Source organism: Vipera berus, assembly GCF_964194415.1.
Source record: "Vipera berus genome assembly, chromosome: 3".
NCBI classification, from domain to species: Eukaryota; Metazoa; Chordata; class Lepidosauria; order Squamata; family Viperidae; genus Vipera; species Vipera berus.
In genome coordinates this window covers 79,893,820-80,037,998 of record NC_138204.1, presented here as the reverse complement: position 1 = coordinate 80,037,998, position 144,179 = coordinate 79,893,820, and the positions used below count along the sequence as shown (strand labels likewise).

General features: G+C 39.8%; 1 protein-coding gene across 1 annotated transcript; it reads left to right on the top strand.

Moving 5' to 3' along the window:
• The first annotated feature begins 35,402 nt into the window (after positions 1 to 35,402).
• On the top strand, positions 35,403 to 103,491 carry TTLL7 (tubulin tyrosine ligase like 7). The gene is made up of 20 exons (XM_081322809.1): positions 35,403 to 35,504; positions 36,400 to 36,531; positions 38,541 to 38,662; positions 42,378 to 42,445; positions 44,234 to 44,392; positions 46,037 to 46,253; positions 47,505 to 47,669; positions 48,116 to 48,274; positions 58,615 to 58,709; positions 59,834 to 59,981; positions 60,083 to 60,156; positions 63,062 to 63,197; positions 64,832 to 64,918; positions 71,674 to 71,860; positions 73,538 to 73,809; positions 78,677 to 78,805; positions 86,296 to 86,376; positions 91,293 to 91,453; positions 93,288 to 93,461; positions 103,314 to 103,491. The coding sequence occupies exons 1-20, from the start codon at positions 35,480 to 35,482 to the stop codon at positions 103,426 to 103,428; spliced, it is 2,706 nt and encodes a 901-aa protein (XP_081178935.1). The 5' UTR covers positions 35,403 to 35,479; the 3' UTR covers positions 103,429 to 103,491.
• The last annotated feature ends 40,688 nt before the right edge of the window (positions 103,492 to 144,179 follow it).

Genomic DNA, 144,179 nt, shown 5'->3' with positions numbered 1-144,179 from the left:
TTGCTATTCTGTACTTAAAGCATGGTGTAGGAGGTCATTCTTTAGAAGTCAGGCTTCATTTTACAGAAGCAAACCTCAAACTCTTGGAATTTTTAGCTAGGGATAACAGAACTGTAAAACAACACATCTGAAAAGTAAAAGATTGAAAGAGGATTTCAGTGTAAGAACCCAGCAGTCTGTCCCTTTTAAGCCCTCCAACATACAGCGTACATTCAGCAGAAGCAAAACAAAGCTGGAAAAAGTAAAGCATTGGAAACAAGATTAAGACGGAAGTCTACATAAATAGCCCTCTGCACCTACAACTCATTTGGGACATCCTTAATGTACCACTCACAAGAAGTATCATGGCAGGAAAGTTTCAGTAACAGTTCCAAGGGAAATCTTTTTCTCAGGGTACAAAATCCAAAATGAGGAGGTTTCTCAAATATCAGGCTCACCTGATTCATCACATCAGGCATGCACTAGAAGTCAAGAAAACTATTCTCCATATTATTATTTAAACAAGAACATTCATTATAATACAATGTTCTTCACCATTGGTACCTGAACCTTGAGATGTTTCTCTAAGTAGGACTTTATATTATATAAACTTATTTGTGAGCAAATTTAATTGAATTCAGAGGACTTTATTTTATAAATATAAAGTGGATTATGGTGTTAAACATGTTGCACTATTTTTTTCCATTTTTTTGAAACAAGAAAGCCAGCAGTGGCATAATATTTTATTATTCAGCCAGATATTTAATTTTGTTTGAAAGACTCATAGCTTCCTCCAGTTAAAACCTTATCAAGTTGATAAGCTTCCTCCAGTTAAAACCTTATTAAGTTGGTAAGTTTATAAACCAAACCGTCCCACAACATTATTTGCCAGACTATGTATCTAATCAAAATAAATGGCTACCAGTATTCAAAAATGAAAGAGCTAGTTTGGCCTATTAGTTAAGACACCAAGCTAGAAAAATGAAAACAGAGTTCTTGTCTCAAGCCAGCTAGCTGGGTGACCTTGGGCCAGTCACTCTCTCTCAGCCCAACTCACCTCATAGTCATTGTTGTGGGGAAAATAGGAGGATGAAGATGTGATGGATATGTACTCAATCTGAATTATTTATAAAAAAATAATAAAAGTAGGATACAAATAAACAAAACAAAGCATTAGGTAAATAAAAGCAATCAATATTGTTATTATTAGTACAGCACAAGACAAAAATATTGTTTGCTTCCTTCTGTTGGGTTCAAGACTACAATCCAAATATTTTTCTAACGATAATAAAGGATCACTGGGGCATCTGCTTTTTCCTTAGTTCATTAAAACTTTGGGTGATCCACACTTATTATTAAAACTCTGCCTTGAAGAAGAAATCAATTAACGTTTCCCTCCCCCCCCCCGTCGAGACATACAAAACTTTAAACTCTTCCTACTCGATCAACGATCAACGTGCTTGAAGCTTTCTTTGCACTGCAGATGCAGGAGAAATAATCCTTTCTCCGTAGCAAAGGACTTTATAATGAGAAAAGGATAAAAGAGTTCTCGGAGGCGGGTTTTAACCAGAGAAGAAACACAAGGGGACCCGACAAAAAATCAGTGCATAGTTTATACACTGTTGTGTTACGCGCGGTCCCTTCGCCGTGCAGGTTGTATGATACAAAAGCTTTCTCCGGAAAGTCTAGATTTTCTTAAAAAAAAAGAGAGAGAGAGAGAGAGAGAGAGAGAAAGGAACAACAGCGAAGAGGGGCGAGAGAAACCCCCGTTCCAATTCATTCTTCCTCCGCCGGGGCAACTAGATTAGCTAGAGCAGGGGTCTTCAAACTTGGCCCTTTTATGACTTGTGGACTTCAACCCCCAGAATTCCTCAGCCAGCTTTGCTGGCTGAGGAATTCTGGGAGTTGAAGTCCACAAGTCATAAAAGGGCCAAGTTTGAAGACCCCTGAGCTAGAGGGAGGCTGGAAGTGCCGTCCGCTTCACGGGGGACCGCCTCGGCGTGAGCGGCGGGGACGAGGAGGGGCTGCCTTCGTGCCCTCTCCGCCACTGCCCCAGAGCCCATCAGCCACGGCTTCATTCGCTCACCTACGAGCCCACAGCTCCTACGCAAAGCAGGCCCCGCAGGCCAAGGAAAGGGGGGGACTGAAGGCGCTCGCCCTGGCCCAGCCTCCACCTCCAGGCCTGCTGCCCAGGGCAAAGAAGAGGGGCTGCCACTGCCGCAGCCTGCCAGGCTAGGCCGCAGGGCCCGCCATTGGCCGTCCCGGCGCACCTTGGTTGGAGCGGCGGCGGCGGCGGCTGGGAGGGGAGGAGAGGAGAGGAGAGAGAGCTGCCTGCCCGCCTGCTTTCCGCGGAGCCAGAAGCTCGCCTTCGCCTCCTCCTTCCCCCTTCCCTCCCCTCCCTCCCGGGCTCACTCACCGCTCTCAATCTCGTTGCCCTTCTTGGCGGTGGCGGCGTTCCCCATGGCCGGACCGGGACGAGCAGAGAGGTCGGGCTGCGCCGTCCGTCCAAGAGGGAAGGGCGGGAATCCCGAGTGCGGGCTCGAGCGGCGGCGCTTCGCTTGGCGCGGACCGGCCCCTTCCCTCCCCTCCCCTCCCCTCCGCCGCTCGTCTTTTCCCGCTATCGGTCTTTCCTCTTCTTCCTCGAGGCGGGGCGGGGAGGGTCTCCCGGCGGCCTCGGGGAGCAAGGAGGCGGCAGCCGAGAGCGCTGGCTGGTTTGTCCGCTTGCCGCCGTCCCTCCCTCCCTCGCTCCCTCCCCAGCTCACACACGACGGAAATGACGGCCGGCGAAGCGCCTCCTTCTTCGGAGTCGGCTCCTTACCTCCGTGCCGGACGCTCGCAAAAACTCTCCGGCGGCGCCTCGGCCTGGGGTGTTGCAGGGGGGCCCCGGGAAGGCTTCTGAAGGCCACTTTCCTAAGACTGTTTGGCGGGAGCTGAGTAATTCTGGTTGGGTTTTGGTCCCCTGCCCGAATTAGGTGGAAAGCAGGTGCCATCCCTGCAGAGCCACCTCTCCGGCTCCTCCGCACGTTGTGCACCCGGCGACAAGACCCCGGTTTTCCTCTGACTGAAAAATAGTAGCCACTTACCTTTTGGTTCAGTACCTCACGCCGGCTACTTGACTAAAGTAGCTAGTTTACTATTGCGTTTAGGCTTACTCGAGAATGAGTCCCGGTGGACTGGGAGGGGCTCTCTGCTCTGAAGTAATATGAAGAAGAAGGGGGGGAAAAAAAAGGAATGTAGCGCTAAATGTCTCTGCTGAGGAGAAAATTGTCGCTTTCGCTGCTGCGCAACTTCGGAATAAATGAGTCCGCGCTGCCGCCAACCTTGTACTATCTCCGTGTGTGGAAATAATTATCACAAGAAACTTTTATGAGTAAACACGCATTGATTTGGGTTAAGTGGCTGCAATCTTGCATCACTGTCTATAGTTGGAGATAGAGACCTAAACAGAAGGAAGATAAAAATACATGCTGGCTAGACATACAATGTGAGAATAAGTGTTCCGCCCGCTAGAACATCGATTGATTTGATTTATATTCTGCTTTTTATTCTGATACTTAAGGTAGCAGAGTTCCCATCTATTTTTTCCCCACAACAGCCCTGTGAGGTGGGCTGGGCTGAAAAACAGTGAGTTTCTGTGGCTGAGGATGGATTTTAACCTTGGTCTCCCTATACCTAATCAGCACACTAAGTCGCTCTGGTGAAAGATAAGGACATATGAGAAGTCTAATAGAGTTCAAATGGGATTGCTGCCAAATACCAATGGTGGCATTTTTAACTAACAATGCTACTTTCAGATAGATTACTGAAATGTGGAAGATGCTTTCAAGTAATAATTTTCAAAGGTAAGAATGTTCCACTCTTTTTGTTAATTCCAGCTGAAATGCTCTAATTCTAATAATCAGTGATCTATACCCATCCTCCCACATCTAATCCTGGGTATATTTTTATAGGACCATATATCATAATTCAGTCTCTTTGGGGTTTATTTTCCACTAGCTAGAATCAAAACTAGTGTTCTGATAAAAGAAGGCCAACTTGATCTCTTCTGTTGCGAAGGACAGAGGGGGGGAAAAGGCTGCTGAGAATTTGCCTCATCCTTTCTGACCATATTCAAGGCTAAACTGCGGATTCTTTTCTGTTTGGAGAATTAAAGAGTGGTGCGCTCTGCCTCAGCCAAGACGCAAAAGATAACCAATTGCTATTGAAGAAAAAAGTATCAAGATTGTTCCAAACTGGATGTGATATGTTACTTTGTTTTTAAGCTTGAGGATACGCTCTACATTTAATTTATGAGAGTTGCTGAATACAGTAACTGTGACTGCAGAAGACATATAAGTCAAACTCTGATACTATTACAATAGTCTAGTATGTGGAAACACACATTATGCTCGCTGAATGAAGGAAAATACAATGCCTGCTTTCTTGAGCTGTGCCTGGTATCCCATTAACTATTGTGCAGTGAGTATTCCTGAGGCTTCATACTGTAGTTTACCCTCCTTTCTGACTGGCCAGTTGATTTAGACACTGTAGACCAGGGGTGTCAAACTGCCGGCCTGTAGGCTGGACGCATCATCCGGAAGCCGCGCCCACCCCATTGCCGGCAATGGCAAAAAGGCTCCGATACGTTGCGCGATGTCACGTGATGGCGTGAGTTTGACATGTCTGCTGTAGACAGTGCTTCAGACTGATGTTTTATGGCTACCAGCATGTTTTGTAATGGAATGCCTACTATCTTATAGTAGGGATGTACAGGTATATCTCACTTAACAACTGCTGTGATTAATGACTATTCAAAATTACTACTTCAGCAGCATTCCACAGTTACTTGATCTCCATCTGCATGCTTCACAACTGGATTCTGACAAGCAGAGTCAATGGAGAAGCTGGCAGTAAAATCTTAAGTCCAGTGAGGTGGGTTTTTTTTTGCAGGGAGCAAAAAGGGCAGCCCAAAGGGCAGGGAATAGGAGTTGGGGGGAATTGAAAGGGAGGTAACCCTTTATCTTGGAAGAATCAAGGTTTCAGGCTGGCAGGGACCAAGTTGGAAATGGTTTGGATTGAGGTGGGTCCTCAGCTATTGACTAGTGGAAGTTGGTTGGCAATGTGGAGTGCAGGGATTACCATCACTAATCAATGCAATCAAAGTGACATTGCACTTTGTAACCACATCACTTAGTAATGGAAATTCCAGTCCCAACCATGGTCATAAAATGAGGGCTATAGTACCTGTGTTTATGGGTGGGCTTATCAGAACCGTCTGGAAAATAACACATGAATTCATCTGCAAAAAAGTTCCAGTGTACCACAGATTTATTCTCCATCTCTTTTATAAAATTCATGATTACATCAATTAATGAATTAAGTAATGAAAACCTTTTAATGTCATTTTAAGAAGTTTAATGAAATTAGGAATCTCAGCTTGCACTCAACATTTCCAGCACTGGATTTTTTTTGTGGCAATTACATTTGTGGTATTTTTTTGTTTCTTACAGCTTTAAACTGAGGTTTTTCAAAAATTACAAAATATACAGTATTCCAAATATTCCAATGAATGTGAAACATGCTATCCTTTCTTTTATTCTTTAAAAATAAATTTTCCTTTAGCTTCAATAATTTCAAAATTATTCCCTTTGGAAAGTCATAATACTTTTATGTAAAAACAAAAGTCTTTACTCAACAATATCGAGGTATATATTTTATATTTTGTGAAGAGATAAAAATTGAATGTAACATACACATTAGCTAGAAGAATTTTATCTATTAGTGCTTCTCTGTGCATGATGCACTGATTTATGATTATAGTTCTATTTCACCAAGTAACAAATTCAAGTAAGAGCCAAGTATTACTGGAGCGCTGTTTATGCATACATAAGTCATCTATTTGAGACAGATGGCTTTACAAATTAAAGTAATAAATAAACCAACCTGTTTTCCAATAAAAATTCTTTTTTAAAAAAATAAGAGGGAAGGGAAAAACATTTTCCTACCATCAGAAGCTTTTGAGGTGGTTCTCAATTTCTTTGAAAACGTAGTTCTTTCACACCTCCATTGTCACTGAATAAAATGTAGGTAGGCAACAGACAAAATTGTGGTACATATTTTTGAACTGTGAAAAAAGAAGCACAATATATCTCACCAGATGATCAAAATAAGATTTTACAGAAGTACTGAAAAATTAAACAGCTGATACATTTTTTCTTGTTTTCAGCTTCAAGCTTAGTAGTTGTTTCAGCAAGCAATATTTCAAAAGAGAATCTTCTATATTATCCATTTTCTTGCTTAGCAATTAGAAATGATACTTCCCAAGATGTTTGTCTCACTTCAGCCAATACTTGATGAAATTTTTTAGTAAAATGCAAATCTATGTTTTTCCACTTTTAGCAAGTTGAACAACAAAAATTCCTTTGCACCTCTTAGTTGGGGAACTCCTGTTGTATACTTATTCCTACTCTTCTCTGATTCTTATTATACTATGGTCCCACAAGAGACCTATCAGATGGGTGGGATGAATTTTTCAAAATATTCAGACTGTGAACTTTTATGTGGAAATCAGACCCTCAAATTACTCATATACATATTCTTTCTCTGCACTTTCTTCAAATTGTAGTTTATTTATATCCTCTACCTCAGGGGTCCCCAACCCCCAGTTCGTGGACCGGTACCAGGCCGCGGCATACCAGCAACCAGTCTGCACAAACGAGCAAAGCCCCATCCGTGGGATGCAGGCAGCACACAAAACCATGCACTCTCCAGTCTGCGGAAAAACCTTTCTCCACAGAACCGGTCCCTGGTGCCCAAAAAGTTGGGGACCTCTGCTCTACCTGACCCCAGTTCAGTAACTTTAATTAATGATTCTAACTTCAGACTGTTTAAATATTTCAACTGTCCAGCAATAGCAGCATTTTCTTTTCTTCCAGTATGCTTTGCTGTTTTCTCTATGAAGATGAAGAAATAATACTATTACTACTTTTCTTTAATTTAATCTTAAATTCTTGACATTATGCTTAAGGACACTCCTACTGGTCCTTGCCATACGCTCTGCCCCACGTAATCTCTGAAAAAAAAGTAATTAAAAATAACAACAGGTAGTTGTTATGCGGAAAAGCAAAGTCTCAGAATCATCATTTCCAAGAAAGAACTCCATAAATATTAGGAAGTAAAAGTGACAAGTGGTTAAAGACTAATACTAATAAACTCCCCCCCTCCAAAAAAAAAACCCCAACACAGTGAAGGGAACAGGGAATGTTCCTATGATCGTGGTTGGAGTGGGGGAGAATCACAAGACAGTTCGACTTGTAATGGATGGATGTTTCAGCCATTTTCGGTAAGTGCATACAACTCTTTCTCATGATACTTTGGGAACCTCTGTAGTAAATGGTAAAGATTATATTCATATGTAGCATAGAGCTTTACCTAGACTTTGCTTTTTCTAGAACAAAATATTTGGTCCCAACAACCAGTCTCACTGTAGCATAACTTGCATACAATTGTATTTTGTATTTGTAATACAAAGTGTATTTTCTCTACAGCCAAAAATCAGCATAAACACTGGTAATATTAACTACTTATTTAGATTGGTTAAAAAAAAGCTATGTTATGTTCATTCACCAAAGTATGGCTTGAATTATCTTTTTGTGCCTTCAAGCCAGTGTTGACTCTTAGTAATTGCTTGGTTAAGTCCCCGCCACTTTCTTGGCAAAATTTCAAAAGTGGTTGGCCATTGAAATCAGAATTATTTAGGAAGTTCATACCTATCCTATGAGGGAGAACTAAAATCTGAATGGACATGCCTGATAGATATGGACCTAGTTGATTATAAAATTCAATGATTTCCTTTTCAGAAAAACTGTACAGTGGACAAATAAATTCTTCCTAGCATGCCGTACAAGATAACATATTGGAGATGGAGTTAAAAATCAATGAGCTAAGGTAAGATCTCTGATTTTATACCAATTAGTCTCAATTAATAGGGCAAAAATACTAGTTTTCATTTGGTCTGACCAATCTGAAAACATTATGCTACTCTAGAGTATTTGTTTTTGTTTTCAGAAGTTTCACATTAGAAGAGGTATACCCTGGGATAATGACTGCATTAAAGAACATTCATATTATGCTTTATTTTAGACAATATCATTAATTCAGGTGAACAAAGTAGGAACTCCACAAAACAAGCAAGCAAGTGTAACCCTCACCTAACCTTCAAATGTAACACAACTAGAAAGAAGAACAAGAAGGGTTCAGTTTGTTCCGAGACACTCAGAAATCATCTTTAGCCACAGCCTAGACATATAAATCAACCTCTTGCAAATGGCAATGAGAAAGAAAAGACTCAACAAATAATTGGATGGATCCAAATGAGAGAGTAAATTATTTAGATTGAAAAAGGTTAGCTTAAGGTCAGAAGCTTCTAAGTTTCTGTTGGACTTTCTAAGTTGGGGCTGTGTTACAGTGTGTGTGATTGGAACAAGCCCTATTGGGACTAATTAATTACTTGAGATTCAATGCTGTGATGTTTGCATAGTTCCTACCTTAGCGAAATGTCTGCTGTATTAGAAGGTAAAAGCCATCATATAAAAATCCAAATGCAGAATGAAAATGAAAGACATACCCGTTGCTTCTGTAGACTGTACTGGCAGCAATTCCTATATGCAATGAGGATACTCAACATTATTGCAAGTATACTTTCAGCCTATTACATACTTGCCATTTTTGACTATACAACCCAGACATAGGTAATACTAATAACTCAATAGCTGTAGAATAAAAACACTTCTACAATACTTCCTCAAGGCCATCTAAGTGGTATGGATTCCGCAGTGGCGTAGCGTGGGTTGTCAGCACCTGGGGCAATTTGCGCCCCCTAACCCGGTGACGTCATGGCACCGCCGAAAAGACGCACCCCGCAGCGGCGTAGACTTTCCAAGAAGAGTCGCGCGCATGCGGGATGCTTCCGGGTCCCTCTCGAGGGCGGCTGGGCAGGGCTCCGACCTGCAAGAGCCGCTGCATTCAAGCTCGCACGTGAGCCCCGCTAAATAAAGCCACGCATGCGCACGAAGCTAGGCCAGCCGGCCGGCGGGTCCGTCTTCGCTCGGCCAAGCCTGCCGGGGCGCCTGCGGGGCGCTTGCGGTTGGCCTGAGCCTGGGCGGAGAGTTGGGCGCTTCTATTTATTTTATTCAGTTTATGTGGCCGCCCATCTCACCTGCCGGACTCGTTTCGCTTTGCAAGAAAGAGCAGCTCGAGAGCGGAGCCAAGCCGACTCTGTGCAGCCCTTGGGGCTCCCTGAGCAGCTCAGTGCGAGCGCGCCCCCCCCAGATGTTGCGCCCGGTGCGGCCCGCCCCCCCTGCACCCCCCACGCTACGCCACTGGGATTCCGATCCTTCCATGCAACATTTGATCTTGCATCAAGAAATGAAGACAAAAGTAAAAGCAAATAACAACTGCTATGTTGTAGTCTGCAAACTAGTGCATTGATGGAAACATTCCTCTCCTGTTAATAAAACTTTTTGAAATAGAGAAGCTTACTATAGTTAAGGAGATGCACAAATGAGTGCACAAATACTTTAAGCATTGCTAACTGAAATATGTTCAAAGAAAATTATATGAAACTCAGGTTCAAGGACAGGATGTTCCCAAGTATCTGTTGACAGATGAAGGATCTGCATGGCTTCATAATCCAGCAACAATATAGGTTTTTCTTTGGGATCAGAGAGCATGCATAGAATGGCCTTCAGGTAATGGAGCATTCTATTCTGTTCTATTCTGTCCTGTCCTATCCTATCCGTAAATAGCCAAGGCAAGAGTGGAGAAGCACTGGCTCTTAACTTTCAGAAATCCTGCCAAGGAAACAATCCCCAAAGCTGAAAGTCATTTAGCTGCGTGCATCCACTTACTCCTTGCTGGCAGATAGTGGGAAAAGGCTAAAACACTGACATGAGAGTATAGGAAAGCATACAAAAGTTGGACAATTGGAATAGTGTTTACACCATGGGAAGCCTTTTGTCCTAAACAAAATAACCTCAGGAGCCATTTACTATTGAACTCACTCTACCTCCACTGTATATGATTATGGACTATGCATTTGGGATGCTGAAAATACATTTACGTTGTCTATAAAAGATTGGAGAGTAGTAAGAGGAATTTGATACATTTACCAGAGAAGGAAGCCAAAGTCATGATGATATGTACCTGCACTCTAACACAGCCTTGAGTAAGAGTCTGCTTATCATGCCTGCAAGACAACAGCAAATACAGAAAGCTATTATAGATTTATCACTGATCCTTCAATGCCAGTAGTTCCCCGGCATTTCAGGTAAAAGTAGCCATTTCCTTAGTAATGATTAATAAGGTCTTATAACATCACCAGCTATTGCTGGTGCAATTAAAGCCTATCTTTGTTACTGTTATATTGGCATAGTAATTGTTGGACGATGCTAAAGTATGCTGTAAATAATTGATGGGTAACAGCCTATGTTATAAGAAATATCTATATTCAAGATATATTTCCATGTCTACAATTGTAAGTTATGTATCTAGTGCCGTGGTGGCAAACCTATGGCACGCGTGCCACAGGTGGCATGCAGAGCCCTCTCTGTGGGCACGCGCGCTGTCGCCCCAGTCCTAGGCCTTCACCTGGGTTTTATAAAACCTTTTCGATTTTCAAAAAAAAAAGGTTCAATCAATCAATTTCAACTTCTCGCGGGGAAAAAAGATCTCGCAAAGTTGGAATTGATTGATTGAACTTTTTAGTCCCACCCAGTCTGCTGTTACCATTGCAGCCACACCCACCCAATGGGCCACATCCACCTGGCACCCGATGATACATAAGTGGGTTTTGGGTTGCAGTTTGGGCACTCGGTCTCTAAAAGGTTCGACATCACTGATCTAGTGACTGACATCACCTGACGGATGATTCCATTTCTCTCTCTGCATGTGCTTACACAGTAAAACTTTTTTTACATTTAGGAATCATCAACATAGCTTTTAACAGACAATGTGAAAACTTCTTCCAAAGAAATGCCAAAAAATTGGTTCATGTATGTGCAATTGGTGCTGCATCATATGTGCTCCATTAAATAGAAGATTGTGTTGTTTAACCAGAAACTCTGCAAGAGGAATTCTGTAAAATAATAAGTGAGTTTATGTTCTGATAATGAAGAGCAACATTTACAAGTCTTTTGTCTGAAATAATTATTTTTCATTGATTAACTATCAACTATCCTTAGTACTTTGAACAGGATTAGGCAGGAGATCACTGGCATCTCATCATCATATTGGCTAGTCCTTGTTTTGAATTTTCCAAACTGTTTACAAAAATAGCACTATAAAAATAAATTGCAGCAATCCAAACTAGAAGACAGATCTCTTTTGAGATTAACATAATCAATAGTGTTTTTTTTCAGTTTTGACATAATCTGCTATGTGAACCTACTCAATTATAGCTTATTTAATACAGCATTTTTAATGTATCAGGTGGATCCAATTTATCTATTCATTAGCAGGTTGCTAATGATTGGCAAAGTTTGTCAATTTTTGATTTTGCAGGAGGAAAAAGGGTTTGCTTTCTACATAGAATCTACTTTTAGAGCAGATGCAGGGTAAGACCTAATGGGGGAAAAATGAAGCTAGTTTGGAGACTGGTAGATCTGAGTATTAGGAATGATAGCTTTTTTTAAATAAAGAAACTTAAGCTTTTATTGATCTAAAATTGACCTGAAAGGTCGATAAATAAATATCTTTAAGGATCCAGTTTTATTAACACTTTAATTTCAATTTCTTGGAAGTAAATATAGTCAAGTTGTTAAATTGTTTATTTGCATGCTCATCCTGCGGCTGATCTTATGCACTGTGGTTGCTTTAACAAGGTCCTAATTTTGCAATCCTAAATATGTTTACTTACAAGCAAATCCTACTGAGCTTATTGTTAAATATAAGGTTGCAGCTTTAGTATTTAAAGAACAGGAACACTTTTGCTTTCAGTCCCTTATGACTCTTTGGCAATCTTTATAACTTGAGTAGTCTTCCGAGCAGGTGGAGGATTGTGTTCACAAACAGAATATGTCATAGGCTGTGTTCAACTGGGCCTTTGTCCTTATATGACCTCACATGAACTAAGTCTTCAGGCTTTCAGAATTTATTTTTTCTATTTTTTTTAATTACAGCACTGAGCCCTGTACTTGTTGCTTGGTACAAAACATTAGATTGTGTTATTACAACAGGATTACCATTTATTATTTTAAACATGGTTTGTTCAATGTCTCTGATTTTTTACTGTACATTTGCACAACACATTGGACCATAAACTAATAACACAGAGTATGTTCATATAATACACTTGCCTAGACTGTGGTTCCACATTTCATGACTATACTCTAAATGAGTTCTGAGATCAAGAAATCATTTTAAATACCAGTACTGAGCCAAATTAACTATTCTACCCAAAAATCATTAACTAGCTAAAGAATCATCAGTGATAAGGAATGCTTTACTATCCATACCCTTAAATCATTTAGATAATTCTGTCAGTCAATCTATTGACTTTTCCTCCCCCCTCCACACACCCCAAATAATAAATGTATTATACATCTGTCACTAGAGGAAATTGATCTTATTTTTCAAATACATGCAAGAAAGAATGTGATATTGTGGTTATTTTAAAGAGATTAAAATCATATTCATTCATTTATATATAAGGTAAAGGTAAAGGTTCCCCCGCACATGCGTGCTAGTCGTTTCCGACTCTAGGGGCTGGTGCTCATCTCCATTTCAAAGCCGAAGAGCCAGCGCTTGTCCAAGGACGTCTACGTGGTCATGTGGCTGGCATGACTAGACGCCAAAGGCGCACGGAACGCTGTTACCTTCCCACCACAGTGGTCCCTATTTTTCTACTTGCATTTTTACGTGCTTTCGAACTGCTAGGTTGGCAGAAGCTGGGACGAGTAACAGGCGCTCACTCTGCTATGCGGCACTCGGGATTCGACCCGCCAAACTGCCGATCTTCTGATCGACAAGGTCAGCGTCCTAACCCACTGAGCCACCACGTCCCTCATTTATATATATGTGTATACACACACACACACACACACACACACACACACAGAGAGAGAGAGAGAGAGAGAGAGAGAGAGAGAGAGAGAGAGAGAGAGAGAGAGATATGGGAGAAGAAAAAGAAGGAATTGCAATTTGTTTCCCCCCCCCCCAATCAGCTCGGAAATTCCTACAATAGTTGCTTAAGATTGTGGGAGTTAAACAATATTTGGTGAAGATCATATACTGTATAGCCTTGAAGTTGGTCCCTTTAAATGTCTATGTTCTGTTTGGTTGCCTAGGACAACTTTTGTAAACACTAGTGAACCTACATGTGGCCTTTAAAAATGCTGGGAACTGAGTCTGATGGGAAAGGCTAGGTCATTTGAGAGCAGTTGGAATCAGACTGTGAGTATTTATGTAGAAGTGAAGATAGTGAGGCTTTGATGCTTTCATATACTTAGTTCGTACTTATGGATTTTAGTTTCCAGTATTCAACCAACAATTCAATGTACAATATAGTGAATTGAATGCTATGTAATTTCTAATAAATATAGTACTGGAAACAAGATATTACTTTTAGAAATCTGAAAGCATTAGAAATCTTCTAGCATAGGAAAATATTGTCTCTTTGTCAAGTAGATTTCTGATAAGTAATTATAGAGAAGATTTCAGAGCTTCTTTACTAGACTTTTACTTTTTCATCAATTAACATAAAAACAAATAAACTGATGTTTTCAATTTTTTGAAAGTTGATGTTTTGCCATTCATAATTTAAGCCATGCAGTTAAGATACTACAGACACGTTAAGATGAAGAATAATGTTAGGAAGTATTCAAAACTGCTATTTTCAGAAAAAATCCTTCACATTTTTCAAAATATTTTACGTACTGCTGAAGTGTTGGCATTTCTAAATGAAATTAATCAGTAAATTGGAGGTTTTTGAAATTGGTTTTAATTTATTATGTATTTCCCCAAAGCTCTGTATTTTGGTCATAGTTTATTCAGTTCCTTGTCATATATAAATATAAATACTATATATTTATCTCTTTTGAATTTACATCAAATATGGCCTCATTTTCTTTTTAATTTGATTTTGGAATTGCTGGCTTGTGAATTTTGAAATGCTAAATATTAAAGGCAGTAACAGGAGATGGAATGGAAATGAAGATACCAGCATATGTTAATGATGCAAGAATAATTAATAGGCATGCCAGAGCATTATTCTTATCCTTATTTCATTAAAAAGAGAATTTTGTAGATTTAATCCTGTGTACTTTCAGGAATTTAATCTTGTATACTTTTGAGCATCAATTTAAAGTGCAGTAATTGGTTAGAATTAAACATTCATAAATCAGCTCCTCTTTCAATTAATCTGGAATGTTACTATTTGAAATTATTGAATTCTTGGCAGGCATGTGTATCCATGATTATTTTGGTATAAATTTTAATTCCTATGCTCAGCATAATTCATTCATTCATTCATTCATTCATTCATTCATTCATTTTGTATGACTTCCTGATCACTATGAAACTCTGGATTCAAAAACTAAAACAAAAATCCTTAACAACACATTGTGTTGGAGCAACTCACTTTCTCACAGATCTTTCTAAAGGCTGATAAAATCAGGCTCAAATGAATTTAGGGGAAAATATTATTCCCTTTGGCAGGTGCAGTGACAAAGAAGGCATGCCTCCTGAGTCCCATATAATAGCCTATTTAATTGATGGGATCCTGTCAGCTATAGTCAGATGAATATAATTAGAGATGTTCCTATAAATATCCAGGCCATGTGTCACAAAGGGTTTTATAAGTGACCACCAGCACCTTGAGTCGCACTTGGTAGGCAACGTATGCAGACTGAATATTAGAGGTATTACTAAGATCTACCAAGATTTATTTGTTTTGCTGCATTCTAGACAAACTGTAGCTTTTAACTTGTCCTCAAGGGCAATCTCATATAAAACACACTGTAACAGTCTACAACATGTCAAACTTGCAACGTCACGTGATGTCATGCAATGTATCGGGACGGTTTTGCCATTGCCGGCAATGAGGTGGGTGCAGCTTCTGTATCACACGTCTGGCCCACTGGCCGGCAGTTTGACACCCCTAGTCTACAAGGTGACTAAACCATGAGTGATAATGAGCAGAGCCTTCTGATTTTGGAATAGATGCAATTAGCTCACAAGATGATTGTGTAAGAAAACTTATTTCCAAGCTATGGCTATCACCTTCTCTTCACGCAGGAATTGAGTCTCTCCAGGAGCCCCCAAATAACAAACCAATTCTGTATGGGATAGCGTAACCTTCTCCAGAACTAACACTGAAATATATCCATAGGGACTCAAATTATACAGCTACTTGTTCTTGCTAGGGTTGAACCTGAATCTCTTCCTCCCCATCAAGACTCCCACAGGATCCAGACAGTGAGATAGAACCCTGACAGCATTGTGTGGTTAGCCTAACATAATGATGATACCTTATCCTGTACTGACAAATGATGTCATCCAATAGCTTCATGTTGATAATAAATTGGAGCAGGAGAGACAGTGGAATTCTGAAGCATCCCACAAAGAAAGGGCTAGGGCTAGAACTCCATTGACTGGGAGTGTTGACTGGAACTGGCCCTGAAAGGAGAGCCACTGCAGCACCATATGCTCTACTCTTAACTGTTTAAGACTATTGAGAATACCATGATTGATAGTATTGAAGGCTGCCAAAGGATCAAAGGGAGACAGGCTGGAGGAATTAACAATGTCTAGACCTAAAACTTGACTGAAAGAGTTCTGGATAATCTGTTTGCTCCAGGCACCCTCTGATGATATAGCCTGATTATCTTCTCAATCGCCTTTCCCAAAAATGGAAAGCTAGGACTGGTCAGTCGTTATCCAACATCAATGCTATGTTTCTTGAGGATGGGATGGATTACTGCCTCCTTAAGGGGAAGCAAACTTAGCCCCTCAGGGATGAATTCATCATTTGGGCTCAACCACATTTTGTCTTCTGGGAGGTCTTAACTAACAACAACAAAAAAATCCCCAACAACCATGGAAGCCTATAAATAGATGGTTACGCTACCAAACCCAAGGACTTGGCCTACTGCTTCAAAACTAAAGGCTGAAATGTCTCTCTTATAATCAAGTCAGACTACACCGCAGTTTACTCTGAAGAGCATGCAAAACTTGAGTCTATCTCATAACAGACCGGAGCAATTTTATCCTTCAGATATCTTTAGCTTTAGAGTAGAATTTCAGATGTTCCTCTGAACCTTTTTTCCCTAAAAGGATTAGTCATCTGAAATAAGGCCATCAGTTGCCAACCTGCGAATGTAATAACAATGGAAAAATAATTGCTTAATCAAGGTTTGTTTGCATATTCTGTTGGACTCACTCTTCATCTTTCGCCAATGGCACTCTATGCATTTCTTTTGTGTTATCTTCCAGGGTTTCTCTCAGAACCAGGGGGTCTTTAGGGATCCATAAGCAGAGAGAGGCCATACGGGGCAATCCAAAGTCATTGTCACTCTCTTATTCTAACTAATGACCAATGCCATAATCAAACTGTGCCTTACAGCTACAGGATTCTTCCCAAGCTCCCTATGAAGCTTATTATATCTGTTGTTAGACCATGACAAGAGATAAATGTTAATATCCTTCAAATACTGATCATGTAGCAACTACTCCAAAATATAAACCAGATCAAATGTATATATATGTCCCTGAAACATGGTTGATCCATGATGACCTGATTCAGATCCATGGTTGCCTACGAGCTACCAAGCCACTTCAGATTTTGCACCCAAGGAAGGCAGTTTGAAATCTCCTACTGTCGTACACTATATCTGGAAAACTACACCACCAATGCAATCAGAATTGAGCTACTGAGGGAATAAAGCCACTACATAGCAAGGAGGTAAGTATAGCAGCAATAATGCCTCTGCTCCCTAGAGACCAACTTTACAAACTGGGTCTCACATCTGCTTATCTGCAGAACAGCATCTCTGAAAGCCACAAGAATCTTCTGAATGACAATAGCCATTCTACCACCCTGCCCTGGAATCACAACTGGTGCCAGTCCTGAAACCCAGGTAGGCATACTTCTAAGAGGGGAACTATTATTATATCTAAAATTCTGTATTTGTAAAAATCTTGGAAGAAATCATGAGATTCCCAAATAGATAACTTATTTTTAGAAGTTTTTAGAAGTTTTCTAGTTTTTAGAAGTTCAAGGATATAAATGAAATTGTTGCTAATTATTATAATACTTTTGGAATAATGGAATTGGCTGTTTTGTTTCTGCCAACCAATGGAAGTTCTTTTAAAAACTAGTTTATTTTGCTCTAAATGTGGTTAATGCATTTCATATGTTTCATATATCTTTTCCCCATCCATAAAGGACATTTAAGACTTACTGATGGAGATGCAATTCAAAAATTTGAACATTTAACTCATTTGACTTGGATTCACTTGGTTATTGCCATATTTGAGACTGAAATTTACAAGGCTGTCAGCAATTATACTGATTGTTGCTTATCAAAAATTTATCTCCTTGTCTATAAAATCAGTTGTTCCTAGCATTTGTTGCAGAACCATACAGTGGTTAGTGCTAAGAAGAAATGATTGACCTAAGGTTACCCAGCTGACTTCTGTGCCTAAGGATGGACTAGAACAGACATGTCAAACACAAGGCCCAGGGGCCGGATCCGGCCCGCGAAGTGGTTTCATGCGGCCCACGAAGCCATCCTGGAAACAGTGAGGGAACGGCCCCCTCTGCCTTGGCCCTGGCCCAGAGACCCTCCTCCTGCCAGAGACCCTCAGATCTGTCCCACTCCTGCCCAGGCCCCATAGGCACCCTTGATGCGAATGATGTAGAGCTGGCCACGCCCACCCAGTAGGCCATACGTACTCTAGCCACGCCCACCCGGTAGGCCATGCCCACCCTGGCCATACCCACCCGGCCCCCTGAGGGCAACCGCAATGCTGATGCGGCCCTCAGTGAAATTGAGTTTGACACTCCTGGACTAGAACCTGGCCTCTGCTTTTAGGTCAATACCTTAACCACTATATCATACTGACTTTCCTTGTACAGTATACCTATCAGCATTTTGAATGCATCATATATACAAGGAATTATCCATAGTTCCTATGTGACATAATCAAAATGCTAAAATATGGAAATACATGTTTATATCTGAAGTAGTAGCTTGCTGATATGGGGTTACTCATATTTCAAATAGTCTTTTTTGGGTTGAAAGTGAACATATAAACAGATTTTGACTAATTTTAGTCAGGTTTTCTGGAATTGCTTTGATCATAATAAACATTCTAGGCCTTTTTATTTTTAGTTATTGTGTATACTACATTGATTAATTTGGCATTTAAGAGGTTAGACTAGTTCAGTTTCAGAGAAACTGAATTGCTAGTCCATTCTCCCATATGGAAGTTCACTTGCTAAAGCAGTCATTTTCTCTCTCAATCCAATCTATCTTACAAAGTTATTGTTGTAAGAAAAAAAATAGAAAGAGGTAGTGTTGTGTATGGTCCCTTAAGTTCCTCAATCAAAAATAGGTTATAAATATAAAAAATAATATTATTACTGTTTAATTAATTACATATAAACCAGCAAATTAAAACGTCTTTGTTTACAGTAATACATCAGAGGAAAATTCTCTATAAACTGACTGGTAGGAAGGAGGGAGTTTTCCAAACTAAATTTTTATCTTTTGGTTCCTCACGTTTTTTTTTAATATTCAGCAGAAAACTACTTTATGGAGAATTCTTCTTCTTCTTCTTCTCCTTCTTCTTCTTCTTCTTCTTCTTCTTCTTCTTCTTCTTCTTCTTCTTCTTCTTCTTCTTCTTCTTCTTCTTCTTCTTCTTCTTCTTCTTCTTATTATTATTATTATTATTATTATTATTATTATTAGATATATAAGCCAGTTTGATGAAGCGGTTAAGGTGCTATCTTGGAAACCAGGAGGCAAGAAAGCCAGCTGAGTAACTTTGGACCAGTCATTCTTCTGCCAGCCCAATTAACATCACTGGGTTGTTGTGGGGAAAATAATGTAGAATGAGGAAGGACCACCTTAAGTTATTTATAAAAATAATAAAGGTAGAATTGTAAGAAATCAAATATATAAATATAATATGATTTTTACTGACTTTGGCTCTTTAGTAACCAAGTTGTGTGAATATAGCCCACAAAGTTGGGCAAACCTAGAAAATGGGTTTGAGCAAACCATACTTAAATTAATCATGGGTAAACTCAGAGCCACTTTATGCAGTGGTTAACACATCAGGTTAGAAACTAGGAGATTGTGAATTTTAGTTCTACATTAGATACAAAAGCCAGGTGGGTGATTTTTGGCCAATCACTCTCTTTGAACCCTAGGAAGCAGGCAGTGAGTGGAAAACGACTTCTGGAAAAAATCATGCCAAGAAAATTTCAGACTTGGCAATAGCCAAGAATAAAAAACTGACTCAAAGACACATGTACGTTACAAAGCACACTCAGCTACTGGCATAAAATGGGTTTCTTTTTCTCGTTGTGTTGCCTTTGCTTTTATATGAATATTAAGTACTTTACTATTGATAGATTATTTATAGGAAGCAAGAGACAGAGCCATGAATGGGCTGAGATTCAAGAAAAATCCTTAGTTTTTTATAATCATATTGATAATTTTTCCACATGTGTATGTGGAGAGAGAGAGGGGGGGTAATCATTAGCTATGTAAAAATGTCAGTCATACGACAAAACATACCACTGCTTGGGCATGTAGATATATGCCATAAACCAAAGGGCCTCCTCAGTGGCCCCTGAGCTTGCTTTAATTCAATACTGTTTTTAAACTGTGAAAAACAAAATATATATTGAGGTATGTAGGATGGAAAATGAATAAATACAACTACAGGAGAACATATCAGACAATAAAGGAAATGTTTTCACACAGCTGGGAATCATTTTCAATTCATTTTTCAATATTTTTAGCACAAGATTATGAATTAACAAAACGGTGGAGCTATAGAGTATCTCTCCAGTAAAGAAGGCTTTATTATTAGAGGGAAAATTCACTAGAGATTTCCATTCTGAATAATTCATTAAGTGCATATGGGTCCTCCTTCTTGCCGATTGCAAGGGATGTATTTCATAAAATCTGGAGAGTTACGGGCTCTAATTTTTCACTTAAAATTACCAAGGCAACATTAAGATTGAATTATACTTACTGATTTTTTAATACAGTAATGTCAATAGCAATTATTCAGTGTTATATGTTGTATAATAATTAGGAACATGCTTCTTCATCACGTCTGTCCCAGAGGACTCGCTGTGTGTGGGGGCAGCTATATAAACCTGTTTAATAAATAAATATAGGGGGTTTTGTATCAATGATGAGTCAAGACCAGAGAATATGATTGTGTCATGTATGTGTATCACTTTGAGAACGGGCAACTAATTTCATTTTTGATGTGCGCCATTGTGCCAACAGTAAAAAATGACAATAAAGATTATCTTATCTTATCTTATCTCATATGGTCTGGGTTTAGATCTTTATTTACTGAATACATATTTAAAAATACTTAGATATTTTTTATTTAGGTATTTTACTTTGTTATCTTGATTGTTTTTCCAATTTAGATTTAGTGCGGGGTTATTTTGATTTTTAGTAGTTTTATGCAGTATTTTATTTTTTCCTATTATACATACTTATACATACACTAAGATTAGGTGCTTATTGTAAGCTGCAGTTTTTTTATGATAAAATAGTATAACATTTGCTACTTAGTTTTATAAAGTATTATATATGCTTACATACATTTGTACCTTTGAGTCATTCTTGATTCCTGATGACTACCTAGAAAAGTCCATGCAACTTCCTGGCAAGATTTTTGGAAAGGACTTGCCACTTTTTTCTTCCAAGGCCTGAAGTTGCCCAGCTGGCTTGTATCTGAAGAAGGACTAGCTCTGATGGTCTTCTGGATGCCTTAATTGGATGCCTTATCCACTGCCCAAAGTTCCCTCTTAATTTACTTAGAAAACATACATTTTTGATAGTATCACTTTAATTAATAGCACTTTCATTTTAACAGCATTAACAGCTGATGGGGGGAATTTAGGTAGCAAATGTTTGACTTCATGTTATACTGCAGGAAAGATTATAGGCAGAGGCCAATTTAACTGTGAGTATACTCTGAGCTTATGCTTCCTCACTGTTGCCCCCCTGCGTGATTAAAAAATATCAACTTGGATGGTGATAAATAAGGAAAAAAAATCTGATCTCTTTACTTGTTAACTGATTTTGTTTTTAATGTACTCCACTCTTATTAAAAATAAAGGACTTATAAAGAGAAGGAAATATGCTACGGGTAATATTCAACTTACAACAGTTGATTTAGAGACCGTTCGAAGTTACATGGGCACTGAAAAAAGTGACTTATGACCGTTTTTCACACTTATGAGCTTTGCAGCATCCCCATGATCATGTGATCAAAATTCAGTTGCTTGGCAAATGGTTCATATTTACGACCGTTGCTGCATCCTGAGGTCACGTGATTCCCTTTTGCAACCTTCTGACAAGCAGGGAAGCTAGATTCACTTAACCAGGTTATTAACTTATCAACTGCAGTGATTCACATGACAACCGAGGCGGGGCAAAACCCGTTTAACCCATGTCTCACTTAACTAAAGCAGAAATTGTGAGCTCACTTTTGGTCGTAAGTCAAGGACTACCACATTTACAACAGGGAAGGCACACGTTTGCGTAACCTCTCGGCTCCTGGTCCTTTTCAACAGCCACAAGTGAGGAACATCGTCTATGAAATCTAACCTAGTTTGCGAGGAAAAGAGGACCGTCGTCCTTCGCATAGGAGCGTGCGGGATTACACAGTCGAGAGAAGGCGGGAAACGGGTTAGAGCTGCAAGCTCTTTGCTTAGCCGTCAGTCCCATTAAACTCGATGGGATCTATTCACGACAGAATCTGCCTGGGGATCAGGCAGCAGGACCACGTTAAATCTAGACGTGGCTATCCCGACGGCAACTTTGACCGAGGAGGTCCGGTCTCTCGCCCTTGCCAGCCATCTCTCCCGTTACCGCACTCAACCGATTTGCTTCGTCCCCCGCTAAAGTCGTTCGAGGGAGCCGAGCCGAGGCGGGGTGTTCCACTTGCCCAACAGAAGAGGGGGACGCGGTAAGAAGCGAAGCCTCTTTAGGCCGTTCTTGCCAGGCACAGCAGGGCACACTACTCCAGGGGGACACCTCTCATTTGCTGTTACCCCGCTGACCCTGTGAAAGCCCCAAAGCCTTGACTCGTAACTGCTTTCGTCGTGCAGTTAGCTTGCCCTCCCTCTTTCAGATTGTGAGTGGATTGCTCCGGCCTCTCAGCTTTGCTGCAGCGCCCTCCGGTTTCAGTATTTTGGTGGCCTCTGGCGAGCTCTAGAGCAGAAAGTGCTGCTGGAGAAGGACGGGTTGGAAGGCGATCCGCGGAAGAGGGTCGTTCAGTTGGACCGGGCTGTCGACATCCTGCAGCTGAGAGAAGCCGGTTGGAACATCACCATCCCGCAAAAAGCCACAGCCTTGGATGGGGGGGCGCTACTTGCTGCTTGCAGGTAATTTCTGGACGTGATTTTCCCATCTTCTTGTCTCCAACCTGAGAGGGTGGGTGGGTAGGTGGGTGGGGGCAGCTATCCAGTGCACCTTATTCTAACTAGAGTAAAGCAGAGAGATGCTTTGGCAGCTTTCTTGCTTCTCTCTCTCTCTCTCTCTCTCACACACACACACACACACACACACACAAACAAACACACACACAAGGTGCTGGGGTGAAATTGATGCTGCACCACTGGGGAGGGAGTGTGTCATGTGAGGATGGGAGGATGGTGGAGGCAGCAGCTGCCGCTGTTAGTGATTCAGCATCTGTTCCTTGCAAAGCAGGTGGGCAAAAAGGAGATGAAATACAAAAGCCTTCCCTTTGGTTGGCCATACCAAAGAGGATCTCAAGACTTTTAGTGAAAAATTGGACCTTCAAACTCTAGAGGGGGCAGGGGTCACTTCTGGCATGTTGCCGTGGTCTGCTTTTCTAACTGCTCTTAGGGCTTCTGACTTCTGTTTTTGTTTCCTGTTTTCAAGAGCTTTTGGTTCCAACTCATCTCCAAGATATTGTTGGAATAATGAAATAACTATTTATATGAAATGAAAAGAAGGATACATTCCCTGTCATTCTGCAAGTCACTTGACACTGATTACAGGAATGGGAGCCCATATGAAGTGCATTTAGGCCTGGATGTGATAATATGATTGATGAATTTGGTTTGATTCTGTAATCTAAGAGAGAGGATATCAGATCGGTGTGAAGGAATTCAGCTTCAGTGCAGTAGTTTAGAATATAAAATGGAAAGCTTCATTCTGACATGGGCATCTGTGTAATGGAAAGTTAACAAAATATTTAGATCTATAAAAATGTCTTGATGTGACAGATAGATTTCATTGATTGTACACTTTCTCTTCTGTTTGATAGACAAATCATATGCAAAACTCTGAAAATGATGTAGGATAAATACATGCCTCAGAGGTATTGAACCTGAAAGAATAAAAAGAATCATATATAAAAGACTGTCTTTTGTTGATAAAAATCTGTCTCTGTATAAATCTTTCTCTGAATAAATGGATTCATCTTAAAGATGATTCTTATGAGAATCATAGAGTTGGAAGGGACCCATCTGCTCTAATCCTGGGCTCAGGACAGGAAGCCAAATGAAACTAGAGGGGCTATCAACCCTCTACAAATACATTCAGTATAGGTGAGTCTATCACTTCTCTAAGTAATTTATTCCAATATTAAACTTCTATTTTTGTTAGGAAATTATGTCTACTATTCAATCAGATCTACTTTCCTGTAACTTGCCCATGTTTCTATGGCCTGCATTCAAGGACAAGAGAAAACAGATCTTGAGTTCTTTAGGAGATCCTTTCAGTTCTTGAATCTATTGCATCCCTCCTTCGTTACAATTAGATAATGGATGAGAAATTCTGTGCAAATGTGAAGTAGATGTATAATTAGATGTGCAAAACTCTATAGATAAGAATGTTGTTAAAATGCCCTCCCTTTCTGAGTTCCTTTAGGTGTGTTGAAGCAGGTGAGATAATTCTTTAGAGGACAAATGAGTTAATTATCAGCAAATGACTTCTACATTGTGAGTGGAGGAGTGTCAGCTGATTATGTAGCAGGGTGTTATTTTAAGAGGTGGGAAATTTAGGGCAGAGATGTGCTATTTTAAAAGCACTGTGAAATGAAGTTATTTTCAGAAGGCTTATGGAGCATTACATTTAGAGAAAATGTACTAGATTGAATACTTAAATGAAGTATGAATATCCTTTTTTCCTTTTGCTCAAAAACTGCTGCTTCTGAGCTGTATTCAGCTTCTTAGGCAAGCAGGCAGATAATCTTTATTTTCTGACATTTACTGTACGGTCCTTAATATGTTGGGATTGAATTTATAATAGGGATACCACATCTGGACTGTCAACATTCAATTGTATCTGTATCTGCTTGCTACAAAATAAGGATTGTGTGGATTTTTGCAGCCTAGATCTATTATTCTTAGTTCTTAGTTTTGAAACATGCTGAATTCAGATAATGTGCTTTGAAAGGACAAAATAATTGCTTAGTTGATCTTTATACAGCATGTAATTTCTGAACTATTTGTTTTGTTCATCCTTACAATAGCTATGAACAGAAGATTAAAAAGAAACAAGCAACAAGGCTAATAGTGATTTTTCTGAACAAATAATGAAGCAGATTGTGTTGAAGTTGATTCCATGTCTTTCTAGTCATCTCTCCCTTGATATTTTTCATGTCTCCCTGATCATCATTTGTCTTTGAAAGCACATACTTGGTAGAGGTATAGAATCTCTAGTCTCCCAAATGTTTCTGAAATTCAGCATAGTGTCTTATGTTTAGCAGAAGGAGGTATTGTCAGTTGTTGTCAGCAATATCTGAAAATACACAGATTTACAGGTAGTCCTTGAGCTCAAAATGTCTGTTGCTAAGTCAAACAGTTGTTAAGTGAGTTTTGTCCCATTTTACAACCTTGCTTGCCATAGTTGCTAAGTGAATCAGTCCAGTTGTTAAGTTAGCATTAGGGTTGTTAAGTGAATCTGGCTTCCCCATTGACTTTGTGAGAAGATCATATAACGTGATCACATTACCCGGAAACATTGCAGCTGTCATAAATGCTTGCCAGTTGACAAGCGACTGAATTTTGATCATGTGACCACGGAGATGCTGCAACAGTCATAAATGGAAAAATGGTCATAAGTCACTTTTTAGTGCATTGTAACCTTGAGTGATCGCTGAACAAATTGATTGTAAGTCGAGGACTACCTGTATATCTGTGTAATATGTGGATTGAAATAGTTGTGAATAAAGGTAGTCTTTGACTTAACAACAGTTCAATTAGTGACCAAAGATACAACAAAAATGACTTACAACCTTTTTTCACACAACCGTTGCAGCATCCCCTTGGTCACATGATTAAAATTCAGACGCTTGGCAACTGGTTCATATTTATGATAGCTGCAGTGTCCTGGGGTGATGTGATCAGCTTTTGGCGACCTTCTGACAAGCAAAGTCAATGGGGAAGCTAGATTCACTTAACAACCATGTTACTAACTTAAGAACTGCAGCGTTTTGCTCAACAATTGTGGAATTAAAAGTCATAAAATGGGGCAAAACTCACTTAACAAATGTCTCACTTAACAACATAAATTTTGTGCTCAGCTGTCGTAAGTCAAGGACTTCTGAGGGTTGAGCTGAAGAGAGAGAAAAAATCTTGCTTTGATGTTTCTATTTAAGGACTGGTAATTCTTTTAATTGTTTAATATATAAAATGCTTGAGAGAGGAAACTGCTCAGTATGTACAGTTCCAATTATACATTTAAACCAGACTGTACTCACTTGAAAGAATTGTATATTCTTCCTTGTTTTTCTTTAACCTTGATATTAACTGTGCATTCTTTTCTATTTTTCTCATTCCCTTTCTTTGTTGTTTTCATGTATACTTCTATTTGATTCTAAGCCCTTGAGAAGGATACTTTTTTTTGTAAATCATCATGTACATAACAGGTATCTTCCCCCAATTAGAAAAACAGCATGTGTTCCTCAGGGGAGATAGCAAGAAAAAGCAGCTGAAAATAGCTGAGAAAACTTCTATGGTGTACCTATTCCAAGTGTAATTTCTTAAGTCCACCATATTTTAATTGAAGACTTTGTCAGAAGCTAAATGTTTTTATTTACCATTATAAAATAGGTTCAAAGCAAAAGGCTGATTTTTTGTTTAAGTCAGTCTGTTGTTTCTTGTTCCTTGCTCTGAGCTTGCTCTGATGGTGAATTTGACTTTTTGCACTTAAGAAACTTCTTAAAGGTGTGGGGTAAGGGATGCTTCTCCTGTGTTAGTACTTTCCCCCCCCTTATTTCATTTACTAATTGATTCTGATGCTTAAATAAGAAAAGAAGAAGTCCATATAATTGATTGCCTATAATGGAATCAGATTCATGAATGGATCTATCCCTACAGCAGTGTGATTTTGTTAGAGCGTCTTGTTGACACAGATCTATGTCATTATTCCTGTCTCTACTGTTGATTGCTGAAGATCATGTTGGTATGAAAATGAACTGAAGTTAATAATTGATCAATTCCCCCCCTTTGTTTATTTGTCAGGCTTTGATCATGCAACTAGCCTGCTTTATTTCCTGAATTTAATCAAGGGAAGGGTCTAGCTTCCATTCTTCTGTGTTTGTAAACTTGTGCATTTTTTCAGAAGTCTTATCATTTGCCCATTGAAACTTATTTTAAAGAGGTAAAGATGGAATAGCTCCATGGTGGTTCTTGAACAATAATGGTAAGAGCCCTCCATCTGGTGGTAGGCTTTGTCTACGGTTGCTTTTCTTCATTTTCATCCTACACCATCTTTCTGAAGTTCAGCAATTTCGGCAAAACAACTGTGATGTCTTGTTTGTTCCAGACCTTGAAATGGATTTAAGGACAGTTAATACTTGTCCTACAACTCTGTTTAATTTAAATCCTGTCCTATTTCTATGTTCATGTGGCTTTCAACATGAATTATATTCAGAATGAGTATATGAGTATATTGAGAAAACACTCAATAAAATTTAATACAATTTTCATCTTAGTGATGCTCTGAATAGTATATCACTTACAACTAAGATGCTTTGGAAAGAGAGAAAGAACATTTTCAAAGCAACTTAGTTGCAAACAGACTAGGATATCATCATAAACTAATGAAGAATGGAGATTAAGATTTACTTGTATTTTTAAAAAGCAAATAGTGTTTATTGATGCTCTTTCCAGAAGCATATGTTACTATAAATAGAGAAAGAAAGAAAAGTCTCTTCCTGAGATGTATCATGACAAACGTAATTACAGTAATACTTAACTAAATGCTGGGATTATGGGAAATGTCTAAATAAGCTTTTTAATGGATTGTTTACCATAACACGACTCAAGATTCTAGGGTCTCAAGAACAGAATACAACTTTTGAGCTGATTTGCAGTTAAAGAAATAAGTTATAATTTCTAGTTTACACCTTACACTAGCAAATTACAGAACATTCATGGTTTCTTTAGTCCTGCTGGCTGCAGTTTAGCAAAGTAATACTGAGGGTGCTCCTCATTATCAGGTCACAATTCTTGGTACTTCTAGCAAATGTGGTCTGTATGTCGTGTGAAGCTTCAACTACATCTCCCTTAGACCTATGAAAAATTGCTGGGTAATTTTGACCAGTCATCTCAACCCAGCTCACCTCACCAGGGGAATGATAGAACTTCAGTTTCTCTAGAACTCGATCCAAAGCAGCATTCTAGAAAAAAAATATGGCACCCGATTTCATAATTGTTTTATTAATAGCCTCTAAGATCTTGTTTGGTTTCACCCGTATTAGTCTTATTGGTTTATTACCTGTTTCCAAGGACAAAGAAAGTTGCTAGTCAGTAGTTACGTACTTTTGTTGTTGATGTTATTTGATCAATATGACTACTGCAAGTGTGCCAACCACAATACTTACATCTTTTGCACATTCCGCTAATGGTAATTAAAAGCATGCAAGCCTTTGTTGAAAAAAACCAGGTCAACATTCTAAGATTTAGTAGATTGGTTGATGATGATGATGATAATAACCTTTATTGTCATTTTTTACTGTGGGCACAATGGCACACATTAAAAATGAAATTTAGTTGCTTGCTCTCAAAGCGTACACATACATAACACACATTTAAACATACTATATACAACATAACATATAAATATTATTCATTGTCCATCTTGCATACATAACGGAAGGAGGAAGTTTTAGAGTTCACAAGGTTAATACTGTGTGGAACAAAACTGTGACTGAATCTGGATGTTCTGCTTTGGATACCACGAAGCCTCCTCTCAGAAGGTAACAAAGAAAACAGGTCGTGAAGAGGGTGTGTAGTGTCCCAGACAATTTTGCGGACCCTGCTCAAGCAACGTTTATGTGCTATGTCCTGAATGGGAAGGAGGGAACTGCCAATGATCTTTTCAGCCATCCTCACCACTCTCTGTACCTCTGAAGCAGTGATGCTTCTAAACCAGACTGTGATGCTGTATGACAGGATGCTCTCGATCGTCCCTCAGTGGTCAGGACAGGGAAAGGAAGATGTGTTTTTCTCATGCGACACAGAAAATGCAGGTGCTGCTGTGCCTGCTTCACCAGTGTCTCGCTGTTGAGTGACCAAACCAGCCTACTTGTTAACTGCACACCCAGGAATTTGATGCTAGTAACCATCTCCACCGGTGAATCATTAATGCACAGAGAAGTGTGGCTGTGCCTGCCTTTTCTGATTTATATTGAATACTGTATGAAGGCATGGTAATTACCAGCCATTATTTTAGAAATATATGAAAAATGCATTATTGAAATCTCTACCCAGTTGATCTTCATACTGTGTGTGCCCCAGGACTTTCTTTTGGATCTGCTCATGGTTGAAGAGACCATCACTCAGAGATCAGTAGTTTTGCTTATCTAGTAACATGCAACCCTGCTTACATTTTCTGGTCTTGTTTATCTATAACTGCTTGGGTACAGAGAAAAGAGAATGCGATAACACAAAGATTGTGTATATACAGTATTTTATAAAAAATAGGCTGTAGTTTCTTTTTCAACTGCAACTACACGCACGCACGCACACACACACACACATTCTTTATTATTGTTATAAATAATTCAAGGTGGTTAACATATTTAATACTCTTTTCACCTTCCCCAAAGGGGGCTAACATTGATTAAGTCCTGGGAAACAAGAAATCTTTAGAAATGGCTCAGACAGATGTCCCACTGATTCACTGGGTTATAAAAAGGGAAATATAACACAGATTTGTAAGGTTCTGTTAATACACCCAATCTCAATAAAGTGTCCTCTCAATCTTTCTTTGGAGTGGATTACCTGATCTGGTCTATTTGGTTGGGAGTGAAAAATGCAGAAGAAAAAGAGGAAAAAAAACATGGCCCCCAGTTCTGATGGAATTTCCCCATTCCCAGTGTATTGAGTTGTACTACTCTTTCTTACAGGATAGCTGGCTCTGATGGGCTTGGTAAGCACCGAAGAAGGGTAATTCTTCAGCCTTCGCTGCTGCTTCTCTTCCTTGTAGGACATTTGGCCCTGTAAGTAAATGAAAATATATGTCTTGTGATCCATTTCTCCATCTTTTTTACCACTCCTTTCTGTTCCCATCTCATTTGAACCTCAACCAATAGTGCCTGTGTTAATTAGCATCCAGCTATCTCCGAACTGGGAAAATATAGTAGTTGCTGACAGCTGGTGCTTAATAGGGCTTCGGAGTCAGAGAGCAGGGTGACAAAGTGTAGGTAGGTGAAGCTAGGGAAATGGTGGGGGTGGCAAATATTTTCAGTTTTTATATCTATCCTCTCTCTTGCAAATCTCGAAAGATATTTAAGCCATATATTTTAATAACTTTGTTTTCTAAGTAAACATAAAAAATATCCCCACATAAACATTGGAATCCTCCAATTAACTTTCATGTTCACTTTTTATATAGGAAGATGGCTTCTTATTTCTTTTGTCTGGCCAACAGGTTAATTTTCTACAACTAAAGTCAGGTTTTTTCCTTAGTCATTGATTTTACGATGTATTGCCAAGGCATTAAGCCCGTTCTCTGGCATGGGGTTCGTCAGAAAATTCTTAATCATTTCATTGCTTGGAATGCCTATTCTGTGGTGGTATAATCCTTAACAATATCAAGGCAACCAGGTTATGTTCAGATCACCCCTGAGGATCATGCAAGAGTGAAGGTACTTCTTTGCAAGTGGAGAACCTGGCTTGTTACACAAAAAAGAAAGCTGTTTTTATCGTTCATCTGAAGCAACCTCAGTTGCTTCACTGTGGTTCTGTTAGGTTTTTTGAAACTATATAAAGAGGATATCAAGCCACTAGCAAGCCAATTGTTGCAATCCTGAGGGGCTCTTATTGCAACCCTCCCTTTGCTTTTTAGGTCTAGCAGCAGCTGTCACTTCACTCCCAAGAAGCCTTCTTGCCACTTTGATGACAATTAGAATTTGTCTTTGTGCCCTGATCATGTGTTTCATTTGGTTTGTGGCAGTGTTTTTCCAACCTGAGCAATTTTAAGATGTGTGGCCTTCAATTTCCAGAATATTCTAGCCAGCATGGTCTATGGGATTCATTCCCTTCCAGGGGTGACTGCAGAACAGTGTGTGTGTCTCTCGTTGTATGTGAAAAAGTACAGATGGCAGTCACAATCGGGCGATCAAAGCTCAGCTTTTTAGGTGGGGTACATTCTGTAGTCAGGGCCACCATCTTGACATTTTTTTCACACATACTCTCTGCCAAGTTTCCGACGTATGGGCTTTTCAAGTGACTCTGAGGCATTGTTTACCTTAAAAGTCCTTCATTAGCCTAATACACCGGCAAATGCTTGCTCGAAGGAAGCTGGAATCTGAAATCTCCACCCCTTGCACAATATACTAAAACACAATTCTCCACCTTTCTAATTTTGTCATTAATCATATTCTCCAATTAATTTAAAGAATCAGTTTCCCTTCCATTAGAAAACCTGCCAAGGTCTTATCTTCTCTAGTTAGAGATGGCCTTCAAAGGTGCAATCCTACTCGTCCCCCCTCCCTCCCTTAAACTAAATCTCTTGTCAAGCAATAACATTCGATGTTAGCAGCGCTGACACTCTCCATAGATGCCCCTCAGGCAGGGATAGGGCAGTTTGACTCTTGTCTTCTCAGCAGCTAGCCAGTAAACAAAAAAAGAAGGAACTTGTGCAGCTTTCACACTGTTCTGTACCAGCCTGCTACCGGCCCTGCAGAAAAGGCAGGGACAACCCCTTTACAAACGGCAAGAGGCTGGAATTAAGCCTGCCAAATTTATTAACATAAAACAGAGCAAAACAAGACACCAACCATGAAACAGGAGCTATGAAACAGGAACTAATCAAGCGGTTGCCTTCAGCAAAACAGCCCTCCCACGCATTCCCCTTTTATACAGTTCAGGGCGTGGCTTCTCTCTGCCTCCTTCTGAGGTGCCCCATTGCCTTCCTCTGTTTACTCCTGATTGACTGGCTCCTGCGTTGGGCGTCCTTGAACAGGGCCAGCTGTGGGTCATCTTCATCCACGCTGTCAGGCTCACACAGCTGGGTCTCCCTCGTGACCAGGTGGGAGGGGCCTGGCTGAGGGCTCTCATCAGCAAGATCTTCAACCCCCTCAGCAAGCTCTTCAACACCCCCCCTCCTCCTCTGAGTCGTCCGACCCAACTGCCGAACCCACAGGCTGACCCTGAATCACAACACACACCCTATCACGAGACAGCAGCTGCTTCTCATAGATTACACTTATTGCTAACCCAGTCATTGTCCTGGTCGTGTGAACTGATGTGCCACATCTCCCACTCCTTTCAACCCACTGTCTCCAAAGCTTTTCAATGGACTAGCTTGTAACTTAGGCCTGCCTAGTGCTGAGCTTCCTTTCACTGGCCGGGTATTTTTGTTCATAGCTGATAGGAGTAAAAGCCCACAGAATCCCTAGTGCAGGTAGTCTTCATTTAAATGACTACCTCATTTAGTGACCATACATAGTCCCCGCAGTGACAAAAATGTAACTAGTCCTCACATTTAAGACCTTCACAGGTCTGTAAACAACAGAAAGCTGAAGTAAGTGAATGCTTTGTTTTAACGACTGAGCTGCTAGTCCCAGTTGTGGTCACTAAACAGGACTCCAGTACCACCCTTGCCTGTAACTCATGCTTAAGGAGGAAGTAAGAAGCAAAGTGATTCAGCAATTTCATCATTTGTTTACTTGAATCTGGGACTGCCTCCCTCAGCAACCACCAAGCAACACAAGAAATGTCCAGTTGAGCACAAAACAGCTCTTGCACCCTGAGTGGAAAGAGCAGCTGCTCATACTGTCTGTGGGTAGGAGGAAGAATCTGGTTTGGGGGCTGCTTTTTTCTAGGCTTCGCGTTTCGATTCCCTTCTGCATTTTTAAATGGTACGAGAAGACAAATGGTCCTTTCTGGCTTGGAACAATTGCAAAGGAGTAGAAAATCAGAAGGGGGAAGTCAGGGAAGCCGAATTAGAGGGAAAAGATTAGGTTTTTTCAAAGGCATACAGGATATAATTAGACTATTTTTTATGTGTGAGGGAAGCAAGCATTTTGGGACATTGCCTCCCAACTTGGTTTTTTCCTTCAAAATTTTCAAAGAAACACGTATAAAATAAAAACGAGCAACTCATTGCACATGAAGAAAAAAGAATCCCCCTACAATAAATAAAGACTTTGAAAAAACAAAACCCCCCTTTAACTACAAATATATTCCAAGTACACCTAATTTTGTACATGTTTGAAAGGGTATTGTTTATTTTATTTATTTTTTTATTTTAATTCCATTTATATCCCACCCTTCTCCGAAGACTCAGGGCGGCTTACAAGCTTAGCAGTAGCCTTCATTCTATGTATATGCCTGCTTATTAGGGCTTTCACACACACCCCCAGCGGCATTATTACAAAGTCAGCTTAATTGCCCCCAACAATCTGGGTCCTCATTTTACCTACCTCGGAAGGATGGAAGGCTGAGTCAACCTTGAGCCTGGTGGGACGCGAACCTGCACTAATTGCAGGCAGCTGGTGTTACTTAAGGAGGCATTAGCCCACTGCTCCACCAAGGCTCTTTTATGAACCCTGTCCAATTTTTCTTCCCAAAGGAAGAGATAATGTGGCATTTGCTGATTGACAGAATTTGTAATTTTCTAAAAATTTGCTAGATCATCTCTAACATCCTTTATATCTTGAGTATAGTTTTTCCCCCCATCTCCTAAGGCAGGGGTGTCAAACTCAATTTCATTGAGGGCCGCATCAGCATTGTGGTTGCCCTTAGGGGGCCGGGTGGGTATGGCCAGGGTGGGCGTGGCCCACTGGGTGGGCGTGGCTAGAGTGCGTATGGCCTACTAGGTGGGCATGGCCAGCTCTACATTGTTCGCATCAAGGGTGCCTCTGGGGGCCTGGGCAGGAGTGGGACAGATCTGAGGGTCTCTGGCAGAAGGAGGGTCTCTGGGCCAGGGCCAAGGCAGTGGGGGCCATTCCCTCACTGTTTCCAGGATGGCTTCACGGGCCGCATGAAACCACTTCGCGGGCCGGATCTGGGCCCCGGGCCTTGTGTTTGACATGTCTGTCCTAAGGATTTAACTTTTTAGTATTCCTATTCTGGTTTCTCTTCAGATTGTATAAATCTTTTGCTTTTTTGACTGTTATATACCTCTTCTAAATTAGTATAAGCAAGTATGTGGATTCTTTGAAACTTGATTTTAATTCTGCTTAGAGTTTGTTTCCGTCCTAGTAGCCACACTTTCTGATCTGGGATATGCATGATGGATTAAGATACTCAGGCCAATTTAGTCGTGATGCACCAAGAAATAGTGTGAGTAGGGAGAGAGCAGCCTGAAGATCATGTATGTTTCTTTCTCTTTGATGCATTTTTTAAATTAAGGATTTTGATTACAGTATTAAAAAAACCCTCACGCAAGCTAAACCTAAAGCAAAAAGAATAGCAAGAAAGGTTAAAAAGTGAAAAAAAGAAAAAGAAAAAAAGAATATGATAAAGAAAAATAAAATTATTTAAAGAAGTGACTTCTAACCCTCATTACAAGTGTAGATAAATTTAATTACTCTTCACCCCCACATCAAGTTACAAATGAATATCTCTTCAGCCCTATCCTTTATCCCTTATCTGCAGATGGTCCTCAACTTGTAACCATCCATTCAGTGACTTCTCGAAGCTCCAATGGTGTTAAAGAAATGGTGTTATGATTGTTCCTCCAAGTTTTTATTTTTTCTATCCCAGACCCCAATTCTTCCATGCCCTGTCCTTCTAATTGGTCACTACTGTTTAATTGAAAAGAGGTAGAGGAGATAGTAAAGATGATTTCCAGTCCACGCTGGTCAGTGTGAGTTAATTAAGTCAAGGTGTACAAATGAAAGCACTTATTTTGGCTTTTGTACACCTTTGAATAAAAGGTTATTATTCTGTCTGAGGTTGACTGTCATCCTAAAATGCTGTGGTGGGAAATTGCACCTCCTTTTTTAAACTGCATAGGTTCCTTTGAAAATTGACAAATATGGCTGTTCCGTGTTATTGTTAAAATATGTGCTTAGCCTATATAATTTTAGATAAATACCAACTTGCAGTGACTAACTTAGAGAACAAAAGGTTGGACGTTGCTTCAAAACAAACATCAGAATAGGGTGGAGAATACAATGCTTGAGTTTCTAAGTGTGCATCTGGTGGTGGATTTCCTTTGTGAAAGATTAAGGAACTACTGTAATTGTAGGTTTGTAACTTGATATGTGCAATTTCGTTTCATATGGTTTTTCTGATTCCCCCCTTACATGGATAGAGTTTTTTTTCTTTAGCCTTAAAGACAACCATGATATATTTACATATTATTTTAAATTATTAAAATAATTTGGGTCTAAGATAACAGACAATATAGTGGTTTTATCTTTTCTGCCTAATAAATAATATCATAAGGAAATCTAAATGCCTTTGGCTTAAATTCAAAAGTTCTCTTCCTCCAATTAGAGTCTCTGTCTAAGATTGTGTCGGGGTTTACTGCAAATGAGATAAATAAACTAAAAAATTTATTCTTCACCTGCCCCTTCATCAAATTTTAAGATGTATTTCAAAGAATTTTTCTGAAAATCTGAATGCTAAAAACTGGTCTGCAAGGAATGCTTTGTAATTGGTACCTTTTCCTATTTAAATACAGGCACCTGTGTTTTTTTTTAAAAAAATAATCTGTATTTTGCTGCAGTCTTGAACTGAAATGGTATAAAAAGAAGATTGGCTTGGAAAGCCTCTTAAAAATTCCTTGACTGTGTGTAGCTCTTCAATTACAGCATCCCAGAGATAATGCCATCCTTGCCAAATGAGGGAGGTAAGCTACTTTATTAGAGAAACCTTATACTTTGGGTTTAACAAGCAACTTATGGGCAGTTCAGATACTGTGTGTATTCTATTCAGTTCTGGCAATACTACATGCATGATTAGATAATGGACCTCCAGGTATAATTCCATTATGGGCTGTGCTGCTTCTCTGTATTTTTTAAAAAGACACAGGGAATTTGGGGGGTACAGAAGAGGGTTTTAAGTACTATCAAGCTACTTCTATATTGGGGCCATGCAGTATTGATATTCTCTATAAAACAACTGCTTTGGACACAAAGAACTTGACTGGTTCATTAAAACAACTGCATCTGCTTGCCTGTTCATTTAGTTGCAGTAAAAATCCAAGGAAGAGGTGATGTTTTAATGCAAGGGTCCCCAACACCTGGTCCGTGGACCAGTACCAGTCCTTGGCATGCCAGCAACCAGTCCGCACAAACAAGCAAAGCCCCATCCATGGCATGCAGGCAGCACACAAAACCACGCACTCTCCGGTCCGTGGAAAAACCCAAAGGTTGGGGACCTCTGTTCTAATGAGTTGCAAGCAAAAGTTGCTTTTGTACCTCCCGTCATTTTAAAATAACATTCTTGAATGAAATCTGAAACATACCGCATTATACGTTTAGGCAGGATTGTACATTTACACTGCAAAAAATATCACATGGTGGTTTTTCTGGGGTTGAGAAGATTGTAAATTACTTGAGTGGTGAATACATGGTCACTTTAAATTGAAATTTTTATAATTGGTATTTCAAAAGTTTTGTAACTGCTTGTTTAGCTTTGCTATGTTTTCAAGATATGTGATAAAATGATTTTCTGTATATACTCTGTATTTGCTGGAAAGAGAGTATGGTGATGACTTACTATATCCTTTTTTTAAAAAACAGATAACCAAGGAACCACTTCTTTGACTTTGAGTTCAGGCCTATCCTTCCAAAACTCAATAAGGAGAAAAGTCAGAGAGAAGAAAAAACATGCGACCATTACTGCGAATATTGCTGGCACAAAATATGAAATTGGTAGCGTGCTACATATTCTACTTAATTTACATTTAACCCCATGGTAAAATAAAGGTGGATGGAGAAAAAGAAAGTTGCATAGCCAAAAAAGCTTTACGCTCAAAATATTACATATCAGGGTGTTAATATATTTTTCTTTTATTCCTTGAGAAAGGTCAGAGATGCTTGCCTGGACTTTCATTCAAACTGTGATCACATGTATGCCTCCGTTATAAAATACAGTGACACATTCAGAAATTTTAACAATAGATTAATGTATGTCATCCTAAAAGTTAATCTTGGCATTTAAATCCCATCATAAGTGAGTGGTAACTACTTAAAAAAAAGTCTTGTTTTGTGGAGTGCTTGGTGCTTTCTGAGTTTGGTTGTTTGCTTGCAGATGTTTCATTACCTGACTAGGCAATATCATCAGTGCTGGTGAGTGTCAGGTTTATATACAGTAGCTTATTGTCCCAATACCAGTGGGGGTGCGGTTTTCTCCTTGGTAGTTCCTTGATTAGGCTGTTGCTTTCTGTTACCATGGTGGGTTAATGAAATATTTGCAAGTAAACAACCAAGAACAAAGATACCAAGGACTTCACAGTTCAACCCTGAGCTATATGTATTCTTTTATTAAAAACCTATCCTGCTAGAAAGTTGCATATTTATTAGAATGTATTTATTGTCCTGGTAAATTGCTCTAGCAGCTAATCTTAAAGGTGCTTTTCATCTCCATACACATCTAGCAGCTAATATTTTTCAATATTATAATGCATTAAGTTCAGTGTGGTCGTTCAATTTCACATTAATTTTACACATGAATTACAAAAGAGAGCACATTGTTACTAAACTGGAGCTTAGCATAACAGGGAAAATCTGTTTTTAATTGGGAGGATTATGATGTGTTGTTATAATCTGTCCAGTCAATGCCATATTCTTACTATAATTACCACTTAGAGTGAAAGTATCATTATGAGGTACTTCATTATTTAGAAGACTTTTATATAAAATGGGACAGGATTCCTTGGTTTTCTTTTTCTCTTTGTTTCATTTTAAGCCTCAGTGGTAACCATTCAGGGTTCTTGAATATTATCTATTATTCTTCCAACATACTGCTTTTGCTTATCTTATAGCTGTGATCACTTAGATTTTGACTGATTTTTCAGTGGGCATCAATGAGGAAAAGTACAAATATTGCCTGTTAATACAGAGCAATTAACCAAGAAGAGAATGAATAATATCTTGTAACTTTCATTATGTAAATTTAGTTAGAAAGGCAACAGCTAAGAAACATTTATAAAGTGAACTCTTGTCAAGAGTTATTTGAATCATTCCTACTGATTCAAATAAAAAATCAACTGGAGGTTTTAGCAGTTTATTTTGAAAGCTAAAAGGTCTTAAGATTCCTTTTATAAATCACTTTTTATTCCTAATGTAACACACAATTATTATATTTCTACAGTAGGGAATATTAGATTTGTGGAATACAGATACTTCCTGATTTACGACCAAAATTGTAACCAGAACGCCTGTGGCTAAGCAAGACAGTTCTTAAGTGAATCGTGCCTAATTTTACAACTGTTTTGCCACAGTTAAGCAAATCACTGCAGTTGTTACATAAATCATACAGTTGTTAAGCAAATCTTCATTTACTTTGCTTGTTGGAAGCCATGAAGGTCACAAATGGCAATCGCATGGCTGCAACCCTCATAAATACATGCTAGTTTCCAAACTCCTGAATTTTGATCATATGACTAAGGATGCTGTGACTGTCATAAGTGCAAAGACCGGTCGTAAACCACTTTTTTCCAGTGTTGTCACTTTGAACAGTTGCTAAACAAATGGTTGTAATTTGAGAACTGCCTGTATTCCTATTGTGAGCTGAAATAATGTGAGAAATTTTAATAGTAATGCTGTGTGCTAATATTATCTGCTGTACATCCACATCTGGAAAATTAAGGTTAGCTGTCTGGATATTCAGAAATCTAATTGTTTATGTTGATTGTCATGTATCTATTTCTGTCTTGTAGTCCGGATAGCAATAGAAGAAATGGGATTTGTCAAGACTCGGGATGAGGATGAGACCGCAAACCTTATCTGGAGCGACTGTGCTGTGCAGCAAGAAAAAATTGCAGATCTCCAGAACTACCAGGTAAAAATCAGGATGCACTGAGACATTGATTAAATCAGTAAACTGTTATAACTCCAGGATTTCTCTTAATAGTTCAGATCAATTAATCCTGGCTCAAAATTGGAAACAAACTATTTTCAACAGATACATTTGTCAGAAGTATGATCAAGGTCATGACCATACTTAGACCCAGTACTTTTCAATATTTTCATCAATGACTTAGATGAGGGAATTGAAGGGGAACTTGCAGATAAATTCCATAAATAAATAAATAAAGTATTCATATATATTGTACAAGGCCTCAGGTAACCCAGTGATTCTTCAGGGTTACACTTACTGGCTACATTATCTAGTTTTTGTTCCTCCTGTTTGAATGGGGCAGTTGTATCAGTGAAATAGCTCAACAAAAGCACTTGATATATTAGTGTATCCAAATCTGATTATTTTTTTTAAATAGTAAGAAACAAAGAACCATTGTGGACTTCCAGTTTGCCATCGCGGCATTGGCAGACGCATGGAGGCAAGCTCCGTCTCCAGCGTCTGGTTTTATCCCGCTGGGGGACCTTGGAAAGGGTCGAAAGTCGCCTTGTAGGGTCGATGAGGAAGGAGAGAACCTCCGCTTGATTGCGGAAGGGTGGCAGCTCTTCCACTCGATCCGGGGCAGCTATTCAAACCGACGGGAAAAAGATCGGCGATCGCAATATGGCCCGTCATTCAGCTGCTGAAAGCCAAAGTCAAACTTACTACCAAGTATACTGAAAGCAATGCGGGTGAATCTGGGTGAGATTTTATCTTCTCTACCCTAAGTACTTTCCTGTAAAAGCTTTTTGAAGTACTGCTCCCCTGTGAGGAAAGAGGGAAGGGAACTTCTATCCCACCCTCTAAGAATAGCGGTGTCTTAACTACCCAGGGTAATTAAGCATAAAAAGAACAATTTTAATTGAATTGGATTTATATGCCGTTGAAACTTGGGGACCCTAAAGTGTCCTTTTCTTACTGGAAATTCTTGTTATCTGCAAAAAAGAAATAAAATTGGAAAAGAACCCAGAAAAATTTGAGATTTAAAAAACTTTAAATGGTGCCACTGACATCTTATGGTGAAGCTTGGTATGGGAATTTGTTATTTCCTAAAGAGAAACTTGGCTCACAGCCCAGTCCTAGATAAGACTGTTTTCACCTTGGCACTATTTGTGAGAGAATCAACTGTAAGAGAACAGCTGGGCTATGTAATTGGTGTACTTAAACTGTTAATGTAAACCCTTACTGACTTTTGTTCAAGAAACAACTTCTACTAGAAAGACTGTTTACAAATATGTGAAAGAGATGGACAAAGACCAGCAAAAAATCCTTTCCATGCTAAAAGCAATACATGAAGCTATCCTTTCAGCTTGTGACAAAATGAGACCTAAAATAAAAGACCAAGACACCAGCTTAGATGCACAAAGCCAAATTTAGATTGCAACTAAAGAATCAACCCCAGTTGCAATGTATGGTAGTGAAAGCTGGACCATAAAAAAGGCTGAGCACCAAAGAATTGAGGCCTTTGAACTATGGTGCTGGAGAAGACTCCTGCGAGTCCGTTGGACTGCAAGGCGATCAAACCGGTCAGTCCTAGAGGAGATCAACCCTGACTGCTCTTTAGGAGGCCAGATCCTGAAGCTAAAACTCAAATACTTTGGCCACCTGATGAGAAGGAAGGATTCACTGGAGAAGAGCCTAATGCTGGGAAAGATGGAGGGCAAGAGAAGAAGGGGACGACAGAGAATGAGGTGGCTAGATGGAGTCACTGAAGCAGTAGGCGTGAGCTTAAATGGACTCCAGAAGATGGTAGAGGACAGGAAGGCCTGGAGGAACGTTGTCCATAGGGTCGCAATGGGTCGGACACGACTTCGCAGCTAACAACAACAACAAAGAATCAACAATGCAGAAGACAGCAGAAGAAGTGGAACAGCTAAATATTAAGATAGAGGACTCAATTAACCAACAAATACTGCTGATGGATAATCCAGACAAGGAAGTGACAATATTGAAAATGGAAATGACTTTCTATACAAACCAGAAGAAATTTCAGAAAGAAGATTGAATTGAAGACAAATATACTAGAGCAATTATGGGGGACTGGTGAGTTTAATGAATACAAATGGGCCAGTTCTTACAGAAAACTGGCAATCAAATGGTCTCCTTTGATTCAAATAACATATAAAAATGGAGGGAGATTTATTTGATGATCTAAAAGCGCTGATGTGGAAGCCTAGTTGGCAAAGGAAGAAAGCTAGAATAAGGTTGAAAATTGGGGTTTTGATTTATTAGAGGGGATTTTATATTCTCAATTAGAGAGTTAAAAGGAGATGATGAGATAAGGGGAATCTGGGCTGTTAGATTCAAGATAGTTGGAAATTAGTGGAAAATAAGGATTTGCATTGAAAAATTAGATTTAAAAGGGAAATGAAAATTAACTATCAGGAATATGTTTGATTTATTGACTAACCCAGGCAATATATATAATGGTTTTGATCTATTAAAAGGGGATATTTTATTATTAAGTAGATGATTTAATATGGTGGGAAATAGAAAATTTTTAGGAAATAGAACAATATTATATTTAAATAGGTAAAATGTGTATTTTGGATATTACAATTTTTTATGAAGTGAGATAAGGGAAACCTTGGTTACCCAAAGTTTGAAAATTATGAATATTAAAGGTTAATTGGAATATTGATGAAAAATTAAAAATTAAGTAAAAATTAACAACAGGATATGAATTGTTTTACAAAGATTAATAAAAATATGTACAAGCTAAAAAATATTGATAAATGTAATAATGATGTTTCCATTGAGTTGATATAATTAGAAATGTACTAGTTTGAATATGAGATAGTAAATATTAAGGGAAAAAGAGAAGAAATATTTGATGGTGTAACCTGAGATTTGTACTAAAGATTTTGCTATTTTATTATTGTTTAACCTCACCACCACGTTGCTTTGTTAAATACTTAAATGTAAAACTGGAAAACCAATAAAATAGTATTAAAAAAAGAAACAAAGAGCCATTGTTTTCCTAATTGATAATTTGTTCAGGATTTCAGTGATCTGGGACCAAATTCCTAAACAGAGAGAAAGACTGTATTATATTAATTACCCTCCATGTAAGATTGCTAAGAAGCCTGTGCAGATAGTTGTCGTTTAGCGACCACAATTTGGACTGGCAAGTTTGCAGTTAAGCACCGCAGTTGCTAAGTAGAAGATTGTGTGACCATGGTGGGTTTATGATGTCGCTTTCCATTTGGTCATTAAGCAAGACATCACATGATAGTGTATTTGCAATTTTACTTTCACATTTTCTAACTGCTTGTTGGAAGATGGTTGTGAAGCACAAGAATGTCAATCACATGACGGTGGGACACTGACGGTTGTAAATGTGTGCTGCTTGCAAAGCACCCAAAGCATGATCAAAAGACTGATATGCTGCAACGGTCATAAATGTGAGGACTGGTTGTAAAGCTGTTTATTTTAATCACTTTGAATAGCTGCTAAATGAGTAAGTTGGTTAGCGAGCAATACCTGTACATGTTTCTGGTCAATACACTATTTACTAAATGTCAGAAGCTTCAGAACATATTTAATAATATTATCTTGCAGTTATGGTTATTGACTGATCTTCAGGTTTAAGATGTATCAGCTTTGTATCAGGAGTATCTGTTTCAATGTGTATATTCTGCTTTTTTTTTTCTTCCAGAGAATCAACCATTTTCCTGGAATGGGGGAAATCTGTAGGAAGGACTTCTTGGCACGAAACATGACCAAGTAATTTGCTTTCTTTTTCTTTTTCTTGTTAATAATGCAGAACTATTGGTTACAATGCAGGTTAAGAAGTTTAAATATAGCTACTAGTTTGTTACTGGATGTCCAAGTAGTCATTAGTAGTTCCTGAATGTCATCCAGTTCCTAAGGATGGTCCTCTACCAGTCTTTGGTGATTCTTCCAAAGAGCCGTGAAAGATGAATCTCTCAATATCTACTCATCAGGGCACCCCATATGTCCAGCAGCTGCAATAAGTAATATTTGATGTGAGTGCAGGAAGAACTACACAAGAAAATTGCATGCTTTATGCCTTAAACGTCTTGAAAGTGCCTAGTTAGCCTGCATGGCTTTTTTTGGCCGGGTCCTGGAAAGGTTTCGTTTTTAATCTGTTTGATTATGTTTTCTTTGAGTTCATACATAACCAACAGAAAAATGTATTTCAAATTGGAAAAGTTGGGAAAAAAAGTTTTCTGTGTAAGGAATTCTTCAAATACGTCCATCTTGCAAATATACAATCCATTTTTATATACATGCAATTTGAATGCTTAATTTGATTTTTACTTTATGCTGAGAGAGTCACTAGATAACATTCAACAGTTAAATTTACAAGCATAAAAATAGTTATCCTGAGGTAATGCCTTGTTTTTTCCCCTCATGTCTATTGTGTGTATGACATTTTTATCAAAGTAGCAGAGAAGTATAATTAGAACTCAGAAAGCTGCTTTATACTGATCTGAGCTATAATCATGGTGTGAGTGTATGTTTGTGCATTAGATAAAACTCTTAGTTCTTAGATTTTGTGTGCTTTTTTAAAATAGTAATAATAAATAGATTAGGATTAGTAGAGGTTAACACATCTATTTGAAACATTACTTTAAAAATGAAGTCAAACTGAAAACCCAACAATTTTGCTAGCCAGTTTGGTCTAGTGCAGGGGTAGGCAAGCTTGGCTCTTTTATGACTCGTGGACTTCAACTGTGTCAGTTATACAACCAACCATTTTATGATCGTCACTCAGTTATGACCATGATAAACAGGCTCCGTTACAGTCGTAACTTGAGGACTACCTGTATAAAAAAAATGTGGTGTGTATTTAAGCAAGACAATAAAGCAATTCTACAATCCTGAATCGCAGTACTGCCATTACTTGGGATCTATAATAATCTAAGCACAGTTATAAAAATAGTAATGGTGATTGTGGGTTTTTCTGTTTTTTTATTTTGAAGTGTTCTTTCTACAATTACTAGTAGCTTTTGTAACAGGCTCTCTATTGTACACAGACCCTGACACTCTTGGCTGCAATCCTGGATCTGCAGATGGCCATTTTTGCAGGTTTTGTACCCACATGAGCTATTAGTAATTGTATATAATGTCTCAGCCAAATTAAAAAAGATGACAGGAAAGTTGTTCAGATTTTCTTCTTGTTTTGCTTTGCTTTCTATTTATTGTAAAGTGACGAGTACCTGGTGTGTATCAACATATCTTTAGTATAACCTTTGGGTATATGAAGATCCTTATTTACACCTGCCATTTCTGTGGTAATTCTTATAGAAATCTTCTTATATTTTTTCTGCCTCTTTAAAGGCAATAAGTTGCAAGCAATTTAATGTACACTTTTGTGTACATTACAACCGTCTCATTTAACGTGGGATATCTTGGGCTCTGTTGTGGTTGTAAGTCGAAGTCTAGGGTCTAGGTAGAATATGTTTTCCTTTCTTCAGTTTGCTGCTGCTAAATCAGATTGAAACCACAGATATGAAAATGCACTGCTCCTTTGGTTCTGTTTTTCAGAATGATCAAATCTCAGCCACAGGAGTATAGTTTTATTCCTCGGACGTGGATTTTTCCAGCAGAGTTTACCCAGTTCCAGAACTATGTAAAAGAACTGAAAAGAAAGCGCCGACAGAAAACGTTCATAGTCAAACCAGCTAATGGAGCAATGGGACATGGGTAGGTGCAGTAGCAACCCAGTGGAGTCCTTTCACATCACTACGCTTGTTTATATAATTGGAATTATAATTAGATATCGAGGTTCTAAAAATGTTATTCATTAATAACCAGGACAATAAGCAGGCTGTTGATGCTGCTATTGGGAACAAATAGTGGACTGGATTTGTTGGTCTTCTTTCCATTATTAGAAAGGTACTAAATATAAGATTATATGGGACGCGGTGGCTCAGTGGGTTAGGACGCTGAGCTTGTCGATCAGAAGGTCGGCAGTTTGGCGGGTCGAATCCCGAGTGCCGCGTAGCAGAGTGAGCGCCTGTTACTCGTCCCAGCTTCTGCCAACCTACCAGTTCGAAAGCACGTAAAAATGCAAGTAGAAAAATAGGGACCACTACGGTGGGAAGGTAACAACGTTCCGTGCGCCTTTGGTGTTTAGTCATGCCGGCCACATGACCAAGGAGACGTCCTCGGACAAGCGCTGGCTCTTCGGCTTTGAAACGGAGATGAGCACCGCCCCCTAGAGTTGGAAACGACTAGCATGCATGTGCGGGGGAACCTTTACCTTTAAATATAAGATTACATTTGTCTTATTATACCATCCATATACAGGTGGTCCATGCTTAACAATGCTAATTGGGACTGAAAATTCTGTCATTAAGGGAGTACGATCATAAATAAAAAAACCCCAAATGACTGTGTTGCTTAATGATAGTAGTTCTGGCAGTTCTGGTGCTGTCATTAAGCAAGGATCACAAGCATACCACATGACTACAATTTCCAATTTCCTGTTAGTATAGAATTCTTTATTGGCCAAGTGTGATTGGACACACAAGGAATTTGTCTGGTTCCTAAGCTCTCAGTGTACATAAAAGGTATAAGTAAATCGTGATCATAGTCATTGTAAAAATTTCATCGTAAATCAAGATACAACACTTGGTGATAGTCATAGGATACTAGATAAGCAATCAACATAAATCATACAAGGAAACTAGATAAAACAATACAAATTGTAAGATACAAGCAACAAAGTTATAGTCACAAGTAGATAAGGAGATAGGTAATAGGAAAGATGAGAACAATCATAGTAATACAGCCTTACTAAATAGTTTGACAGTGTTGTGGGAATTAGTTGTTTAGCAGAGTGATGGCATGGGGGAAAACTGTTCTTGTGTCTTGCAGCTGAATTCTCCATTTACTTTGCTTATGGAAAGTTGGCAGGGTAAATCTCTAATCACAATCACCTGACTAGGATGCTGAGAAAGCCGTAAGGACAAGATGCAATTATAATTATCAGTCATTCAGCATTGTTGTAAGTTTGAGCAGTTGCTGAACAAGTAATCATTAAATGAGGATTACCTATTATAATCTGTTTATTATTTAGTAAACAAATTTATGTAATTGCCCAACTCACACACAGCACAGCACAGCATAGCACAGCACAGCACGGCACAAGAATTATTGGTGATCGATATTCAAACACTTGGTAAACTATACAGTATAATAGATTTGGTATAATAGATTTGGTGTACATGCCTAAGAGGTAGGTTTGATAAACCTGGCTTAAAGCAAGTGAAACCAGTATCTACTATTTAAATAATTAGCCAGAATGGAAAGTCTTCATTTTTTTTCTTTTTTGCCTTTTATCAGGATCTCCCTTGTCAGAAATGCAGAAAAACTTCATGCTCAGGACCACCTCATAGTTCAAGAATACCTTGACAAGCCCTTCCTTATGGAAGGTTACAAATTTGATTTAAGGGTGTACATTCTGGTAACTTCATGTGATCCACTTAAAATATTTTTATATAACGATGGATTAGTGAGAATGGGCACAGAGAAATATCATCCACCTAATGAATCAAATCTGGTAAGTAAAGGTTTGGGTGAATAAAAATAGTGCAACACTATATGCTTAGGCAAACCCACTGTATATATTGTAATATATTGTGATATATATAGCTAGGTATTGATTGCAAGAGAAATTGTTTTGGAATGATGATATTTTGCTTTGTTTTTAATTTCTGTTGAGTTGAGAACCAGAAGAATACAATGGTAGAGGGTGTCAAAAGCTGCTGAGAGGCTTAAAAAAGCCAGGATGGGTCTACAACCTTCATCCACAACCAGCGTTCTGACAAAGCTCATCCACTAGTGGGATCAGTGCCATCTGGGTTTCATGTTCAGTCTTAAGCACTGATTTAAAAAGGGTCCAGCAAATTCATTTCGTTTAGAATTCTCCATGGGATTAGGTTTAGCCTTTGATCCTGGAGACAATATACAGATTTCATGACTGGGTAGATTTATTCTTCATCAGTTTATTTATTTTACCAAATTTAATGCCAGCAAATTTGAATGGTTTGGTTTGGCATATCTAAATACCGTAAGTTTTTCCTTTTGTCGATCCTGAATTTCCAACCTTGGTGTTTCATGAAAGAGCCTTGGTGGAGCAGTGGGCTAATGCCTCCTTAGGTAACACCAGCTGCCTACAATTAGTGCAGGTTCGCATCCCACCAGGCTCAAGGTTGACTCAGCCTTCCATCCTTCCGAGGTAGGTAAAATGAGGACCCAGATTGTTGGGGGCAATAAGCTGACTTTGTAATAATGCCGCTTGGGGTTTGTGTGAAAGCCCTAATAAGCAGGCATATACATAGAATGAAGGCTACTGCTAAGCTTGTAAGCCGCCCTGAGTCTTCGGAGAAGGGCGGGATATAAATGGAATTAAAATAAAATAAAAATAAATAAAATAAATAAATAAATTTAGATAGATAAATAAATTCGATAAACAAATTACTATTAAATAACTATTAAATTGTATTCTGCATCAAGGAAAAAACTTGCAAAGTTGATTCCCCCCCCCCCACACACCATGCATATTTTTTATTCCAACTTTTTAAAAATTAAATCTGTCTGTGCATTTGCTCGTTCATTTTAGTCAATAATCACTTACAACTGATTACAATACCCAACATTTTTGGATTTATCCATTCTTCCATAAATACCTTTTTTGCAATGTAAAAATAGTTTCGTTATCGGCATCTTCACTAAGTCTCTCTTTAAGTAGAACCGTACATTCTCTTTCTCTACTTGTCTCTCAGGAATCACTTTCTCATTTTTGTTTCAGAGCCAGTTATATATGCATCTGACCAACTACTCTGTGAATAAGCATAATGAGCATTTTGAACGGGATGAAACAGAAGATAAAGGCAGTAAGCGCTCTATAAAGTGGTTTACTGAGTTCCTGCAAACAAATCACCTTGACGTTTCCAAATTCTGGAATGATATTTCAGTAAGAGAAAACATACGCAATAGCTATTCTATGTTTGGTCGTCGTAATGCTCTGTACCGTTCCTCCTGAACTGGAATATAATATGGATTTTGATGCAACTGAAGTCCTTATTTAATTTTTTTTTATACGGTAGAACTGTTATATGTAGAATCTTGCCATTACGTCAAAGAGGGGAAATGGGCAAAATACCAGACATTCCCCCCCCCAAGAAACTGAATAATGTTTTGAACTAATTATTAGAATCCTTTGGCAGTCCTGATTAGATCCTAGATATTATTTGCCCTTGAATTTTTGTGATTTAGAGCCCAGCCGACAATCAATTCTTGTTTTGTTAGAGTCTGTCTTATTTTGCAGTTTAATATAATGTTTTTTTTTCTGTCAAATTCAAATAAACACGATCATGATGCTATTCTGCTATCCTTATTATCTTTTGCACAATCTCTCAGGAGTTAGTGGTGAAGACACTTATAGTAGCAGAGCCACATGTTCTTCATGCTTATCGGATGTGTAGACCAGGGCAATCTCCTGGAAGTGACAGCATTTGCTTTGAAGTTCTGGGATTTGATATTCTGCTGGACAAGAAACTCAAGCCGTGGCTACTAGAGGTGAGCAGCTTTACAATAATTTCAATAAGTGTATAAAGGTTAAAAAAACCACACACAACTGGTATGCCACTCAGTACCATTGTTGAATGAAAAATAAGATATTCCTATTTAACCCCTAGAAATGGGGATGATGATTCAGCAGTTAAAGACGCTGAGCTTGTCAGCTCAAAGCTGACTGCTCGGATTTGAGATTTGAGCACCACGCGATGGGGTGAGCTCCCATTACTTGTCCAAGTTCCTGCCAATCTAGCATTTCTTGAAAGCACGCAAATGTGAGTAGATAATTAGGTACCACTTTGGTGGGAAGATGACAGCATTCCATGTGCCTCGGCATATAGTCATGCTGGCCACATGACCACAGGAGTGTCTTCGGACAACGCTGGCTCCATCAGCTAAGAAACGGAGATGTGCACTGCCCCCTTAGAGTCAGACACGACTGGACAGGGGTTTATATATTACACATTAAAAATAGAATTAAGAGGGTGACTTGAAGCGAGCTGTGCAATCAGATATGGCTCCTGAAAATACATACTCTGTACATACACACATTAATACATGAACATGTATGTATACACACACCTGTAACTTTATATTTTGCTGTGTGGTGGTGAAAGGCCCTGATCTAGAGGCTGGGAGACCATGAGTTTCACTCCTGCCTTAGGCACAAAGCCAACTGGTTGACTTTGAGCCAGTCATTTTCTCTTCTCCCTAGGGCAGGGGTAGGCAACCTCGGCTCTTTTATGACTCATGGACTTCAACTCCCAGAATTCCTGAGCTGGCTCAGGAATTCTGGGAGTTGAAGTCCATGAGTCATAAAAGAGCCGAGGTTGCCTACCCCTGCCCTAGGGAGAAGGCAGGGCTTCATCCTGCAGTGGAGTAATTTGGGATGATAATCATGTCAATGATTATGATGACACCTGTTATTCATCTAACTTGTGGTTAAGTAGCTTTTTAAATCAAGGCTGATATTTTTAGAAATGTACCATAAAAATATTTTCAGATGAAACATGATAGGGACAATATTAGTTACATGTTTGAACCATGAATCAGAACCTCTTTTCTCCAGCTATGCTGGCATATATATTTTTTCTTTAGCAGAAGTTTGTATGTCATCTTACAAGTATTTTTCACCATCTAGTGGATAAAACATGAAATGTTCTATTCCAAATAAAGTAATCTTGTCTGTTTTGTTTCATCTTTAGTTTGTCTGGATAATAATGTATCAGCAATATATGAATAGAGAGAGAATCTATACTGTAAAGGGTTCCATGTTGAGCAGAACCTGTTTCTTTAGGGCCTTGGTAACCCTAGTATGGTCAGGAACCTCTTCAACTGCCTTTACATTTCAAGAAATTTAAAGAATGTAAATAAGTTACAGATAGATTGACATGCTTGAAAGTAGTTCTCCTCCATCAGATGTGTTGACCACTACTTTCAGGATCTCTAGTCAGTGTTGGGTAGAGGAACAAGGGATCTGTAGTTTAACACATCTCAGTAACACCCAACTGTAAAGCCGCATAGTTGTCAAGAAAGAAAGCTGTTAAAGAGAATGAAAAGGTTCCCAGGTAAAATATTGGAAAAATACAACCAGGTGGTTGGAAATAAGGTGGTGCCTTCAGGAAGTGGACAAAAGAAGAAAACTATGGGTTAGGAAAGAGTGGTAACAGATTCTCGACTGAAGCGTATTCCTGGGTGATGAGATAGTAACTGTAGCTAGGAATGGCTTTTTTCAATTTGGTGTTACATCAACTTGAGAAGTTATAACTTACACCCAAACTTGACCGATTGATTGATTGATTCATTCATATTATTTTATATGCCACATATCTCACTCCGCAAAGCAACTCTGATACCAGAATGCATTGTAATGTATTCTGCGTTGATAATCTGAATTTTCCAAACTGCAGAGGCTTGCAGTTAAGTGAAGCCAGTAAAGAAGAATATATAAACTTAATGTTCGTTGATTAAGAATTTGGTTTGGGGTCCAGTTTAAAATATTAGTTTTGATTTTAAAGGCCTAAACCAGGGGTAGGCAACCTCGGCTCTTTTATGACTCATGGACTTCAACTCCCAGAATTCCTGAGTCAGCATAGGAGTTGAAGTCCATGAGTCATAAAAGAGCCGAGGTTGCCTACCCCTGGCCTAAACCATCAAAATTATCCTAACAAATCCGTTCACACTTTTCCTATTCTCAGGATCTAAGCTGGGGGAGGGAGAAGAGAGACTGTTACATTCCAATATTGCTGGCTTACAACTCTCATCAGTCGTAGGCAATTCAGTCAATGGAGCGATACTAGAAGTCATAATTCTGCAACTTCCAAAACACTACAGATTCTCCAACTGAATATGCACAATTGGACATAAGGAGTGCTGGCTTGAATGTCAAACCTGAAAATAAATTAGTCTCATCCACATGAAAATATGGCAAAGTATGCTTAAAATATTTTTAGTATAATAATGTAGCAAGTTTTGGCTTATTCCCCAACTCTGGGAGATAAAATTTTAAGCAGTTTAGTATTTGTGAGAATTGAGTATTGTGGCTTAACATATTCCTTCCTGTTGGCTAGAGAGGAGAGTGCATTGTAATTATTATTTTTCTGCCAGAATACATATATGGGTTGCAGAAACCTATGAACATTACATTAAGCAACAAAAGCAGAAGATCAAAAGTAAAGAACTCCTGGATTTTGTGAAGCATTTTGTCTAGTTTTCGATTCCTACTGGGATTAGGGGAATTCATATTCAAAAACTGAAATATAACTGCCTTTTTGCTGCTTGAGAAAATACCAGTAGCAAAACTTTTAGAGTGAATTTGTGTGAGTGCTGACTTGGTAGTGCAAGAGGAAGATAATTTCCAGCTCCATGTAAATGCACTAATAGCTAAAGTCCCCAAGATATTGAACATCACCTAATGACTTCATCATTGTGGTGTGTTCATATTGTGGTGAGCCGCATTATTATGAGCTATAGGCCATTGCAGAAATAATTGATTGGTCTAGCTCCGGGGTTGGCCATTTGGACCCATTTCCCACAGAAAAGAAAACACCAGGAGCCACAGAATCCTGCTGCTTCCCCCCCCCAGCACCCCACTGCTCCACCGCTGCTGCTGCTTCCCCCCCCGCACAGAGCACCTTGCTGCTGCTGCTTTCTCATCCTACCTCCCCTGCATGGAGCGCCCTGCTGCCGCTTTTCCCTCCTACCTCCCCCGCGTGGAGTGCCCTGCCACTGCTTTTCCCTCCTACCTCCCCCGTGCAAAATGCCCTGACGCCGCATCTTTTCCCCCTACCTCCCCCACGCTGAGCACCCTGCCGCCGCGGCTTTCCCCAGCAGCGAAGGTGGAGTTTGGGAGGCAGCGGCAGGGCATAGCCCAGGCATGGCCCAGCAGCAAAGCTTGTCCTCCCCACTCAAGAGGCCACCAGTGGCTCCTTGGCTCTATTCGAGTGGAAAGTGGAGGCGCAGCAGCGGGATTCCTCTCAATAAGAGCCGGGTGTGCTGCTTGCTCGTGTGCGCCCGCCTTATTGAGAGCAATCCCGCTGCTGTGCAGAGGAGAACGAGGAGGAGAAGAGTGGTGAGGTTTTGTGCCAGCCAGCCGGCCAGGCGAGAGTGATGGTGGCTGGCTGGCTGGGGGGATCATGGCTGGTCAGGGGGGGATCTGCCAAGCCTCATGCCAGTGGAATTGGCAGCTCCCCTGCCCAACCCGTTTCCCTGGCTCCATACAAGATGCTTGGCAGAACCCCCCCCCCCATGCTCCCGTAGGACTGGGAGCTGTAGCAGAAGAATGAAAGAGACACATGTGGCTCCGGAGCCATGGTTTGCTGACCCCTGGTCTAGCTAATTCGATCAAAATGATGCAGAAGATGATTTGCTATTGAAATAGGTTACCATAAAGTACATATGATAGCTTACATGCAGTGATTTTAAACAGCACGGAATTCAGTTTTATTCCATGAAATATTCTATAGCAGAAATTGAGGTTCATCAGATGTTATTAAATTACAATTTCAAATATCCGTTACAATGGGCCACACTGCCTGGCAGGGTGGATAATAATCGCTGATTTTTTTTAAAAAAATTAAAAAATCGGATTTTTATTTTTATCATATTTATTTTAACAAAATGGTTTTGCAGTAAAAATCTATCTAAATATATTTTTCTATTTAAGATACATTAATAGTTTAGTTTATTCAGCATGAATTGGAGCTTAGTTATGTAGCATGGGGCTGTATATTCTCCAATATTTACATTTTTGGTAAACTCATTTAATGAATCCAACCTTTGCAGGCTGAGATAACAATCATGCATTGATGCATTCACACAGTTTCAGAGTAATCATGAGATACATCATAAAACAAAGTTCAGGAATATTTTTTTATCCCACTGTTTTGCAAATCTATGTACACTACAAACTGTATGATTGTTTGAAGAAAAATGCATCTGTACCAGGCTCTAAGTGTTTTAATTAAATAAAATTTTAATAGTTTTCCAACTATCGTGTTTCCCTGAAAGTAAGTCCTATTATTTTTCCCTCCAACGGGGGCATTAGGTCTTACTTTGGGGGGATGTCTTTTATTTTTTGTGACACCTGCCTCACCTTGCATTTTTTTTAATATATATATATATAATATTTTATTAATTTTCTAATTTTACAATTAAGTATTTAAAAAGCAACGTGGTGGCTGGGTTAATCAATATTTCAATAACATACTTAAATCTTTAGTAGAAATCTCTAGTTACAACATCAGATATTTTCTTTCTTTTCCCCTCAATATCTACTATCTTATATTAGGCTAAGATAGTTCTTATTATTATCAACTAAGTAAAATCATCATTATTACATGTATCAATAATTTTTAGCTTATACATATCTTAATTGTGTATACACTCAATCCTTATATACAATCTATGTCTTGTTATTTCTTTTTCCCAAACTCTAATTTCCCATCAATTTTTATGCTAGCATTTAATATTTATAATTTCCAAGCTTTAGGTAACCAAAGTTTCCCTTATCTCAACTTCTTCTTTTTTCTGTTTTCATACCAAAATCTAATATTCTAAATTCACATCTTATCTATTTGAGTATAGTCTTGTTCTAAAGTTATCTATCCATATTAAACCATCTAATTAATAATATAGTTTCCCCTTCAATAAATCAAAACCATTATTTTTTTGTTTGGGTCTAATTTTTAAAAGTTCAAATAATCCTTCTCTTTCTGGTAATAAAAGATATTAAGCAAACAGAATTCTCATATTAAGCAAACAGAATTCTTATTTTCAACTGATTTCCAAATATTTTAAATTAGGTGACCAAAATTCCCCTTATCTCATTTTTTCCCTTTTTCCCTTTTCATACCAAAGTCTATTTACACAAGTTACCTATTCATTTATAGTGATACTTTATTTTCTAAAAATTATCTATTTTCCACCATATTCAACTCTAATTAGTAATATGAAATCCCCTCTAATAAATCAAAACCCTAATTTTCTTCAGCCTTTGGCTTTTTTCCTTTGCCAAATAGCATTCCATGTCAGTCATTTAAATCATCAAATAGTTCTCCCTCTATTATTACGGTATATTATTTGAAATAAGAAAGACCATTTAGTTGCAGTTTTTTGGGAAGAACTAGCCCATTTGTATTCATTTGATTGCCTCCGTTACTCCAATTTCCCATGATTGTCCTGATAGGTTTATCTGCCATTTAATCTTCTTCCTTCTCCTCAAAATTCTTCTGATTTATATAGAAAGTCTTTTCCATTTTCAGTGTTGTCACTCCCTTTTCTGAATTTTCCGTTGGTTGGATTTGTTGGTCAGTTAAGTCCTCTGTCTTAGTGTTTGATTATTCCACTTCTGTTATTTTCTGCATTGTTAGTTCTTGGGTTGTAGTCAAAATCTGGGTTTGTATATCTAAGCTGGCATCTTGTTCCTTTATGTTGCATCTTATTTTGTCACAAGCTGAGAGAATAGTTTCATGTATTGATTTCAACACGGAAAGGATTTTTTCCTGATCTTCATCCATATTCTCTTAATAGTGTATTAAGTTGAAGACTTTAGAATCAAATGTTAAAAATAGTTCAAGCAGGCCAAATATGTTGCACAGAAGTTCTCTATTACAGCTGAGTTTCTCACAGGTGATATCTGTCAAGGTCAGAAAAGTTTTATCACTGGGCTTCAAGCCAAAACTCTTTTAGGCAATAACAAATTATAATACCATATTTCACCAGAAGATGTCACCGATGCCATTTAAAACTTTTTAAGTACAAAGTTTTTATGATAGTTTTTCAAATTTTATTTTATTTTTTTCAATTAAAACAAACATCTGCAGTAAGAATAGGAAAACTTTTAGTCCCCAAGTTTCCAAAGCATACAGATCCAGTTAGATTAAAATTGTTTTTATAATTGCTTTAATTCCCCTGGGTAGTTAGTTGCTTTTCTTGGAGGATGGGGTAGATATTCCCTTCCTTCTCTCCTCACAGGGGAAAAAAATACTTTGGGCAGCTTTTACAGGAGAAAGTACTTAAAGTCTTAAAGAGAAGATCAGATCTCACCCAGTTTCATCTGCATTGCTTTAAAGGTGCTTGATGGTAATTTTGACTTCGGCTGTCAGCAGCTAAATGACGAGCCATATTGCTATGGCCGGTCTTTCCCCCGCTGATTTGGAGGGCTGCTCTGGATCTAGCAGAAAGGCTACTGCCCTCCCGCGATCAAGCGGGAGTCCCCTCCTTGCTCATCACCCCTACAGGGTGACTTTCGACCCTTTCCAGGGTCCCCCAGTGGGATGAATTCAGATGCGGATGACGGAGTTCGCCTTCCTGTGTCTGCAGGCACCGAGATGGCAAACCAGAAGCTGCTGCAGGCCCATTTCTGTGGCCGCTCACAGCAGGAGGCCGCTTGGCACATTGCGGTGCTACCATTACGAGGTGAGGCAGGTGGGGGAGGGGGTGCAGCTGCCCCACGTGCTCCACACCCGCTTACTTCAAGGCCCCATCAGCCAGGCCATTCCTTGCTCAGCGATCTTCCCTTTCACTACCCTCCTGAGCCGGACTGCCATGCTATGGAGGATGGGTGGGGTAGGCCCAGTCCCCCTACACTGTTTCGGAGTCGGGGGAGTGACAGCAAAAGTCCCCACTGCTGCTGTACGCCACTGGAGGGGCTTTCTTTGCGCTTCACCCAACAGATTATCTGCCCGGTGGTGGCAGCCTCCTACTCCACCAACTCTGCAGCGCAAGCCTCCCCTGCCACCTCCTTCTGGTCATCCCTCCGTCACCACCACTGGAGAGAACAGGGAGGGGAGCGGCTCTGTGCAGCAATGCAGAGCAGAGAAGAACATTTGCTTGCTACCCTGCATCCCCCCGTGTGTTCTGAACCAGCCTGCTACCGGCCTTGCAATAAGGCAAACCCCTGTTCAAACAGTAGAGACTGGAGAGCGTCTGAGGCTGAAAAGCGTCTGCCAAGATTTATTACTCAAACAACAGAACAAGAAACAAAAACACTGGAACTTGAATCCTCAAACGGAAGGGTTGCTTTCAGCAACCAGCCCTTCCCCAAACACTCCTTTTATTTAGAGATCAGGGCGTGGCCTCCCTGTGCCTCCTCCCGAGGAGTCCCACAGCCTTTCTCTGTTTGTTCCGGCTCGACTGCCTCCTGCGTCGGGCGTCCTTGAACAGGGCCAGCTGTGGGTCATCATCCTCCGCACTATCGGGCTCACGCAGCTGAGAAGAGGGCCCCGGCTGGGGGCTCTGCGAAGCCTCCAAGCCATCATCAGCCGGTTCGTCTTCCACACACTCCTCCTCCCCCTCATCTGAGTCATCCGAGACATCTGAGCCGGCTGCCGGACCCACAGGCTGGCCCTGAGTCACAACACCGTGTTTCCCTTCTCCTTTCTGGAAATGGCAGCCCCATTTCCTGCTGTTCCTCCGCCCGGCGCTGCTGTAGAGTTTGGCGCACCATCGCCCAGCTCCTCTCTCTTCCCTAACCTGCCTTCCAGCTCTGGCACGTTTCTCTCCTGCTGCAAGGAAACGGAGTTTGTGGGACTAAAAAAATGTTCAATCAGACCTTCCAACTTCTTGCAAGATCTTTTTTTTTTATGGAGGACTGGTGGAGGGAGGCGGCAGGAGAGACTGGCGCTGCCCGGTCACTGGTGGAGTAGGAGGTGGCAACTACCCCCAGGAAGATGATCTGTTGGGCGAAGTGCAAAGAAAGCCCCCCCCAGTGGCACACAGCGGCAGCAGAGCCTTTCGCCATCACTCCCCCCTGGCTCCAAAATAGCAGAAGGGGACGGCCTATCCTGCCTATCCTCCATAGCATGGTAGTCGGGAGGGGAGTGAAAGGGAAGGCTGCCGAGCAAGGAATGGCCTGGCGGGGTGGGTCCTGTAGTAAGCGGGTGCGGGGTGTGTGGGGCAGCTCCACCCCCTCCCACACTTGCCTTGCCTCATTGTGGCACGACACATGCTCTCCTGTCCCATTGTGGCAGTGAAGTGGAACGGATTGGACAGGGTCCTAACTAGGGTTTATTTTGGGGGTAGGGCGTATATTAGGCCCAACCCCCAAAATCAGGATAGGTCTTATTTTCAGGAAGATCTAATTTTTGGGGAAACACGGTATGTGTGATTAACCTATTAACCTAAAATCGGTTCTGATATTGCTGTTTTACTAACATGATAGCTTATTATTCTAAATAGGAAACCTTCATTTTGTTTGCAAATAATAATATTAAAGATTCTAACTACTAGCAAGAATAAGTCCTTACATTTAAAGAGCACCTGTCATTTCAGATCCATCATGGCAGCACCTGTTAGTGGGCATCCACTCACCTGCTGCCTGTCATGTCCCTCACCTTGTTGTGTCACTGCCCCATCACGATCTGTCCCATTAAAGTGAATGGGACTGTCGGTGAGTCAACAGCGGGTCAGAGGAGCCACCGCTGCGGGACAGAGATGACAGTTGCTCTTTAAAAATTATGATTTAAATCGAGTTGATTTAAATCAAGCCTTTTAGTAGTGATTTAAACCATGATGCTACCTGCACTGCTAGATATAGCATTGAAGTGCGATATATATAGGTTTGAGGGCTTGTGTGTTGTTTTCTGAATGTTTCTGTACCAGGCTAGGTAACATCTTCAGCAGAGTTTAGGGGATGCCAGTGTCAGTGTCCTTCTGTTTATAAGGGCTTCAGGTGTGGGTGTGTCAGATGAGGGTCTTGTGATGGGTCAGATGTGAATCAGCAGTGAGTCTTGTGATGGAGAGGTTACGTCAGATCAGGTTCATTGGGAGATGAACCTCTGGTGTGGGGGGGCCTTACATCACAAGACTCACACCTGACCCATCACAAGACCCATCACAAATCCTCACCTGATACACCCACACCTGAAGCCCTTATAAACAGAAGAACACTGACACTGACATCCCCTAAACTCTGCTGAAGATGTTACCTAGCTTGGTATAATGAAATGTTTAGAAACCAACCCACAAGCTCGGAGAACGAACCTTCACCCTCATACTACACTCGAGCTATAGATATTTGCCACTATCGCAAATATATATTGTATGCTAAAGCTCTTTACAAGAATCTGAACTACTAATGGTCAAAGTAAATTGGCGGGAGTTAAGAATCAAGGGAATTCAAGGTGGGCTGGGCTTAGATCTCTTATGGGGTGAAGGGACTTGAGACTGATGATGTGTTTGACCCCTCCCTCCGGCTCAGCCTGATCATCTCCTACAAGGGTTATGAATTCCCAACTTAGATCCTATTGGGAAGAACAGTGAAATGTAACTAGTTCTATATTTTTGAACCTTATTCAATTTTTCTGTGAGAAGGAATAGTATCCTCATACATCATCTTTTTTTTCCTACTAAGCACTAATAAGCTTCAGTATACACATATGTTCCCATGCTTTTCAGATTTGTTTTGGTTTTAATAGCTTTACATTATTAGTTTTCTATAAAAATTAAATTTTAATAATACATATCATGTAAACATTTTGAAATATGAATTAAAATGTGTTACACTGCACAGTGCAAACGTTTACGCTTTCTCTGCCTGTGATTGAGGGTTCATGAATTAAAATGTGTTACACTGCACAGTGCAAACGTTTACGCTTTCTCTGCCTGTGATTGAGGGTTCATGCTCCAATTATAATAGCAAATAGCTAAATAATACAGGGGAAGTAAATGCATTTTATATGTAACATTGTTTTGGATATTTCACATGCCATAAAAGTAAGGATCTTGAAAATTTGGTTTGTGATACAAGCATATATATGAGTGATGGAATGTTTTGTACACACTATTTTTTTGTATTTAATATTCCTGAAAATGTTCTGCCTTTTTTCCCCTCATTTTCTCAGATTAATCGAGCCCCCAGCTTTGGTACTGACCAGAAAATTGATTATGATGTGAAAAAAGGTGTCCTTTTGAATGCATTACAGCTTCTCAATGTCAGGTAAATATGCATAGGCTAGTTATTGTTTATTATGGTAATAACAAAATTGAGGCACATTTACCAAATTTTCCAAAAAAATGTTTTCATACAATTTAAGTTAAATCCTTTGACTCTTTGAGTATTTAATTCAAATATAATACAATCTTTGTCATTATTGGAAAAAAAGTAAGTTAAATCCTAGTTTGGTCCAAGTGGTCTGGCCAGATTTTTATGAAGTAATTTCTTGAGGCAGAAGAAGATTGTGTTCATGTCTTTGTTTTCCATCTGATTGGACTAAGAAGATTGCAATGAAACTGGTGCTACTGCATATCTGTGCATATTCTCTTAGAGCAGACATGTCAAACTCGCAATGTCACGTGACATCACACAACTGCATGGGATGGTTTTGCCATTGCCGGCAATGGGGTGGGCGCGGCTTCCAGATGACGCATCTGGCCCGCAGGCCAGCAATTTGACACCCCTGTCTTAGAGTGTGAAAGTGCCTGTTCTTTTTAAACAGCTTATTATAAATGAGGCCTCCGAGGATATTGTATATTCCTCTAGTCTAGCTGATGGTAGGAATTCCAATATCTTGTTTGGTACCATTTGTCCAGTGTCTTTAGGAGGAGTTAGTTGTTCAGGTATTACCAGGTGAAGCATCTGAAAACAGCACGGTCTTGCAGTTGCCAGGCGTAATATCAGGGCCTGACATTAACAACCAACTGAGGAGGATTGTTTCTGAGGAGAACCTATTTGTGATAGTTCATTGTCTGGCTGACAGAGATAGCTCCCATCTTGCTCTGTCCTGGGGAGAGTGGTTTCTCCAACTTTTCCCCCTCCATTGCAGCTTGTCGGTACCAAGCACTCATCGGCTTACCAGTGCAGGTAGATGAAAACAGAAAGGGTGTCTTGGAATAGCTGCCATGTAGGAAAAGGAAGAAAATGTGCGGCCTCTACTTCTGCAGCCATGGCAAACAGATATTTGTGCTTCTCCATCTGGGAGGTTGGTAGGTATGGGGAAAAAAGCGAGCTTGCCAGTCATTAGCAAATAAAGATAGCCCTGGACTCTAACATCATTGTGCCAGAAGAGCTGAAAACTCCACTTGGGTAGCTTTTGTTGACCCTGTCAAGTATTTTCCTTTCAGGACAAGTGATAAAAGAAAAAATTTAGCCAAGCAAAAAGCAGAAGCTCAGAAGAGACTGTACGGCCAAGGGTCAATGAAAAGGCTGTCACCTATATCTTCTGACTGGGAAAAGCAACGGCGTTCCCTCGAAAGGAGGAGAGAAGAACTGGTAATTTAAAACATCTGTGTATATATAAATGAAGGAGCCATGTTTTCTACCTTTTTCTCTAGCGGTATGTTCAGTCATTTCCACATGTTCTTGGCTTCCAGAAAGAGAGACTTGCACAAGTGCGCAGGCAGATCTCCAAAGAAGAGTATGAAAACAGGCACATGGGAAATTATAGGTAACTATGTAACCCCTAGATTCCTAATTCAAAGTATATATCTTGGATTCATTTGATTTAAAATGGAATTCACTTTGCTTGTATCGTGCTTACGTAAAGGTTCTTTCTTCTTTAATGATGAAATAGGGTAATAATTAATCTTAGGATGTGGGTGTAAGCTATTTGTTCTCAAAATAGTATTGCCAACAACATGATGAATCATGGTTATACAGTTCTCAGATATTTTATTTCCTCTGTTTAGAGAGAATTCTTTCCTGGCTAAAATGGAAGTTTAGTGTGAAATCAAAGCCATAACTAAGCCAACTTTCTTAAACAACATTTTCCCCAATCGAACTCAAATTATAAAAATAAGATCTTAACTGAGGTTTTTTTTTTGTTAAACTTCAAGACAGATTTTGAGATATGTCACTATCAGCCTACGGTTCTTTTGATGGTCTACAGAACAAAGTCTTGTCATGCATCATAAATTCCTTAAAAGTCATGATAGCTCTTTTTAAAAAAATGAGATACAAAAATGTGTTTCTTCTGAAAAAGAATCTTAAAACCCAATATGAGGAAAGATGAAAAAATGAAAACTAGTTCTAAGAGCTTTATAAAGTATTTTACTGGCCTGTAGCAGCTAGAATACCTGGGATAATCGTTGATTATCTGATTGCTCCCCAATTAAAAAGGAAAAATGCTGAAATCTAATGAAATTGCAGATAAAAGTGATTGCATGCTGTTGCATAAGATCTTATAAAATTTATAGTAAGGATAGAGGAAATTTGGGCTGTGTTAAGTTTTTACTATCTTGATTTTTAAATTCGCACTTTTTCAGCCCTTGCAGCATAATGAAAAATTGTACAAATTATCTGCTATCTGCAAAGATTGCTGATCTCTGAACTTGTTTAGACAAATCAATAAAATAAAGTTTAGAACTGGATCTTTTCATTGGTTTCCAGAATTAGATTTTCCTGATACTAACTTGTTAGCTTGAAATCAGAAAACAAAAATCATGATTAATATTTCTGATATCTTAATCTGGTAATGTATTCAATATAGTGTTTTTGGAAGCTTTTTGTTAGAACTTCTCCTTTGATTGATATAATGTTAAATATTTTTATTACTGTGTTTTGTTTAATATTTCATTCGTTTCAGAAATTTGGTTGACACTGTGTGTTTTAAGATGCCCTGGGAAAACCAGGTTTTGAAGGCTGGCATATAGCTGTAGCAATAACACTTAGACTTATATATCACTCTATAGTGCTTCACAGTACTCTCTGAGTGATTTACAATGTCAGCAAATTGCCACCAACAATCTGGGTCTTCATTTTACCGACCTTGGAAGGGTGGAAGGCTAAGTCAACCTTGAGCCTGTCAAGGTCAAACTCTAGACTGGGGGCAGATTTAGCATGCAATATTGCATTCTAACCACTGAGCCACATTTTAAAGACACATAATTAAAGTTCTGCTGTTGCTAGAAACTATAGGTCTTGGTGTGACTATAAGAAATTTAATTGACTTTCAGAATTGTTTAGGGGATTTAATTTTTCTTAATTAGTATGGGCAACTAATAGACACAGTATATTGGGAGAATTCAGCCCCGGCTCTTTTTTTTAATAGCCCTAGGAAGCCTTCCCACTTTATGCCATTGAAATCTAGTAATATTCTTACTTTATTTTTAAATATTTTGATCACAAAAGAAACAACAAAAAGTTTGAGAATGTTATTAACCCCTAGCCACAAAAGTATTATTTGTAATAACATGGGTTGAATCATCCTTAGCAATACAATTGGGAAGTAATTTCCCTCCTCCCCACATATTCTAACTCTGCCAAACGATAGCCTCAAAGTGTGCAAAATTTGTTACACTGCACGTAGCTTACTCTGTAATATGTTTTGAAACATACCATCACAGAGAAAAGTTGTATGTTTGAAAGAACTTCTTTTTCTCACACAAAGCATCCATTACATATTGCATGAGATTCCAAAGTAGTTGTAATACTTTGCATAATTATCTACAGTATGCAGCGGCTTTAATATACCCAGTGTATTCCAGAATTTGTAAATGGCAGAAGAAAAGGCAGGAATATATCCTGAAGTCTTGACACTTTTTTTTGGTGTTATCCAGCAATCCATACTAGCGAAGCTAGAAATTAATAATAAATTACAATTTGTGTGGTTGGTGGGGAACGGAGCAGTTCATTTCAACTGAATAGAAAGGAGGAAATGGGTTATAATTGATAGTTCTTGTCAGAAAGAAAGTAGTGAGTGTCTAATGCAATTTTTGTGGTTTTTGTAATGTCCTTCTCAAACTCGCTGTCCCTGTCTCTGAATTATGAATGCAATATATAATGTTTCGTGTCTCATGCAAACCTGGTTGACATTACAGTGAGTATTTGAACATTTAAGCTTATTGTTTATAGAAAGACAAGCTTTATTCCTGTTTTGCTTTTTTTTTTAGTTGTAGCGTCTCCTTTCTCCAGTGAAAATACAGTAGATTTTAAGTAGAATAAGTGTTTTCAAGTCTGTGTTTTCCATTAAATACATTACCAAGTTAATGTTCTCCCTGAAAATCTCTATGGCTTAACTCTGTGGATAAATCAATGCAATGCTGTGTGTGTGTGTGTGTGTGTGTGTCTGTCTGTCTGTCTTGAGTGTTTTGAGCACCTCATATATATGTCTTGAGTGTTTTGAGCACCTCGTTGACCCAAATATGGGCGAAATCCAAATTATGTATGTATGTATGTATGTACAGTATGTATGTATGTATGTATGTATGTATGTATGTATGTATGTCTGAAGCAACAGAAGCTATACATTTTGTTTACCGTAAGTTCATTTTAGTTAAGCATGCATACAGGATAACGGGTTGTGGAATTGTTCATCTCTCATAGATTTTTCCTTTCTTTTATTTATATTGTAGGCGTATTTACCCTCCTGACGATAAACTTCTACTTGAAAAATATGAAGGTTTGTTAGCCACAGCTTTTCAAACCTTTCTTGCTGGGAGGGCAGCTTCACTTCAACGGGAAATGAACAACCCTTTGAAAAGGATGAAGGTATCAGCAGTGCCATTATTGACTTAATGATTTCAAATAATTGATTTCCATGTAGAAGTACTAAGATGTTTAGATTCTTTTTTCTTTTCATCCAATTTATAGTACTGTCGCGCTGAGTTGTGCTTATACCGCAGTGAGATCAACGTTGTGTTTATATATATATATATTACTAATGATTCAAATGCAGCTTGATGAAAACAGTACAGTTAGCTGGTTTTGTATCATGTGCTTACTTTTAAATGTTGGTTTAAAAACTAGAATGGTTGGATCCATACAGCATATGGATTCATAAACCATGTGTTATATCTTTGCATGTTGCATCCAATTATGGTTGGTCTCCAAAAGCTTTTTCTGGCTACTCGTCTATCAGGTTTGCATATAGCACCCTGAAAGACGAAAAACAAAACCCATGTCATCTTACTACAGCATTTCCAGGGAGAAGATCTGATAGATGTCTGGTTTTGAAACCTCAAGCAGCCTTTTAAAGAAATGCTAAACTGCTTGTTCCGTTCATGCTGGATTCAAATGGCCTTTGCATGGACAGCTCTGCTGGAATTCCTATGCAGTGATCTCAGCTGTGGTTAGCTAGTATAATCTTGTTTTTTTCATTGTGGTATGTTATAACGTTCATAGATTCATAGATCAATAAACGCATAGAACTGCAGTGGCTTTAAGTACTGAGTTCAACTCCCGAGTCAGGAATCAAAACTTTTTTACCACTTAAAAAGTTTAGCTTCACGGGCACCTGTCAATAAAACCTGGCAAAATCAATTCTGTAGGAGCTGAAGAAAAAGTAATTGCCTTCGCCTCCGTAACTCCGTTTAAATAGGGATAATTTAATAAACAAAACAGACAGTAATCCTTGAACTGAGCAACTTTTGTTACTTTTATTTACTTCTCCACCTAATCACCGCCATTCACTCCACACTTCTGCCAGCAGTGGACAATCATCACAAAAGAACTCCACACTTTGTCTCTTCAACCAGGTCCTGGTAGACCTTTCTGCCTCTTCGTTTGAGTCAAACAGATGCCCACTCAGGTATTCCTTCAGTTTGGGGAAAAAGGTGGAAGTTGTACAGAACCAAGTCTGGACTCTTGTGGCGGATGAAATAAGAGGTGAGATCCAACTTTGCAATTGCCTCTTGTCGTGGCTCATGCAGTATAAGGTCCCGGGTTGTCATGTTGCAGCAAAAAATTTTTTCTTGTGCTTCCAAACTCCACATAATTGTTGTTTCAGAGGGATAGAGGTGGAAGAGATGGAAAGGACTGTCAGGAACTGGTTGAAGAGATTAAAGTGTGGAGCTCTTTTGTGACAGCTGCAACTCATGTGGACATCATTGGTAAAAGTACGTAGCGAATGGTGGTGATTATAGGAATAAGTAAATACAAATAGCCAAATAAAATGGGAAATGATCCTTGAGGTTATTAAAATAGCCCTATGTAAACTGGAGGTGGAGGCATAGTTTTTCTTTCAACCCTTGTAATTAGCTCAACAAAAATAATTGCAAGTTTCCATTGACATTGTTTTTAGGACCCAGACACTGTTAGATAAGGGGAGAAAAAGGGTAGGTTTTTTTAAGTATGCTGTGTGCATTCTGACTTTTTCACATTTATTCAAGAATGTATCTTTTCAGGAAGAAGACATATTGGATCTTCTGGAACAGTGTGAACTTGATGATGAGAAACTAATGGGAAAATCTGTCAGAACACGTGGACCAAAGGTATTTATTGAATGAAATTAAACGTTATCTATATTTTTAAATGAAGTGCACTTGGCTCATCTAAATTCTGAGCTGAATTAGGCTGTTTTTGGATCAGTTCCATGTGCCACATTCCCAAATTGAATTTCATCTGAAACAACCAGAAACTGGTTGCCGCTGTCATAAAATTTCACGAGCAATTTAACATTCTGGAAGATTACAAAATGGCATTTCATTTTGCCAAAGAGGTTACTGTGCTTTCATGTTGCTAGAAGCAGACAGAATGAGAAGGGAACCAGTTGAGTGATTGACAGCCATGACTGACAAGTCTACCTTTCAATTCCACAGTTAATCAGCAGCCCTTCGGTCATACTAGTTTGCTACATGCTGTTCCCCACTCTTTATAGTGGTTTTTCAATCATGCTTCACGCTTTAAAGTGCTTTCCTGTGGTGTTAGTGAAGTGTATATTTGCGGTTAATTTTCTGTCTTCCCATCCTGAAAATCAACGTTGATGGCACTTAATGTAAAAGGCTATAAACCACTCTTTTTACAATTTGTCAGGCTCCTTAGGAAAGGGTGCCTCTGTATTGTTGGTTATCACAGAATTAGACCACCAAACAAGTTTCTGGTTCTTCCCAAATTTGTAAAGGGGATCTCAGATCCATGGTAAAACTCCTTCTGAGGTTGGTTGGTTGCTAGCAGATGTTTCATTGTCCAACTGGATACATCAGTGTACTGATGATGTTAGCTAGTTGAGTAATGCAAAGTCTGTAAACAAACAACCAAGCTCTGAGAGCACTAAGGATTCCACAGGTCAACCTAAGCTATTCAGTATATATTCTCTTCTACTAAAACACCTTCTGTCTGAAATTTGGCAGGCTTCTCCTTATAGAAGGGGCAGTGTGATGGCATCTTTTATCTAATTCTCATAACACTAAAAAAGGTACAGGTGCTTAAAAAAACAGCATTTGAAGAAACATTTCCACTCAAACCTGCCCTCCCCAATGTATTTGTTTATATGAGTGCCCCCAAAGGGCTATTATTATTCCTACAAACATTATCCTGCTTTATTATAAAAATAATAACTTTTTATTATTATAAAAAGTTGAAAGGTTATTGCTGTTTGTGCATTTCCAGGCTACTAAGTTTGAGGCACAAAGCTTTGTTCTACAAATCTCACTTTGGAATAGCTAGCCTTCCTTGAGCGCGATTATCTCAACATGTTTCTAAAATAAGAAGAATCCTGGCTAATTAGATTAATCCAGGGTCTGTAGCATGTTCAGTTCCAGCTACATCATATGAAAAATGACTTTATAATATCTGGCACCACTCAACTTGCAACCAGGAGGTAGGTTTCCCGATAGGCTAGCTTTCAAGTGTTTTAAATTCAGGACACCTCAAAAGGGATTGTCCCTAAATGAAGGTTCAAGGAAACTAAACTGAACTTTGACCCTACAGGCCAAAGAAACATCTCAGTAAAAGCGTCCTTAAATTCTTTGTGGATTTCATACACCTTTGAGTTGAGTAAAGGTGATAACAGTTAGACGGTCACTAATGGCTTAGATCATACTGGAGGCATGATCAAGGGCTCACACATGGTCAAGGATCACAATTGCGTATGTTGTGTGCCAAAGGCCAAGCTGAAAATCCTCTTATCAAGCTACTTATTCAGTGGAACAGCCAGAAAGAGGAGTGGGACTTTTTATGTCCCTGTGCCATACTGTTTGGAGTCACATTTCTTTCCTCCCAGCAAGAAAGAAAGGTCAGGAATCGGCAAAGAAGGACCTATTAAACCTAACAGCAAAGGATTCTCCAGAACTTGAAACTAGAAGACGCAAATGGAGCAGAGGCGCTTTGGTCAAACAAATTAGGTGGATACATAATCCCATCTGCACAAAATCGGATGCCAGTTACTGTAGATAGCAGCGAAATACACTGTTTGAACGGGAAATAACCTACAAAGATGCCAGGAGCAGTCCTCAGAGACAACAGAAAAAAATTATGGAGAAAACGCCATGACAAGTACACAAAGCTGTCCTAGACCATGGGTAGGCAACCTTGGCTCTTTACTCCCAAAATTCCTGAGTCAGCAATGCTGACTCAGGAATTCTGGGAGTTGAAGTCCATGAGTCATAAAAGAGCCGAGGTTGCCTACCCCTGTCCTAGACACAGCAACCATTGCTCTTCCAACTGGAGTTTGACTCTAGGAGGACCTTCAGATTAAGAACTAGTTTTTCATAACAGACCAGAATTTATCACAGCTCATAAGATGATAGAATATTCCATCCTTGAACAAAGCTTAGAATTCCAGCTTGTATTGTAATATGGCGAAACTGAAATTGGGGACCGTAAAACTTGAAAATGCAACAGAATTTTAGGCAGAGGCAGGCAAGAATGCTGTTGTCCGAGGTTGCATTATACTTGGATAATATCAATAAAATACTAATTTCTTTTTAATGTAATAAAAGCATTCCAAAACTGCAGATTGCAAATAAGATCTTCCTTCCTTCCTTCCTTCCTTCCTTCCTTCCTTCCTTCCTTCCTTCCTTCCTTCCTTCCTTCCTTCCTTCCATCCATCCATCCATCCATCCATCCATCCAAACTGGTAGTTTGTGTCCTCTAGAGGGAATACTGTACTTTCTAACTGAAAATTCTTCATAGTCATCCACATTGATTTAATACTTTTATGCTTGCTAATATCATGCTTCTTGTAGATATTGCATATTCACAGAATGGCACATGCATGCATCATATGCATGTTACCTCTTTCATCCTCTGCCTGGAAGATTTCTTAAGGCAGTTTTGTATAATTCTGACCTGGATGCTTCTGTGTTGGGTGAAAGAGGGGACTGTAACACTTCAAATTTGATACTAAAAAGTTGGATCTTTTGGGTATTGAACCAAATTCCCCGCTCCTCCCATCTGTCACAATATTATGACCTAAATTTAGTCATCCATGGAATGATGAGAGTTGTAGACCAGAGCTAGGAAAGACTGCCATTAACCACACAGTTCCAGTCTCATAATAACAAATTGTTCCTTATGAAAACAGTTGCTAAATTTTCTGTTTCCATGACTGCCATGTGGAATTTTGTTTGTGTAACAACAGTGGCCACACTCCCGGAAAAAAATATCCAATTAATATTTTTCTGTGTTGTCTTATAGCCTGAGTTTGTACATAGGTTTAAACCAAATATATCATCTAAATCCAAGTGACCATGACCGAACAAACCCATGGTTTAACAAAATACTAGATACAGTGTTCTTTAATACCTATCAGGAAATTTATATCTACTCTCATCAGAAAGAAAATCTAGTTCATCAGAAAAAAATGAATCTAGTATCAGATCCCTCAAATATCTCCAATATTTATTTGGGTAGAGTTTGGACAGAGCATAACTATGGTGGACAGGAAGATGAGTTTAAAGGCCCCTTGTATGGGAGATGGAAACTAGCAAATGAGGTGACCCAGTGTCCTAAATCTCACAGCTCCACCAGTTTCACTAAGGGCAAGGGATAATGAGGGTTGCAGTCCAAAATCTCTGGACATCTGAGTGTCTACATGTGTCTCCCCACTTGCCCCTCCTATGAGATACATAGAAATTCACAGTCGCTGCTTGCTTAACCCATTATATGACAGTAACTATTGATTCACAGCAATCCTCTCAGTGCATTTAGTCCCACTGGGAAAAAAAGGGGGCATTTAAATACCTTAACTATGAGTTGCCTTGTAGCCCTTTGAGATGTTAGTTTAAGGCAACCCTGTGGAATACAAAGGATTGCAGAGTATATATCCTAATCCTCTTCTGTATGTGTGGCACAGCATTGGAAGATGAATTAGGCACTTTGTGTCAAGTGACCTACTTTTCATGTAGCTTTTTATTGGCCTCTGTTCTGATAATTCCTAACCCCCAGCTGGTTAAAAAGATTAACCGTCTCAGCTGAGGAGGCTATTGCAGGCAGATTGCAACCTATGGTACTTTCCACTGCCCCCTGTATGAAAGGATACCTAAGTGACTTTGTCTATTGCTCTGGCTGTTTTTCTGACTGTTGTGCATGCTTTTCTTTTTCCCTTTCCCCTTTCCCCATTCCTAAAGTAAATGAAATATCCCATATGCAGATGGATTACAGTGAGATTTACTGAGCAAATTCTGTTTCTGTTGCATAGGGATTGATGCCCCAACTATGGAATATTGTTTTTGGTTTGTGTTCTAACTAGATCCAAATCTGTATTGTAGTGGCTTGTGCTGGATCCTTACACTAATGAACATGAATCAGGAGTAAAAATAAAATAAAGCTTTGTGGCCGGTTTGGGAACTATATAATTGCCTTTGGAAATAGTTGTAGTGAACTCTCTTTTCTTTCACCACTATTTGCCACAGGTTTAAAAAGGAGTCTATTTGAACAGATGGGGTCCTTGATTATGACTTATTAGTTGTTTTGTGTTCATTGTATTTTGTTTCTTTGTTCTTAAATGTCTCACAATTTGTAAGCCACCCAGAGTTGCTAGGAGTTGGGCAGCATATTAATTTAATAAATTATTATAAGCAAAACTTCTCATTCTATTTTTTTCTGTTGTTCATATTAGCTTAACTCTCCAAGTGCTTCAGTGCATTTTAAAAAGAATATATCACTGCTACACTTGATGGGGCAAGCAGTCATTGTAAGCACTGGGTCTAGTGCTTATCTCTGTTGATAAATATGGTAGAAAAAGTTGGAATAATCAACTGGGATTGAAGTAGCTGCCAGATCAAAGGCAAACAGTTGTGGCATTTTATATTAGGGTTTTATTGTATGTATGTATGTATGTATGTATGTATGTATGTATGTATGTATAAAATAAGGGACGTGGTGGCTCAGTGGGTTAGGACGCTGAGCTTGTCGATCAGAAGGTCAGCAGTTTGGCGGGTCGAATCCCGAGTGCCACGTAACAGAGTGAGCGCCTGTTACTCATCCCAGCTTCTGCCAACCTAGCAGTTCGAAAGCACGTAAAAATGCAAGTAGAAAAATAGGGACCACTATGGTGGGAAGGTAACAGCGTTCTGTGTGCCTTTGGCGTCTAGTCATGCCGGCCACATGACCACGGAGACGTCCTCGGACAAGCGCTGGCTCTTCGGCTTTGAAACGGAGATGAGCACCGGCCCCTAGAGTCGGAAACGACTAGCACATGTGTGTGGGGGAACCTTTACCTTTACCTTTATGTATAAAATATCAAATCTTAGATAACTTCCCCCCCCTCCAATTAATTTCTTGTATTGGGAGGAGTCATATAATTGCTTTATTTCCAGGTAAAATTGCTTGTTGCTTAAATATATACCGTAGTTAGCTTTTTTGATATAAGCAAAGATGGGAAAGCTTGATCTAATATGAAAATCTGTGTCTATGATTTTAACATTTGGCTGTGCTAATTCCACAAATAAATGTGCAAATCTGCATTGATAGGGGATCCAACGAAGTGAATTTCTTTTTTGTTTTGTGAGAGAATACAGTCTTTGTATGTTGAATTTGTAGTTTTTCCAATTATTAAGTAAATCCCCAGAGTATAATAACAATTTTCTCCATATTCCTTTGCTGCGTTAGTCAAAGTAGACAGTACTGATAGCTTTGTCTAGGTATAAAATAGCCTGGTATATTTTAATGACCCTTCTCCTCTGACACTAATTTATAGCTATTTTCTTTAGTGAATGGCCCGTGGCATGGAAATTATTTTATGATGGCATTTATTTTCTATTAGCATTGTTGCCATCTAACATAGCAATGAGTCATGAGATTCCAGTGTGATCTATCTGATGTCTCCTTGTGTTACTGATGAACTAGGAATGTATTGGAAAGTAGGAGGGAATTTTGTAATGACAAATATGTTGTGGGTGATCTCTGATAGGAAGTCTGTCAGAAGATTCACTTTGAAAGTTGAGAAGTTCTCAACGTTCAGAAACCCTGTATAGTTTTAAATTAAAATATTAGCTTTTTTACTGAGTATCTTGAAAAATTCCAATACATTAGCATAAGGAATATTGAAAGTTGGCTTCCCTGTGTTTGAGAAAACACCCTGAATCATTTATATATACAAATACATATACATGTGTGCTCCTTTAATTAGTTGTCTCCAAAATGCTCAAGATGGGTAGGTTTTTAAAATAAGAATATTGAGCAGTGCTGTTTTCCTTGAGAGAAATTTCAAGCACTTTCTTAAGAGTTGTACACCACAGGGAATTTCAGAGAGCATAGCGTTTGTTTCCTGAAATCCCTTCTCCTGGACTCTTAAAGGCCTAGGATCCTTTTTCTGTTTTGCATCTGACCATCTTGCACACAGATCTTGGGAATTTCAAGGTGTCTAAATTAGGTTTAATGGTGCTGCTTTATGATCAGGCTTCTCCAAAGTGTTCCTTCAGATACTTTGAATTTCAAGTCTCAGAATTCACTTTTATTCTAGGAGTTGGTTTTAATATGCCTTTTGAGGTTCCAAACTGTGGATGCAAAAGATTGTAACTCTCTTTTACTTACCAAAGTAGTGTGTCTTGGAATGTTATAAAAAGTTAGCTCAGATTGACACATAATAATTCTCTCTCTCTCTCTCCCCCCCCCTCTCTCTCTCTCTCACACACACACACACACCATATTTGACTCTAGTATGCAAACCGTATTGCAGTCAGCTGAACAGATCTAAGCTCTTATATTTTGCATTAAAATTCCTCGCAGATTCCAAATCAGGTTGAATTGATAAAAATGAAGGCTGAGCAGAAGCTTGTTAGTCTCTTCCTCTTTTCTCTTGCAGCCTCTGTATTCGATGCCAGAAAGTGCACAATTCATGAAAAAGAACAAGGACAGCAGTGGCAGTAGCCCTGAAAGCAGCAGTGACATATCTGAATGGGAAGAGGAAGCTGAGAAAGAAGATGAAAATAGAAAGAAAGAGAAAAATGTCTCCTTTGATCTTGAAGATAGAAAATTAATAGAGCAATCCAGTAAGTTATAGGAGGGGAATTGATTAATTTTTACATTAAAATACTTTTTTTAAAAAAAGGAGATTCCCTGGTCATTTAATTTTGTAAGACTCCTCGATTAAGAATGTTTTCTAAATGTGCAAACATAAGTGATATCTTGAAATACTTCAGAAATGATATAATACATGTTTTCTTGTTATGGGGAGGCAGAAAAAATGTATTATAAGAATTAAAGCACATTTATTTATTTAAAAAAACCCAGTCCTCCCCCATATGCCTGTTGATGGTTTTTCTCCCATAGTCCTCATAATTTAACAGCAAGGAGACCATAACTACAATCCAACACAATTGGCTATATTGGCTGGGATTGCTATGAGTTAGTTCAGCATCCTTAGTCTGAATTGAACAAATAAATCAGGCAATTGGACTAACAAATTTGGTGGAGTAATAATATTTGATAATGAGCAAAGCGCAGGAAGAGAGAATCTAAATGAAGCTCTGAGGGCACTGAAGTCTGTAGTCTACATGGCATAATAGAAAAGCTCCATTGATTATAATTCAAGATATTTTGAATTACACCATTACCACCCACAATTAACTAAGGGAAGATTTTGAAAGAGATTGTGGTTTTGTTATTAGGTCTCTTGATAGCTTTCAAAAGTGTTGGCACCTGTGGGTACTCTGTGTGCACGGTGGTGATACAAAGGATCTCTCTTTATTGAATTTAATTTTGTTTGTGTGTATGTGTTTATAGTATATTTTAAGCCTATTTAATGTCTTATACAACAGTGTTGAAATTAAATTTAGGAGTCAATACTAATGAAGTTTAGCAGCAATGGTCAGAAGTAGCGTGACAGAAATAGGGAAGCAATTAAGGGAAGGCATATGCCTTTTGAGGCCTGATTGCCTATCTCTGCAATAGAATAATATGTTCTGAAAAAAAAGATCAAAATCAAAATCCCGTCAAAGAAAATAAGACATTAATTTAAACTCTTCCAGATACATTTGGAGCCACTGAACTTTATGAATTATTTTCATACTATATGTCTTAGGTCCTGTTAGAATATATTAGGAATCAAATTTTCTTTATGGGAATACAAGTAATATCCCCATAATTGTGGGAACAAATAGTGATGGAGTGTAGATTGATAATGCAGCATCCGTGGGAAAGAGACATGCTGCAAGAGCATGGCCTACAGTAATATTGCTCAGTATAATCTGATATAGATTATTATTTTTTTGTTAAGAAAAAAAATGGGATGGGCGAAAGTTAACAGGAGTGACACTCAGTATTTATCTGATATATTTTATGTTTCCATAAGACTTGATGGGATGGGAGAAATGAACCATTTTATACTTCTGCTAGGCTAAAGAGATGGGAATGAATCAGGTGAGTATAGAGGAAAGTAAATTCTCTTAATCTTACTTCTTTCGTTGTTTCCCCAGCAGTTTTGCATACGTGCCTGGTAAAGTCCGGGGTATTGTAAAATAAAGCACAGGGAAGATATTTAAAGGCCACTTGCAACATTGGGTTGAAAAGTCAAAAAAAATCCACACAAAATGGGCATTCACAGGAAGAACAAGAATTCAGTATATATCCTGAACAGATGCATGCAAGTTTGGAGGTTGTTATGTTTTTTTTTTTGCTCTGCAATTGTTATTTGGGAAAGGAATTGAGTTTTTTGTATTCATTTCCAGGCAGAATGCACTGGAAGCAGCCTCTTAAAAAAGTCCCATCTTATGTGTCTTCCACCTCCTCGACTAGTCCTATCAGGCGTTCTGTAAGCTGCCCACGATCCATTTCAGCTTTGACTATGCAAATACAAGCTGACAAACGCCCTTTCACAGCCAAACCAGCAATGCATCTCTCTCGGTCATCACTTGCCAGTAGATCACACTCTTTAAATAGAGGTTCATCTGCTATCAAAATGTCCCACACTGCCAACCAAGGTTCTGTACATTCATCTGGGGTAAGTTAGCAAAGTACGCCTATTTTGTAATAGCAAATATTAATGAAGTATTTGGGTGAGTGGGGGAAGGTGAAGAGCAATAAGATTAATGTTTTCCATTCATTTTGCTATCCAAACCATTTTTTTTTAAAAAAAAGTTACAATGAGAAATTTAACTAGTTGCACTTGTGGTCAGGGGAAATAAAAGTGGCATAGGCATTGTATTCTACACAACCACCTTGTTCTAAATGAAAGTTTGGCTTCAAATGGGAAAATGAAAAAGTTTTATAGGAACTATAATTTGGATAATCAGAAGATTTGGAATCATTAGGGAAAAAAATAAAAGCTAGAGGGAAGTTTTTGCAGAAACTCCTGGGGGTGGGAATTGGTGTACCTATTTTTATCAGATGAGTAAGGATTATTTGGCTTAGTTTTCTTTAGTTTTTCTTTTACATGTGTATATTTTAAAAAGAATTCTTACTGTTCATTGTGATAATTCTTGGCAATAACCACCAGTGATACTCCATCACTGGAGGTTTTTAAGAAGAGATTGGACAGCCACTTTTCTGGAATGGTATAGGGCAGACATGTCAAACACAAGGCCCGGGGGGTGGATCCGGCCCGCAAAGTGGTTTCATGCGGCCTGCTAAGCCATCCTGGAAACAGTGAGGGAACGGCCCCTACTTCCTTGGCCCTGGCCCAGAGACCCTCCTTCTGCCAGAGACCCTCAGATCTGTCCCACTCCTGCCCAGGCCCTCATAGGCACCCTTGATGCGGACGATGTAGAGCTGGCCACGCCCACCCAGTAGGCCATACGCACTCTAGCCACACCCACCCAGTAGGCCACGCCCACCCTGGCCATACCCACCCGGCCCCTTGAGGGCAACTGCAATGCTGATGCGGCCCTCAATGAAATTGAGTTTGACACCCCTGGTATAGGGTCTCCTGCTTGAGCATGGGGTTGGGCTAGAAGACTTCCCAGATCCCTTCCAACTCTTTGTTATTTTGTTACTATATAATAATATGTTTTCCTAGAAAACAGAGATTTTTTTTTTTTAATCGGATGTTCATTTTTTGGAAACAAACATGAGAAATCCGCCTAAAATAACTTCTCTAGAACTCTGATGGTAGTATTAAATAAAGTCCACTTGTAAAATGGCATAGAAACTATTTGTGGAAAATGCACCTGAAAAAGAAAATATTATTAGATTCCTAGACTCATAATATTGGAAGGAAACATGGTGGTCTTATAGTTCTGAGGGCCTGAATCTTCAGAATACCGCAGACCAGACAAATGTTTGAAACCCTTCAGTGAAGGAATGGCCATGACAGTAGGACCCCAGGCTATTCTGCTAGTTAAATGCTCTAACAATTAGGAAATTCCTCCTTATATTGAATGTACTGGATCTCCCTCTATAAAGCTTCAACCAGCTTAAAACCATTGCCTTTGGTCCTGTCCTTGGAAGCTATAAAGAATAAATCCATACTGTCTTCTCTATAAGATACCTTTGAGGATATGAGGACTGGTATCCTATCTTACCGCAGTCTTTTCTTCTTCAGGCTCAATTTATCCTGAACTATCCTTTAACTATTCATCATAGGATTTAAATTCCAGGGGATTCCAGCATTTGTTTTTGCACTTTCAATTTCTCAGCCTCCTCCTTGTATTGTGGCAATCAGTATTGGTTACAGTATTCTAGATGCATTCTCACCATTGGAGCATGAAAACAGAGTTATCACTTCTTATTTTTGAGTTATCTTTTTAGTATTTACATGGTATGTTAGGTTTAGTTATGGATTATTCCTTCCATGTGAGCCACTGTGTTTTTTTTCTTATTGTGTTTATTCCTGTTTTTTATTCTTCACACAACAACAACAATAATTTTTTTTAAAGTAGCTGGAGTTAGATAAAATTTCTAAAAACCTGCTTCTGGAAAATTTGTATTATTTCAGGAATATTGCCAGGGAATCACATTAAAAGTTATAAACATGTGAAATTACATATAAATATTCTAGTTGTTAAGAAAACTTGCAAAGTAAAATTGTATTTTTAAAAATAGATCTTAAAAATATTTAAAATGATGGACTGGAATGCTGCCCCGTTAACTTGAAGAATCAGTTGAATTGAATTTATAATGATCCACATATTTCTACTGTACAGGTGAGGCGGTCCATGGCAAAGAGCTAAATAGCTTCTTTCTTAAGTGAAGAAAGCTGTAAGGCTTCTACAAGCATCATTGACTGGAAAACCTTTAGGGAGGAGTTTCATGCAAACTTCTTTGCTACTGCAAGTGATGGGGAGCTTTTCCATTTTAAACACCATAGGAGAAAAAATATCCTGAAAGAGCCTTTATTGAGATTTTAAAAAAATTAATTTGTTCCTCCAAATTTAATTTTTCTGGGAAATTCTTCAGCTCCTCAATATTTCTTTCCCCCCATTTAAGATTACATTTAAGATTTGGACTGCAAAATGTAGATGATGTCGGTATACACACAGACACACACAGACACAGACACAAACAGACACACACACACACACACAAACACACATATATATAATTCAAAGTCTGCTGCTATCTTGTGGTTGTTTGAATTTTTGCACACTAGAATTGGTGAGTTTGCCACCTGCCCCAGATGCTCCTAATGGTGATTTGCTGAAATAGGTTGTACATATTATATTACTTCTTTACAAGTAAGCATAGGGTCTTGTATTCAGCCATCCAGATAAATGGAAATGTTTTTAAAATGTAGAAAAAATATTTATTTAGCACAGCATCTATGATTTGAATTCAGCTATGAGAAATTGACAGTGTATTATTTACATTTATTCATTGCTAACTCTTAGCACTTTAAATCAGTTACATTATCCATTGCTACAAAATGGAATCCATGATTATGTACGGTTCATTAATACTTTCAACCTATTTCTGTTCTAATAATTATAAAGGTACACCATATATTTAAATAGCACTTTATTCCATAATTCATAGAGCCTTATGCCACGCAGGAATCATGCTGATACAGTAGGTCTTCGTTTTCTTCTCTTACCCTCTTTCTACCTGTCAGATCATGCTCTGGAGGGTTCCCAAACACATTAGAGAAAATTTGCACAGAGGGAGGAATTTGCCAGGAAAAGAAGCTATCCATTTACTTTAAAAACCTCTGATGAATTCAGGAAGGCCAGCAAGGAGAGAAATAGCTATGTGAGACTAGCCCATGGGCAAAATCCTTTATGCTCATGAGTATCACAAAATACCCTTAGTGGTACAATCAAACAATTCTGGTCTTCTTTCCTTTAGGGAAATAAGGATTATGGGCAAAAGAAATGCCTTAAGCCTTTAAAACTATTTGCAGTTTGCTCACTCCACTCGTACCCAAATCTTTGGTCTTGCCCTTGTTCCAAGGAGCCCTTGGGAGACCAAAAATATTTTTTATGAAGCATGCAGCATATAGTCACAAGAAAGGGGCTCATTCCTACTTTATACAGGTAAACCCTGACTTACGACCACTATTGAGTCCAAATTTTCTGTTGCTAAGTAAGACAGTGGTTAAATGAATTTTGCCCCATTTTACGATCCTTTTTGCCATGGTTGTTAAGGGAATCACTGCAGTTGTTAAGTTAGTAACATGGTAATTGAATCTGGCTTCCCCGTTGACTTTGCTTGTCAGAAGTTTGCGAAAAGTGATCACATGACCCTGAGACACTGCAACCGTCATAAATATGGACCAATTGCCAAGCATCTGAATTTTGATCATGTGTGATCATGTGACCAAATGCTGGAATGCTGCAATGGTTCTAAGTGTAAAAAATGGTCAAAAGTCGTGTTTTTAGTGCTGTTGTAACTTCAAACGATCACTAAATGAATGGTTGTAAGTCAAGGACTACCTATACCAGCCCAGGAGACTATTTTGAAAGAACCATAAAAACAAGATAAATATAGCTTCTTGGCCTATTAATTTTCTTCTTGACTGTATAAGAGTGCTGTTGCCTTCTTTATTAAGTAATCCACATTTATAAAATAAACTCCATAAGAATATATGGACGGCGTGTATGGGTAGGCGGGTCAAACTGGCTTCCATGCCTGCGATACCTCCACGAGATCATAAATTAAAGTATGCTATTGTATTTATTTACATTGTATGAATAGTGTTGTTGTCAAGGAAGGTATTATCTAGATACTGTGTTTCCCCGAAAATAAGACTGGGTTGTATTTTTTTTTGTTTTGCCTCCAAAAGAGGCCCCAGGTCTTATTTTCGGGGGATGTCTTGTATACTCAAATCTGGCACTGACAGCCCAGCCCAGCAGGTCCACTTCTTCTGGGGCCGAAGGAGCAGCTTTATTCTGCAGCTGCGTGCCGGCCTGCATTTTGCAGTCAGGCCTTTCTGGAACGCCTATGTAGCTGAATACCGAGCTATGAATTCAATCCATAGCTCGGTCTTCGGCTGCAGACGTCTTGCCGAACCGAGCTATGGATTGAATCCATAGCTCAGTTCTCAGCTGCAGTGGCCTTCCGGAAACGCCTGTGACAGAAATGCAGGCCTGGCTGCAGAAGACGCCGCAGAAGAGGGCTGGCTGCAAGGCAAGTGGGTGTGGGGCACGTGGGGCAGATCCACACCCCTATCCCCACCCTAGCTTGATTTTTAAGTATGTGCCTTGCCCCAAAACTAGGGCTTATTTTGGGGGTAGGGCTTATATTAGGCCCACAAAACTAGGGCTTATTTTTGGGGTAGGGCTTACTTTCGGGGAAACATGGTATATTAAAGAGCAAGCTGTTAATTCAATTTTATATGGAAAGAACTGACAATTTAAGCACTTAATGATTTTGCAGGTTACTGACACTGAAAGAATTTTTTCAGCTATCTCATACTCTTCGTTCTGGTTTGGCAGGGTGAAATGCAGCAGGGAACAAGGGAACAGGAAGAATTATTGACAAAGGAAACTTTATCCATTTTCAATGACATGAAGATACGATATCCAGGGAAAACAAACGAAGAAGCAGATCTAATCATTGAAGATGTAAGTAGTGCAAAAGAACATTGTTACTAAGGCAAACTTTAGTTGCAGGTGAGGTGGGAGGTGTTGCTGAAACCTGCTTAGCAGTAGTACTACACACCATGTTTTGCAGTGATAACCGAGTGATGACCAGAATGGGAAAGTGATAGACAAAATATGCTCACAGAAAACTTCCTCAGAGAAATTGGAGGTGTTGATTGATTTGATAACAGCATTTTTATCCCATTCAACTGCCAAAATGATTTTGTATGTAATTGGTAAACAGGGTACATTGTGCCTGCAGGCACACCGTCTAAAAACCTGACACACTAAAAAGTGTGCGTGGGTGTAAGGGGGAAGTGTAGGAATAAAAAAAAAAGTCTCTGGCACTCGCTTATCAAGATAAATGGTAGTTCTTGCAATGAAGAACTGCAGTGGAAGCAGTTTAAGGACAGAAAAAGCTCCTTGATCCCAATTTTCAGCAAGTTTGCATAGTTTTCTTTATCTTTCTAGGAGGCTTGTTCTTCTGAAATCAATCCAGCACAAGTATTCCAATCTGTAAACAGTAAGGATCAAGGGTATCCAAAGTCTGGCTTGCTTGTGCTCCATTGAATGAAGAGGAATTGTCTTTGGCTGCATATAAATATATAGGACATAGTTAAGGGTGTATAAATCACATAATGTTAAAAGTTTATGATCTTGTGGGAATACTAGCTGCCCATGGCTACATGCGGATTGGACATGCCTGGTGTAGATGGAATATGGATGGCTTTTCTTCCTGACTTGAGTTTTTCTAAAGTCATGAAATATTTGGGAAAAGATTATTTTTTTCTGGGGCAAATTACTGTCAATATATAGTATGTAATCTGGCTTGTTTGTCTGAGCTGTATATACATTTTTCAGAGTAGCACCTTACATGTTGGGGAAACTACAATATAAGCTAGAAAGTCAGGTACTAAAAAGTTTTCTGAAAACATGGATTACAACGATCAGTCTTCTCAATTATTGCATGTCTTTGCTAAGACATGCTAAGATTTGCAGTTCAAAGGCTTACGCCACAATCAAGTTATTGTTTTTTAAGATGACACAGAATCCATTATGTATTTTCCATAGCTACCACATGAGACTGCTTTTCAATTAATAATAACTTTTGGAAAGATTAGATCCTAATCGTGATTGTTTTATTATCAGAATATTGTTGTACTATTGCTTTTTTTTGCTGTGGGCAGATAGGCATCTGAATATAATTTAAGTTGTTGGAAGTTTCTATCCTTGGTGGAGGGAGGAGAATATGAAACTTCTTTTACTTTCACTTGTAAATATTATCAATATTGCTAGTTTTTCAGCATAACATATTTGTGCCATCTAGTGGCGCAATAGGAAAAGTACTCAATAGAACTACTTACGGCACAGCATTTTAAAAGAATGTTTATGTTGCAAAGAAATGCTTTAACATCATGTCATGTTTCCAAAATCTAGCATTCCTATACTTGTACACAAAAATGACAGCTGTAAAACAGAACAAATAGAAAATGCACACTTAGGAACCTGAGTATTAGCAGATTCAGCAGCAATGGGAATCTTTTTGAATTGCTAATTCCTAAACAGAAATGTTCAGTTTAGAGAAACGTTTTGAAGAGCATATTTTGAAGGGCATCTTTCAGTCCATTTAAAAATGAGCCATGAGATGGCCAGGTTTTTGGTGATATTAAACTGTTCAAAGTTCATGGTAGCAAATTCAAAATGGAATTGCAAAGAGCTCCGAAGGATTGGGTGCATAAGTCTCAAAATAAGAGCCTTGGTGGAGCAGTGGGCTAATGCCTCCTTAAGTAACACCAGCTGCCTGCAATTAGTGCAGGTTCGCATCCCACCAGGCTCAAGGTTGACTCAGCCTTCCATCCTTCCGAGGTAGGTAAAATGAGGACCCAGATTGTTGGGGGCAATTAAGCTGACTTTGTAATAATGCCGCTTGGGAGGGGTGTAAAAGCCCTAATAAGCAGGCATATTTGACTTTTGCCCTGTGAACCGCCCTGAGTCCTCAGGGAGAAGGGCGGTATATAAATATTATTAAATTAAATTAAATTAAATATACATAGAATGAAGGCTACTGCTAAGCTTGTAAGCCGCCCTGAGTCTTCGGAGAAGGGCGGGATATAAATGGAATTTTAAAAAAAATGACAAAAGATTTCAGAGAAAATAATGTAATTGCAAAATATTGGGGTAAGATATTTGAAACTTCACCCCTACATTATTGCTGTATATCAGGGGTGTCAAACTGCCGGCCCACGGGCCGGACACGTCATCCGGAAGCCGCACCCACCCCATTGCAGGCAGTGGCAAAACCGTCCCGATACGTTGTGCGATGTAATGTGACGTCGCGAGTTTGATATGTCTGCTATATATGAATGAATTAATATATAATATTCTGTTAATGAAGTGTCAACATAGTGTGAAGATATTGTTAAAAAAATTCCATGCCTCAAATCATTAGAAAAAGAATTACCGTATTTTTTTTAAAAAAAATAGCAATTTAGCGACACTCTTAAAACCATTTGAAATGCAAGGTATAGTTTTTGTGACCCACCCTCAGGGATGACACTAGAATGAAAACAACAAAAAGATTCTAATCAAAGTTATTATGAGTAAGATGAGGTCTGCTGTGAAGGGAGATACACTTTACCTATACCAGGGCTGTGCAACCTTGACAAATTTAAGTCTTGTGGACTTCAATTCTCAGAATTCCTCAGCCAGCTTCGTGTGTGTGTGTGTGTGTGCACTGCTTTGGGCCGTCTCGGGCCGCTCTTGGCGGCGTCGTCGTCTTCTTCGAGCTGTTTTTGGTGGAGGAGACGTCCGCAGATCATCTGGGTGGAGGAGGAGACGGCGGCGGAGGCGGCGATGTCTTCGGGCCGCTCTCGGGCCGTTTTCGGGCTGCCTGCGGCGGCAGCGTCTTCGGGCCTTGCTCGGCCCGCTTCGGTGGTCAGCGATGGCGTTTTTCGGGCCTTTGGCCCGTTTCGCTGACAGTGTTCCTCTGGCCCATTTTTGGACCGAGTGGCGGCGTCGGCGTCTTCGGTGACAGCGACAGTGGCAGCGACGTTGCAGCGGACAGCGTTCTTTTTTGGTAGCTGCAGCGGTAGTGGCTCTTGCAGTGGTTCCTGCGACGGCGAGGCCCTCCGCTTCCCGACTCCTCATCCCCCCCCTTTGAAGACCTGGGACTCCCGTACCTCTGGGAGGCCGCGCTCTGGACGGCCCCAACTAGTGGACTGGGGGCCTATGGAGTTGCGGCTGGGAACGACGCCCAGAATGACAGTGCGGTGAGGGAACTGTGGGGGTGACTGGACTGGCCAGCCGGTACCAGACGGGAACTCCCCATCTTGCGGCCTAGCTAGACTTCCTGCCCCGCACATATTTCTGCCTGCATATAAACTCTCTTGCCTGCCCTCCTTTCCCCATAGGACCAGATGGGCCTGGGTGCAAGCCACGGTGGGAGAGTGGCTTGGTCTTACATCTGCAGCCCCATAGAGGTGGGAGCTCTATGGGGTGTGCTTCGCCCAGAGTGCGTTTTCTGGACCATCCCCGGGAACAGAGTCGCAACCCGTCGTGAGAGGATGGGGGGTGGCCTCTTTCTGGGGTTCACCCAGCTGAGTGGCAGTGAAGACTTGGTTGGGGCGGGGGAGTGGCGGTAGTTATTAGGGAGACCCTATGTCCGCGGGAGACCACCGTTCCTCAGATAGTCGGGTGTGAGTCTCTCTTTTTGAGATGTGGTCCTGGGGCGCAGTTGGGCTTGCTGCTGGTGTACCTTTCGCCTAGTCGCGCAGCGGCAGCCCTGCCTGAGCTACTCGATGTCCTCTCGGGGTTGGTGATTGAGTTCCCCAAACTTATAGTTTTGGGTGACTTCAATCTACCATCCCTAGGAGGATCATCTGAGTTAGCTCGGGAGTTCATGGCTTCCATGATGGCCATGAACCTGACGCAAGTAATTCTTGGACCGACTCATGAGGGAGGCCACACCCTTGACTTGGTTTTCTTATCTGGACGGTGGTTTGATGATCTTGGTGGGGGCTCTCCAACTGTTATGCCCCTGTCATGGACCGATCATCACCTCCTGCGGCTGGTCTTCCGTTTTGCCACCCCCTGCCGTGGGTGTATGGAGCCAACTAGATGGTACCGCCCCAGGTGCTTAATGGATCCTGACAGGTTCCAGGCAGCGGTTGGGGCCCCACCTGCCTCCCCTGCTCACAACTCGGCGGATGCCTTAGTGGAAGCCTGGGAAAGGGCGGCCACGGAGGCACTTGACCGAGTTGTACCCTTGCGGCCCCTGACCCGGCGCAGATCCCAGCGAGCCCCATGGTTCTCTGCGGAGCTCCGGGAGATGAAGCGTCGGAGACGGGGCCTAGAGAGCCGTTGGAGCTCCAGCCAATCCGAATCCGACCGGTTGCGACTAAGAACCCTTATTAGGTCTTATCTCGCAGCGATAAGAGTGGCGAGATCTAATTACTTCTCCGCCCTCATCGCGTCCGCAGATAATCGCCCGGCCGCCCTGTTTAGGGTGACCCGCTCCCTCCTCAATCAGGTGAGGGAGGAGCCCTTGCAGGGTCGTGCTGAGGAATTTGGTCAATATCTGTTGGATAAAATCGCTTGGATTCGGACTGGCCTGGACTCCAACTGGGCAGAGTCTGACGAACAGGACACAGGCGGTCTTGTCGATGTTATCTGGGAGGAGTTTGATCCTGTGACTCTGAAGGAAGTGGACAGGATTATGAGGAGATTGAGCTCCACCACATGTTTATTGGACCCGTGCCCTTCCTGGCTGGTTTATGCAGCTCGGGAAGGGACACGAGGCTGGTTCCAGGCGGTTATATCTGCTTCTTTGAGTGAGGGTAATTTCCCCGCCGCCTTGAAGGAGGCGGTGGTGAGACCTCTCCTCAAGAAGCCCGCCTTGGACCCAGCTGTGTTAAATAACTTTCGTCCGGTCTCCAACCTTCGCTTTCTTGCGAAGGTTGTTGAGAGTGTGGTGGCGCATCAGCTCCCTCTGGTCCTGGATGAAGCGGATTATCTAGACCCGTGCCAATCGGGTTTCAGGCCCGGGTACAACACGGAGACAGCATTGGTCGCTCTGGTGAATGATCTCTGGAGGGCCCGGGACAGGGGATATTCCTCTGTCCTAGTCCTATTAGACCTCTCGGCGGCTTTCGATACCATCGACCATGGTATCCTGCTGCGGCGTCTCAGGGGATTGGGAGTGGGAGGCACAGTTCTTCGGTGGTTCTCCTCCTATCTCCTGGGACGTTCGCAGTCGGTGTTGGCAGGAGGGCAGAGGTCGACCCCAAGGTCTCTCGTTTGTGGAGTTCCTCAGGGATCGGTCCTCTCGCCTCTCCTGTTCAACATCTACATGAAACCGCTGGGTGAGATCATTCGTGGTTTTGGAGTGGGTTATCATCAGTATGCTGATGACACCCAGCTTTTCATCTCGACCCCAAACCACATCAGTGATGCCCTCGACGTGATGTCCCGTTGCCTGGAAGCGGTCCGGGAATGGATGGGGAGGAACAGGCTTCAACTCAACCCGGACAAGACTGAATGGCTGTACATACCGGCATGTCAGGATATTCAGAGTATTCCATCTCTTAATATTGGGGGCGAGTTATTACCCCCTGTAGATAAGGCTCGCAATCTGGGTGTCCTCTTAGATTCACAGCTCTCCTTAGAAGATCATATAGGAGCTGTGACTAGAGGGGCCTTCGCTCAGGTTCGTCTGGTGCGCCAGCTGCGACCCTATCTGGACCTGGATGCCTTGTGTACAGTCACCCATGCACTTGTGACCTCTCGTCTTGACTACTGCAACGCTCTTTACATGGGTCTGCCCTTGAGAACCACTTGGAAGCTTCAGCTGGTGCAGAGTGCAGCTGCACGAATGCTTTTGGGGGTCTCCCGATACTCCCATATTACACCTCTGCTCCGTGAGCTGCACTGGCTTCCAGTTGCCTTCCGGGTGAAATTCAAGGTGCTAGTGATGTCATACAAAGCCCTACATGGCGTGGGTCCGGATTACCTATGGGAGCACCTACTGCCAGCGTCAACATCCCTCCGTCCTGTGCGCTCCCACAGAGAGGGCCTCCTCAGGGTGCCACCGGTCAGAGAATGTCGGCTGGTGACCCCCAGGGGGAGAGCATTCTCGGTGGGTGCGCCAATCCTTTGGAACCGCTTACCAGCTGAAATCCGGATGGCCCCCGACCTTCGCTCCTTCCGGCGTGATCTAAAAACTTATCTATTCCAACAAGCCGGCCTGGCCTGATGGATTTGGGTTTTACAATTTTCTCACTCTGTTGCTTTATTGTATTCTTACTTTATTGCTCTGTACACTGCCCTGAGTCCTCCGGGAGAAGGGCGGTATATAAAACAAACAAACAAACAAACAAACAAACAAACAAACAAACAAACAAACAAACAAACAAATAAATAAATAAATATACACAGTAAATACATACATACATACATACATACATATATATATATATATATATATACATATACATATATGTGTTAAATGTTTGTTAAGCATTCAGAATACACTTGCTTAGTCCCAGACTCGGGACAAATTTTATTTCCTGTTTCAGCCATCTACAGGCAGTAGCCACAGCAGTGGCAGCTCATATTTGTGTAATTTTTTGCCTTGCTAACAAAGAATAAAGGGAGAACGATGTGATCATTTCAAACTTATTTGTTCTCATCAGTCAGCCATACCCTTCTGAGATTTGAACCTGGGTCGAATAAATAAGCAGTTGTTTTAACCCCTAGGCCACAGTCTCTCCCCTCTCTCTCTCCCTCTCCCTCTCCCTCTCTCTCTCTCCATCTCTCTCTCTCTCTCTCTCTCTCTCTCTCTCTCTCCCTCTCTCCCTCTCTCCCTTCCTCCCTCTCTCTCAGCTGAGAAGCAAAGAAGATATGTGTTAAATGTTTGTTAATATATACTATATATTACTAAAGGGCAATAGTAAAAGAAGAAGATTGCTTTTCTGAATATGTTTGTGAGTTTCTTGAGTGCATATGATTGGCCACTGTGTGAACAGAGCTAAGTGAGCCCTTGGCCTGATCCAGGAAGGTAATGTTTTTAAATTAGGTATACTTACCTGGCAGGTAAGATACCTTGATCACATTAAGTGGCTCCAGCTTCAGGCACTACCTTTTTGAGATGTATGTATTATGATGAATGTGCAAAAGGGATGGATTTTCCATCATAGGGCATGATGCTGATTTTGTGAGACCAACTAATTTGACCTCATGGATACTATTGCTTCATGGTTTATTTGCAGGCAATCCTCACATTTTTGCATTTATGATTACAATGTTTACTCTGGCATAGTGGGTAATGTTTGTTCTCACTTAGAGCAGACTAGGCGAGAAGCAAATTCAATTGCATGTGACAGTAGATGAAATGAATGAGTGAAAGAATGAGTAGTGTGCATAATTAATTAGAAACTATCTCATTCTCCTTTCTAATTCTTTTGTCTTTGATATAGATAATGGATAACTGGAAATACTATAAATCAAAAGTGGCATCATATTGGTTAATAAAATTAGACTCTGTAAAACAGCGAAAGGTGAGTAGCAACTTCTTGTTTTCACTCTAGGTTAGCCATGTGAACAACTATATTAGTCATTTGCTTTATTGAGTCTTGCTAATACTGTACCTTTAAATTCAGGAGTCCTCCATATTTTTAAGAATTTGTAGCAGGGAGATAGATAGGTAGGTACTGTAGGTAGGTAGGTAGGTAGAGTGCTGTTTCTCCATTTCATCTGAGCAAATGGCACATTGGAGAGTAATGTAATGATCAGAATTGCCACTTAAATAGAGCAAGATTACAGTTTCAAAGGTAAAATGGTAGAACATGCTGTACAGAGAAATGTCTCTTCTTTTCCGTTTATTCGTGGGTTTAGCAATAATTGTAATACGGTGGTGCATTATTTGTGGTGCTAATAAATTGAAAATTAAAATAAGAGCAGCCTTAATAGGAAAAGCATATTCTGTTCAAACCAATATAAGTAATTTAATAATGAAATCTGCCATCTTGACAAGTGATTTAATCTAAATTCAAAGTTTTTATATCACAGTACAGGTTCTAGGTAAATGCACCATCAGGTTTCTCATAACTTTCAAAAGCAAGCATATCAGGACACAGCTTTAAGGACTTGATGCACTTCCACAATGTGTTATGCACAATGTGTTGGTGCACAATTGCACTATGATCAACTGGCATAAATAATATTTTGGTGCAATTGTCAGTCCTGTATAACGGATTCTTTTTTCAAGTAACATTTTTCAAGTAACATTTCCCCCTCCATGGTGTCTCCTCTAGTTTGCCTGCAACTTCCTCTTCTTTAAGGAATTCTCTTCTTGAGATCTATATTCAGGTTTTGAAGCATCTTCCTTTCATAGTTAGAACTTGAGTGTGATCCAATTACTCATGCTGCTTTAAAGCCCCCAGGGCAGGGGAGGGTGGGGGGGAGGAAGGTTTGATGTAAAGTGGTTAAATTTAAATTTACTGACAAAGAATTAAAGGGAAACTAGTATAGCTATTTTGAGCTACTTATCTCTCATTAGCTAGCTATACCCTTCGGAGATTCGAACATGGGCCACTTGTATGTTAGGCAGATGTAGCAGTATGCTTTGTCCCATATTTGGAGTAGACTAGGTTGCCCTGATAGACCGGTCTTCACATATAAAGCGGTTCTTCTTCACACACCACTGTATCCTTCTCCATTGGCAGATCATGTCCTTCCACTTTCCTTCTCTAGCCTCCTACTTGAACGATTGCCGCTTAAACATGCACAGGCATAGAATTTCACCCTCCCTCCAGTCCCCAGAATTTTGGGGTCCAAAAATAAGGAAGATTTGTGCTGTTTCATTTCTCCTTATTTTTGTCGTTCCCACAATTGTGCTTCAAACTAGTCAGTTGTTCCCAGGCTTGAAGCCATACCAACTTGTATTTTCCTGTAGGTGGTTAAAGGAGTCCCCATTAAAAAAAAATAATCACCATATTTCACCAGTTTTCTTCTACTGATTTAAGTGGTATTTCAGATACACTGGCTAGGTTCAGGATGGCATATTAGATCGCTGTGTAGAAAATGTGTTCTTTTTGGGAAAATATTTATTTATTTATTTATTTTATTAAATTTATATGCCGCCCTTCTCCCTAAGGACTCAGGGCGGCGCACAGCAATAAAAATTAAAAACATAAAATAGAAAATTTAAAAAAGAAACAGTAAATACAATAATTGTATGACAATTTAAAAACCAGTAAAAAGCTAATTAAAACTGTAGTCAGTCCAGGCCCGCTTGTTGGAACAACCATGTCTTCAGGTCACGGTGGAAGAACCGAAGGTCAGGGGTCGTCTGCAGCTCTGGGGGCAATTCATTCCAGAGGGTCGGCGCGCCCACAGAGAAGACTCTCCCCCTGGGGGTCGCCAGCCAGCATTGCCTGGCCGACAGCACCCTGAGGAGGCCGACTCTGTGGGAGTGAACCGGGCGATGGGAGGTTGACAATGGCAGCAAGTGGTCTCGCAAGTATGGCTGATGACGGGGAGGGTGAATGTTATCTGAAGTACTATTAATGTCTTAACTTCTTTTGAAAAGCAGAGGGTTCTGTAGGCTTCCCTGTATTTAAACCTAATCTTGTTTTTAAGATTAGCTTTGACACTGACATTGTACCTTAATGTGTGTGAGTACACATTGAGACCCGATCGGAAAAACTAGGACTTTCTATGTTAGTAAGGGCAAGTGCTTAAGAAAAGGAAGACAAAGCAAAATGAAAGTGGCAGTATAAAACATGTATTTTTGCCAGGTATCGGTTAAGGACAATATACAACAATTATGGCAAATCAAAAATACATACCAACACTTTGCTACCGTGTTTCCCCCCAAAATAAGACCCAACCGGAAAATAAGCCCTAGCATGATTTTTCAGGACACTTGTAATATAATCCTCACCCCAAAAATAAGCCCCAGTTAAGATCGTCAGCCAGATGGATGCATTGAATACCATATTGCTCCAAAAATAAGAGCTAACTGGAAAATAAGACCTAATGCATCTTTTGGAACAAAAGTTAATATAAGACCTGGTCTTATTTTCGGGGAAACATGGGTATAAATCCACCAAAAACATATCCACCAAAAAGAATATTTCAAATAGGCTAACCGTTGCTGGATCCAGAAGGCAATAAAATTATCTATTTTGTTTAAATACATAAATAGAAGACAAATTAAAGCTTCCATAAAAAGAATGGCTCATAATCCATTGTAAAGATTAATTAATGGAAAAGTTGCGTTTGCAACCAGAGTTGCTCTGCTGCACAAAAGGTTGACAGATAAGATAGAAGGGTTTTTGGTAGCCCTATCATGTGTTGGGGTTGGTAGAGAAGCTTGTTTCTGAATTTGCTTCCATTGTATTAGATTTGTGATAATAATTGTTAATGATTACTTTATCCTGACTTGGCAATTTGTGGCCAAATTCAAAGAAGAGTATTTTTTTTTGGAACATGCTATCAATAGATTAGGTTTATGAAAGAAATATTTGAGGTTTTGCAGTTGTTCTTACACAATATAGAACACGTCTGCAAAAGCATGCAATAGTCGCTACATGCAATACAAAACATGTCTGCAAATAGAAAAATGTTTTTTTTATTCCTGTAAGTCTAAGTCTAAATTCAGTTTTATTGCGCTATTTATAAAATTACCTGTGGTTTCCAGGCATTTGTGCACCTGGTATGTCCGTCCATCCATCTATATTGCTTTGTGCAGAGTTTCCAGTCTAGGCTTCTTTAAATAAATTTTCTTTAAATCCAGCTTTTATTTTAATTCACAGTCAATCAGCCTTGAAGCCACAAAATAGTGTCTGCATTGTTCCTATATTTACAGTACCACATTTGATGTTGAGAGGAACATGTTGGTCCAGGATAAAGTCTATGCATCTCTAACATTCGTTTACAGAAAATTGGAATTGATAAGTTAATTGTAGCAAGACGTGGCTCTATGACATCTAGTCAGTGCTGAAAGGAATTGAAATAAAGTCATCACTGTCCTAAAGCAGAAGAACTTGGTTTCATGTGATCAGTTTTGATTTCTCTTCCAAGGCTCTGAATATATCCCCAGCAGTGAGGTCTACATCTAAATGGCCACATGGCCTTTTAATGGGCCTGTCCTATGTAATTTAGTTATACAAATCAGCCCTTCAGATATTACATTACTGAGTGGTAAAGAACAGTACATATCCACCAAAAAGAATACTTTCAATAGGCTAACCGTAGCTGGAATCTAGAGGGCAGTAAAATTATCTATTTTGTTTAAATACATAAATAGAAGACAAATTAAAGCTTCCATAAGAAGAATGGTAAGTCTACTTTTCTAAAAAAGAAAAATTAATAACCGTAATGCCTCACTATGAGCCAGAAACAGTTGGGAATAAGTCCAGTGGAATATTAAACAAGAATAGTATCAGTTTCTAGTTAAGATATCATATTAGCCATGCCTGTACTGACATAATTTACTGGCTTCCTGTGTAATCAGATGAAAGAACTTACCCTCAAACCATCTGCAAGATATCCAGAAAACAGTGAGAATTGTAGATGCCTTATGTTTGAGAGCTAGCTTGGATATGATTTTAGGTAGAAAAATAGAATGCTCAAATAGTGTCAGCCTTATAGGAAATCAAGGGTGAATTTTGAAGCACAGAAATGTCAGGGACTGCCTTTTTTCCAGCAGGTAAAATTCAGCCTTTGCTTGTGCTTGGAACACCAGGGGCATGAAAACTTATTAACCAGGAGACTGAAATTAGATCACTTTAATGTCTTTCCCCTTTTCTCCATGTCAAGCAGAATTTTTCTTAGCTTGATGCACTGATGTACCGATTCAAAAAACTTCTTCACTGTCATTATCATGACCATTGAAATACTGTTCCTGAGGTCATCTTATGACATCAAAGATTTATAGCCAATCAATGCTATATTTAGCTGGCTTGGGTTGCAAATGGGAAGAACAGGTTTCCTTTGAATTTGACCTTTATCACAAATTGCTACATCTCAACAATCATGGTAAATGGAGTCAAATTATGTAAATCTGGAAGCCTCCTAATAGCTGTAGTTTTATACCTCTGAAAAGAGTTCTGGTTTATGAAAGTGAAAAAAATTGAAACTTAAAAAAAATAAAAACTACCTATGTTTCTAGAATTGCCCCCTCCTTTCCTTGTATATTTCCTTGTGCTGTGGCTGTAGTGGTAGGAGTTGCCTTATGCCTAATAAATAAATTTGTGTTTGTTTGCAGTCATCTTGGACAGCATATTTATTTTAATAAATAAAATGTTTTTCATTACATATATTGTAATCAAGCCAAGTACCAAGTACTAGGAGTGTATTGCTTTTTAAAAAAAATAATCCATCCTAGAACCTGTGAGATCATTTTCAAGTTGCTGTTTTAACTGTTCCTTAACATTCATTCATTCATTCAATTTAATCTTTTTTGTAGGTTTTAGACATTGTGAAAGTCAGTATTCGCTCTGTCCTGAAGCATATCTGGAGAGTTTCAGATGTGGAATGTTTACATTTGTACCGACTTTTTAACCGTGTGTTTAATCGCCTGCTCTGGAGCCATGGCCAAGGGCTGTGGAACTGTTTCTGTAATTCAGGGTAAGAGTATACACTCACAAAACACAGACACGGAAATTGTTTTTCTTGGAACAAAAACAAAGCTTTTTGTCTTTTGTGACTGCTGTAGATTTATTTTCCTCATAGCTAGTTTAGTAATACTGTCTACTTATTTAAACTTTCTCAAAAATATTCATTCCCCTATTTCCATATTTTATATTCTGAGTGTTGGAAAGATTATGGATGCAGGCAGTGGTGGGATTCAAATATGTGAACAACCAGTTCTCTGTGTGGGTGCCGCTTCCAGAAGTCTGTTCTGGGCCTGGACTAGAACTCAACAAAAAATTAGCTACCGGTTCTGCCGAACTGGTGCGAACCGGCTGAATCCCATCACTGGATGCAGGACTTTTTAATCAAAACAGAATTGTTCAAAATCACAGGTATGTTCTTTTGGGAAGTAGTGGTTTGAACTGAAATTTCACACAAAAAACACACAGAGAGACTTTTTGCTGCTTTGATCACCTGTTCAGCTCTCCTATTCCCTAATTATCTGGTGGTCCATAGGCAACAGTTATCCTGGCAGAAGATGATTAGAGCTGAAGTTGATCCGATCTAGAAAGCAGAAAGCTGCTATGGAGTCAAGAGAGAAGTACCATATTTTTCGGACCATAAGACGCACCTGACCATAAGACGCGCCCAGTTTTTAGAGCAGGAAAACAAGAAAAAAAAATATTCTGAACCAAATAGTACCGGTATACTAGGAAGGAAGGAGGGGAGAGAGAGAGAGAAGGAAGGAAGGAAGGAGGGAGGGAGGGAGGAAGAAAGAGAGAGAGAGAGAGAAAAAGAAAGAAAGAAAGAAAGAAAGAAAGAAAGAGAAAGGAGAGAGAGAGAGAAAGAAGGAAGGAAGAAAGAAAGAAGGAAGGAAGAAAAAGGAGGGAGGAGGGAGGGAGCAAGGAAGAGAGAGAGAGAGAGAGAGAAAGAAAGAAGGAAGGAAGGAAGGAAAGAGGGAGGGAGGGAGAAAGAGAGAAAGAAAGAAAGAAAGAAAGAAAGGTACCGGTAGTTTCTTTTCCCTGAATAGGTTTTCTAAGATCCCGAAGCAATTTCAAACAATTAGCAGTATTATCTTGCAAATGGGAAATCACTTCCAATAAACTTCGCAGAGAAACCTGCAGGGACAACTCCTCACGGCTTTGCTGGGGCAAGTCGCCTATGAGGTTTAGTTTAGCAAAAACTATTTCTTTAGCAGCGAGGTAAAAGAAAGAAAATGTGCACGCGCAGGGAGGGGGAGGCAGTCAGAAGGCATGGCAGGCACGTCCATATTTCCTCCCCTGCCAACCAATCACGGGCGGGGTGGAGAATTCCATGTCTTCATTCAATCACGTCTCTCCAGTGGAGCTGATGGACTGTGTTGACTGAACGGGAGACAAGTGTTTTCGCTTACCTTCGGACCATAAGATGCACCTCGTTTTTCCACCCACTTTTGGGAGGCGAAAAGTGCGTCTTATGGTCCGAAAAATACGGTAACTCCTGTGTTTCCTGAATTACTTTTTGCTCCTTCGAGAGCCCATCCTGGCAATGTTGCTGGATTTCAAGGGCCCAGTTACAATTCTCACCCCAACATTCTCTTCTCCTAAAAAAAAGTTCTACCACAGAAACTCTGACTAGTGAGGTCTTTGAAAGACAAAGGCTGAATTATTAATTTGTATTTTCCTATTTCCCGCCAATTGTTGGTGAAACAGTACCAGCTGTTTACCGTAAACTAACAAAGTCATACATTAATTCACTTCCTTTTCTGTAGCTAAATTTCTCATGTAAAGATTTCAGATTGTCATTTGTGGCAGAAAGCATGAGGTCATGTCTGTTTCCATGCCAACAGGAGCTCTTGGGAGACAATATTCAGTAAAAGCACAGAAGCCGTGACTGCCGATCAGCTCCAGTGTTGCCAACGAATAGTTGAGCTTTGTAAACAGTGCCTGCTAGTGGTTTACAAATACTCGTCTGATGTTAGAGGGTCCATTTCTGGAATGAATTCTGATTGGGACGACACAAGGTATGCATGATGCTGAATTTGATGTTTTGTGATGTTAAAAGTGATGCAGGGGTGTGATTAGGCTACCATACCATTGGATTTTTGTTGCAGAATCTCAGTTGATACAAAACTTTAAATTAAAAGTTTAATTTAACTTTTAATGTTTCGGTCCAGTATAGTAACTCCAATCCAGCAGTTTACATATGTTTAAACTGATTCTTATGACAGCCAGTTTGGTGTAGTGGTTAAAGCACCAGACTAAAAACTGGGAGATTGTGAGTTCAGTTCTGCCTTAATCACAAAGCCAGCTGGGTGAACTTGGGCCAGTGACTTTCTCTCAGCCCTAGAAAAGAGGCAATGGCAAACCACTTTGGAAAAACCTTGCCAAGGAAAGTATAAATTACTTGTCCAGTCAAACTCCTATTATTGGACACAACTGAATGGAGGAATAAAACCCCCTGATTCTTATATATGTAATTCCTAGCTTCTCATTGCTGCCTCTTATTATTTTAGTGCAGAAACATAGTCACTTTCTCCCCTTTGTTTTCCAAGACTAAGAGATGTAAAATATCTGAGAGGCACAAAGTTGGTGCTTGTTAATATAATGAAAATGAATTCTGTATATTGAGTAGTTGAGAATTACAAAAATATTATGATAAACTTGTGATCCCCAAATATCCCATGTTACTTACAAGTAATCCAAAGCATTTTCCCCAAAGCATCTAAGAGCCTTGGTGGAGCAGTGGGCTAATGCCTCCTTAAGTAACACCAGCTGCCTGCAATTAGTGCAGGTTCGAGTCCCACCAGGCTCAAGGTTGACTCAGTCTTCCATCCTTCCAAGGTAGGTAAAATGAGGACCCAGATTGTTGGGGGCAATAAGCTGACTTTGTAATAATGCCGCTCGGGTGTGTGTGAAAGCCCTAACAAGCAGGCATATACATAGAATGAAGGCTACTGCTAAAGCTTGTAAGCCCCCCTGAGTCTTCGGAGAAGGGCGGGATATAAATGCAATAAAAATAAATAAATAAAATAAATAATGTGCCATTATTAGAAGTGATTCACAGTCCTTTCAAACAGGAGCAAAATTAAGCATAGGTATATTTTTTAGAAATATAAACCCAATATAAATTGCTTATAAAGTTTCCTTACCATATGGCTATAGTAATCAGGATGTGGTGCACCTTCGACATAGCCATGGCACAGAAACATCACACAGCTCTGATGCTGTCTTACTTCATTCTGAAATAATTTTATTTGTGGTAAAAGTCTGCGGTACATCCCCAAACTTCAACATGTTAGTGATCCTGCCTGCCTTACTCCATTATGTTAGAATATATAATATGTGACAAAAATTGAAAGACATTTCCAGATGGTAGTTTCTGCATAACTTTTTTTTAAAAATGGTGATAATGTATTAAAAATGGTAACATTGGATTGGAGAAATCCAGGTTCTAGTCTCTCTATGAATTTTGAGCCAGGTATTTTTTTCTCAGCTCTGCAGTTTAATAGCCCTATGGTAGAGGAGGTGGGGTAAAAAAAAAGTGAGACGCCTTATTAACCAACTTGAACTTCTAGGAGAAAGGCAAGATGAAAATGTAATGTAATAGACATATGCAGAAATGTGTTGAATCCAACTCTTTTGAGCCCAAATCATTCTTGAAATCTCTGAAATCGCCCATTTAATATACTAGTGTGGGCCTTCAGCCTATTTAGTGTTCAAAAGGGCATTTTAAGTTGAACACAGTTCAAATTTGTTTGTTCTATCTTTTTAATGTAGTAATTCTAATGCACAATAGTTAGGCAGTAGCCTTTGTCAGAAAAAAAAGCAAGCTTCAGCCATTTGACAACTTTAAGAAAGAGAATGATGATTGCTGGCAGGTGTTTCTAGGGCTGAAAACTCCATGATGTTGCAGAAAATTTGCAGTAAATCTACTCCCTTTAAAGATCCACTCTGACTTGTTTTTTCTTTCTTATAACTGGCCTTTTTTGGAAATGCTCCAGTCCTTAATTTCCAGATCTGAAGTGTATAATTTCTTTCCAGCAATTAACCATCAGACATTTGTTCATCAGTATTTCCTTTGGAAAGAACGGAAAATGTGTACTTTCCAATTCAAAGCTCACATGAAATTATCATCATAAACCTCCTTCTTTTTTTTTTCCTCCAAGGAAAGTACATAGTCTTCTTGACGCCCTAATCAAACCTGCTTTTCAAATAAGATAAGGGAAGGTTCAGATCCTTTGAATTCTTTTTTCTGTCTCCTTTTCAGTATACAACATAGTTCCAAAGAAAATTGCCACTTCAGAGGTTGAGTAATTTGAAATAATCAGAAACAGATTTTGATGGGGAAACAAAAGATGAACCGTACTGCTGAGAAGCAACATAATTCAGGGCCAGCATCCTCAGTTAAGAAGTCCTTAGTAGCAAAGCTGGAGAAAAAAAAATCTTTGCCTGACAAGCTAGAGCAGGGGTCTTCAAACTTGACCCTTTTATGACTTGTGGACTTCAACTCCCAGAATTCCTCAGCCAGCATGCCTGGCTGAGGAATTCTGGGAGTTGAAGTCCACAAGTCATAAAAGGGCCAGGTTTGAAGACCCCTGCCCTAGAGAGTTGTTATAAGGTAGGGTTGTAGTTCAACATGTCTGGAAGGCACCATTTATGTATTTGTTACGTTTACAAATCTGTCTTTCCTCTAGAAGTTCTGGTGGCTACATAGACTTTCCCTTTATACTTATAATAGCAATTCCAATGAGTTAGGTGGAAACTCCCAGGGAGTTTCCATGGCTGAAAGTAGACTTGAACCTGGGTCTTTCTGGTTTTCATGACACACCACACTTGCTTTCACATCACACACACACTGGCCAGGTTAGAAAAACCTGGGTTAGCAGAGCCAATATATAAAGTGCTTTCACTTCTTGACTCTTGAAACAAAGATTCTTGAAACATCTTCTATGACAAGCAGTGTAACATTTAAAGCTCGGGAAGATTTGGTCAAAATGCTGCTCCATCATCACAATGACTGCTATTGGGACCGGCAGCTCTGTTGCTAAGCAATATGGTTGTTAAGCGAAACAATACATGATCATGCTGGACCACATCAGTTCTAGTGCAGTTGTTAAGCAAATCATCTGCAACCATTAAGTGCAACAGTCTGTGACCACAAATGGCAACTTACCTCTAGCTTCTCCATTGGTGTTGCTTGTGAGAAGCTGGCTGTGAAGTGAGCCAATAGCAGTCATGTAATTGCAGGACACCGCAACACTCCCAAAGATGCTTTTTCACGAGGCAACTGGACTTTCTCGTTTTTCTTTGAAGACGTTTCGCTTCTCTCTGAAGAGCTGAAGAAGTTTCTTGGATGAGAAGCGAAACATCTTCGAAGAGAAACGAGGAAGTCCAGTTGCCTCGTGAAAACGCAAATTTGGGATAACTGTGACCTGGATGACTGAGAATCTCCATAGACATTTAGTACTGCAACGCTCATAAGTCTGAGGACTAGTCATAAAGCTACTTTTTCAGCACTGTCGTAACTTTGAATGATCATTAAAAAAGAGAGCTGTTAACCAAGAACTACCTATAATTCTAATTTTTAATCGAGGATATAGTTAATGCACCATAGCAATTGGTATGCTCAGAGAATTGCCTTTTTTGGGGAAAAAAATAGTAGGGATTTCTTCTCTGCAGTGCATTTGTTTCCTTTTTGTATTTTATTCTCCTGCCCTGTCTAAAATGAAAGTATTTTATAGACTTCAAATCCTTTTCTGAGGAGTTCTCCTCCAACTCTCCTTATTGGATGCATGTTTTCTGGGACACCCCTTTCCCCCCTACTTACTCCTTAATCAATTCAATTGAAATCCATCATTATTTATTTATAGGATTTAGATGGGCGTCTATTTCATACAAAGACTCTAGGGCAGTTCACAATAGTCCACTTTGACCCATTTTACAACCATTCTCGCCACAGTTGTTAAGTGAATCACTGCAGTTGTTAAGTGCGTAACACTGCTGTTAAGTGAATCCGGCTTCCCTATGGACTTTGCTCGTGAGAAGGTTGCAAAAGCTGATCGCATCACGAGGGATGCCGCAACCGCTGTCAAATTGAATTTTGATCACGTGAGAGTGGGGATTGCTGCCATGGTCATGAAGTGTAAAAACTTGTCACAAGTCACTTTTCCCCCCCCCGGTGCTGCTGTAACTTTAAACTGTTGTAAGTCGAGGACTACCTGTAATTAAAAATGTAACTCCTCCCACCACCACCCCAGATGCCACACTAAACAACCTCACAGTTTTAACCCCCCCTCCCCCCACATTCTAGCCCAGTGCTTTTAGGGAAACAGGTCCTTCACACACCTCAGAAGGCTGAAAGAGTAGCAATTCCTCTGAACTCTGGTGGGAGGCTGTTCCAATTTTTTTTTTAATTTCAATTTCAATTTTATTAGTATACCGCCCTTCTCCCAAAGGACTCAGGGCGGTGAACAGGGCAATACATGTTAAAAAGACAGAATACAAAAATTAAAAAAGATTAAACAAGTGCCCAGAACTCTTAGATAGATTAAAACGCATTTATAATAAAAACCCAACCCCCTCCCATCAGGCCAGGCCAGCTTGTTCAAAAAGATACGTCTTTAGATCACGCCGGAAGGAGCGAAGGTCGGGCGCCATCCGGAGCTCAACCGGAAGACGGTTCCATAAATCCGGCGCGCCCACAGAGAACGCCCTCCCCCTGGTGGCCACCAGTCGGCATTCTTTGACCGGTGGCACCCTGAGGAGACCCTCTCTGTGGGAGCGTATTGGGCGGAGGGAAGTTGATGCCGGCCGCAGGTGCTCCCCAAGGTATTCCGGACCCATGCCATGTAGGGCTTTGTAGGTCAATACCAGCACCTTGAACCTCACCCGGAAGACAACTGGGAGCCAATGCAGCTCGCGGAGCAGAGGTGTAACATGGGAGTATCGGGAGACTCCCAACACAACTCTCGCGGCTGCATTCTGTACCAGTTGGAGCCTCCGAGTGGTCTTCAAGGGCAGCCCCATGTAGAAATCATTGGGGCAGCCACTGAGAAGGCATGCCTCGGGTTTCATCAGATGGCAATATTTAAGTGAGAGGACCCGAAAAGCCCTCACCCTCCCCAATTTAATTTAGTAGGACAGGCAGAAACCCTTAGAGAGAGGGGGTCGTGCAAGAAATATGGCAGTGTGTCATGTAGCCAGCGCTTGAATCACACCCAAAAAGCAACTGAAAGCCAGGTGTTTCTTGGCTGTACCACAGGGCACCCCAAACTGCTGCTGCATTCTGCATCAGTTGCAACTTCCGATGGTCTTCAAGCGCATTGTGGTAATCCAAACAGGAGTTGACTAAGGCAGGGCTTTTCAACCTTTTCACCCACTGTACCACTTTTAGGATATGGCAACATCCGAGTACCACCAGTCGCCTAGCAAGGAGTCAAAAACTTGATGACCAATTAAAAAAAAAGGAAAAAAGTGATGAAGTACAGGTAGTCCTCGACTTACAACAGTTCTCTTAGTGACTGTTCGAAGTTACAATGGCACTGAAAAAAGTGCCCCCCAAGCTACAGCCGAGCAAGAGTGCCTGCCCTCCCGGCGGTACTCTTCCTCCTGTCCGAGGTTTTCATTGTTGTGAGCATTTCTGTTGAGGATTGGCAGCGGGGGTGGGTGGGGTGGGTGTTTGGTTTTTATTCCCCCTGTCTGCTGGGTGGTTGCAGCAGGTTTTGGTCACTTCACATGACCCTGGGACACTGTGACCGTCATAAATATGAATCAGTTGCCAAGCATCTGAATGTAAATCACAAGAGCCTGGAGATGCTGCAACATTCCAGCTGATCGGCACTTCTTCTGGGCTCAGCAGAAGTGCCGGGATCAGTGCTGAGCTCCAGCTGGAGGCTGGCGCTAATTCTGGCACTTCCGCTGAGCCCTGACAGCCCCGAAGAAGCGCTGATCCTGGCGCTTCCGCTGAGCCCTGAGAGCCCTGCATCTCCAGCCATCTCTCGCTCAGGCTTGTGCGGTGCTGCCACTGTTTCAGCTCATCCCCCTCCCCCGCTACCACTTTTCTAGAATGGCCGCGTATCACCTGCTAGGTGCCAATGTACCACAGGTGGTACCCGTACCACTGGTTGAAAAGCCCTGGACTAAGGCACGTTTGATTGTGAGCAAGGCTTCCCGTTTGGACTACGGCAATGCATTTTGCACGTTAGCAGAGACAAACTTAATTTTGCAAGGGATTATTGTCTATTTAGAAGAAATTTTGCAGCTGCAGCTTCTGGACAGAACCTGTAGAGCAGACTTGTCAAACCCGCGACGTCACTTGACATTGCACAATGTATCGGGACAGTTATGCCATTGCCGACAATGGGGTGGGCGTGGCTTCCGGATGATGTGTCCAGCACGCGGGCTGGCAGTTTGACACCCCTGCTATAGAGTAATATGTTACAGGTAGTCCTTGACCTAAGGCCACAAGTTGGACCTGGGACCTCTGTCTCTGAACAAGGCAATCATTAAGTGAGTTGTACCAAAATTTGTGACCTTTTTTGCTGCATTCATTAAGTGAATCACCATGGTGGTTAAGTGAATCATGTGATGGTTAAGCAATTTCAGCTTCCCCACTGACTATGCTTGTTGGAAGCCAACTAGGAAGGTTGCACAAGATAGATGGTGCAACCCATAAAAATACATGTCCATTGACAATGCCTTGAACACATGACTCTGTGGATGTGCAGCAGTCGTAGGTGCGCAACCCAGTTGTAAGAGCGAGAGCTCTACAAAAACAACAAAAAAACTGCATGGCTAATCTTTTACCTTTGTTTATTGATGATCTCACATTAATCAACTTTGACCAAAGATCACCCTTGCTTTTCATGATTTACGTTATGGAGAGTTATTTCAGCATAGCTTGCATGTTCACATTAAGTACCGTAAGTGCCACAGTTCAGCTAACCAATATTGCCTGTCAAAACGTCCAGGAATTTCTCTTCTTCGTTTCCGGGTGATAAAATGCCATAGTAAACACTTTTGTCACTCAGAAATGTCTTTACTGTTTCTCCATCTCTTCCCTTGCCCATCACAAAAAGCTCTTTTCCCCCCCTACTTCTTTATTTAATTGATTTATTTTTCCCCTGAACCTTCAAAACGTGTAATTAATGTGTCCTTTCTACTGTGGACATATTTAATGATCTTTGCATGGAGCCTTAGGCATGAATTCTGCCATTTTACACACTTCATTGGATTTGGTCCGGGAGGGAAGGGAACCCTGAAATATAGGCATCGTTCCGCTAAAGCAGGTCTTTGTGTGCAGTTCTTTCATGGGGAGCCTTCCATAACAACAACCTGGCTTTAGCATATGCTCTCATGGCATTTAATCATTGTGACTCTTACAGCACGGTGTTTAGCATTCACCATCTTATGAGGTAACGTTTTCTAAACAGTGTGCTCTATTATGTGTGTATTAGTTCTAGCATAATACATTACTTGTAACGTAGCTTCCACTTAGGGTAGGTGTTATTTTTATACATTTTCAGGGCATCTAATATCTGCAAGTAATTATAGAGCGTTAGTAATGGGAAATAAATTAAAGGGTGGTTATTAGACAATTTATGATAAATGACTGTTTGTAGGTTTTTATTCCAAGTTCTGTTTCTGCTGGGGTTGCCAGCGATTTAAGTATATAAATCAGAGAGTCACTGATGAATGGTGAATTAGCAATTTGCTAAAATCATGATAATGAGATGGTGGCTATATCACAACTTCATTAAGTAATGGTGGGGTTTAGTCTAATGCAGCAAAATTTGGTATTGATGTTTCTGGGTCAGGGGTTATTTCAAGCAACACAAAATGATTTACCCCTTAATTCTATGTCCTCCTCCATGCTGACCCTGTCATAATTTGAGATAAGCAGCATAAAGGCCACACAGAATATACTTGTCCTTTTTAAAGAAAATATGAGGAATAAGTGAATAGAAAAGCTGTTGAGGTTGAACGGCTTTTACTTCTTAAATGGCTCACGTTTTACTTGCTTTTAAATCTTAAAAGTTCTGTAGGCATGTGATGGGTAAGGAAAAGAAATGTTATGATCACAGGTTGCCAGTATGTGTGTATGTTAATGGTAGTACCACACTGCATGCATGAAGCAAGATAATTGAGCCTTGGTGGAGCAGTGGGCTAATGCCTCCTTAAGTAACACCAGCTGCCTGCAATTAGTGCAGGTTCGAGTCCCACCAGGCTCAAGGTTGACTCAGCCTTCCATCCTTCCGAGGTAGGTAAAATGAGGACCCAGATTGTTGGGGGCAATTAAGCTGACTTTGTAATAATGCCTCTTGGGGTGTGTGTGAAAGCCCTAATAAGCAGGCATATACATAGGATGAAGGCTACTGCTAAGCTTGTAAGCCGCCCTGAGTCTTCGGAGAAGGGCGGGATACAAATGGAATTAAAATAAAATAAAAATAAATAATAGTATGCTAGGCATTAAAAAAATCTTTTCCACAGAAACCCTAAATTCTGGCCTGAACACCAAGAGAGAAACATGAATTCCAGATGATATCTGGAAATAATATATCTGAATTCATTTCAAAGAAGAAGTTAGGATTGTTTGACGTACTTCCAAATATTGTATTTCTTTATCAAATTTTAATGTTGAAGCTACCCAATTTGAGGAGCATTTCCATAGTATATAATTTATGTAAAAGGACAATATAATTTAACTGAGCAAGCCTTAATATTTGCAGAATTATGAAGAAACTTCCTTAGCAATTTCCAGAAAACAGTAGGAAACGGGTTGGGCAAGGGTTGGCCTAGCTAATGGAAAGATATGCTGGTGTATATTTGGCCATTTTTTAAAAAAAAACACGTAAATGATGTTATTATCAAAGGAAACTATCGAATTTATGTTCTGTTCCAAATATAAGCTTTGTTCCTTGGTTTTTAAAAGATCTGTTCTGGAGTCTTACAAAAGTTTCTATCTCTTTTCTGTTCCCTATTTCAAAGTAACATGGCTTCCATTTTCCATTTTCATTTATCTTCCAAACTTTTTCTTTACCAATCAGATTCAGGCTGATCATCCTAGCAACTGAAAGATGCAATAATTCATCTGTAGTCTGCAATCTTCTTCTCATACAGAAGGATTTATTGAAGTTTGTGGGGGTGGTAGTAGCATTTTGTCCATTGTTTGGTGTGTGTATGTGTGTGTGTGTGCATGTATGTATATATATATGTGTATACACACACGTATGTGTGTGTGTGTGTGTGTCTTGGTACATGAAGGTATATATGTTCTAATGAATATATTCTGCAAGATAAACAAATAATGAAAAACTAGCTAAATATCAAGAACACCAAATCTTGAAGTGTGGAAAATAGAACAAAAACACATATTTGAAATTTCAGTATGTATCAGGGTTTTTTGTGCAGCATAAGTGTCGTAGTTATTTGCTGGTTGTGTTTAGTGGAACACCCCAATGGGAGCAAAAGCCTGCACTGCAGAGATTGTAAGATCAGAATTTGGATGAGGTAGAAAAATTATGTTTGGAAAAAGAGAATCCCCTTTTTGCAAATACTACCTTGATGATGTTCCGAGTGGAATATAACCAGCTTGTTCATCATATTTTTAAAATGCATGTTTGCAAAGTTTTAACGTACTGTCCTAAAATCGATTAAGTTCTCTCTGAATCACCAGTTGCCGTATTGGTAAGATAATACCTTTGTTGTAGCAAGGTAGTGAAGATATTACACTGTTGGTCATACGGTGTTATGATTGAATCACGCAAATGTATGTCCCTTTTCCTGATAGATTATTTGTTTGTGAATACTTGTTTAGTTGAATTGAAGATATGTGTTTGAATTCTTACGCCTTTGTTCTCTAAACCTTTTTCTAGGTATTTACTACCAGGACCGTTGCAATTCATCATGAAACCCTCCACCGGTTTTGGATGTAGCTCATGTGGGATGACTCGCTCGGTTTTGCTTACATCTAAATATGAGCACTCATGAAACTAAAAGGGAGGTTATATTAATGGGCAATGCGCTTTATTTTTCTCCTCAAATACAAATGTGTGATGGAACTGAACATAGATATTGTTATATATTTATTACCATATATAAAAATGTAGCTCAGAAATCTGCTGTAAACACATAACATTTCTCAGAATGTAATAAAACTTATTAAACTGTTTACAGAGGTACATGAATGTCCACATTTGCTAGATGACTAAATAAATTTGTACTAAAAGCGATACTTTTGCTGCAGAGGCCACAATCCTATACTGGAGATCTCTCAGCTGAGGGAGCTATCAAGACTTTAGTGAAAGCCCTGCTCTCTGGTGAAATACCAGTTATGTTGCAATATTAACTCACGTGCTACTAGAGCTCTCTGCAGTTAGAGGTGTTCTCTCCATGAAGATACCTTTACAGATAGAGTAGAGCATATCAGAAATGCAAGTTGAATAGAGGAGAACCAAGCTTGGTCACATCCCACACTACTACCATCTGTGGCCATGTTCCCACAGAAGTAGCAGTTTTTCTCTAGCTCCAGATCTGGTCTATTCTGTGCCATTGAACTTAATGGGAGAAAGAAAATCCATGAGCGCACCAATGATCCCTACCTACATTGCCTACATCCGGGGCGTGTTGTCGCTCAAAATTAGAGCAAATCATTCCTGTCTATAAAGCCACAATCAGTGGGTTCACACACACACACACACACACACACACACACACACACACACACACACCGATGAAAGTGTGCATAACTTGGGGCGTATATTTGATCTCATACTGTACACACATTTCGGAGGGCACAAGACTGAATGCTTGGGGAACAAGAAGAAAGGGGCATTATGTAGAAACAGCTCTTTATGAAATAATCATAGCGCAGAATGGCCACGCTTCTCTTCCCAGAATCCTAACTGGCCTTTTGCTTTGAGACATGAGACAGACTGTCAGTCAGTCAACTTGTTTCTGGATGAGAAGATGGCAGGGCAGAGCCCCTCCTTCAAAGAATTAAAGGAGGAAGAAACCCAGACTATAAAGTATAATTCTGTGGTTCGTTCCCCATTTATCCAAGCTAAAACAGGGGGAAGGAATAGGGAAGACTGGTTGGCCACCAGATTACTAAAAGGAGGAATTAGTACACAATTGCCAGCAGTCCCTCCTTGGAATATTTGTAGACTCCACAGCAACACAGTTAATGGGAATACTGAACTGATAGCCAAGAGAATTGGGAACATCTCCATAGAGAAGCCAGTGTCTCAAGGAAAAATCTTCAGACCCCAAACAAGGGATTTAAATGAAGGGAAAGAAAAAGAAAATGGTTATGTATGTGGCCAGGGTATTTTGAATGTCCTAACTCTTAATTTATACTCGTCCACATTGTAGGTCAGTGGACGAGCTATTCCACTGGTCTCATGGCTCCAAGACTCCATTCTCAGCATCGTCTTGAGTATGGGATGGCTTTGCCCAACAAGTGACCTTGCAGGTCCTGTTAAAATTTAAATTAATTTATAGGCAGAATGTCTTTAGATCTGAACTATTTATGTAAAGCTTTTTTTGTTTGTTTGTTTGTTTTCCTTCTCTTGTAGGGAGCATTGTGCCATTAGGATAGATGATAAGGCTTAGGGGAATAAAGATAGTAAACTCCTAAGTGTGTTGTTTCTGTTTCACAGTTAAAGACACTTGTATAAAGCCTAATGTACCTTTGGGCATATTTTTAACTGAAGTGAAGGATAAGAAATGTGCAATTTTTATTTTTCAGTAAGGGCATGCTGAGACCTCTTAGTTAAGTGAAGTCAATCCTCTGGGTAAATTATTCAAGACCATCCGTTCTGATCCATAACTTCTAGCTGGAGCGTTGTAATATTATTACTACTAATAAAAAAACATGGGCAGCAAGCATTTGTACTGGCTCTTTTATTTTTGTGTGTGTGCGTGTGTATATATTGAGCTGCTTGCTTTCTTCAAGAAGATAATTTACTTTTCAAGAATAAGTACTTTCTACCATGCGATTGACAGTACAAACATAATTTTAAAATCCTTAGGATACTATCATATGCTTTTCAAATATTATACAATGCACTTTTGTAAAAAGGTACACTTCTGAATATTGCAGTGAGTCCCAGGGACCATAAACAATATTCTATGGATTTTAATAGGAAGCATTAATTTCTCAGAAGGAAGGGAAAAAGTGTGCCACTGCCAAAGCAACTGCTTTGCTACCAAATAAATTGATTTTTATTCATTAACACAACTTAGCCTGCTTTTCTTCAAAAACATTCTCAAAAAGAGCAATTCCACAGCCGTACGTGGAATGGAGAGAGCCCCCTACTGCAGAGGTCCCCAACCTTTGGGGCACCAGTAACTGGTTCCATGGAGAGAGGTTTTTCTGCGGACCGGAGGGTGCGTGGCTTTGTGTGCTGCCTGCATCCCACGCATGGGGCTTTGCTTGTTTGTGCGGACTGGTTGCTGGCATGCCGCGGCCCGGTACCGGTCCAATGACCGGGGGTTGGGGACCCTGACCTACTGTAAGTTTGGGGTGTCACCCAGTCTCAAGTACAGTAGTAGGATCGTGGCAGATGGATTGATCAATACCACAACGAAGGCAGAAAGTGTTCCATCAGGCACTTGCCTGAACACGTGAAAACTAGAAGAGTAGATAAGGGCAGCTATATAGTTTGCCTGGAGGGCCAAATGCTTGGAGGTCAAAACGAGTAGGAACGGATGAGCGTATGCAAGCAGTCTTCTACTCAGTTTGAAGCCCTTACATGTTTAGTTAAATATATCTTAATTGTATTTGCCTGTCCTTGTCCTTTTTCCCCCCTGGAGTTTAAATGTCTTGCCACATGAAAAGCTTTTGGAAACTTGAAAAGTTATACTCACTCTCTCTCTCTTTTTGCAAACCATTGTCTGGATAAAAAGATCCTCAGTAAGAATTTTGAGGGTCTTCTTTTACGGTCAATATGATTGCTATTGCTTTGTATCTTAATATTTTCCAGATATACATGGCCATAAAGTAAAAAAAGGAGAGTTTGCTCTGTTCTGTCATGTTAAAATTCTAAAAAAAGAAAAAAGAAGAAAGAAAAGCTCTTTTGGCATGAATTCGATGTAATACATTCAAAAAACAGGCAAAGGCTGAAAAACTGAGCAAAGTCAAAATTAAATGCACAACTGAACATTGCTTACTGATGCTACTTCTAACAGGTTTGGGTAAAGAATAGAAAAAAAAACCTCCGCAGATGAAAGAGCACATTCCCCTTCAAAGACACATTATTGTCAAAACTTTTAAGACAAATCTGAGTAACAATTATGGACATCTAGGAATCTGAGGTGTACTCTCAGCAATTTTGGCATCAAATGAGGCCTTTAAAAGGAAAGAAGAACTAAATAAATGTATTACAAATGAAGGTGAATATACGTGTTCCAGGATAATGTTGCAGGATCCAATCTGGGTTGGTCACCGGCAGTAGAGGTTTTGTCTTCTGAGACTTGGGGCCTCGTGCTGGAGCCCATCTTCAGGGAATTTCTAGCTAGAGAGAAGTTCCCTGAAAGTGGGCTTCAGTACAAGTCCAAAAGCTCAGAAGACAAAACCTCTAATGCCGGTGACCGACCCAGATTGGATCATGCAATAAATGCATTCATTCTGGAATGGTTGTAAACTTAAACTTGTATAGAGTTTTACAGTTGAGTACACACTGCTCCGGATATTTTTTAATTGTTTTCCCTCCTTATTAATAGACTAATATTTTAAGATAAAAGGTCTAAGAGATATTGGGGCTTATAGCTGGGTTTTAAGTGACAAATCAAAAAGAGGCCTGAGGCTACAACCTCCATGTCTGGGCTGCAAAAAAAACTGGGAATCATTAGCCGGCAGCAGAGAGAAAGAGCTTTTTGTAGCTTGTCACTTCCTTCTGGGTGCCATGAGATTTTTTATAGCCTAGATCTGTGACCCTATTCTGTGGGTTGCTCCAAAATGTATAGGAAGACACACCTGCCATTTTATTAGTCCGCATCACCTTTTCCCTACTAGCAATTGTCAAGAAGACACCCTTGAAACAACTAGTTCTAGCATTGGGATTTGGGGCAATAAAAGAGAATATCTGTAGCACAGGATTGGACTGTGGAATCCCCGGTGCTCTCTGCACTTGGTTGTTTGGCTGAAGATGTTTCATTACCCGGCTAGGTAACATCTTCAGTGCACAAACTCTGGCGCACAAGTACTAACAATGTTACCTAGTCGGATAATGAAACATCTGCAACCAAACAACCAAGCTAAGAGAACACCAAGGACCCTACAGTTTGGGGGCAATACAGTATTGGTATGAGAAAAGAGTCACATCTGGATCTTCTAATGTGGCACCCCCAAAGTTAATGTTGGGAAGATGCCATAACTGTATTTCTTCTTGTCAAGCACATATTGGAGGATTCCCTACAATGAAACATTACACAACATATGCAACCTTGTCCTCTCTGCTTGTTCTGTTGTTGAGACTGAGGCTGAAGGCCACTTTGTTTCCAGTCCCCAGAGGCTTCCCTTTCAGTACTGGGTTGCAAATAATGAGAATATGCTTGAAATGTCAGCCTTGTATGTAATTAACAGACTCTGACAGGCTCTTGCATGTGATAGATTTAGAAAGGAAGAAAGAGGGAATGCTTATTTCAATTATTCAGTTATGCATAAAGTAATAAAACAGAAAAATCATACTACAACAGCCTTCTGTTGCACAAATCATTGTTGTTGCTCTTAATGGTACAAATGCTTGCCTTCCAATTAAACATGCGGGCAAATGTGATCTATTTCTTACTAAAACACGTCTTTTCTAAGACCCTGTAAGGGCATAAAGGGAGCTCTCTGCATGCCATTAAAGTCAATAAAATTGAATGGCTTTTTGAACGTGCTGGTTACAAGGTAGTCTCTTTCCAAAGGCTGCTTAGATATTTTTTCATTGTGTGTTCTGCATAATGACAACACCCAGAAGTCTTAATTTAATGAAAGATTATGTTATCAGCATTTTTTACTTCAGTGTTCAATTTGGCAGATAAAATAGGAACTGGAAATATACTAGCAGCCCATTCTGTAATGCTATAAATCCTATAGTAATAGGGATTTCACTATATCTTAGGAATGATTTAAGGCTTATTTTTAATTGGGAAACAGGAAGCTGAATCACACACTTTTCATATCAATCGGAGTATATTGATGGATGTCATGGACTGTGATAATTAGAGCCAATAACTATCTTGTAGAGTGGCTATCTTGTAGAGCAGTGGTGGTGAACCTATGGCATGCATGCCAGAGGCGGCACTAAGAGCCCTCTCTGTGGGCACATGTGCTGTTGCACCAGCCCCTCCTCCCCCTGCGCCCCCTCCTCACCAGCAGCCCCCCCCTGGAGGAGTCACCCCCAGGTGCCACCCACACGGAGCAGCGCGGCCAAGGACATGGCAGCCGGGCAGCAGGGACAAGACTCCACCCTCATGACCTGTCGTGCACAGATGATGCTGCAGGGTGCGGGTGGAGGGCGTGACCACCATGGGGTTGCAGGGCTGCCTGGGCAATCTGTGGCAGGCTGTGGAGGAGGTAGGTGGCCCTGCAGGTGGGCGGTCAGGTGGGTGGTGGGTGGGCAGGGCAGGGGGTGGGGTGGGTGGGGGTGGGTGGCCCAGTGGTTTTTGGGTATTCAGTGTCTAAAAGGTTCACCATCACTGTTGTAGAGCATGCCTTCAAGATTCCATAATGCAACATTTTGGCACTGAAGTAATTTCAGGATGTAGAATGACAACTGAATTTTCCTGGACAGGAGAAGCTAATCAGATTTCCTTGTTGACTGAAACTTTTATTAAGCAACACGTTTGTTGGGATGATTTGATTCTATACATTCCTATCTTTGATGTTTAACTTGTAATTAATTAGCTCACTTCAATTGCTTCTTGCGGCTCCCGATAGTGGCCTTACATTTGTTGAATAATCTGAAGAGTTTATAGACCTGTTTAAATTGTAAAGCATTTTTGATCAATCCATAATGCAATCTTAATGTACCTTAAATCATTAACTAGACAGTAACTTGAGTGGTGGGAATGGTGGGCAGGAGGTTAGCAAGACCATGTTTGAGACCCGAGAGCTGCCATGGGGTGGGGTTGAGCTCTTGTCCTTCACTCCAGCTCCTTCTGAGGACATGAAAGGAGCCCCAATTGGGCGTCCCCAGGGCTATGGTGATGTCACTGGTTAATCCTTTCAACCTGGAAGTGCCTTGGTGCTTCTGACACTAGTGCAATAAATAAATAAATAAAAATAACTAGACCATTCATTAGGAAAAAATGGTGTTGGAACATCTGCAAACGAAGCAGTTCAATTTTCACATTTAAAATATCTAAAGCAGCTTTCCCTGACATGAAACCCTTCATATTTATTTAGCTGTAATTTCCATCTTCTCCAAACACTAGCTGGCTAAGGATAGTTCAACATTTTGAAAATGTTCTAGGTTAGAGATTCCATCACAGATTTTCTTCTCAAAGAGTATGGCAGCTATTTGTTGAGATCCTTCCTTCCTTCCTTCCTTCCTTCCTTCCTTCCTTCCTTCCTTCCTTCCTTCCTTCCTTCCTTCCTTCCTTCCTTCCTTCCTTCCCTCCCTCCCTCCCTCCCTCCCTCCCTCCCTCCCTCCCTCCTGTTGAATTATAGTCCTAGATCTCATTTTAATACAAATAGTTCATTTCACTCAGAACATGTTGTAGCTTGTCTTTGAAAGAAGCATGCCTTACACTTCCTTTTTAACAAAATGAGCATTTACTTCCATTTGCCTTGGATGCAACCAGTTTAAATGGCTTAGATCTTGCTTGGTTAAGAATGCATGCCACAAAATACATCCCAAAGAATCCACCTTGTTTGTGAGCAAATCTTTGCAGCCACATTTGCTGAAATTGTTGTCTTCCCTGTAAGGTGTCTTACACTTTTATGAGGTAAAGATGCAAGCAACAAATCATCTCTGAAGTTGCTATTACATAGTACAACTCTTTGAACAGCTTTGGCGAACCCATGAAAATTATCGGTAGCTAACTTCATGAAATCCTGCTTCATCAGAAGGAGTTGAATGGGTTTAAGGCTGCCATGTAAACCTAGCAAGTTGTGATGAAAGCTGTTGTGATGGTTGCCTTGAATCAAGCATAGTTAGGTCCTGCAGAAACATTGTAATGTAACGCTAACACCAAACAGTTGGCAATGTTCAGGAAAAGATGGATTTAACAAGATAAAAGCAGAGAGGAACTACATATCACATGCCTGCTAGAAGCAGTGATAATTTCAATATTGCTTCTTGATAGCACAGGAAATACTAATCTCATGGCGTGGTGGTAAAATAAAGTGGAGAAATTCCTGGCTGTGCAGGTGTTATTCCTGAGTTTCAGGATCCATAACTTTTCAGACTCCAGTCCAGCTCTCTGTTAAAATGGCAGCCTGAGACTGAAATCCAATCAGATTTACGATGATGATCAAAGATCAGCATATCAAAGAAATAAAACCAGAAAGCTAAAATTAATAAAATAAAATAAATAAAAATAAGCGCCGGTGGAAAAGATTTCTAGGGTGGCACTAATTGTTGCTACATCTTCACTGCAGTTCCAATGAATGTGGCTGCTGAGTTGGTGATTGCATAGTTGGAATCTGAAACAGGTTTAGTGAAGTACCGTGCTGTTTTTTCTGGGAGGTTGGGTAGCAGGGGTAGAGTGTAATCTTTCAGAAGATCCCTATAAAAGCTGCAGTGAATACCATTCATATTGGAAGGCTTCTATTTCTCTGGAGTCAGAGGGCCAAATGTTGTGTGAGTGGAGTTCTGGTGAACGTACCTCTGTGTTTATTGCACATGGAAGCCCACTGTGTCTGGCTTAAAAAAAATATATCCTTTCTTAATCTGGGGAAAGTTGATATATGAAAAATAGCTTGTAACATGGTATTAAAAGTAGGATATGATTTTGCAATCAATCTTTGAAAAGGCTGTTTAGCTACTTGAAGGTTTGGTATTCTAAAGTTCTATTTCTTTAAATATAAATTACACACAAACACACAAACACACACACACACACGTATGTGTACACACACACTGTACATATAGTTTTTCTCCATTCATCCCTTTTGTTAGCTTTTTTTCCAGATGCTAAAAGCAGATGTTGATGAACAGCATTTTCTAGTTGTGTGATATCTGAAGAGGGCCTAAAGCACACCACACTTTGTTGACATCCTTGTTTTATAAATCTGAAAAAGCACTGCATCCTGAATAGAAAGGAGCAGCTGAAAAGGAATTTTGAATGAATTATATAGCCCAGCAGGTTAAAAGCTTTCCCTAAAAGATGTTCTCTCCAGATTGTAAAAACAACTCTGCCTTCAAAGCATGTGCAACACAGAGATATGAAACTGAGATAGATGTGCTAAAATTTGTCTAAATATCTATTCTGGAGATATGAAAACATGACCAGTGTGGCAATGCCTTTAGATAAATCTCTGATGCAGACACAACTGGGATACTTCCTCTGATCACATCATCTGAAAAAGAAATGACAGAGCTGGAAAAAATATCAATAAAAAGCACATATGTCACATATGATGATCAGCTTGCTAGAGGATTTCTCCCATGAGCCAAAGGTAAAGTAACTAGCTTTGTTGTTTTGCTTCATTCAGAGAAAAAAATACACTTGGTGAGAGGAAATACTCGATGACTGACTGATAATGTTATGCATAGTGTGGAGAAAATGTAGATGTAACAGCATTTGTGCCAGACTTCACAAGTATCAAACTGTTTAATATATTTAAATATTAGATTATTGAAAAATGCTCTAAATCAGCATTCTTTAAATTGAGCTGCCACCAAATTTGTGAATTTCAGCTCCTAAAACTTCTCAGCTCTTATGGCCATTGCTGAGAATTCTACAACTTGAAGGCCGTACATCTGAAGGGATGTAAATTGAAGAATACACCACAAGACTGTTAAGATTGTGCATACTAATGGGATTATATTACACCAGGATAAACAAACCATTTTCCTCCAGTTGTTCTGCACTTGACCTCCTTCTGTCCCTTGATACTGAACATACCTAGAGCTACTGGCTCTGGGCTGCAGATATTTGGACAATCACTAGGTGTCATCAGAGAGTTAGGATTTTCTATTTTTTTGTTGCCATCTAGTGGTGATTCAGATTTTTGCAGCCTAAATCCTGTAATCATAATGATGCTGCTCTGGGTTGATTAGAGTTGATAACAAAATAATCTAAGAGAACCAGGCTGTTTATTGTACATTGCACAGGTCCTGCAAAATCTATCCCTGCTATTAGTTAATTGTAAACATTTTACCCCTTTCATGGATTACTGCCTTGTCATGGCGAAGGGGCTTGCGTAATTCAATGAAGCTATGAGCTATGCCGTGCAAGGCCACCCAAGATGGACAGGTCATAGCAGAGAGTTCTGACAAAACGTGATCCACTGGAGAAGGAAATGGGAACCCACTCCAGTATCTTTGCCATGAAAACCCCATGGACAGTACCAAAAGGCAAAAAGATATGACGCTGGAAGATGAGCCCCTCAGGTCAGAAGGCATCCAATATGCTACTGGGGAAGAACAGAAGGCTGGTACTAGTAGCGCCAGAAAGAATGAAGCGACTGGGCCAAAGCCAAAAGGACGCTTAGCTGTGGATTTATCTGGTGGTGAAAGGAAAATCCGATGCTGTAAAGATTTTTTCTCCATGTAAGATCCATGAATCAAGGCAAGCTGGACGTGGTCAAAAAAGAAATGACAAGACTGAACATCGACATCTTAGGGATCAACAAACTAAAATGGACAGGAATGGGTGAATTCAGGGCTTTTTTTCTAAAAAAAAGGTGCTAGAACTCTCATCTTGGCGGGCGCAGGAGGGGTGGGGGCATGGCGCTGCTGCAGTCATGGGTGCGAGGGGTGTTGGTGGCAGGCTGCCCCCCGGGGCCGGAGCTGGCGCGGCTGGTGCTGTGGGAGCAGCGGGGCCCGCTCTATATGGCGGGGCTGCGCAAGGCATGCGGCGGAGGCAGTGCAGGCCAGACGATGTAGGGCGGCCATTGAGGCGCACAGGATGAGGCAATGGTGGCGCAGGTCTAGCACTGGGTAGGCCACCAGTCTGGCTGACACGGGTGAGCACAAGGAAGGAGTGCACATGGACTCCACAGAATCCACCTCCCACTCCTTGTCTTCTCTTACTTACCTAGTTGAGATGGTGTAGTTGGGCAGCAGGGAGGGATGCAAAGTTCCTGCCAACTTGCTTTCGCTGCAGACAACTTGCTGGTGCAACATTTGTCAGGCAGGTCTTTTGGCGTGCTCAGCAGCAATTCCTATTGGCTTTCAAAAGCCAATAGGCTTTCAAAAGCCAATAGAGGGAGTAGCATAGTGCAAAAGCTTTTTTTGTGCAAAAAAAGGTGCCGGAACGCCATTCTGAGCGTTCTATGAGAAAAAAAGCCCTGCTTTTATGCTTTAGTCTTCTGATTTTAAAAATATATTTTTTTCTATTGTAAGTTGCCCCAAACCTCGCCATGTGGATTGCATACAAATATTATATAATCGGTAAATAAATGTAGAACATATGTGAAATATACATGAAATGATAATATGCTTCCCTACAAAGTCAATTCTTGTTCAATGACAGACCAAGGAGTTAACTCAGAAAGGCAAGAGGAAAATCTAGAAGAGATCTGTGCAACTTGTAGAAGAGAAAGGCCCACACTGATAAATTAAAAATCTTTGTGGTCTGCAAAATAAAGCTGGTGGGCTAATCAATGATTTGGTGACTAGAGGAGCATCTACAGTGTTGGAGCTCATGGTCATGGTAAGCTATGGAGGCACTAGGCAACATGACTTTCAGGGCAGTGGTGGTGATTTTATTATTATTATTTTTTAAAAAAGTCTGTGCTCTGTCCAAGGGTGCTGGGTAGGCTCCATGTACAGGCCTGGTCTAGAATTTATTTTGGAGCATTCAGCCATCTAGAGCAGGCATGTCAAACTCATTTTGTTTGAGGCAACTTCTTATAAAAGAATTGCCATTAATTTGTTTTAATAAAATAATTTAAATCAATTTTTCACTTGATTTCAAATTAAATGAATTATATTGGTTGACAACGAATTTTTTTTTACTACAATTACAATTGCCAAATGCAATAAACTGGTTTTAGGTATATGTTACTGGAAGGAAAAAGCAATCCCTGCTGCGTTAGTGATCCCAGAGAAGCATTTGCATGTATGCAGGTATCCTTAGGGTGCCATAGTTATGGATGAGAAATATTGGATGCAAAGTTGGCATTTCTGGATGTAATACAGATATTTTGAACTTATTTTTGTTTCTTTGCATGTTTGATATTTTTTAAAAGGCATATTCTATTGACTATGCTTATGCACATATGTAACATCTTTTGCTAGGATACATGACTACTGCTTGCCCAGAATATGAAAAGTGAAAGACTGTGACTAAACAAAATTTTAATGTACAGATAATACCACCAGAAATTATTTTAGCCTTTTAAATAAATGTTGTTATTGATGTTAAGCTCACCATGGAAAACATCATATATTGTTATGTATATACTAGGTTAATTATTTAAAGACTGAAGTGCAACATAACTAGATTCTAAATAATCTATTTTTCAAAACACACAACAGTCCAAACAATAAAAGTAAAGTCCAAATTAAGAATATTTCATTCTTAAGAATTGTTTAATTTAAAGTGGTTTAGTTGTAATAGATGGTTATAGATTCAAAATAGTTTTCAAGAGTACCGTATTTTTTGGACCATAAGACGCACTTTCCCCCCAAAAAAGTGGGGGGGGGAAACGAGGGTGCGTCTTATGGTCCAAAGGTGATCCGTATAGCCAGCCTGAACCTCGCAAGTGGAAAGCAAGGGAGATTGCCAGGAGCGCAAATCGGCACGTGCTGAGAAACACTGATCTCGCGCTCCTGCAATCTCTCTCACTCGGTTTCAGCTTCCCTTGCTACAAGAGAAAGTAGGCTGAAACGGAGCAAGGGAGATTGCCAGGAACGCGAATCTGCCGATCTCGCGCTGCTGCAATCTCTCTCACTCCATTTCAGCCTGCTTTCTCTTGTAGCAAGGGAAGCTGAAACCAAACGAGGGAGATTGCAGGAGTGCGAGATCGGCCAATTTGCGTTCCTGTCAATATCCCTCACTCCATTTCAGCTTGCTTTCTGCAAGAGAAAGCCAGGCCGTGGGCCGCCTCCATGGGTACTGCTCTAACGTGGAAAGGGAAGGACAAAGAGGGAGGAAAGGAAGAAAGGAAGGAAGGAAAAAAGGAAGGGACAATGGGAGAGGGACGGAGAGAAATAGAGAGAGAGAGGGAGAGAAAGAGAGGGAGAGAGAGAAGGAGAAAGAAATAGGGAGGGAGAGAAAGAGGGGGAGAGAGAAGGAGAAAGAAATAGGGAGGAAGAGAAAGAGGGAGAGAGAGAGAGATGGAGAAAGAAAGGGAGAGAAATAGAGGGAGAGAGAGAAAGAGGGAGAGGGAAAGAGAGGGAGAGAAAGAAAGAGGGACAGAGAGACAAGGAGAAAAAAAGAGGGAGGGAAATAGAGGGAGAGAGAGAGGGAGAGAGAGGGAAAGAGAAAAATGGAGAGAAAGAGGGAGAGAGAGAGAGGAGAAAGAAAGGGAGGGAAATGGAGAGAGAGAAAGGGAGAAATAGAGGGAAAGAGAAAAATAGGGAGAGAAAGAGGGAGAGAGAGGAGAGAGAGAGAAAGAGGGAGGGGGAGAGAGAGAAAGAGAAGGAGAGAGAGAAATTAAATTAGTAACATGATTGTTAAGTGAATCTGGTTTCCCCACTAACTTTGCTTGTCAGAAGGTTGCAAAAGGCGATCACATGACCCTGGAACAATGTGACCATCATAAATATGAATCGATTGCCAAGCATCCGAATGTAAATCACATGACCCTGGGGATGCTGCAATGGTCATAAGTGTGAAAAATGGTCATAAGTCACTTTTTCAGTGCTGTTGTAACTTTGAACAGTCACTAAGTGAATCATTGTAAGTCGAGGACTACCTGTATCATTTTTTTCCCTTTTTTGGGGGGGGGTCACGTTTTTGACACCTTGCTGGGCCACTGGTGGTACTCGGACATTGCCTTGTCCTAAAAGTGGTACAATGGATGAAAAGGTTGAAAAGCCCTGTTTTAGTATACTGGTACTATTTGGTTCAGAATATTTTTTTTCTTGTTTTCCTGCTCTAAAAACTGTGCATCTTATGGTCAGGTGCGTCTTATGGTCAGGTGCGTCTTATGGTCCGAAAAATACGGTATTTACAAAAGATACTATTTTTTTCTAGCATCAGCTAAATTAGACATATTACATTGAAAAAATGTTTCTCATTTCTTTCCTTATTGATTTATTGATTTCATTGAAGAGATGTTAACATAGGAAATAGATTATTTTGTTATCTAATTTTACCTTCCAAAAGACAGAAGCAGATGAAAAATGTGAGATTCTTTTCTGTTGGCTTTTTTGAATTAGCTGTTTTAGATTCTTAAAGTTTACTTCCTAAAGAAGGAACCTTGTAAATAATTTTAATGTCATCTAGTGCAGGGTAGGCAAACTTGGCTCTTTTATGACTCAAGAACTTCAATTCCCAGAAGTCCTGAGCCAGCATGGCTCAGTTTGGAAACCTCTCTCTTTCCCCTCAGTGTGGCTGGCTCAGGATTTCTGGGAGTTGAAGTCCATGAGTCATAAAAAAGAGCCAAGATTGCAATAGGCTTTCCAAAGCCAATAGAGGCAGCTTTTTTTTGTTGCAAAAAAAAAGGTGCTGGAATGCCGTTCTGAGCGTTCTATGAGAAAAAAAGCCCTGGGTGAATTTAATTCAGGTATACTACTGCGGGCAAGAATCCCTCAAATGAAATGGAGTAGCCTTCATAGTCAATAAAAGAGTAGGAAAAGCAATACTGGGATACAATCCCCAAAATGACAGAATGATCTCAGTGTGAATCCAAGGCAAACCATTCAATATCACAAAAGTCCAAGTCTATGCCCCAACCTCCAGTGCTGAAGAGGATGAAATTGACCGGTTCTATGAAGCAGTACAGCACCTTATAGAACTAACACCAAAAAATGATGTCCTTATCATCATGGGGGATTGGAATGCTAAAGTAGGAAGCCAAAAGATAACTGGAATAACAGGCAAGTTTGGCCTTGGAGTACAAAATGAAGCAGGGCACAGGCTGACAGAATTTTGTCAAGAGAATATGATGGTCATAGCAAACACTCTTTTCCAACAACCCAAGAGATGGCTCTACACATGGACATCACCAGACGGTCAACACAGAAATCAGATTGACTATGTGCTCTGCAGCAAAAGATGGAGAAGCTCTATACAGTCAGTAAAAACAAGACCAGGAGCTGACTGTGGCTCAGACCATGAGCTTCTCGTTGCAAAATTTAGGCTTAAACTGAAGAAAGTAGGGAAAAGCACTAGGCCACTCAAGTATGAACTAAATCATATCCCTGATGAATATATAGTAGAGGTGACAAATAGATTTAAGGAATTAGATCTGATAGACAGAGTGCCTGAAGAACTATGGACGGAGGTTTGTAACATTGTACAAGAGGTAGCAACTAAAGCCACTCGAAAGAAAAGAAAATGCAAGAAAGCAAAATGGCTGTCTGAGGAAGCTTTGCAAATAGCTGAGGAAAGGAGGGAAGCGAAAAGGAAGGGGAAAAAAGAAAGATACACCCAATTGAATGCAGAATTCCAGAGAATAGCTAGAAGAGATAAGAATGCCTTCTTAAATGAACAGTGCAAAGAAATAGAAGAAAACAATAGAATAGGGAGGACCAGAGATCTCTTCAAGAAAATTGGAGAGATGAAGGAAACATTTCATGCAAAAATGGGCATGATAAAGGACCAAAATGGCAGGGACTTAACAGAGGCAGAGGAGATTAAGAAGAGGTGGCAAAATTACACAGAAGAACTATACAAGAACCAGCTTAATGTCCCTGATAACCACAATGAGGTGGTCACTGACCTCGAGCCAGACATCCTAGAATGTGAAGTGAAGTGGGCCTTAGGAAAGCTGAACAACAACAAAGCTTAGTGGAGGTGACAGTATTCCAGCTGAGCTATTCAAAATCTGAAAAGATGATGCAGTAAAAGTGCTACACTCAATTTGCCAGCAAATTTGGAAAACTCAACAGTGGCCACAGGATTGGAAAAGATCAGTTTACATTCCAATTCCAAAGAAAGGCAGTGCCAAAGAATGTTCAAACTATTGCACCATTGCACTCATTTCTCATGCTAGTAAATCATGCTTAAAATCCTATAAGCTAGACTCCAGCAGTATGTGGATCGAGAACTACCAGAAGTACAGGCAGGATTTCGAAGAGGCAGAGGAACTAGAGATCAAATTGCCAACATATGCTGGATCATAGAGAAAAGTAGGGAGTTCCAGAAAAACATCTACTTCTGTTTCATTGACTATGCTAAAGTCTTTGCTTGTGTGGACCACAACAAACTGTGGCAAGTTCTTAAAGAGATGGGAATACCAGACCATCTTATTTGTCTCTTGAGAAACCTATATGCGGCTCAAGAAGCAACAGTGAGAACTGGACACGGAACCACTGATTGGTTCAAAATTGGGAAAGGAATTTGGCAGGGCTGTATACTGTCGCCCTGCCTATTTAACTTATATGCAGAGCACATCATGAGAAAGGCAGGGCTAGGTGAATCAAAAGTTGGAATTAAGATTGTCGGGAGAAATATCAACAACCTAAGATATGCAGATGATACCATTCTAATGGCAGAAAGTGAAGAGGAATTAAAGAGCCTCTTGTTGTGGGTGAAGAAGGAGAGTGCAAAAGTTGGCTTGAAACTTAACATTAAGAAAACCAAGATCATGGCATCCGGCCCTCTCAATTCCTGGCAAATAGATGGGGAAGAAATGGAAGTAGTGACAGATTTTATTTTCCTGGGCTCCAAGATCACCACAAATGGGGACTGTAGCCAAGAAATTAAAAGACGCTTGCTCCTGAGGAGGAAAGCCATGGCAAATCTAGACAGCACACTAAAAAGCAGAGACATCACCCTTCCAACAAAAGTGCATATAGTCAAGGCTATGGTCTTCCCAGTTGCAATGTATGGCTGTGAAAGCTGGACCATAAGAAAGGCTGAATGCCAAAGAATTGAGGCCTTTGAACTATGGTGCTGGAGAAGACTCCTACGAGTCCCTTGGACTGCAAGATGATCAAACTGGTCATTCCTAGAGGAGATCAACCCTGACTGCTCTTTAGAAGGCCAGATCCTGAAGTTGAAACTCAAATACTTTGGCCACCTAATAAGAAGGAAGGACTCACTGCAGAAGAGCCTAATGCTGGGGAAGACTGAGGGCAAGAGAAGAAGGGGACGACAGAGAATAAGGTGGCTGGATGGAGTCACTGAAGCAGTAGGCGTGAGCCTAAATGGACTCCAGAAGATGGTAGAGGACAAAAAGGCCTGGAGGAACATTGTCCATGGGGTCGTGATGGGTCAGACACGACTTTGCAGCTAACAACAATAAAACATTTTACATGATATAGATAATCCTTATTTACCAAGTGCCTCCTTTAGTGAGTGTTCAAACTTACAGTGGTGTAAAAAATATTTTTGCGATGAATCCTAAAATTTCTGACTGTTGCGGTGCCCTGTGGTCTTGGAATCACCAGTTTACAACCAGTTTCCAACACTCACAGAGAAAATGGAAATAAAATTGCAAGTTGCAATCACATGATGTCTCACTTAACAATCAAATGGGAAATGATGTGGAAAGCTTAGATTTTCTACTTAGTGACTGGGGCACTTAGCAATGGAGTTGTTAGTCCCAATTGTGGTCACTTAGTGAGGACTTCCTGCATGACTGATCTTGTTCTGATGGATCATTTCTTTCCATAAGAACAGAAGACAATTGGTTGAATTGGCTTAAATTTCTATTTAATGCAACATTTTGTACTTAAAATGGCCAGGGAAATGGCCATGCGTATAATTCATGCTACAATTCAACATGTATACAATTAATATTACAACTCAAGCTGTTGAACAATTGACACATAGAAGCTTTCGGCCTTCATTAATGAAGGAAGTTACATATAAAATCCAGTTTTTTTTCTTGAATCACTTTCTATTGCATGCACAATTTGTTGCAAGATTCACAATGGTTTAGGAATTCTGGGAGTTGAAGTCCATGAGTCATAAAAGAGCCGAGGTTGCCTACCCCTGGTTTAGGGTAAAGAGATTTAAGCACCTACTCCACGTTTGCTCCAGAAACAGATCTGAAAAATGGTGGGGTAGTCCATGAAGAACAAGCATAACAACTTCAAACACATATACGGCAATAAAAGGGGAGAAGAGTTAGTCATGTGAAGTTGAACTCTTCTTTCCCTCATTTTGTTTAGTTTTTTTGGAGGAAACATTTGCTATTACAGATAGATCAGAGGAACAAATGACAAGATAGGCGATTGGGTTACATAGATCATGGCAAATTCTTATTCTATAGATTGCAAGCTTGTAAATTTAAGGTAAAAATGAATAAAATTGAAACTTTATAAATAAATTATAGCGATGGGTGGAGAGTGGAGAGGCAGATTATCAGACAAATACAAAGTTGATAATTTTCAGACTTATTGTCCAGTAAATAGTCCTTGTACTTAAGATTCTTAATACTCCACTAAACCTTATTTAAAATTTGACACTGCAATTAAAAGCATCCATCTTGAATAAAGCTCAGCTAATTTTCTTTGGGGCTTTCATAATCTAAGTGCAGATTTTTCTTGCTATTTGAACGATAAGATACAGAGAAGGGAATCATCATATTTTAATTACCAGTAAATTCCTATCAGACTAGAAATGAATAACACATCGATTGTCAACATGCTAACTCGAAAGAAAGAGCCACAGACTTCACTCAAAGTTGCTTCAACATAAGTGTGTTCAGAATTGAAGTCTCAAGGTCAACAGCAATAGAGTTGTCTCCATATGAGACAGCTAACAGAAATCAAAGTGAGTACAAAGGCTGAATATTAATGCTTACATTTAATTAAAAGATTAAGCTCACTAGCTTAATACTTCTGTTTCGGCCCCTGTAGTGAAGGTTTATGAAGAATATTTTCCTCTTGTTTTCTTTGCATCCATAAAATCCCAGCTGTATTGAAAAGATCATATGGCTGCCAATGGAATCTCTTATGAGAGGGAGAAGGAGCTGAAAAATTAAGCTTCTGCTCTCCGGGCAGGATATTCCCAGTCCACTTCTGTATCTTTATTTTGGAGTAAAAAAATTGAAAGAAAGGTAGGTACACTCTGTATAATTAGCACAAGTTATACTTATTCATCTGTGGCTGTTCTCTTTAGAAGTAATGAGGATTTAGCTGGAAGCTAAGATCTTGCTATTAGGAATGTTCAGGGCTGTGTAAGAATTAACAACAACAACAACAACAACAACAACAACAACAACAACAACAACAATAATAATAATAATAATAATAATAATAATAATAATAATAATAATAATAATAATAATTTCTGCAAGGATTTATACTCCTTGCAGACAGCTGGTCATTTGCATTCTTTTAGTTTAGAGAGTCATTGATGTCACCTAGAGGTTTATCTGTGTTGTCAGGGTCATCTGAGTAGTGCAAATGGGTATGGAGCCTTCTTGGAACTGTGTTGTAGACTGAAGATAGATGATGTCGTATCCCTCCCCCTCTGCTGAGACAGGGCTGTTTAATTTTGACATAGATGGCCTCTTTGACCCCTCTTTCAAACCACACTTTCTCTCTGGACTTTGCTGTCTTCGAAAGAGTGGCCTTTGTCTTTTAAATGCAGATGGACTGCTGAATCTTGCCCTGATGGGTTTTTTCTCCTATGTTTATGAAGTGTATAAATCCTTCCATTTCCCACCATCCAGTCAGAGCTGAAGAAGCTTCTTGGATGAGAAGCGAAATGTCTTCGAAGAAAAACAAGAAAGTTTAGTTGCCTCGTGAAAAAACATCTTTGGGACAACTATGACCTGGATGACTGAGAATTTCCATAGACATCTGTCCCCTGGAGCATCTTCCTTTTAGAGATTAGGATGACCCAGACCCGTTGGCCTTTTGTAAAGCCTTGAAGACCTAGTTACATAGTTGGGCCTTGGACCTTGAGTGTTTGAATGGCCCCATTGCCTGACAATATTGATATCTATGTTGATAATGTTTCTCACCTGATATATACATACTGTATATTTATTTTTGTATTATATTGCAATTGTTTTTAATTGTTTTATGATTGTACTCCACCCAGACTCAATGATCTGCAATGGGTAGCTATAGAAATTAAATAAATAAAATAAAATACATAAAACATTGCAGGGTGAAGTGTTCTGTGTGTACTTGTGAATATTCTTGAAAGCAGAAGTCTCATCTAAACAATGACTAGTGAAACTGGTTTTATAACTATAACTGAAGAGATTTATTGATCAAAAGGGAAAAAAGTATTATAGGAACAGAATCAAGGAATATGCTCTCTGCATGTATGTGCCTGGAAAAGGGAAGGATATCAGATCATCAACCACTTAGACAAAGAACAAACTGATAAACAAAGACAGAACAGATAGTAATCGTTGGTTATCTATCTTCTACAACTGCTTTGTGGTAATTAGATTATGACATGCTAAAAAGTCACTACCTTTGGATTTGGACCTCTAAATGGGATTCAATAAATCATGATATGAAAACTTAAATGTGAACCCAGGCAATATTACATGTACCAACAGCATATTAAAAAAAGCAAGTGACCAGTTTTATGATATAGTTCCCTGTTAAGTAATAATAATAATAATAATAACAATAATAAAGTTGGAAGGGACCTTGGAGGTCATCTAGTCCAACCCCCTGCTCAGGCAGGAAGCCTGAGTGGGAAAAGACATGCTTGGTCATGAATGGGGTGGTAGCTATAGACAACTAGAAAGCAGAAAATAATGAGAATATATGAACCTTTTGAGTGAAGAGAAGATTAGTCCTATAGTTTTAAGAAATTATTGATAGTGGACTTTTATGCATGTTGATTGAGTTTTGCTGATTTCAGTGGAATGTATTAGACAGAAATGCATTCTAAAATTTGAATGATATCTAATATTTTAAATAATACCAGGACATATATCTAAGTTTTTCCCGTAACAGGGATAGAGGGATATAGGTAAGGTAAGGTGCCCCCGCACGTGCGTGCTAGTCGTTTCCGACTCTAGGGGCCGGTGCTCATCTCCGTTTCAAAGCCGAAGAGCCAGCGCTTGTCCGAGGACGTCTCCGTGGTCATGTGGCCGGCATGACTTGATGCCAAAGGCGCACGGAATGCTGTTACCTTCCCACCGTAGTGGACCCTATTTTTCTACTTGCATTTTTACGTGCTTTCGAACTGCTAGGTTGGCAGAAGCTGGGATGAGTAACAGGCACTCACTCTGTTACGCGGCACTCGGGATTTGACCCGCCAAACTGCCAACCTTCAGATCGACAGGCTCAGCGTCCTAAACCACTGAGCCACCGCGTCCCTTTTAGAGGGATATAGCTATGTACAATTACCTTCAAGGCCCTAGCTCTTTGTCAGAAATTACAGGTGTTGTTGACATGGAACACACAGAATACATGTCATGTTTCCAATTAAAAAACATTTATTCTTCTTAGTTTAGGTCTGAGGCAAAGCTTTCATTGGGTTTTTATGATTTATAGGAAATAGTGACTTGATCAGATGAAAGGAGAGCAAATGAAAATTAATTAAGTCAGTGTCTGTTATAGTACGTAGATTAAACAAATGTCAAACACTGATTATGGACATCCCCACAGGAGTGCGATCTGATCTAATCACTCTGTGGCATAATAGCTTTTCTTTTGTTTTTGCAAATCAATGGGATTAAAAGTATTGTAGCTACATCAAGTCATTTTCCCCCCTTTCTTTCCCTGGTCCCACTTTGTTTCCCATCTAGCATGCTGGCTAACATCTAGTTCTGGAAAACTCCAAAGCTTGTTCATCATATTATATTTTGGTTATTCATAAAAAGCTTGTTTTATCAATACATCATATAACAGCATGCATAAAAGCTGATTAAATGTTATTAAATAGATTACAGAGTCCATTTTATTATCCACTAATAACTGTAGACTTGTAATACAGTGTGCAGCATAGAAGAGCACACGAAAAGAAATTAAGGAGGGATATTATTCTGCCCCATTGCCTCTATGACATGTCTATCGATCCTTTAATTTATTCTGTCTAGCACAGATTGTATATCATATGGCTGTGAACAATCCACGTCTTCAATCTTAATCTCTAGAGATTAGTCAATTCTTGGAGCAACCTGATTTTATCTCACTAGGTAGATCCTACCAGGAAATCAACTCCACAGAAAAAATAGAACTACTTTGATTGAGACTGGCTGTAATAACAAAAGCTTGTAAGTGTGATTGGGCAGTACCATTTCCTCCTTCTTATTTTCCAGTAAATCAGAGAGGTGTCTGCCTGAGCCACTTTCAAATATTACTATATATACCAGTGGATAAGCCCATCCACAGGGTAAGTTGACCCTCAAAATGTTTGTATATTTTGTACATTTTAATTTTCATGATTGGCTTATTGCACATTTTTCATGGTATTTTGGTTGAGCATCAGTTTATCCACAGATGGGCTTGCAAGTATATATGGAGTATAGGGGTACTTTAAAAATGCTGAGGGAAAAATCTATTTATCTACAGATAAGCCTATCCATAGATAAAGTGGACCCATTTTTTGGTACCTAAAATTCTTGATTTATCCATGAGTATATCTTGTTTCCCAGGCTTAAAAATGTTTAAGTTCCCTTTGCCTAGATAAAGCATGTTTCTGTCATCTTCCTTACTCTGAACGCAGAGTTCCTGGCTTGTATCAGACATCCTGAAAATTCTCCATTTTAAAGTTGTGATCACGGGATCAATAGCTGTTTCTGTCAGCAAAGTACAACTCTTTTTAGCTCTTCATTCTGTATATTTGCTTGCAGTCTACCAACCATTATATCATTTCATCTCTGTTCCAATGACTTAACCTTCATCAGTATTCCCAATATATACATAAATTGATTTTTTTTTTAGACTGAATTCACTATAAACAATAAAAGCTACTTCGGAGTGTAAGAAAATATCACAGAATCATGTGAGTTGAGCTTCTCTGAATAGTGAGATTCCGGATTTCAGATCTAAATTTTCATGATTTCAGAATAGGTGTCCAAAGCTTGTCTTCAAGTCTTCCCACAATCCATTGAAAAGAAGAATAGGAAGAGCAGGAATTCATACCAAGCTTGGAAACTAAGGATTTAACCTTTAATCACAAAACATTCCCTCAGGACCTGAATGAAGACCCAATCACATATGTGCTAAGTTTGTGTTTCCTGCTAGGAAGAAGCTCTATCCAATCCGGTACTCTGCTCATTTACAGAAGTAGAAATTCTAGCTGTTTAATGCCAATTTATTTGTGTAAAGGCCTGCAGATCTGATATGCTAGGACTCCAATTTATTTATTCTGCTCAGCTGATTCTGTTAACAAGAAGAATCCACAGGAGGGCTTGATTTGAAATATGAAGGTATTCATCTTTTACTGTTGGGTCTTATTGTCTTTCAGATTTGTAGAGTTGCACCGCTTTTTCAAGCTAAAAGCTTGACAAGCCTTTGGCAATGTCCCCCTCTTTCTGTTTTGCAGTTCCAGTCAAACAAACAAACAAATAAACAACCCCCTAAAAGTGGGGAGGGAGGGAGAGAAGAAAGAAGGAGCCCACATCCAACTATCCAGGAGATTAAGTAATGTCCTGTCATAGCCATGTGGCTGTTTAGCTCAGTCTGTCACAGATTATGTGGGAATATTTTATCAGAATGTCTTGGAAGAAAGCCAGTGGATTGAAACAAAGTGAATTGATGTTTAACACACACACACACACACACACACACACACACACACACACACACACACGTGTGGCTGAGATCCAAAGCACAATCCACTGGTCCAGTGGAATTTTGAAATTTGAACATCTGACCCCCATGTCATATTTTGTAAATGCCTCTTTCATTCACAGCCATTTATCATGTGGCATTTTCCTGAGGTATCTGTTTCAGAAACAAATAAACAGCTCAAACAAAGTCTGCAAGTGTTCCTACATTTTCTGCCTTTATTTCATGATTTTTTGGACCCTGGCCCGTGTCTTAGCTATAACTGCAGCTATTTTAATAATTCTTTATTTGCCCTACATTTTGGATTAGCGCAAACAACAGCCCCACTGCAGATAATTCATATTTGGGGTTAGGCAGGAATTTAGGCATTGATTTTGGTATCTGCGTTGTGCTTTAAATGCCCTTTCTTGCATTTTAAAATACACAGGCAACTTTGACTCAATGCTGTATTTTTTTAAAAAGATTTGACGTATATTTCTTTTTCACTGACCTATAGAGAAGATAATTTCCTCATTGATTATTCTTGTGTGGAAATGATTTCCCCCTGTGTTACTTATATTACCATATTTCTTCTTCTCCTCTGTCAATAACATTAAAACCTTAATCTTCTTGCATCACTTGTCATCTCTCCCTGTCTCTGTCTCTCTCCCTCCCTAGCTTTTCATTCTGACATTTGAATGAAACAGCTCCAGCTGTTTCTATTATTACCACATATATAACATCCTTTGGTCCAAAAAAAATGCACCCTTGTTTTGATTCCTTTCCACTGTTTGTTGTTAAAAAAAAACATGGAACAATTAATTAAAATGGCTGTATTCCTGCCCCAGAGGTCTTGTGCTGTTTATAAATTATCCCACAATGCTGTCAGCATTCATGGCTTCAGCGACAATCATTTGACTGAAATATGGCTCAATTAATCTCTCTCTCTCTCTCCATAATTTATACATAATAATTAATTCATTTTAAAATTTCAAGCACCAGTATCATCACATTGAGGCATAACAACTTCAAGTGAGTCCCGGGGCACAGGGTGTCTTTAGAATACTAAGCAGTAGAAGAGGCAGACATTGGGGCGATGGAGAATTATGAAGGCAGCTTCTCCAGCTGAGCCACAAGAAGTCTTCCTGGTTTTGTGACAGGCCTATTGAACTTGTGCTGAAGGATGCAATTTCTTGGGATCCAAATATATTTCACCCAGGCAGTTTGTTTTCAAAGAGGCATCAGGTTCCAGATGTGCCCAGATAAGAAAACAGGGAAATGTAACCCCCTCCAAACATCTGGAGATTGAAATGTTGGAAAAACCCGATTGCTGAAATTAAATGTAGTTACATTTAAGAAAAGTATTTTTCCTAGATGGACCCTAGGATTATGATGAAAGCAGTGGTGGGATTCAGCCAGTTCGCACCACTTTGGCAGAACCAGTAGCTAATTTTTTGTTGCCCAGGCCCAGAATGGACTTCCAGAAGCGGCATCCACACAGAGAACCGGTTGTTCATATAGTTGAATCCCACCACTGGATGAAAGTAATGTTGCACCAAAGCTCTGGCTCTTTCAAAAGGGATTGAGATTATGTTGCAATACTTCCACCCTGATTTCATCATTCTAACCCATTTGATCTCTCTCCATCCCAGGGATTTCATTCCCTTATGGTTACTGTGTTTATTGAGCGTATCTCCTTCAAACTGGTAGTCTCCAGATCTGTTGGATTTCAGTCATCATATTCTCCCAGTATGCATAATAGGCTGTTAGAATAACCTTGAGGAAGAAGAGCCACAAAGAAGGCAATGGTCAGATAAGAGAAATTTGAATCCCAAGCAGGAATGTGATTTGCGAAAGACCTTCATAGTTCTTGTAAATGTAAAGGAAGAGAGGGGAAATACACATTTGAACCTGCAAGATTCTGTTACTGTAACTTACAGGAAAAAAAAAATACTAGCATGCATAAATTTGGTTTCCAGATCTGAACTACCTTAAAAGCCGGACAGTATGACTGCATTAAACTTTTATTTATATCATATCTATCCAGTGGTGGGATTCAAATATGTGAACAACCAGTTCCCTGTGCGGATGCTGCTTCCGGAAGTCCATTCTGGGCCCGGGCAACAAAAAATCAGCTACCGGTTCTGCCAAAGTGGTGTGAATCAGCTGAATCCAACCACTGTATCTATCATTCAGTAGCTCAAGGTAACCTACATAGAGCTATTGGTCTACTATTTTCCCCCATATATTGAGGCTTATTTTGGCTTCAACATGTGGGTTACAAGATTAGGCTGGCCATGGAATAATGCTGGACAGTCTGGATTTCATAAAGTTTGCTCTTGTTCATCTCCATCCTCTGATGGGAAACATCATTTGTCTGCCTTCTTTATGTTTCTGACTTTTCTCCCATCATCCCATGAGACACTAATTGAATGGTAGGTTTAACAGATCTAATTGGAAAAAAATCTGGATGATCACTGGATGGGAGGAAGGAGACAATGTGTTTGCTATGCGTGTCTGCTACCATTTAATGGTTGCCTGGGTTTTGCAGTTCACATTTGGTAACCCTAATTTTTTAAAAAGCCAAAAAGCCAGTGTGTGTTTTTATATGAGGGAGGGACAATAGATTTTATGGCTTTGTTCAGACTTCTTTGGATGAAACACGCTTATTAATTAAGTGAGAGAACATCCTGGCAGAAATTTGATCCACTGCATCTGAAGTTCACTAAATAGGAGTCCTTTAAATTCAGATTTCCATTTGGGAAGCGGGTGGGGGTGGGGGAAAGATATCATTTCTGACTCTTCTATTATGCCAGCCAAACCGAGCCAGACATTAACCATCCTCAAACAGAAAAAGTAATACAGAGAAGTTGCTAAGTAAACCTTGTAGTCTTTTGGTTCTATAGGCATGACTTTTTTTTTAAAAAAAAGGTAGTATAAAGGAATATTCAAAAGCGTAAATCTCCCACATGGTATATCTCAAGCTAGCAACTCAGCATGTTAGTAACCTCATTCTGCTTCAGATATAACTCTAGGCCTGAGGGATTGCCTTGAAGCTATCTGCCTTTTTTATGTCTCTGAGTGCCAGCAATAACCTATAATTTGATAGTTGAGGATTTAAGGTTGTGTTATTTCATAGACCATTTCAAATTTGCATATTTTGAGATATTGCTGCCATAAAGTGGATGAGCCTTCCGCGCTTTGCCTTTAAGGCATATCTTAACTGCAGACCTAAACTGGTTTAATAGTCATTCCCTCACTGCAGGGTACCTGAGAACCTGCTGTTGTATGATCAAGGAGCTAAGGAGCTCTTGCAGAGACTTCTCACAATTTCCAAGATTCAGGGGGGGTGGGGGGCAATCATACTGGTTAAATTGATACCAGCCTAATATATATTTGCTGTACAGGTATGCTTTAGGCAGCTAGGTGGAATCTCTTGCTCTTATTATCTCGGGCATTTTGAGTACGTCTATCAATTGCACAGAGGAAATACCTTGATCTCTGTTATTTCAGTAACTCCAAAATTGTGTGAACTCATTATTTCCGCAGAAGTTATTTAGTGAACTGTAGGGACAGGCTGAAGGTCATTTAGCTCACCATGAATTTCAACCACGCTAGTGTGTGGTTCTGAAATGATACAGACTAACAGAACAAGGAGAAATATGGTTTATTTTTATATTGACTGCAGAAGCGGGGGCAGCATGTTCAAACAGCTGGCATTAGCCAGGGAAGAACCCCATTGTAACCCCCCAAAACTAAGGCTTGGGAAAAAAGCAAGGTCTTGGAAGGAGCGAGTTTATACATCTAAGCTCAGCAATCGTGCTGAGAAACACCTTATAATTTACAGTGTATGATATTTGGAACAGTTTGATTTTGCCTTGGCCAAATTGTTCTTGTTTATAGATCACACAATATTTTCTTTCATGCAAGTTCTTCTTCTCTTCTCTTCTCTTCTCTTCTCTTCTCTTCTCTTCTCTTCTCTTCTCTTCTCTTCTCTTCTCTTCTCTTCTCTCCTCTCCTCTCCTCTCCTCTCCTCTCCTCTCCTCTCCTCTCCTCTCCTCTCCTCTCCTCTCTTCTCCTCTCCTCTCCTCTCCTCTCCTCTCCTCTCCTCTCCTCTCCTCTCCTCTCCTCTCCTCTCCTCTCCTCTCCCCTCCCCTCCCCTCCCCTCCCCTCTCCTCCCCTCCCCTCCCCCTATTCTATTCTATTCTATTCTATTCTATTCTATTCTGTTCTGTTCTGTTCTATTCTATTCTATTCTATTCTATTCTATTCTATTCTATTCTATTCTATTCTATTCTATTCTATTCTATTCTATTCTATTCTATTCTATTCTATTCTATTCTATTCTATTCTATTCTATTCTCTCTCCTGTCCTCTCCTCTTTTCCCCTCTCCCCGCTTTCCTCCCTTCCCTTCTCTCTCCTCTCCTCTCCTCTCCTCCTCTCCCCTCCCCTTCCCTCCCCTCCAAAAGTCAACATATGTGCATATATTTAGGGGAAAGAAGACAAGAAGAGGGGAGGAAAAGGCATAAAGTGATGAAACAATACAATAAATTCTACGATAGCGGAGGCGTCAGTTTGTCTGAGTTGTTCTGCCAGTGTTTGTGCCTTTCTGAATGTGGCGTGCGTATGCATGTATGTCTGTATAAGAGGGAGAGAGCAGGAAAGAGAACAATCTTGGCTGTCTTCCTAAAACTAAAATGAATGAGCAGACTTATTTTTTTATTTTTTATTTATTTTGCAAAGAACAAAACAAAGAAAAAGGGCTTCAGATTTTAAAAGTTTAGAAATGGAAAGAATGAGGTGAAGGAAGGCTTACTGTTTGGAATGGGAACTGTCATCCCTCTATAAAACTATAAATGCTAGGTGGGCTGGCAGAGAGTGAATGAAAAGAAACAAAAGTTAGCATTCCATTAGCAAGAGGCTGGATCAGTACTGTGTTTTCACCAAGAGAGAGCAATCTAAGCTCATTGTAGAAGCGTGTTTCCAGCCATTTCCAAGCGTACACAGGAAGATACTGTTCTCTGTTTTGTACAGCTTATTATTTTACTTCTGAATTTGATGGATGCACTGCAATTATTAGTTAGGGTTATAGCTGCTGCTGATATATGTTTTATGGATCACATATTAGTCTTTTAGCGTTTTTAATCTACAATATCTTTTCATTCATTATGCTCTTGTTTAAGATACCTTTTATGTGTTTGCCAAAACAGTGTAAGGGGTCCATCAAAAACAACAACGCAAACACACATACAAACATATACTCCTTTCTACCACACAAATCTTTAGTGGTTCTACTTCAGGTAATGTGAATCCTTTATTCTCTCTCTCTCTCTTTTTCTACTGATTTCATTTTGAAAAGATGCCAGTTGCCTTTAGCTTGGAAATAATTCATACTCCTGTAACAGGAATATTGAGGATTCAAGAAGACAGTAATTTTAATTTCAAATCAACATGGCGTCCACTTCCTGTGACTCTGTGTCATGTATCTTTAGTAACATTGAAGCTTGAATTCACAAGAAAAAAGTTGGTTAATTAGTTATAAGAAGAATCCTATTGACCAAATGGGTGGTTCTTGTCTGCCAAGGTGGTCACCCAACTGCCTTTGGAAGTCCAAAAGGGGTTATGATTTCTATTCTTAGTCCTACAATGGGTATCTTTAGGAAGGAATATGGCCTTGCTGGCTAACACCAACTCACATTGGCCATTTTTCCTTCCTAAGCCATCTAGACCAGGGTTTTCCAAATTCCCGGGTCATGGACCAATATTGATCCATGGCCCATTGGGAACTGGGCCGTGCAAACAGCAGGTGAGTGTTTGAAGCTTCATGTATGCATGCGCAGGGTCTAGGTTGCGTGCGCAAAACCGATCCCCTCCCCACCGCCATTATCACTACTACCATCCTGCTGCCGGTCCATGGAGCCAGAAAGTTTGGGGACCACTGGTTTAGACTGAGCCTTAATATCTTATTTATCTGACAAGAAACCTCAGTGCACTCGGTGAGATTTCCTTTTGACTAGACATGTTGAGACTGATGCTGCTAATTTATAGGTGGAAATTCCATAACAGTGTTATGCACAGCATGAAATACTTTGCTTTCTGATCTCAGATCTTCTGCTCTCAATTTCACCTGATTACATGAATTCTACTTAGAAGAAAGTCATTTGCATCTCTGCATATGTGGGGGAAAAGACTTTCCCATTTTTGTTTCCCATTTTTATTTATTCTTTTTACGTTCTGAGCCTTTCAGTTGTCTGTCCCATACTGTGATATCCACTAGTTTGGAAAGTTGCTATACTTTCAGTCCCCAACATAAAATATTTCATTTTTAAGCAATACAAGAATTTCATAAGAAGTAACCATGGGAGATCAGAAACCATAACGCTTCTAAAAAAGATGATCTGTACTTAAAGCCTAGTTGGTTTAAGATGAAAGCTGACACATCTGTTTTTCTTTTAATTAATTAGAGGACTATATCTATGTTTTGATAGAGAAAATGAACAAGGAACAAGGAATTCATGTGTTTACTTTTCAGCATGTCAGAGCTTTACATCACTTTCATAGGTCTGAAATATAGAGGGGGGAAAAAGAGTTTCCTATTCCCACTAATGGGGGTTCTATCTTTTTTTTAAATTTGCATTCCAAGCATAATTTAGATTCTATTCACATTAGATTGTCAATAAATAAGCCTTAGTTCCCCATAAACACCAGTTCTTATAAGTACTGCATGCCTTCTAATTAATTCAAAAATTGGATAGATAGCCACCTGCTACATAGGAATAGTGCGTATACTTTGATCCTTGGCCTGTGTAACAGAATGTGGAAAAGACCTTGAGAGATGGGGCAAAAAGATGTTGCCTAGGGAATAGTGAGATAAGAGAGAGCATAGCCCACTTCTGGACAAGGGGTGGATCAAGAGGCTCAGAAGGGGCCTTCCCTAATTTCTTGTAAAAAAGATGGCAGACTATTTCTACTTTGAGACTTGCAAGACTGATGCTAGCCTGGCCAAGTAGACCAGACAGGAAGCACAACCAGATAAGTCTATTTTACATTATGGTAAAGCTACAAGTCTGAAAGTACAAATCTTCCACTGTCTCATTTACAAACTGAGAAACTAGGCAGGGTTCTTTCTGAGCCTCTTGCTCCACCCACTATCCCGCTGAGGACTGTATCCTCTCTCATCTGACTGTTCCCTAAGCAGGATATCTCCTAGGCCTACCTTTCAACGTCTCCCCTCAAATCGTTACAAATAGTGACGAGGCTCCAGCTTTGTAAATCATCACCAAACTGTATTTAATAAGCTAGTCTAATGCCGACAAAGTACAGGTAGTCCTTGACATATAGTCACAACTGAGCCCAAAGTGACACATTTGTTGAGTGAGTTTTCCTCCATTTTGCAACCTTTCTTGCCACGGTTGTTAAATGAATCATGCAGTTGATCAGATAGTAACCTGGTTGTTAAACAAATCTGGCCTCCTCCATTGCAAAAGGTGATCATATGACCTTGGGACACAGCAATGGTCGTAAGTATGAACCAGTTGCCAAGCATCTGAATTTTGATCACGTGACCATGGAGATGCTACAAAGGTTGTAGCTGTGAAAAATGGTTATAAGCCACTTTTTCAGTGCTGTTGTAACTTTGAACGGTCACTAAATGAACTGTTGTAAGTTGAGGACTACCTGGACTTTTGTCTTGCTATTAGTATTACACCTGGTTGATCTTACCTATGCAGCTAAATTTATGAGTTTATTTAGAAGGAATGGAAAAGGAAGAAAAACTAACTTTAGGGGAACAGAAATTCAAGGAGAAGTAACTTGCTTGTAATATCTTAACAAAGATATTATTCTGCAAGATTGGCTACTACTGCTAGGTATCATGTTATCTTGTAACTGTATGTAGTCTAATGTAGACAGCTTTGTCACTTGGGAAGTTCCAGACTTGTAGGAAGAAAACTAAGGGTAGTCCTTATCATCATTAAGCCAAAGATTGGCACCTTTGCACACACCAGACCCCAAGACATTCCCCCAAACTCTCCATAATTAAAAACCGTCCAACTCATCAATTTTGACACCCTCATTAACTGCCTTGTACTTTGTGTGCCAGTCTGTACTCAGACATGCAGAAGGCAAACTTGGCTCAACTGTATAGTAAAAGCAATTTTCATCTGCTAACCTTGTCTACTTTGGCTCACGGGATGATGGAGACATCAGCTTATCCTTTATCCCAGGTAGCATGATGTCTTGAGTTGATATGCCTTGAACTGACCGGGTAAAGTGACAATATTTAGAGAAGGAAATGGAAACAGAAACACGTGCTCTTTGTAAGTGTAGCCAACAATACCTGAAGCAAAGAAAACAAAAAATACCCAAGCAGAAGGCAGGCACAAAACAATCTACTGTAGATTCCAAATTCCATTTTTTCCTTCTCCCTTCATATAACTCAGAAAATAATTTCATGTCAAAGTACAGTTGTTGCTAATATAATAGCACTTGAATGGTAACAAATTGCAAAATCCAATTTTGGCAACAACTAACCTGCCTTAAAATCCTCTGGGTGGTCTTTCAGCATTCCTAGACCCTGCAGCTTACTATTCTTTATTCCAAATACTACCTCATCTCCTGTAAGCTTGAACAATGCAGAATTTCTTCTGCTTTTTTTTAAAGAGGGAACCGGTGAATCTTTCCTTGTGTCTACATTTTGTGTGAAGAAATTGTTGTCTACAAAATCCTTTCTAGGAGTGCTGTCCTTAGAAATATTAATTGTAGCATTATTATTCCTAGCAAGCAGAGCTGGTTTGCAGGTTTATGACTGCCAAAAGTAAGAATGTATTGATGATTTCTTATCCTGTTATGATAGCAGTCATCTAATTAACCTTTAAAGAAGGGAAAAAAGTAGGTAAATTTATTTGTTATTGTAGCTTTCCCCATGTTTCTTTTAAGAAGCTCAAGATGCTGTATAATCATGGCCTCTGCCCTGCTTTATTCTTACAGTGACTATGTGATCCAGTCTCCAAAAATGACCAAAATCACTGTTGCTCTGAGAGGGAAGTTGAAATGAATGGTTACAATCTTATATTATAATTACAGACACACCCTGGTTCAGTTTCATGAGGCAAAACAAACAAGGCAGCTGTGAAGGGGCTTGGCTGATGACAAATATCTCAGGTCCTGTTTACCTCAAAGGTGGGGTTGGCCACTTCACTGAGAAAGTGCTCATTCACACATCTTGCTTGTCCCAGTGCAACCAGGGCCCAACTATTTTTTTCCTATAGGATAGCATGTTGCCATCTTCAAAATGCTCTTCAAACTCTGTCAGACATTCAAGATGGAGGGAGGGAGGCCAGGTCAGGAAATAGACACCATCAGGATTACAGAATGCTGCTGTAGTGTTGCACGGTGTAGTTACAGAAGCTTGAAAGCCTGCTAGTTTCCCTTTGCCCGCTCTTAGACCAAACAGAATCAAGGTAGTGTGAAGGTGATTTTCTTTCTCAGCCTTTCTCCTTTCCCAAGACTGGGTTGGTTCTTGAATTCATCAATCAAGATTATTGTGTCAAGCACAGAGGAAGTCAAGAGATTCAGGCAGTTCAAATGAGCCTAAAAATTTATTGCAAGCTTAAGCTCTCTACAAGAATTTGACCAACTGGCGGTCAAGGGAAACGGGTGGGAGATAAGAGAGGCATTCAAGATCTCTTGCAGGCATGCAGAGACTCATGACTTATGATGCATTTGACCCCTCCCTCAAGCTCAGCCTAGTCATCTCCTACATCTTGTCCACATTTTTTTTACACTGATCAACCAATAAAGGGACAAAATGGTAAAAAAGTGGACGAGTAACCTTCACCACTCTTTAATTAGTGTTAAAGTAAAACATTGGAGGAAAGAAACATAATAGAGAAACTGACAAAACCTTTGCCCATTCTGCTAGCCCCTCTTGCAACTCAAGGGATAGCAAGAAGGGACAAGTAGGAAACTTTCTACAGTTACCCACAAGACCAGAAAACCTTTGTTAAAAACAGAAGGTGATTCATGAAAAAAATTGGGAAATGGAAAATGCATGTCTTCAAAAATCTACCCACAGAAAGGAACATGGAGGGTTCTTGTGGTGTTAGCTTGAATAGGAGCAAGAAAAAGGCAGGAAAATCCACTGATTGGGGTCTCTCTCTCTCTCTCTCTCTCTCTCTCTCTCTCTCTCTCTCTCTCTCTCTCTCTCTCTCTCTCTCTCTCTCTCTCTCTCTCTCTCTCTCTCTCTCTCTCTCTGTGTGTGTGTGTGTGTGTGCATGTGTGTCTACTGTCTGGACAGACTACCTGACTGTTATCACTGCCAAAGTGGAAGAACAGATTTAAATTGGGATGGCAATTTCATTATTTCCAGAGGGTTCAGCTTTGGAAACAAGCAGCTTAAGGCTGCTTTGCAGAAGAGCTTTCAGGCAAGTAAAATATGCCCTACAAACACTGTGGGGGAAAGCTCTGTTTGGGAAAGGCAGTGTGCAAGTTTAAATCATCAGATGCTAAACAAACATATCATACAAAGAGTTCTCTGCTTCATTTGGTTAAAATCAGACTTCTAATCCTCAGAGTCCCAAAAATGTGCTTGGAACTATGTGGCAAGGCTTGACAACATCTGCAAAGTTAGAAATTTATTAAAATGAGGATTCTGGTGGCAATGGGGAGAGTTGCCTCTCGTGACTCACAGTCTCCAACAATTAGTAGAAGCAGAAGAAAGTTTGCAAAAAGACACAACTGCTGAATAACTATATGTGTGTGTGTGTGTGTGTGAATAATTTATATAGGCCACAGAATTCAGGTTTCTTGGTATTTCTATCCCCGAACACTAGAACACACATTTTACTTACTATTTAGTTCTGTTCTCTACTAGAGAAACACTTTCAGGCACAATACACACACACACACAGGACAGACACATAAAGTATTTCAGCCTTGCCATCATCATCCTTGCCAAAACTGTATGAGTAACTCCCTTTGAGTTACCTTTAACTGCAAGGGGAAAAAATGTGAGAGGTTTTGCATTTTTGGATGAATCTCAGCCTCTTTTAGTTGCTACAACAACGTCTCTGTAAAAATGATGAAGCTCCCGGACTGGAATTATTGGTGCTGAGTTAAGATGCCTGTAGCCAGCCACTGCAAACAGCAAGCTCTCAGGTGATGTATGAAGGCAGGTGGTTGTTGGCTTCCTCAGGAGGATTTTAATAAAGCCACAGTTTGGTGGTGGTGCCTAAAGCCTATTCCTGCCACTTGTCTTCATTCTGGCAAATCCTGAACAGTAGATCCACAAATACTACACTTTTTGCTCGGGATGACACAAATACCCCTTTATTGCAAACTTAGAGCTGTTGCCATGAACGGTCAGAAATACATATGCTTGGAGTGCCAAAGTTCCACCAACCTTATTTTTGCTTGACTGTGAAAGCTTTCAGAGGATTAATGGTCAGGCAAAGCCATTTGCGCACATTACTGCAAATATAATATGAATTACAATCTCGTCTTTCATCTTGCCTCTTCATATTTTGTCATGATCCTCCTAGTTCTCTAAGTCAAAGCTGTCAGTGCCTTAAATTAAATTCTTAAATTTAAATTCTTAAATTCTGGCGATGACACATAACTAGCTCCCTAGACTAAGCATATGCACATATTGTATTCTCAGAAATCCTCTGTTAGAGTCCCACCGCTTTCCTAGCCATCGCTGTGCTCTTTTGACTGATGAAAAAAAAAGTCTCAATCTTTATTGAGCAGGGAAAAATAGCTTTAACTCTATGTGGGCTTCGGGTGCATTTCATTCAGATTGGTACTCAGAAATATCCTACTTGATTCAGGGGCTGCACAGATTGATAAGGCCCAAAGATTGCTTACATAACTATCTGCCAGATGGGCCTTTATTCCTAATCCCCATTAATCTCCCAAAGCCCTTTGATAGTGGCCCTCTTAAAAGGCCACACTGGAAGTCATGCTGCTCTTTTATTTAGCCATTTGCTCCTATGTTCAAAAACGTAGTAATTTCATGTCCATTTAAAGAGATATAGCCTGATTAAAAGCAAAGGATTACCTCAGTGAGTAATCAGTCTGGATGGCATGAGATGATATAAACAGCTGCTTGAACTGACCTAGCTCTTGTAATATCAAACAATGCTACCTATTCATTCCTATCCCTCCAAATTCCTTCTATTCAACTAACACAAATATCTGCTGGTTTTGTGGCTCAACATGTTTCATAAGCTGCCACCTCAGGGAAACAGAGGAAGTCCTTTCTTCAAGCAGCAGGATCCACATATTATTTGGAGGTCTAAAGATCTTGGAGAACATCTAGCAAATTCTGGCGCATTAGTAAAAGTTTCATATTATTTAGGTAGACAGCGGGAGCGAGGTTACCCAATATATATATATGATGTGCCAGGTCCCATAAATATTGCTGTCACAGAGGTGTGCTGCAATGTGGAGCTTGTTAGCTTTTATTCAACTAAAGGGATTCAATTTATGAAGGTTTTGCTGAAGCAGCATTAGAAATTTACAATATCTATACAGTAATATCCAGATAAGTGTGTGAAAACTACAAGACATGTCATAATATAAACCCCACCCCCTTTGAACATGTAACCAGTGTCAGTTCATGTAAAAAAGGGTGAGACTTGCACTGCAATACTCCATCCACCTTTTTGTTAATTTTGACCAATCCCTATGGTTGCTGCTGGATCTGTCTCCTTTTCCTTTTCTTTTCAATTCTCTAAACTCTCTAAATTGTTGTAATTTCTTGAAAGGGTTTCGGAAGTAAGTAGTCTGTATTGGAACCAGACTTTCGCCATGCAGGATGCCTGATCAATGGGGCCAAGTAACAGCATGTCTTAATGTTTTTTTTTTTAGTTTGCAGTGTTTCACGTGGCATTCTGAGATATTAGGGATGCTTGCATTAACGGGAAGGAAAAAATAATGGATGTTGGGAGGGCAAGTAGGAGGGTTCTTGAGAATGGGAGTGCAATTGGAGCAATGATTATTGAAACAGATTTTATAATTTATGTATGTATTTATTTAAAGCACTTATATGGGCTCCTACCTCACACAGTGATACTAGGTGGCTTACAACAGTGGTCTCCAACCTTTCTGGCTTGGTGGCCTGGTGGAGGAGAATCCATGTGAGTGGTAAGCACAGCTCCATTTGCGTGAAAAGTAGGCATCTGTGTATGCAGCTCCATTTGCATGAGTAGCAGGCATTTGCAGCCGCTACTCATACAAATGGAGCCTCATGTGTGAGCGCAAGTGCCTGCCACTCACGCAAGTGGAGCTGCATGTACACAATGGGCTGCAGCCCACTGCAGATCCCTGTCTTACAGCAACCAGTAAAACTGCATCATAAAAACACATCATATATTTGGGGAGCTAGGTATGTGAAGCCTATCGAAGAGAAGGATTAGGGGGGCACACGATAACTGTCTTCCAGTACTTGAGCGGCTGTCACAGGGAAGAAGGGATTGACTTATTCTCCAAAGTATCAGAGCTCAGGACAAGAAGTAATGGACATTAAAGAGAGATCCAATCTAGAAGTGAGGAGAAATTTTCTAAGAATGAGAACAATTAATCAATGGAATAGCTTGCCTCCTGGAGTTGTGGGCGCTCTATCACTGGAGGTTTTCAAAAAACAGACTGGACATCCATTTGATCGGGATAGTATAAGCTGTCCTGCTTTGAGCAAGGGGTTGGACTAGAAGATATATGGGCCTTTCCAGCCCTATGAGTCTATGATTTTATCCATACTGTTGACCCCCCATCCCAACCCCATTCTACCCGATGCTTGGGGGAAGAGCCAAGTCAGAAAAGAGATTATTTCAGGAAATATGTTGTGGGTATAGGCACAACATATTTTACTACCTCCTGTCAGGAAGAGAATTCATAAGCAAATGCCCCATATTTACATGCCTGAGAACAAAGGCAGTAGGAAGTGATTTGAGATTAACAATCTCATTAAACAAAGAGCAAGCAGAATGATAGACAGAGAGAGGATGCAGCATAAATCCTAATCCACAATATACACTCTTGTATCTCCTGTGGGCAGTAGATTGTGGCATACTGAAGATTCTGTGCCATAATATAAGATGTTCTTGTTCATTGCTCCCCCCTTTCCATACCATATAATCTCCATTCCTGCTTGTTGCTTTAGGTTTCTTCTCAGCTGGCTGGGCAGAAACTAATGAAAGAAATACACAAGAGTCCAAGAACTTCTGAAGTGTAATTTATGGAGGAAAAGTGAAGAAGCCATTACAAATCAATTGCAGCAAGTGCTGAGTATCAAATGTAAGTCCTAGTTATAATAATCGGTGCCTTGCGTCTTTTTCTCCTACCCACTCTGAGTAAAGGGCTAGAAGCTGTTCTTCTCTGGGAAGAACCTATAGTTTCAATCTGTTCCTTTTTTAATGTTGATTTTTTTTTAACTTCTGGCTATGGGAGAACTAATTTCACAGTTGCTTCACTTTTTTTTAAACTCTTATGTATCTTGTGGGTCTATGAGAGAACTGGTTTAGCTATCTCGAAAGAAAGGGATAATGATGGAAAGGATTATATAGTATCTTATAATAATGATATAATTATATTGTGAGCAGAAATGGTAATGAGACAGAAAAAGAGAATTTTGATCATGCACCATTTTATAGCCCTTTGTGGCACCCTGATCACTTTATACCGGCATCTCTAGATAGTAAGCCATCAATATTTTTATACTAGAAAGAGGAACATGGAAACCAATCATCCCTCACCAGTAACCAAGGGGCTTCTGGGACAGTTTAGACTGAATAAATGTTGCATAACTGGGAAATCACCAGTTTAGTTCCTAGGCCACATCAATATTGAAACAAGAGCGTTTTAATGATCTTTGATCTCCACCCATCCATTTTATAATTTAAATTTGTAGGACACCCATCTCCCAATGACTTTGGGTGACATATAATTTTAAATAGTATGTTAATTAAAATCATATTAAAAATGGCTAAAATTGGGAGAACTGACAACCTCATCCATATTATCCTCATACCATTCACGTGCCCTCTGTCCTCGCCTCCAGCCCAGAGCCTGGGGAAAAGTCAGATCTTCAAAGCGCTTAAAAAGTTATGGGTGCTTCAAATTCAAAATCAGAAGATGCTTCACAAAATACCAGTGGCACTCACATAACACCTGTCCTTAAACTATGTGTGTTCCAGGGATTATGTGGTTCCTGGCTGCACCTGCAGTACCACTTCAGGAAATGGCACATCCTTGCACTCTCCAAAAGACCTTTCTGCCACCAAATCTGAAGCATCACAAAGCCTTCATATTTAATGCATCACAAAGAAAGAAGTCCAGAATGGATTAGTTTAAGACTCAAACACTAATTTGTTTTAGTTTTCTTCGAGCTATGAAGTTTTTCAATTTTAATTTTTTGCAAGTGGTCCTGAGTTGTTTGTTCCCCTTCTTTTTCTAAAACAAAGCATATATTTTTCTCCCTTAATCAGCTAAGAGCTTTCTTAGACTTTTCCCCCCTGTTCTCTTCGTGTTGTCATTTAGAAGCTGTTTCAAAAGCAGGAGACCGCTGAGACATCACTTAACGAGATTAGAAAAGATCTTACTGAAATGCTCTCCTGGACCAGAAAGCCAATAGCTGTCTGTTTGATAATATAAAACACATTTTCATTTTTGGCAGGGACATGATAACTGATCTTGCCAGGACACTGGCCACTTTCCCATAGCATTCAGGATCGGGCGCTTTTGAAAAATTTAATTCTATAATGCTGATTCTTTGGCAGCCAGCATAACTAAGTGATTCTTAGTTCTATTGAAAACTAAAGTTGGTTGCATAAACAGCAACCCCCAACATAGGAGCATCAAATAAAGGGATTGGGTGGACAAGTGGGGCATTAACTAAGATCAAATCCAGAGTTTTCAGTCTGGAAATTTTTACCATGTAGTAAGACACTTCAGTTCGTATGAAATAAAAGGAGAAACATATACGAGACTACAGCTTAACATATTTATATTATATTCTCTACGTTTGCCTCGATTAAAAACTCTGCTGTTTGTTTCATCCACAATTTGTGCAAATTATGCAAACAAGGTATAGGGAATTGGACACATAGTGAGTCCCTTTCTCTGCTATCCTGTCAATCACAGTGACAAGCATTTAGCTATTACCCCTTTAATATTTGGCCTAGATAATTCTCTTAGTTAGTCCAGGATTTTTACATTGTCTAATATCTTTTCAAGAATTTTTAGAAAAGGAGAGAAATGCAAAGAGTCATCATATTCTCTTCCCTTTTTCGTAGTTATTCTCCTTAAAAAGCTGTTTCAGTGGAATCAGGTTTGTTGAGATGTCTTTTGGAAAATTGTTGGACTAAGGACAAAATTTGTCCTCATCTCTTGAAACAGAAAGAATTAGTGTTCAGGAGAGGGATGTACTGTACTTCTGTCTTCACCTTTCCTGTTCTGGTGGTCACAACCACTTTACTCTATTTTTCCATGTATGTGGCAGTTAGCGTCATGGAAGAAAGTAAATAAAAGTTTATAACACTGGGCATTTGGCCAATAAAACACAACTTACCCATTCAAAATTCAAATTAAATTACAATGCATGCTAAATATGTATAACTCATTCTCAGTTGGACCCTGACACAATCTTTTTTTCCCCCTACTCTGCCTCCAATTCTATCTCTATGGGAGGCCTTATTTTTTTACTGTTCTGAAAACAAAGACATTTCATGTTTCTCTGTACTTTCATTGTCTGACTTGCCTAAACTGTGTGCTCTCAGGAACGTTCAGAATTCAACCACAATAATCAAGTTGTAGCCTTTAAAGCATACAGAACTGGGCTTATTGACGAGTCTTCAAGCAATAGTACATTTTCTGCCATTCTTGTTTAATCTGACAATGATTGCTTGCTTATACAGTGTTGTGTGATTAGGTGACCAGAAACTAAAAGCACTGGTGCCTTTGTGCTGTTGTGGTGTGGAAAGGTTAAAATAATAATTAATAATAATAATAATAATAATAATAATAATAATAATAATAATAATAATAATAATAATAATAATAATAATAATAATAATAATAATAATAATAATACTTCTCTTCAAAGAAGCTGAAGTGGATCACTTAGTTAGCCACTACATGAAGATCACACAGACTGATTACAAACAATGGCATGACAAAGTAGCAACAATGGTACCTTGGGATATCTGCAAGAAATACCATTAGCCTGCAATCAAGGACTGGCAGGACCACAAAATAGGCAAAGTAATAGAAAATGAAGAAGCTAAATTTTTCTGGGGCTTTAGAGTTCAAACAGATAAGTATCAGACACATAATGCCCCAGACTTTCTTATTGTTGATAAGAAAGACAAAAAAGTCTGGATAGTGGCAGTGACTGGAGATAGCAGAATAGAAGAAAAAGAACAGGAGAAAAGTCACAAAATGGCCTGCAAAGAGAAGTAAAAGGACTGCGGTAAAAGAAAGCAAAAATGGTACCAACAGTAATAGGCATCTTGGGTGCCAAAACCTCTGGAACACCCCTTGAACACCATCAGCATTGACAAAATCACCAACAATCAATTGAAAAAGACTTCTTTAATAAGAACAGTTTACACCCTGCAACAATACTTTTAATATCAACAGTACCTCTAATACCAACATTTGATAGGTGGATAAAAACATCTGGCTGACTATACAACCAATTTCTATTGGTTTTCTATATAACCAACCAATTAGTTATGTGTCACCACTCTCCATTCATTCTGAATTTGCCCTATGAAATGTTAGCTACAGCATTAGTTGAGAATGCAACTCCCAGAGTTTCCAACCAA

Coding starts and splice junctions, on each gene's coding strand:
- TTLL7 (XM_081322809.1), top strand. CDS start 35,480: ATGCCATCCTTGCCAAATGAGGGAG. Junction 47,670..48,115: donor AATTCTGGAATGATATTTCA/GTAAGAGAAAAC, acceptor ACAATCTCTCAG/GAGTTAGTGGTGAAGACACT. Junction 64,919..71,673: donor TCAGAACACGTGGACCAAAG/GTATTTATTGAA, acceptor TTTCTCTTGCAG/CCTCTGTATTCGATGCCAGA.